The following is a 144,179-nucleotide window of genomic DNA, read 5'->3' as shown; positions in this document are numbered from 1 at the left end:
GCCTGAAGGGGAGGTCTATCAAGCTACACATAGACCCCACCGTCGAACCCAAAGCAGTGCGCCACCGACGAATCCCATTTCATCTGCGAACAGCTGTAGAAGAAGAACTATCCAAACTCGAGGAAGTGGGAATCATCGAAAAAACATCAGGCCCGACCCCGTGGGTCTCACCTATGGTGGTAGCCCAGAAACCGAAACAACCGAACGCGGTGAGAATATGCATCGACATGAGGCTCCCCAACGTAGCCATCGGCCGAGAGCGCCACATAACTCCCACCATTGACGAGCTCATTGTAGACCTCACCGGGGCGAAGGTATTCAGCAAACTCGATCTCCGATCAGGATACCACCAGCTGAGACTGTCCAAAGAATCGCGGTACATTACCACGTTTTCGTCCCACCTCGGCCTCATGAGGTATAAGCGGCTGAATTTTGGCATCTCATCCGCCGCAGAAGTCTTTCAGCACGAGATCCGTAAAGTCATCACGGGACTAGCCGGTGCCACCAACATCAGTGATGACATCTTGGTATACGCCGCGGACAAGAACGAGCATCACCAGAGACTAGCAGCAGTTCTGGAAAGACTCGAGGGAGCAGGGTTAACGCTCAATGCAGAGAAATGCGAATTTGACAAAGACGAACTATGCTTCTTCGGATACATCTTCAGTGCCGCAGGCGTATCCCCAGATCCATCCAAAGTACAAGACATCAAAGACTTCAAACCCCCCCAATCTGCATCGGAAGTGCGAAGCTTCATGGGGATGGCAACATACTGCGCACGTTTCATCCCGGACCTCGCAAGCATCGCGAGTCCCCTCAGAGAACTGACCAAGAAAGACCAAAGATGGGAGTGGACCGAAGTCCACCAGCGAGCATTCCAGCAGATCAAGGACGCCCTGTCGGCTACCACAACCATGGCGTTCTTCAACGTAGACCGACAGACTGAACTCCTCGTAGATGCCAGCCCCGTAGGCCTAGGGGCCGTACTGACACAAACAGACAGCGAAGGTAGAGTGTTCCCCATCGCATTCGCCAGCAGGGCCCTCACCAAGCCAGAACAAAATTACGCCCACATCGAAAAGGAGGCTTTAGCGATACTGTGGGGGTGTCGCCACTTCAAGGTGTACCTATTAGGAAAGCAAGCGAAAGTCTTCTCAGACCACAAACCTTTGATACCAATTTTCAGAGGCTCTGCTCCACACCCCCCTGCCCGCATAGAGAAGTGGATGCTGCAACTGCAGCCGTATAACATTGAGGTAGAATATCGGCCAGGCTCAGACAACCCGGCAGACTACTTATCCCGCCATCCGCGACCCGCCACCGACAGCGAACGACATCATGCAAAAGAAACAGACGAGCACGTCTGTCATGTGGTGGCGTGTGCCAGGCCACGAGCCCTGACGCTGCAAGAAATAGTGTAGGAAACAAGGGAAGACGTCATCCTGCAACACACCACCTCGGCCATCCAAACAGGGAGTTGGAAGACCTATCTCATGTCTGCATCTCACCGCACCACGTCAGCCCAAATCAAGCTCAGAGCCCTGTTCGGGATCAGGCACGAACTGTCGATAGCACCAGAGGGAGTGCTCCTGAAAGGCCATCGTATCATTCTACCGGAGTCCCTCGAAGAGAGGGCGCTCAAACTAGCACACGGAGGACATCAAGGGATCGTCAAGTCCTCAGCATACCTCAAGTCCCGGATGCGGATGCCGAACATGCATCAGAGGATCACAGAGCTAATTGAGTCCTGCGCAGTTTGCCAAGCGTCTAGGAGGCCGGAGAACCCAGAACCAATCGCCAGCGCACCACGGAGCTGCATAAGATGGGACGCAGTCAGCATGGACCATTGCACCATCGCAGGTGAAGGATACTTGCTGGTAGTGATAGATGAATTCAGTAGATACCCCGAAGTAGAACATGTACCATCCACTAATGCAGAAACCACTATCACCACGCTGGAGAAAATATTCGCCACGCATGGGATCCCAAGGAAAGTAAAGAGTGATAATGGACCGTCATTCACCAGCCAAGAGCTGCGAGAGTTCTTCAAGAAGTAAACGTGAAACATCAGCGTATTACCCCACGATGGCCTCAGGCCAACGGAGACGCAGAACGCTTCATGGGATCACTAAACAAAGTGATCAGAATTGCCAAAGAGCAAAAACACCCCTGGCTAAAGGCAGTCTACCGATTTCTGAGGACACACCGGCAAACCCCACACTCAGCCACTGGAATCAGCCCAGCAGCCCTCATGTTTGGAGTACCAATACAGGCAGAACTCCCAATACATCCACACTGGGTCGCACCCGAGTTAGACATCCAAGAAATGGATGTGAGGAGGAAGAAGCGCAACGAACAAGAGAGCGTTGCCAGGCGTGCCCACCATCGGGAACTGAACCCCGGAGACACTGTCCTCGTCAAAAACCGGGCACAGCCAAGGAAGATGTCACTAAACTTCGAGGTCCGTCCATGGACAGTTCAAACCACCAACCACAGCATGGTCACGGCCACCCGAGGAGGGGAGACGGTGACCAGGAACATATCCCACTTCAAGAGAGTTCCCACGGAGATGTGGGAAGAACACCCCCTGTCCCCGAAGGAAAAGACTGTTGAGACGCCCCAAAGACTCACACCCCCAACCCGCGAATATACGCCGGAAGAATCAAGCAGTCCGGGCCCACCAGAAGTCGAGACAGAAGAAGGAACCACCACCGACACATCGCCCAAAGAACGGAACGGCCGCTACAACCTGAGAGAGAAGCCCAAACCGTCATCCCGCCTAAAAGGGTATGTCATAGATGGGGTATATTGTAAAAGGGCTAACCGAAGAGACAATGATCCCTAGTAAAATGTATTTTGTAACAGGTGTGAATTTACCTCCAATTTGGGGAGGAATTTGGTGTCACGTGCCGGAAGAGAACGGTCACGTGACACGAGGAGTGGGAGGAGATTAAAGGAATCACCGGAACTGGCGGTTTCGCGCCAGTCCGGGTTTATGCAAACCACGAATGAGTCGCGTGTCTCTTTCTTCGCGCAGCGCGCTACCTCGCTCCCCGCACCGGAGCTCCCTGGCAGGGGGCCACAAACACGCTGCCTCCGCCGCTCGCTCTAGCGGCGAGAGGATCCAATATCACACCCTGCATTGCTGGTATTGGTTCAGTAATAAAGAGTTAAGCTTGCAACACAGAAGCTTCCCGTCCATTATTACACAACATATTTGGCGATGAGGATCAGGACTTGAACCCACGCAGCACTATGCAAGGAGCGACTCCACCCACGCCATTTCTACAAACGTCAGGTAGGTCTACCATTCTATGGCCACAATGGCAATACCTGTTTACTACATACCTGGAGGCAGTGGGAGGTTCGGGTACACTACGGCAAGGCGCAGAGCCATGTTATTGAATGTGCTGGGTGTGGAAAGCCAGATGGTGTTTGCAAGCCTTACATCCGAAGTGGTGGCTGATGATAACGACAACGTATATAAGGAGGCGTTCAGGAGAATAATAAAGCGATTTGCCAGCAAGGAAAATACCGTTTTGCCCAGGATATGGTTCTACAGTCGCAAACAAGAGGCATCCGAACCCGTAGACGACTACGTGACTAAGCTGCGTGAACTAGTTGCACTGTGCAATTTTGGAAACAACGCAGAAGGATTGATCTGCGACATGCTGATGATACACACCAACAGCAGAAAAGTGCAGGACAAGTTTATTTTAGAGAAGGAACTACAGCTGGAAAAAGCCATCGAGATTGCAAGAGCAGTTGAGGAGACTGCAGGACGACGGAAAGAATATGTCAATGGCCCTGGCCAAGCAGAAGTTCAGGCCATCGCCTTTAGGTCCAAGAACGAGAAATCAAGCCTCAATTTCCCCCAACCTTATAGCACATGTGATTGCCACCAAAAACTTTGGGGCTCATTACGAGTTTGGTGGTAAATGGTAAAAGTGTCAGAAATGGAATTAAGGCCACGTTTACCACTGTGCCGAATTATGCACATGTTGCTAATTCCATCACTGTAATTACCACAGAGAATCAGCTGAATTACCACCAGGGATAATTCCACCAGCACATCTACCGCCAGAACCAGAAATGGTATTACCACTGTATTACAAGTGGAAACACAGCTGATTTACCACTGAAAATCAGTGGAAATTCAGCCAAAAATAAAGTGCAGTTACCTCCACCCAAAAGGGGGAGCTAAATGCATATAGGTGATGGAAATCAAGTCACGGGTGCACCCAATCCACACAGGAGTAGTACATGAGGCCCACACCTGATCCAAACACATTTTGCAACACCATGCTGCCATTAGCTGTTGCAAACTGGGACATGCAGCTGCTCCTGCTCCGCAAAGATCTGCAGAGGCTGGAACAGCATCACAGGGTGCAGAAAGGAGGAATGCCCATACCCCGGGTCAGGCCCTCACCCTTGACCTTAACTGACAACCAGCTGAACATCCTGTCTGCCTCCATGCATGGAGAGGCACAAGGGGCAACAGACATGGATACTTGGGAGGATAGCTCAGCGGCAACATGCTCGCCTTGAAAGCAAGATGACATGGAGCAACACAGGTTCAATCCCAGGGTCTGTGCTTAGAAACCTCTGGGTATTAAGCGTGTTATAAATAACCAATCATACCAATCATACTGGGCGCCTCATCACAAGTTGTGCGGTATCCCGTCGGTAGTTGCACCGGGATTCTGCACAATGCGAATAGTTTTACCACTACTCGGTCTGGCGTGATTAGTGCCGGATCATGAGCAGCATTATGGTGGTTAAGCCCCATTCCCCATTGGATCCATTGGACCGAATGGGGGCTTCCTTGGACTATTAGTGCCAGCGCAATTAGCGCTACGCTAATAGCTCTGTAAACAGGCGCTAAATGGGATTTTTACACCCAGCAAAAAGCTACCGCCCAACTCGTGATCCGCCCAGCACTTAAATGTGGCGGTAATAGCGTTACTGACGCATTTAAGGGCTAACGCCCAACTCATCAGGAAGCCCTGGGCGACTACTAGTGCCATCACACAAACTGATCTTGCAGCACCAGTGGACATTACCCCAACTGAACAATGCATGCCCTGTCAAAGCCCTGTACATGCAGCACCTGCCCTCTCAGCCTGCACATGACAGCTACCAAACCACCTGACTAGACATGCTGGACAATGCGGTAGTATGTCAGTGATGTACACCTGGAGACTGCCCTTGGGTGGTAGCAGTGTGCCGTACAAATCAACATAACATAACATTTTGCCACAACAGGCAAGCAATAGACACAAACACAGGACTGCACGAACCACAATGCAATTGAACACATCCTTACACATCGAATATCAAATTTCAACGCTGCACGAAGACAATGCAACACTGGCAGAAAGCTATGCCATTTACTCCATCAAGCATATATATGTGAAGGAAGGCAGACCCCACAAATCTGCACAATTACAACTAATCACCCATCAGGGCACATGCATGAAAGCAATGCACAGGCCCAACACAGCCAACATGCATTCCGCCATGCCAATCACAGATCAAGAAAGCGACAATTGCTGCCTGTGAGCTATGTGCATCGTGTAACATGACAATGCATATGTTCCCTCATAGCAAATGACCCTAAAAGCAAGTACTGTGATGGTAAATAATGTATGAAAAATCTGGAAAAATGCATTCACAGAGTGTCCATCAACATGCCCTTAGAATAGTCAACACATCCACATTGCACTATGCCTGACATCTTCGACCTTTGCCCTTGCAGTTGACTCTGGATACCCCCAGCCACCATGACTAATGACACCTATGCACACCAAATGAGGTGGCCTACAATGAGGCACACGTCTGGACCGGGCTGTGCATAGAGAGGACACAGTGAGCGGAAGGTGGGAAGGGGGAGGGATGTACATCTTGTGCGACAATTATAATATACAATTATTGCTGAGCACATCGATAATCACATGCTGCGCACCTTTGTGCATAGGCATGTATAGAAGGAATAACATTCACACAAAAAGGTATGTCCTAGCATTGCTTCAGGTTTACTTGTATTTAATACTCAAGTTTTAAAATCCACAACACAATACCACATAATACCCTCTCCACACCCTCATCCCCAACATAATACCCTCCGCACACCCTCATCCCCAACATAATCCTCTCCCCACACACTCATCACCAACATAATACCCTCCCCACAACCTCGTCCCCAACATAATACCCTGGCAGTCTGTGTAACAAATGTGTCCATTACCTTCTCCTCTTGGCACCCTTTGTTGTGGGAGTAGCAGCACGGGAGATGTGGCCGCTGAGAGTGCCTTAGTGGCGTGCTTGCCACAGATCCCTCAGTGGGGGTGGCTGTAATGGAACTGCCCAGTTCACTGCCCCAGACATGCTGAAGGGTAAGGGCGATGGCCCCGGAGAGGTTTTTGGTTGTGGCCAACATTTGTGAACACAACTCCTGTACCCTTCAGCTCATGAGGGTTGTACTTGCAGTACCTGCAGCAGCACAATGCTGCGTCCGATCCAGTGCACTGGACACCCACCTGGATGCATGGAGCACCACATCACACATTGCCCGTGCGTCAGGCGGTTGCCCCTCAGCCATGTGCTCCATCGCATTCTGCTGCCGCTCCATCTGTGTCAGACTCTCCCTATGTCACCCATGTTGTGTTGTGGCACTGGCCTTGGTGAGGGATTGAGGTGCGTTCCTTGGCTGCCAGATGCCTGCTCACCAGGCACTTCGTCATCATCTGGCTTTTATTCAGTGACCACCGTATGGTGGCAATCGAGGGTGCAGTGAGAAGACAAGGGGGAGGAAGAAAACTGCATGTGAGAGTGTCCGAACAGGATGATGAACCCTGGGGCATCTCTCTCACAGGGGCAGCTGGAGAGGAGGAGCCAGGGGTGCCAGTGTGAGGTGCAGCTGTGACAGCGGGTGTGGTGCCGGTGTCCACTGTAGTGTCCTGGTCCACTGCAATGACTGTGGCAGGTGTACCTGTGTCCCCAGAGGTGCCAGCAGCAGGGCCCTTGGACTGGCGTATCCTGGAGATCTCCTTCTGGGGAATATCCTCTCTGGGTGTGGCATGAGTTGCTCCCTTCCTTGTACTTGGTCTTCCAGGTGTGCCGGACCTATTGCTGCCCTCTATGAGGACCTGGGTGTCTTGTGTGTCTGTTGGGAGACAGAAAACAGTGCATCATTACCCTTTTTGGACGGGTGTAGGATGTGCTCTCATGCAGTGTATGCAATGTACAATGGGGTCACAGTAATGTGACAGGCAGTATGATGGATTGGTGGCATCATGTTTAAGTGTGAATATCAAGTTTTGGGTATGTGTGCCTTGCCTGGCCTGTGTTGTCATGTACTTGACGGCTGTGCACGGGAATGTGTGCCAATGTAGGGCTGGCCCGTTGTCTCATGCATATCCTTTTCTTCTGTCACATGAGGGATGCCCTGTTAGCCATGAGTGTTGGTTTGACATTTGGTGGGATGCACTCCTTACAGAGGCCTTACTGGTACTGCTTTGTTGCATTTCTTGGGTGTTCGACCCAGACATCTGCAGCTGTTGCATGTATGCCATATGTGCAGTGTGTGGCAGCTCTTCAGCAGATATGTTTTTGTATAGGTGTTGAACCTGCTGGCACGAGGTGGTGGGGATATACCTTCTAAATGGGTGACTATCCATGATACTTGCTGTTCCATAGTGGGTGGGTATGTCCCGCATGAGGGTCACATCCTTGTGAATGGTGTGCCTTTTAGGGGGTTCATGCCTACCATGCCCATTGATGGGCACTGTCCCAAGGTGTTTCATTTGTTGTTTCTGCATTGGTTGTGTAGAGGAGCAGGTATACGCTATCTCACCAGTTCCCGCCCCCTCACCGCCATCATACTGGAACAGTCCGAGAAGAGCAATAAATGGGACCTCCTGTATTGTTCCCACACTGCATCGACTGCATGAGAGACGTTTTGCACGCAGACAGCCATATAGAATGTTCACACTCACTGACAGCATGGAAGGATGTTGCATGGAAGAATGCTACATGGAAGGATGTCACCTGCCAAGATGTCAGAATGCATCAATAAATATTATGGACAGATGTTAAAGTAAAATCTGATGAGGACAAAGTGATGTCATAAAGAAGATATATGAACCTATGCTGAAACGATATGAAAACACTTAGAAGTAACGATGTAACTGAAGCACTTCGAGTAACATGTACCTAAAGCTAATATAATCATGGAACTAAAAAGATGAAGTAACTTACTGACCAATTACTGTAAATGCACAGTAACGCAAGGTAGAAAGAAAATTTATAGAAGGTTGCTATAGAGGAATATATAACGTGGCAGGGCCGGACATAATGGGAAAATGGACACTGGCTCACGTTGAAATTAAAGCTACCTCCGAGACAGGGCGAGGCTGTAGAACCAGGAGACACAGCAAAACAGCTCTGTCTGCAGAGCCGACGATGAGTCAAGGTTGGCCCAGAGTTAAGGAAGCTATTTTTAAGGATAAGCACAGAGCACAAAGGAAGCATGTGGATAAGCTCTGAATGTGGGACATTCTTCATAGATTGAAGAAGAAAAATCTGTGAGAGCCAACCTGCTGGTCAATTATAAGTATACAAAGTACATATGAGACAGAGTGAGCAAGTCTCTAGAGGCCAAGAGAAGCAACAGCACCCTACATAATTAAATCAAATAGCAGTAAATAAAACACTGAATTGACAACATTTGTGGTCTGTCTAAACGTGAATCAGAAGTCGAAAACAAAGGCTATTCATTAGAGCTTCAAGCTAAGGTAGTGGTATGCTCACACTCCCTTGAATGTTCCAGGAAAGTGAACCGGCAACAAGGTCAACTACAAACAGAAGACTTTGGCTTATGGCCTACCGATGAGAGATGATGGACTAATTGAGAAAACGGGGAGTAGTCTGATGGGATTTAAACACCTACGTTTTGTTTCACGCAAGTGCTGCTAAAGAGCCAAAAGTCCAAGGTTGGGATAGTATGCCAACCAATTAGTGGGGTTGGGGGACAACCTAACATGTAATGTAGCAGAGACCAATCCACTGTTTTTTGTCCACTATAATCAGTACTATACGTATTTAGAGGTAGTTCAAGGTGTGCCCTACAGATAAGGGTTAGTCAATGATGTATCCATTCTTATATGTTCTATAAGTAGATATTTTCACTTAACCAATCCCTTCCCCTGATAGGTTTTTTATTTTGCCACAAAGAATGACATCATAGATGATGCATATTGGGGTATACGACCTCTTTGCAATCAAGCTGTTTTGCGAGTGTGCATGCATCAGTCCGATGTCTGTGAGATCTCCCTACTTTATTTAATTGACAATAAAGTAGTACTTTGCCATATTCTTTGAGTCTGTCCGATTATTTGGTTTAAGATTATTATTGTAATTCCATCTAGCACAAACAGACGCTTCAAGGTGCTAGAGCACAGTTGGGTGACTGCAAGTGTGTCTGTTGCAATTGCATTGTAGTTGTTTTGCCCATGATATACTCACATACTCACCAGGGTCTTCCTGGCTGCTGAGTCATACCCACGCCCTCCAGGCCCGCCATGTGGAGAATACTTTTCGCCCTCTCCTCCCAACGTGTGAGATGCAGTGGGGCCACAGTTCCTCCATCTGTGGCCGCTGTGTCCCTACGGTGGTTGTAGACAAGCATCTGCACCCTGCCTCTTAGGTCATTCCAGCGCTTCCTTATTTGCTCACAGTCCGTGAATCTTTTCCCATGGCTGCCACCTTGTCCCTTATTTCGTTCCAAATGGCATTCTTGCACTGGGGGGACGTCTTGCGGTGGTGTGGCCCATATAGCTCCTCTGCATGGGCCACCGCCTCCTCTGCCAGCACAGTGAGCTCCTGCTCAGTGAATGTGGGTTTTCCCATACACATGTTTGGGGTGTGGTTTGGGCTTGGAAGGGAATCCCTTAATGGTGATTTTGAGTGGATTGGGTTTTCAAATTGGCCACCGCCATGCTTCCTGTTCTGGCGATGATGCTATTTCTTCTGGCGGTAATAGCGCTGAGTATACACGGTAACGGTTATACTGACGAATATGGGCAGATTTACTGTTGTGTACTTAGTTTCCAACGGTAATTCCGCCAGATGGAATTACTGTTACTGCCAATGGTGGGTGCATGCTCCAGCCAAGTTGTATTACAGTTGTGATCCAGCCAGACACCACGGCAGTAACAGTAATTCTGCAGTGGTGGAATTGCCACTGTATTACCGTCAAACTTATAATGAGCCGCAAGTCTTAATTGTAAAGAGTTTTAGCTCACTGTCTGCTAGAGGCTCCAAAGAAGAGGAGTGAAGAATCCTTAAAACCAAAGGAAGATCTCATGGAGTAACACCACCACAGGGAGGGCCTGGACAGAACAACACTCTTCAGTAACCAGCTAACCCATCCCACCCTTTGAGAGAGCTCATCCCAGGTTTCCTTAAAAGCCTTGATTGCGCCCATTGTGATTGTAAGGTAGGCACAGCTAAAGCCCCCATGAAACATCCTGTAGGAATTGGACAGTGATGGTAAAACACAACAGTGGGGGGAAATATTATTCCTATGACCTTTGATGAATCAGAGGGTATGCCCCTGGAAACTCCGACCTGTGAACCTTCTCATGTGGCCTGGTAAAGGTAGACACTTTCTAATCCTGACCCTGGGGTTGGTGTTCTGCGGGAGGAAGCAGGTCGGAAGAAATGGGAAAATCTTTTTAATAACTTCCACAGAGACCCTACCCTTCTGATGGCATACTGTAAAATTGAAGCTGTGGAGAAAGCTGATTTTTACATTGTGGACTCCAAGTCCCACAATTTCCAAAGTACTGGGACAAAGAAGAGGGCGGCAGAGGCACGAGACTGCAAGTTACAGCCTATTAGTGGTATTGTCCCACACCTGAGGGAGACTGGAAGGAATAAAAGGCCCCTCAGATGCAGGCCATGGAGAAGAGCAGTAGTAGAAGGTGGAGTAGTTGTGATACCTCCATGTGACAGCAGAAGCAGAAGTTAGAGGAGGGACCAGATGTTGGGACCATCATTGTGTGCCGAATGGATGCCAATCCTGTGAGAGTTTCTTCTTTCTGAGACCTTGATTGCAGAGGTTGCGCAGAGGGAAGCATTAAGATTGAAAGCTATCCCCCTGAGGAACGCAGCTGCAGAGGTCACACAGCAGGAAGCGTGCATTTTGAAAGCTTTCCCTCATTGGGCCTCATTACGAGTATGGCGGTAAGGCAACAACGGTGCCGGTATCGCTACCGGCACCGTTGTTACCATACCACCATACTACAAGTTCTGCTCGAGGGTGCCTTTGCAGCCACCTGGTCTGACCAGGTGGCCGTACCGGCACCCGCGAGCAGAACTTGATGGTAATACTGGTACCGTTATTAACGGTACCGGTGCTACCACCCTCCCCATTCCCATTGAGCCCTATGGGGCTGAATGGGGATGGGGAGTCCCTTACTACCGGCACCTGCGAATGGGCAATTACCGGGTCTGCCAAACTCGGCATGACCCGGTAATTGCCCATTCGCGGGTGTCGGAAAAAAATGGATACCAGCGGCAGCCGTGCCTGTACCGCCAGCCTTGTAATGAGGCCCATTGTCAGTTGAGTGCTGGTGGTAGGCGAGCACCAGACCGCTGGAAGCAGAGAAGGAGAAGTTGCCAGGTCATGCAGGAAAGCAGATGCAGAGGACCTGGAGGCAGCAAGGTGAACGGAAGCGCACGCCAGACTCTGTGAGTTCAATGGTAGATTGTGACACTAAGCGCTCCGTAACCTCCTGCTGACCAAGTCCAGCAACCTTAAGCTCAGAAATAATAGAAGCAGAGTGAAGTGGAAAAAGAAAGGTTTTTTTTAATACCAAACTGATATAAAGCAGTTTAATTAGTCGATTGCAAACCTGGAAGACTTAAAAAGAAGCACATGGCAGAATAAGAACTTAATTATCAGACCAGAACGGTGTGATTGTAACTATGTGGGTCAGATTAAAGGCCACCATCAAGAGAGGGAAATCAACCAAGAAACCAATGCAAACAACTATTACCAAAGCCAAAAGTGAATGCTACCAAGACAAGTTATAAAGAACTAACATTGCCAAAGCCAAGAGGGGGCAATTAAGATTTCAAGTGTTTGTAAAGCATATTGCCCATATCTAAAGGAGGCCATAGGAGGAACTGACTTAAACCCACATTGTCAAAGAAGTCTGAGAGTGAGAAAGAACCATTGTCAGCCTTTGGTTAATGTGGAAGTTGGCAAACAAGAGTGGTGGGAGGGCTGTCCTTCTGATAGAAGGTATTCAGGACGAGTGGAGCATAACCTGCATTGTGTGCGGCAATCACAAGTGTGTAACAAACAGCACCAATGTGTTTCTTGTTTTCCCAGAAGAAATATTTAAACTTGATGTTGAGAAGCAAAAGACAGTGCTAACTTGTTGGAAGATAACCTGTACCATAGAAGTACTTGTAGTTAGTAGTGTATTCTGTCCTGGCAGAAGAGTACACCAGCACAGAGTACCTTGTAGTAGTAGGCCTGGCAGGTAACTGAACCAGGTGAAAGTCATTGAAGTACTGTGGTGTGGTTAAAGGTTTTGAAGACATTTTTGTTGATCCTAATGAACTATGGAAGCATTCCTGGTTTATGAGAAGTGATTATGAGCTCTTTTGTCACAAGTGGAAAGGGGAAACCCTTGTTGATGAGAAGAAGTTGTTTTGATCTCTTTTGTCACAAGTGGAAAGAGGAAAATACTATTGAATATTTGTGAACTGCTGGTTGAATTCAAGTTGGAACGTTTTGTTATTAGGTTGGAACCAAAAGAACTGACGTGGAACTTTGTTACAAGACAGGGTTTCCTTATGCTTTTGGAACTTTTTAATAGAATCCTGCTTGAATCTGGGGAAGGGGGAATTTACCCAGATCATAAGAAGAGACATATGTGAACATAACTGATATAATTGTTTTATTTGAACTGCCATATATTACTTTATTGAGTTGTTGTATATACAAGTGTGAGGTACAGAAACCTTTTTTTTAGAGTGTTTCCCTTAGTTTATTTTAGGCAGGGGAAATCCATGTCAAGGTAGGGGGAGTGAGGCGTTTATCCAACCTTTTGAGTTAAGTAAAATTGCATCTTTTGAAAAATAGTCCCAAAGTCGTCCGCCTCACATTTCTGATCACTCACAGACCCCAAGCAGCAGCATTTTCCCAATGCCTGTAATACACCTTAAGGGTCCCAGGTTGTCAAGAATTCTGAACTGAAACTGCTGGCTGTGCTGGGAGGACTCCGTTCTGTAGGTTATGCCTTTTAGCTTCCACACACCCTCAACCCATCTCCTGTGAGAGAGGACTGAACCTGTTACTGGCAGAGGGAAAGGGGAATCTACCACACTGGCTCCACAGCCATCTTCTAGAGGAGATGGAACTATGATCTTCTCGGCCAGAAGGGGACCTTCAATATGATTAAGGCCCAAAACTGTGCAATATTTTTAACCGCTTTAGGATTAAAAGGAACAGGGGAAGACATACAGCAGCCCCTTGAGCCATGACAGGGGCATTGATTCCACCCCTAGGATTGGTTTTTTTGATTGGAATATGGCGAAAACCAATGGGAGAATGGCATTCTCTGGGACAACAATTCTCAGTCTAATTGCTCTTTCGGCAGATAACTTTCCCTGTCCATGTCTGTCTTGAAAAGAGACCCAATGTAGTGAAGATTTGGCTCCAGCTTGGACTCCTCAAGTTTATCAACCATCGTAGATGGGTTAGCTTCTTGCATGTCCACCTCACCGGTATTTCCTTGGGGCTCTGAGGAGCCGCTCGTTCAGATAGGAGAGGTTTTGTATGTCATTCTGGTGCAGAGCAGCCATCACCAGTGCCAGAATCTTCATAACAATTCTGTTCGCTGTTTTCAGTCCAAAAGCGGGAGCCTGAAACTGGTAATGAGACTTCTGTACCATAAACCACAACCATTTCTGAAGATCTAGGTGAGCCGGTATGTGAAAGTAGGCATCCTGGAGGTCCAGTGATACCTGCAGTTCCCTCTCTTGTGAGATCCTGGGATGATAGCCTGCAAGGTGTCCACATTTAAATGTTGCTTACTAATTCAGAGTTTTTAAATCCCAAATCAACCTGAACTTTTCCAAAGGCTTGGGAACCAGGAAGATGGTGGAGTAGGACTCTCCTACCTGTTCTTCCTTCTGAACCGGCATGACAACCTTCTTCTGCAAGAGTCCAGGAATAACCAGCTTCAAAGACTTCCTTTGGACTTCTTGGGCAGTGGCAAGAGGACCACCTCTGATTGCACTGGGAGATTGAGGAACTCAATTCTGTAGCCACACGTCATGTCACCTCGCTCTTAGAAGTCTGAGCAGGATTGTATGATTTTCTATTACTATTGTATTTGGATTTGGAGGGCCGGTTCTTTTTTCCTCAATTTTTCAATAGTGTCCAGGATAGGAGCAACATCCTTGCCATCAGAAAAAGCTTTATATAGGTCCTTGAAGCCATGCAACACTGGCTGTGAGGTGTAAGAACCATATGTGGTGGATCTTAAGGCTCAGGGTGCTCCTGCATGCACCTTTTTTGCATTGAACAGTGCAATAGTGACAGGTGTTCCAAGTAATTTAAAGAAGGAGGGATTTCTCATGAGTCCAATGAGTTTAATAACGAAGTAGCCTGACACGTGTTTCACCGACTCTTCATCTGAGGCTGAAAGTTTCAAGAGCTAGCCTAACCAATTAAGTATATTGTGGCCAGCTCTGGGCTTACTTTCATTTCATTCAGTTCAGCAGCATTGCACAGAGTTCCGCAATTGCGAAGCAGTGAGAGAGTGCATCTGGCACTTGCCGCAATATACTTAATTACTTGGAACACCTGTCACTATTGCACTGTTCAGCGCAGTGAGACTGAGAACTGTCTGTGTTCATTTAGGTTCTTAACTGTGGGTGGCATCTGGCAGTGCTCCCACACCCCTCAGGCACCTGCAGCTTTAGTGCTTCCCTAATTTCTTCAGTGTACAAGCGCTGTGGACTTTGACTTGTTCTGCCAAACCTGTGCGTTACCTTTTTGCATTGCCCTATTCACTTTCCTATCAACAGAGTCTTTATCAGAGGTGTAGTCTGCCATGGAAGAATGGCCTGTAAGACTAGGAAGAATTTCATCCAGTTGAATGTTCTCAGGGGTAGATTTTTCTTCTCTTGCGGTGTATAAAGTTCTGATTAGAAATGAGCTACTGTGATTTTATCTGTTTTTTTCCAGTGCCGTAATTTCTTCTGCTTTATACTAGAGATTATAGGAAGACCTCTTTTGAATGTTTAAACTGAGGTGTATCTGGGTCACTGGTTATGAAATTCCTACAGCCTCCCACCTCATTCACAACTTCGGCCACCATATCTCTGGTCAGATATTCCCCATCCCAATGAATATTCTTCATTGGATTAACTGAAAAGAGGGAAGATGAGGATGATAAAGAAGAGGGACGATGAGGATGATAAAGAAGAGGGACGATGAGGATGATAAAGAAGAGGGAAGATGAGGATGATAAAGAAGAGGGAAGATGAGGATGATAAAGAAGAGGGACGATGAGGATGATAAAGAAGAGGGAAGATGAGGATGATAAAGAAGAGGGACGATGAGGATGATAAAGAAGAGGGACGATGAGGATGATAAAGAAGAGGGAAGATGAGGATGATAAAGAAGAGGGAAGATGAGGATGATAAAGAAGAATATCAAGAGGGAGACGAAGAGGGAGAATCCTCTTTCCTTTGTTTCTTTTTAATTCTTCCCCTTTCTTACCTAAGGCATTGTTTCACAATCTCCTCCACATGCAGTGCTGATATGTTTTCCATTTTATATTTATAAGACTTCTGTCTTCTTTTATCAAGTGGAGAATATCTGAACATAGTACTTTCATGACAATGCTCCTTTTCTTCTCTTTGACCGAGGGAGCCCATGTTGTGTAGAACAAGGCTGATACAAAGTAACTCCGCCCTGACATTTTTTACATTTTTAGCACCCATTACTGCCATGCATGCAAGGTGAGGCTTAACTCTCCCCAATACAAATGGCCGCCTCTCAGCCCTAGATCTTATATACAGGAAGATATGAATAACAGCACCATTTTCCTGTGCATGTACTGCAGAGACTCCCCGCTGGTAGGCAGAGCGTTTCCTTACCTTTAAAGCCCGTAAATTGTCAAGTGTCAGAAGTTCCATTCACCCGGTGTTGCTTGGTGCGAGAACAACCGTTCTATTACCCTCTCCATGGTGTTCCAGCAGGCATGGGCATACATGCCACCATTCTGAAGCAGCTAGGAGGGAGATTTCAACACAGAAAGCGGGCGAAATGATTTTCGCCATAGGATTGCATTGAGGTTAGAATTATTTTAGGTGGGAGAAAGTAAAAAAAACATCAATATTGTAAATTGAAAAATCAGGACTCTCCCGCCTAAATGGGGAGGGTCGGCATGTATGCATGGGCGTATTACAAGGTGAGAGATCACCAGGGCACCCCTGGTAAGCCAGTCACTGTATGTCCTCTGGCTGTGTTCTTGTAAAAAAGGTTTTCAAGGCTCCTGCTTCTATCGTATTTATCTTCTTCCTTTTGGACTTGCCCAGCAGTCTTCAAGGCCTCCCAGTGTAGACCATGCAGAGGCTAGTCCTAAGAGGGAACTTGCTTACAGCCAGCGACGCTGAGTATGCGGTGCTCTGGGGCCCCTCCACCCGCAGGAAAGGCCATCTACGTCCCGGGAAAGACCAACTGCGTAAGAGTGCCTATACTTTCATTGGGACTTTTGGGGCGGGGGGCGTCGGCACCCCTTGGGAAAACCAGAAGTCGGTGCCCCTGCTTAGAGCAGCCCCTTACGCCCCACATTACAAGGAGACCCGTCGTTACACTGAACCATTTTTATAAATAAGGACTGTGGCTGTGTGGAGGTATTTATGCCCCTTGAAGGGTCGGGGCTAAAGAAAATAAGTAGATAGGGGGTTCCTTAATAGAGGTGAAACCTCAGAAGTAAGTACTGGGACTTGCAAGTTGCATTCCGGACTTGCAGGTTTCCGAAGCTGTCCTTGTTGCTTGTTTGGTTGTCACATTAAAAACAAAGCAACTGTTTTAAAATGTGTTCATTTCTAGGCTGTGGTCTGGGGCTCCTAGGTGAATGAAAAACATCTGGTTATGCTTGTTCGCACAAACATGCGTTACTTCATCCGGATTTGCTGCTTTTGTTGGTTGCCAAGCACATATTTTGATGCTTATTCATGCAAACCCAAATCCCCACAGATGACACTTATTTTGCCTGCTGGTTTCATTCTAGGCCTGGCCTTAAATTACCTCCAATGTCTTTGTTTTGTAACTATGGGATCTAGTCTCAGTAAGTGTCCCCTTCCTTGTATCTGCAAATTGAAAATAGCAGAAGCGCCTGACTAACCAGCGACTGGCACAGAGTGAGTCAGAAAGCCGGGCCGTCACGCCCTTTGATTTAATCACACAAATGCCTGAACCGCACTCATTTCCTGTGCTGTTCCCCTACTTAATACGGTACGCAGCAACACGCATATAAACCACGAAAGTTATATCGATTCTACTACACCTGTTAGATGAACAAAGGAAATAAACATGCAGAATTATTAGAATTTAAAAAAAATAGGGATTTCAGCCACTGTGATTCCCTCTGTGCTTTGAAGTGCAGACATATTTAATTACCTCACTGTCTCAGCACCAGTGAAACATGGCTAATAACACAAGCAAGAAAGAACCAAGTGAATGGTGTGGATTTATGATGAAGTTTTATATTGCACGTGTTTGATAAAACTGCAATCTCCAAAACCATTTCAGTTACCATTCTCATTTTGCCTCAAAACTGAAGTTATATCTGCCCAAAAAAAGGTTTTAGAGGAAATTAGCAAGCAGATATATCTGGACCAGTTCTTGTGAACAATGAACATATTTGTACATGTTACAAACCTAAAGGTAGCCTGGGGTTACATGCCAACATTTTGCAGCACCTGGGAGGGAAACTTTCTCACAAAAAGCAGGAGAATTGATTTTTCCCATTGGATTGCATTGGGGTTGGAATTCTTTTAGGAGGGAGAAAGTACAAAAAAGCAACGTTTTTATTTAAAAAGTCGTGTGTCTCTCGCCTAAATTGTGAAGGTTCAGGGACGTCACTTCACCAAAATGCCAGGGGTAGCGGAAGTGACATCACACGGCTCTTGACTTCTGATGACATCACAGGAAGTGATGTAATTTGACCCCACCCCAAAGTGATATCAAGGGAAGCGATCGAACATGACCTTTCACCCCTTGACAAAACAGGAAGTGGCATCACATAGCATTGTTCCTAAGTACACTACAAAAAATATGGTTAAGATATCACTATAATGAGATGTACATTTCATACAAGAATGGATCGCCATATGAATCGTTAGGATCAGGGTGTGTAGACCCATATTACCAAATTACTGTGAATGCAAGCAGACGTCCATGGCCAAATGATGATGAGATGTTATTTTATATTATACATTTAAGCTTAAGCCCTTTATATAGAAAAAATATGCACCCAATATCAGCCAACCTGTGTTGGTACTCATTTATCAATCTCAGAAGGATGAAAGGCTGAGCTGAGGCGTTTACGAACAGACTAAATCGGTGACTCACCCCCTGAAGTGTGCCTGAAATAAACCTTTAATGAGTCTAGCAATTATTGTATAGAATTCCATAAAGACACATTATTTGATATTCCTATTCTTTCTTATTTAGGGTCAGTGCTGAAAGTGTTAGACTTGTGGCACCCCTATTCTTTTTTTTCTTTTTTTTTTTTTTAAACATATCTTTATTATTTTCATTAGTCGTAACTCAACAAAACTGAGAAAATTCGTGCCAACATTTCTCCCCCCAACTCCCCCTCTCCCCTCCCCCCTCCCCCCCGGGACCTTGGGACTCAGTTCGTGGACGTCTTTATGCATTGAAAATGTCCGTGACCTTTATGTTGTGGGGGCACCATTGTTCCATAAAGTCTGATTGCAGGTGTTCCAAAACCCCTCCCCATTCTTCGGAGAACCTGCTCCTAGTGTCTTGGATTATGTGGGTGACCTTTTCCATTGCTAGCTGCGCCCATACTTTTTGAAGCCACATAAATATTAGCGGTGTTTCCTTCTTTTTCCAGTTTTGGGCAATTGTTGTCCATGCCGCGATGAGGAGTCCCATAAAGCTTCTTCGTTGTGCTTTCGTGTAGCTTCTTGTAGTGTCATCTCCCATGCCACACATCCATACGCTCTCATCTATTTGTCCCACATCTGGAAAAATCTTGCCCATTTCTCCTTTAACTTCTTCCCAGAACGGGACAATCCCCTTGCAGGCACACCAGATGTGTCTCCACGTTCCTACTTCTCCGCACTCCCTCCAGCATAGGTTAGATGTTCCTGGAAACATAGTATGTAGCCTCTCAGGCGTGTAGTGCCACTGAGTCACTATTTTTATCCACATTTCTCTCATCTGCACCGCTCTCGTCAGTTTGGGGATCTGGGCCCAAATGTCCTCCCACTGTTTCCTCGTTGGTTCCCTTCCCAGCGTTTTATCCCATTTGCGCATATATGCCCATTTGGTCTCTTCATCTTGTTTGTTTATAAAGGAGTATAGTGTCGAGATCCATTTCTTTGCCCCTGAATTGGTTGTGATGTATTTCTCAAATGGGGTTAGGGTTCTCGTGGCCGCCTTCGCTATTTCGGGAGTTTTTAGCCAGTGCTTGAGTTGTTCATAAGTATATCTGTTCCGTGTGGTTCTTGTTGGGAGTGCAAGGCACGATTCGTATTGAATAATTTCATTGTTGCAGAACATTTCCCCTATTTTTGTTATGCCCGTCTCTTCCCATTTGTCTGATGTTCCTTGCTCCAGGCCTGGCGGAAACTGCGGGTTCCTCCATATGGGAGTGAATGGGCCTGTTGCGTTGGTCATTGTGCCCTTTCTTGTTTGGATGTCCCATGCCTCCAGGGTCGTGCTCAGTATAACGCTTATCCCTGTGTTGGGGTCTCTGTGTTGTTTCTGCTTCCAGAGTAATTCTACTAGTGGGGTTCTAGCCACCGCCCTTTCTTGTGCGGCCCATAGTTGTTGTGGGTCCTCTCTCAGCCATTCCCGGAGCACCTTCAATTGGGCCGCTTGGTGGTATTTTTGAAAGTGGGGCAGTGCCATCCCTCCTTCCCCAGTAGCCGCGGTTAAGACCGCCCTAGATAGCCTCGGAGTTTTCCCTTTCCACACAAAGTGTGAGACTACCCTCAGGAGTGATCTGAAGAATGAGCGGGGAATCCCCACCGGCAGGGCCTGGAAGTGGTACAGAAGCCTTTGGAGTATGGTCATCTTTACTGCCTGTATTCTACCCCACCATGATATTAGCAGTGGGTTCCATCTTTCTATGTCTCTTCGAACGTTAGCAAGAAGCTGCGGGTAGTTTCTGCTGTACAGTTGGTCTACCTTGTGTGTGAGAGTGATTCCCAGGTATTTAATACCCTCCTTTGCTATCTTTAGGTTGAGTGCCCTTGCTTCTCTCTTAATTTTATCCCCGTCGCCTGCTAGTATTAGAATTTCCGATTTGTTTCTGTTAATTTTTAGTCCCGAGATGGCCCCGAAAGTTTCTAACTCTCCCATTGCTGCTGCTAGTGATCGATCCGGCTCCTCTAGTGCCAGCAGCATATCGTCCGCATATGCGGTAATCTTGTGTTGCATGCCTGCCATCGCTATCCCCTTAACATCCCCAGCTTCCCTAATTTTTATCAGTAGTGGTTCCAGGAATATAGCATATAATAGGGGGGAGAGTGGACACCCTTGCTTAGTTCCCCGAGAGATGTACACCTTCTCCGATACCTCCCCATTGATGGCCACCCTGCAAGTTGGGGCATTGTAATTTGCTTTTATTCTGGCAATAAAATGTTCCCCAAATCCCATACATTGAAGTGTTTTAAACAACATGGACCATTCCACCCGGTCAAATGCTTTCTCGGCATCAAGTGCCAGGAGGATTGCTGGGATTCGTTTTATACCAATCTTTTCCACCAGATGGGTGACCCTTCTTAGATTGTCATGGGTTTGTCTCCCTGGGATAAAGCCTGATTGATCTAGGTGAATTAGGTTAGGGAGTAACAGGGAGAGCCTAGCTGCTAAGATCTTGGTGTATATTTTAGCATCTAAATTTATCAGTGATATTGGTCTGTAAGAGGCCGTGGAGGAAGGGTCCTTCCCTTGTTTGTGAAATACCAGGACCTTCGCTTCGTTCATGGAGGGGGTCACATTGCCACTTTCTTTAAAGGTGTTAAATAATCTGGTTAGAACCGGGGTCAATTGGGCCGCATATTTTTTATAAAATGGGGCCGTATAGCCATCCGGTCCAGGGGCTTTATTTTTCGGTAATTCGTTTATAGCTTTTCTTTCTTCTTCTTCTCTTATGGGGCCTTCTAAGGCCTGCTTGTCTGCCGGTGTGATTTGCTGGAATGTGAGGTTTTTCAGATATGTGTCCTGTGCGTCTGCTCCCGGTTGGTCTGTGGTATACAGTTCCTGATAGTATTCTCTGAAGGCTTCCCCTATGTCTTGTGTGCGTGTACAGTGTTCCCCTTTCGTGTTTGTGATACTTTTGATTGTTATGTCTTTCTGTTTGGCCCGCAGTTGTCTCGCCAGTAACTTGTCTGATCTATTTGCTTTGATGTAGTACCTCTGTCTCAGATATAGGAGGCTCCTTTCCGCTCCCTTAGTGCGCAGCGTTTCTAGCTGGCCCTGCGTGTGTCTAAGGGTCCTCTGGAGTTCCCTGGAGGGTTGTGACAAAATTTTCCTTTGTATCTCAGTGATTGACCTTTCCAATTCCTTCTCCCAGTCCGACCTCTGTTTCTCCCTCGCCTTTTTTAGTGCCATTATTTTCCCTCGGATCACTGCTTTGAACGCCTCCCATACTGTGGAGGTGGATACTTCCCCAGTGTCATTGTCCGTAAAGTATTCATCTATCATTCCCCTTATAGTTTCCCCCATGACCACGTCCTGGATTATGTCCTCCGGCAATCTCCACCTCCACAGGCCCCCAGATTTCCCCTGTAGTTTCATATCAAGCCACACGGGTGCGTGATCCGATAGTGCGATTGCCCCCTTTTCCACCTCCTGAATTCTGCCCATGAGGCCTATCGAAGCCCATAGGTAGTCTATTCGTGACATCGAGTTGTGGACATGAGAGAAATACGTGTATCCGTGTTGGTCCCCCCTGAGTTCCCTCCATACATCACTCAGGGTCATCTGATCTATTTGTTGCTTAAGTCTTTTCGATGGGGCCCCCTGACTATATGCCCCTCCGGTACTTCTGTCCCTTTGTGGGTCCCACGCCATATTCAGATCTCCTCCCAGGATCACTTCCCCCCTTGCAAAGGATTCTAATTTGTCCAGGGTGTCTCTTAGAAAGCTGTCCTGTCCCACATTGGGCGCATATACTGACGCTAGGGTAATCCTCTGTCCCTCCAGCAGCACATTTGCGAACGCATACCTCCCCTCCCTATCTGTGACAGAGTTCTCCAGTACGGCGTCCCTTCCATTCCTCATAGCTATTATGACTCCCGCCCTCTTGTCTGTGGCGTTAGCTTGGGCCCATATTGTAAATCCCCTTATTCTTGTCTTTTGCTTGTCTTTTGCTCTTATGTGTGTTTCTTGTAGAAGAAGGAGGTCCGCTCCTTCCCTTTTGAAAAATTTCTCCAATTTCACCCTTTTTGCGGGGTGATTCATCCCTCTTATGTTATAGGTCACTATGCGTATCTTCCCCATTTTGTTAGGTAAATGTTCAGAGTACTTGTCGTCCTTTCCTTCTCCACTGCCCTCTGGGTGTTGTCCCGATCCCTCATCCCCCACCCTCTCAACTCCCCCCCCAGAGTTCTCCGGCTTTTCCCCCTCCCTTGAGCTCCCTCCCCCTCCAACCCCCCTTCCCTTGTACTACCCTTCCCCCCCAACTTTGAACTTTAAAACAACCAAACTGTCCCCCGAGCAGGGCGAGGGTTCCTATTGACACTAGGGCGTTGCGCCCTTCGCTCCCTGCCCTCCATACCCTCGGGGGGTGTGTTATGGGGATTCCTAAACCCCATTGACTCATTTGTCTTTAGCGAGTTCCAGATCGTTGGGTCTCGACCAGACCGCCGTCCTTGAATTGTCCGTTCGGCTCCGTTCCCACGCCCCCCCCCGACTGGGTCCCAGAGTAGCGTTTCCATATCTGTTCCCCTCGCATATGTTTTCCTTGTGTTCTTCATGGTGTCTTTCCCCGGGTGTCCCTCTCTGCGTTTGCCTTCTTCTGTTTGGTGTATTCCCAGCCCATAGGTCCCCTCGTTCGCTCTCTCTTGTTTGTGGCCTCCCTCTGTTCCAACACTTCATCTTGTAGTCCCATTGTACTGAGGCCTTCTTCCAGTGTGGTCACTCTTTTCTGTTTTCCTTCCCACGTGAACAGTAACCCGAATGGGAAGGTCCATTTGTAGCGGATTCGTTTTTCTATTAGGGTTTTCACCAGTGGGGCCATTGCTCTCCTTTTTTGGAGGGTTATTAGTGCCAAGTCTTGATACAATTGGATGTCTTGCCCATTCATTTTGACATGCTCCAATTCCCTGGCTCTCCTAAGAATCTGTTCTTTCTGCGGGTAGGACGATAGAGCCACCAGGACGTCTCGAGGTCTTTCCCCTGGGGCCCCCGCTCTTTTCGGTCCCACCCTATGGATTCTGTCGATTCCTATATCTTCAATGTCTTGTGTTCCCAGAATGTCTCTGAACACTTCTCCCACTGCTTTCTTCAGGTCTTTGTCTAGCACTGACTCCGCCATATTCTTGATTCGGATATTGGAGCGTCTGGAGCGGTTCTCCAAATCCTCACATTGTAGTTCCAGGTTGTGAGTGAGTGTTACCAGGCGTTCTTGCGTTTCGCTTGTTTGTCTCGTGTCTTCTTCCAGGCTTTGCACCGTTTTTTCCACTATATCTGTTCTTTCTTCTAGGTTGTTTATATCAGTTCTCATGTCTTGTACCGCTTGTTTCATTTCGTTCTTCATGGATGTAAATTGTTCCTGGACTGTTGACATGAATTTTTCTTGCAGGTCCATGAACCAGGTTTGCATGTCCTCCCTGGTCGGTGGTTGCTGTTGCTGGGATAGTGGTTCTGCCTCCCCCGTGAAGTCTCCCTGGTTTCTCCCTCTCGGTTGTGGTGTCCCCTCTGTTGACCACATTTGTAGGATATCGGCCCCTTGTTTCGCCGTTTGGGGATTCTGCTGGATGGGGTTCCCCTTTCCTTTTGCTCTAGACATGGTCGAGCACTCCGGCTGACTGTCTGTTGGGGCTCCTGCGTCCTCTTGTGGCCCTCCGGAGGGGCCTCCTCGCTTGCCTGCCCTCCGAGAGGTTCTTATCTGTTGGGGGTTCTGCAGTCGTGTGTCCCTCCTTCCTGGGTTTCCCCCCTCTCCACACCTCTGTCTTGTGGGCCTTGCGTCCTGCCTGTGTGGGTGGGGGGGCCTTATGTTGTTATTCCTCGTGTCTCCTGGGTGTTGTGATTCCTTGCGTCTCCGGGGGGAATTAGTTGGAGCCGGAGAGAGAGGTATGTCTTTTTTTTTTTTTTTTTTTTTTTTTCCCCTTTTTGTTTTCCCTCTTTTTTTTTTTTTTTTTTATTTTTTTTCCTTTGTTCTCCTGTTGTCTTAGGTCCCCCCCGGGGTGTGTGCGCATGGGCGGGCGCCTTGTTTCTGGTCCCCCCTCCGGGCCAGCTCACCTCTTGCGCTTCGTTGTCCTTGTGCGCACTGTGCAGGGCGGCCCCCGCGGCTCCTCTCCCGCGGTCCGCCCCGCTCACGCTGTTTCCTCTCGGCGCCGCCGCGGTTCGGCTGGACGCCGCTCCTCCCTCGCTTCAGGGCGATGTGGGGTGATGTGGGGGCGGATCTGACCTCCGGGTCCGCTGTGTCCCCAAACTCACTCCCTCGCCGCCGGCGCTTCCCGGACTCCGGTGCCGCGCTGGATGGGCTCCTGCGACGGCCGAGACTCCCCTCCTGCGCCGGTGGGGGAGGGGCAGTCAGCCCCGCTCCTTCCGTTTACAGTGGCGCTCGCTTCGCCGCCGCGCCTGTTTCTTCGCCGGGGGGGGGATGGTTGGGGGGGCAGCTTTGTGGTCGGGGGGGGGCGGAAAACGGTCCGTCACGGCATTCTGTCGTGCTATTTTTGGCGGCCCGGGCGGAGCGCGGATTAGCTGCGACTCCTCACCCCGGCGGCCATCTTGGAACCTTTTTTTTTCTTTTTTTAAGAGGCCTTAACAAGAAAGCCAGCCCCTCCAGAGGTAAAGAGCTGCATAGTGCTGGCCACAGACCAGAAGTGTGCTTTACAAAAAAAAAGGCCTTTTTTTCTTTTTATGGGTAGCAAAGGAGACCACTGAGGTAGCAAGGGAGACTGCGACTTCTGGTGGTCCCCAAATGACGTCCCTGGGAAGGTTGGCTTGTATGGTAGATTCTGTAGAATGGTGACTCTTTTCTTTAATAGCAAGAAAAATATTTTTTAGGAAAAGAAAAAGAACGATGGGACTCATTTTATTGAGCTGCGTAATTCTTTATTGGGGACCTGTTACGTGCAGACATAGGGCTTCATCACAAGTCTGGCAATAAACCGGTGCAATTACCGCCGGGTCGTGCAGTGGATTCAGTGCCGCATCACAAACTGGCGTGAACGCGCCCCGTCTCTGACAGAAATGCTATTGGTGCCCAACGGTAACTGCGCCATAATAAGGGCTACTGCAGAGAAAGCAGCGCTAATAGCGCTACCGCCAGCGAACCCGGTGCTATTAGCACGGTCGGTAATTGCAGGGAGGAGCTGGTGGTCCTCTCAGATGAGGTAATTGCCCACTGTGAGGAACTCTATGGAAGCCGCCAACCGAAGACCAGTGGGCACCGCGGGACCGCCATCTGGAACTCGATCTCCCAGAAGGTGACAGCAGTCTCAAGTGTACCCAGTGATGGAGAGGACTGTTGCAAGAGGTGGAACGACCTGAGGGTCAGGGTGCAGGGACTGCTGTCCCAACACCACCGGGAGTCTCTGGTGACAAGAGGAGGCACTGTTGAGCCACTGGTCCTCACCGTCTGGGAGGAGGAATGTAGCACAGTGCTGGATCTCGAGGGGGTAGAGGGAGTCGGCAGTGCGGAGACGGGTGCCAGCAGGCAGGAGGCAGGAGGTGAGTGAATCCCCCCCAACAAATGCATGCACAAATGATAGCCCAGCATAAGATACCCCAGTGACAGGGACACAAGTCAGCAGACCCAGAAACTGGGCCTACAAACGGGGCAGAGCAACAGGGTTGCACATCAGCCACCCTCCACAGCAGCCATGGGGCATGGCACCAAGGGTACCCCTGAGCGTCACAGCAGCGGCAAGGGCAGTGAACCAAACCAGGTTCAAGTGAACCAAACAAATGCCATGCGCACCACACCCCTAATGGCGCACCCTATGCCAGAGGGATAGAGGTGCTTCAGCGACCACAACACCGTTCAGCAGTCACGCCAGCATGTTGCAGGCCAGTAGCCCTGCCTCATGACGGCATGGCACACAAGCCACAGGATAGTACACGTCCCACACACTGACATGTGCCCAGCTTGCCAATTGCCATGCACCACAGTACAGCCCTGCTGGCTGCCAGCAGTGCCCCATAGAGCCATGACAGTGCCATGGAACAAGCCACCCCACCTCCCCCCCCACCATGTGAGTCTCAGCCGGGGAGGGTATGTGGGGCCATGGAGGACCACAAGCATGCATAAGCTGCCACAGCATTGACACCATGCTCTACCCAAACACAGGCCAATGACCAACAGGCCATGGGTCACACACCCATCACCACAAGCAACCCCATGATGCTGGGCCCACATGCATCCTCCCATGACCAACCATGCCCATTCGCCCATATGTGTGGGGTCACCATAGCAATTGTGTCTTGCCTGACAACATATGTGGGGCAACCATACCTGACGACATTTCCCATGTCCCCTACAGGCACTCACGCATCGCCAGAGTCTTCAGAGGAGGAGGAGGATGATTCAGGCCCATCACGGAGCAGTGCATCTAGGCCCACAAGGTCTGCCGCCACTGCACAGCATGCTGCTACGGAGGCTTAAGGTCATTGAGCACCGACAGCAGCAGATGCTGGAGATTGGCTACACTCACTCTGCACACCTGCAAGCCATTCGGGACAGTATCCATGGGACCACCCGCAAGGTTGTGCGTGCCTTGGCACGGAACAGGGCCGAGACGACAGCCAACTAGTCCGCCCTGACACTGTACGCACAACGGTTCAGACAAATGACAGAAGGCCTCTCTGCACTAGCAGAAGCCATCTGGCAGAGCACAGAGATGCAACGGCAGATGAACCTGGGGACACGGTCCGACCCATCCACCTCCACCACACCCACAGAGGGGTCACAGCAGAGCACGCCGCAGAGACAGTCACTATGCCTTCTGCGCCCAAAATCACCATAGGCCAGCAGGGCGTGGGAAGAGGCCACGGTTGTGAAGGATTCTGGGGCACTGATTTCCATAAGTGGCCATGCTGGGTAGTTGGTGGTGGGAGGGGGAATTTTGTGATGCAGAGTTGGCGATTAGAAGGGGGATTGTGTGATGGGGAGTTGGTGGTGGGAGGGGGGATTGTGTAATGGGGAGTTGGTGGTGGGAGGTGGTATGGGGGTTGAGTGATGGGGAGTAGATGGTGGCAGGGGGGATTGTGTGATGGGGAGTTGGTGACGGGTGGGGGAGGAGGCATAATGTTGGGGCACTTCATGACATAAAAACTATTATACTTCATCAATGCAAGGACATTCCTGATTGTGTCCTTGTCGTATTTATAGTTTAGGTGGTGCATGACTTGTGCCAGGTGAAAGTGTCAAAAGAAATTCTCTATCAGTCCCTGGCGTGCCATTCTCCCATCCCTCGCGTCATCTCTGGCAATGTTTGCACTTGCCTCAGCCACAGGCATCACTTCCTCGTCCTTTGGAGGTGGCATGTCCAGGTCAGGGTGTAGTGGGACATTTCTCCTCAGACAGATTTTGTGCAGCATGGCACACACAAAAACTATTTTAGCCATTTTCTCCGGTCTGTACATCAGAGCTCCACAAGTACGGTGGTGGCTGTGGAAATGTGCCTTCAGGAGGCCAAAGGTACGCTCGATGCACACACGGGTACTGCTGTGTGCATGGTCGTAGGCAACATCCCGCTGTGCTTGCGGATCACGTACAGGGAACCTTAGCCAGGGCAGCTGTGGGTATCCGGAGTCACCTGCATGGGGGGAGGCACAGCCATTAGACACAGTGTACGGGGTGGGGTGGACTTACACAATATCAGCTCAATGTACTATTTGTGCATGCAGATGGACCTTAATTTCACGGCATGTGTCGATTCCATGTGTGTGCATGCAGTGTCACTCGTGTCATGCAGTGTTGGTGCTTCACATGCACCCTCTTCCCTTGCAGCATATATTACATAATGTGTCTGTCGGTGACATGTGCAGTGGACATGATGGCTGCCATGTGGCAGTGTATTTCCACCGTGAATGTGGCATGCTGGGTTCCCCATAGGCCCTCCCTGGGCATCTGCTGCCAACGGTGGCCATTGTGGGCTGGGCACACATGGGTGCATGTCTGTGGTACTGGTAGGGTTATTGTTGTGTGGGGCTATGTGGCCATTTGTCAGTATTGATTTGGTAGCTGCATGTTGCATTGTGATATCTGTAGGCATGTTGGTGTATATGGTTGCTACTGTATGTGTACTGCTGCTTCACCATGCAGGTGAGCCTGACATGTGCATGCTCCCTGGCCTGTACTGTGACGATGGTGTGGGAGGAGGTGTAGTACAGATTGCCCATTCACTTGTCATGCCAATCTTTGTGTAGTCATTTGCATCCCCCACCCCATTTGGGCATGTGCTTGGCGGCGCATGTGTGCTAGCTTCTCTACTCACCCACTATCCAGGACCACTGTCCTCTCTGCCTCTCCATGTATCCTGCAGTGCAATGTTCCCTAGGCCCATGGCATCGTGGGTGGAACCAGAGTAGCGTGCACAGCAGTGGGTGATGTACAGTTTGGGGTTGCAGGTCACCTGCACATACAGGGAGGGTTAGTGCTTGCGGTTTTGGTACATTGCTTTGTGGGCCTGGGGGGCCCACCAGCGCAACATGGGTACAGTCCAGGGCAGCGATCCCATTTGGCATTTGGGCAATGGCATAGAACGGTGCCTTCATGGCAATGAGTTGTACTGGGGAGATAGGCAGTGAGATGTGGCACTGCACTTGCCAGAGGAGGGCTTCAAGCACCTGGCCCAACACTGTGCAGGATGTGGGCTGTGCCATGGCGTGCATCATGGCCACAGAGTGCTGGAAGGTGCCAGTTCCGAGGAATTGTAGGACAGAGACTAGCTTCAGCAGGTTCCATGTGTTAATATCCCTGCAAAAATATTGCCACACAAATATATCGCCATATTTTTGCAGCGATATTAAGGAATGGAACCTGCGGGGGACACCCCCTCAACCCCTGCATTATTTTTAACGGAGCGGGAGACACCCCCGCAACCCTGCTCCCAAAGACCCCAAAAATTATCCCCCCAAAAAATATCACCTATGGCCGTTCCAGCCGATCATATATACGGCTGTATTTTTGGTGGGGATAATATGTAGTGATACCGCTTTAGTAGTGGGGGCACAGCTGTCCGGATGTTGATCCTGCTCCCTATGTTGTCTTGTATTATGGTGAGCACCTCTTTTATGGGCTCCCTGTTGAGGCATTACAGGGTGACCAACTGGCAGTCGGTGAGGGTCCAGGGTGAGGGCCTAACCCTGGGTATCGGTGCATGCCTTGCTTGGGCTCTCCTCGTCCTCCTCCTCCTCAACCCCAACCCCTCCTTGTACTCCCTGTGCCCTGACCTGGTTGGCCTGCCTCTCTACTTCCAGCCGCAGCATGAGCAACTGCCTGTCCCAGCTCTCAGTGGCTAGTGGCAGCATGGTGTTGGAAACAGTTACGGGCTCTGCCTTATGTGACACTCTGGGGTGGATTAGGATCACCTGTGGCTTCTTTTCAGGCACCATTGTTAGTTTACCTCCAGCTGTAAAATGGAGGTAACTGAAGCATGTTTTCAGCGCTAATACCAGCAACCATGGATTTGTGATGCAGCTGTGTTTGCGCTTCTTGTGGCCGGATGTAGTTGCGCCAGCTGTAATAGCGCCGGCTGTAAAAGTGCCGGCTGTAATCGCGCCGGCTGCTTTTACAGTTGGCGGAATTTGCGCCGGCTCATGACACAGAGGAGCGGTATTGGCTGCGCTAATTCCATCAGTTCCACTTTTAAGGTTTACCACCAGACTTGTGATGATATAGACCGGTCCATGCCGCTGAATGTTTCATTTGCACGACAGAGTGCATACGTGCAGGGCAAAAGGAGGCGTAAAAGCGTGTACACCGCCTTTTGACCTGCACTTTTGCACTCTGATGTGCAAAGGAAGTAAACGCCACTTAGCATGTACAATGGATTCCTATGGGGACAGCCTGCTTTTTGCTGGTGCATAAAGCCAGCGGATCTTTTAGGGATCCCCAGCATTTGCACCAGCATGAAAATACACACAGGTGCAAATGCTGGAGCATTTTTATGGCAGAGAGGAAGGGAGCGGCAGAAACACAAGTTGTGTACCGCCCCCTCCTCTACTCCATACCATTTAATGAAAATGGGGCGTGACGTAAGTAACATGCATAAAACCTTATGAAAAAGGCGTTTATGCATATTTCTTACGTTACACGCCTAATGAAAATTAGCCACTTTGTAATGATTCCATCTCACTAATAAACAATTAGATCTTGTATCTTGATTAATATTTGCTTTATTAATTATTCACCTCTCATCACCATTCCTTGTTATGCCACAATTACTTAACAGTAATGTTCATTACTCCTAGTCCTACTCTTCCTCGTCCCAGTACTTAACTGTGAGGTGCCTTACATCTCCTTCACTTTTTATTCTTCCCCAGCCTAGCCCGCCTCGTCCCTTCAGGGCATAATAGCCATTCTCCTCTGACCATCCACAGTTATTATCAATTGAAGGCACATATGCCATCTTAACAGTAGGGAGGGGCGGGAGGGAAGTACTGGGATGAGAAAGAGTAGGACAAGGAGTAATTAATTTTACCAGTAAGTAATCCAAGCATTACCTCCACTTCCTCTTGCTTATCCCAGTTCTTACCTGTGAGGTATACCAACTTTGGGTAACAAATGGGTCTAGAATAGGAATCACCAGACTAGGCAAAGCACCCTTCATCATCACCTTTATTCAAGAACCAACGAACACTATGTCCAGGTCCGATAACCTACAGCAGTGCTACACTCAACACCCAGCACCAAAGGCACCCACATCCTGACAGTGTAGATTAAGACAATAGTGTCTAAAGAAAGTGTTTGGGTCAGCAAAGGGTGCTGCAGGGAGAGTAGAGTCCCCTGACATGTAAGCAATGCAGTCTGTGGGCCTCATTACACGGATGGCGGTAAGGATTTACCGGTACCGGTAAAATACTGGTACCGGTAAATCCTTACCGCCTTACTACGAGGTCCCTTTGCGGGTTGGGGGATTTAACGCCTGCTTTTTGCAGGCGTTAAAAACCAACCCGCAAAGGGACCCAGGGAGCTAATTACGGTACCGCAATTTGCGGTACCGTAATTAGCGCCTTCCCCATTCCCATTGAGCCCTATGGGGCAAAAATGGGAATGGGGAAGGGCAATGGTGGAAGGGGGAATTACCGCCCCGCCAACCTTGGAATGGGGTGGTAATTCCCCTTTCCGCCAAGGCGGTGCCGGTATTTTACCGGCATGAACCATGGCGCTAATAGCACCATGGTTCTCCGCCATCCGTGCAATGAGGCCCTGTGTCTCTTAACCAGTAACTAATGGTGGGGACTGTTGCCTTCCTGTCATGATCTCTGCTTCCAAAAGGTCAGGGTTTTCCCAACTCCCTTGGAAGCAGATCCATAACCCAGGTTCCGAGTGCCAACCAGTCCCAATTGGGACCTTTTGGACCCAGTCCTGGCGCCAGTGGCACCAGGCTCATAAATATGCCCAGTCCCAGCGCTGGAAGCGCCGGGCTCATAATGCTTGGGTGGACTTACCTGCAGCAGACCATGCTGCTTACTTGCCTGCCAGTTGAGCCTCTGATCCTCTTCTGTTTGGAACTACTTTTCCTGTTGGGTGGGGCAGGAGCCACTCCCTAGGTTCAGAACACTGGAACTCTTCTGGAAAGCAGGAACTCTTTTCTTACCTAGGCGTGGCTGTGGAAGGAGACACCTAAGCACTACAGGAGGCTATTTAAACCACACCCGATGGATGAATCTTGCTTTGCGTTATTCTGCATCCTCTGCAGCAGAACGCTCATCGTGTCTTCTGCATCTGATCCTGGGCCTAAGGAAAAAGGCGTACCATCCTGAATCCAGTCTTCAGCAACACCTATAAAGACAAGAAAGAACAGGTTAGCATTACGGTCTTCAGTGACAGTGCTTCACTTAATTGGTCCATCGGCTGTCACCAACGCCTCGCGCTGCATTCTGGCATCTGAAAGACAAAGACTTACCTACTCTTCGTGCGCTCCGGAGGTCTTCGCACTGCATTCCGGCATCTGAAAGACAGAAGCTTACCAACTCTTCGCACGCTCCGGAGGCCTTCGGCGCTGCATCCCGCATCTGAAAGACAAAACAAGGTGCGTTTAAAGACATTGGGGAACTTTAATACTCACGTGCCATTACTCCTTTCCACATCTAACCCAGTGGGTATTCCGGCACCCTGCAGCCGCTCCGAACTTGTACCTGCAAAATAAAAAGACAGTTAGAGCGCATCGTGAAGCAGGCAACAAGCGCTTACTTACGTGCTTCCAGGCGCTTCTATTCATCACACGGGCTCCATCTTCAACTCACTTCAGCCCGTCATCCGCCATCGCCGGAACCCTGCAAAACAAGAGACATCATTACTAATGACTTTTAAAGGCATTAGAATTACTCGAAACTTACCGTTCGTGCAGTAAACGACGGACAGCAGTCCTCTGAAGTCAAGAGGCCTGCTCCCCTTATCCAGTGAAGAAACTGGTTACAGCACCCTGCCCCGAGGCAGATGGAGAGCACGGCGTTCACTTACCTAAGGTGAGAGCGTTAACCTTTGGGGTTCTACAGGAGAAGAGAAAAGGAAGAAGAGAGAGACATTCAATAACCCAGTTCATTAATCCCATATTTTCTATCTGCAGACATCTTACCCTTCGAGTCAGACATACAGTGCACAGAGGTCCAGCCCAAAGAGCCAGCCGTGTGTTACACATCACCTTTGAAGATACGGTATACGCCCAGTCAAGACCGGCGCCTCTACGGGAATCAGGTGAGCGTTACAGAACGCAAAGCCTACCGCAAAACTCCCGTCCAGGCGCTATGGAAACCTCGGATACCGACCAGCTAGCCCAGTTACTTGGGGAACTAAGGGCAGAAGTGCATGCAGCCCGTCAGGAAACAAACGCTCTAAGAAGGGAACTGATTATTTCCAAGGAGCGAACAGATGATCTCGCTAGACAATTGCTACAGTCACAAGCCGGACAGACCCCGTTACCCGCATCTGGGGGAAATCTTCCTTCTACATCCTCTATGAATCCAGTGCAGATCAACCTACCTGGGAATGTACCTCTGGCTCCGCCCGAACGATTTTCTGGTGACCCAAAGAGGTTTGCAGTATTTATCAATCAGTGCCGGTTGCATTTCTTATGCCGGCCAGCAGCCTTTCCAACTGATCAAGCTAAAGTAGCTTTCGTGCTTTCGTACCTTAGTGACAATGCGGCAGACTGGTCGATCCCTCTAGTAAATCAAGATGATCCGGTCCTCCATGATTTTCAAGCTTTTCAGCTCAGTATGGAAAAACTGTTCGCAAGACATTCACTGGGGCAGGTCTTGGACAATGAGCTTCTTTCGTTGCGACAAGGTAATCAAGACCTTTTGGCTTATATTGCGTCTTTCAACAGACTGATAGTGGAAACTCAATGGCCTGAGGACAAAAGGATTACGCTGTTTTATAGAGGTCTACGTGGAGAGCTCAAAGATGTGTTAGCCCAAGTAGTGAATCCCCCACAAGATTGTTCGGACTATATAGACTTAGTCGTTCAAATAGATCACAGACTGCAGAACAGGAAGGCCGATTGTTCCAAGTTTGATGCTCGAGTATTTTCCAAACCGCCAACTCCTTCCAAAGGAGTAGACTCCGGGGAACCCATGCAAATAGGGGGCCTTAAAGGTCCTCTAACACAAAAGGAGCGGGAAAGGAGAAAACAGTTGCAATTATGCCTCTATTGCGGAAACTCAGGGCACTTTCTTCGAGACTGTCCGGTGAAACCTGCAAAGAAGGCAGTAGGAGCTGCAGTTACCAAAGTTACAAACTCTGAGCAGGGAAACGACCTCGGCCGACAAGAATAGAGGTCCTCTTGCCGAGCGTGAAAACCAGTTCCGTGACCTCGCATTTCGTGATACCTATGGTCCTCATTAGCCCTGATAATCCGGATCGATTACATGCAATTGAAGCTTACGTCGACAGCGGTGCCATCGGCAATTATGTGGATCATGAAATGGTTTTGAGGATGAATCTAACTCTTTGTCCCAAGGCTGTAAAGGACGTCATTACTACGGTGGATGGAACGGAGATAGCCTCCGGACCAGTAACGCATACCACTCAAGAAGTGACGCTAGTAAGTCAAGATGGACACCATGAGAAGATCGTGTTCGATGTGATCAAGGCTCCTCAGTTTCAGATTATTCTAGGAATACCTTGGTTAGAGAAACACAATCCTCTGATCGATTGGCGAGCAAGAACGGTCCAGTTTCCAGAATGTGTCTCTACTTGTCACCCTCCACCTGGTGTTGCACTGGCAGCAATTTCTTCAGAGACTCCCCAGTTACCTCCCGAATACCTAGAATACCAAGATGTTTTCCGGAAGGATCAGGCTAACTCTCTACCTCCTCATAGGTCTTATGACTGCCAGATAGACCTGATACCTGGATCTACTCCTCCTTGTAGTAGAATTTATGCCCTCACCGAGCCTGAGAACCTTCACCTTCGACAATACCTGGATCAATACCTGGCAAATGGGTTTATTCGTCCTTCCAAGTCCCCTGCTTCTTCAGCTTTGTTCTTCGTTCCAAAAAAGGAAGGAGACCTTAGAACTTGTATAGATTATCGCTCCCTGAACCAGATCACCGTCAAGAATAGATATCCGTTACCTTTGATCCCTGAACTCCTGGACCAAGTCAGAAAAGCATGCATATATACAAAGCTGGATCTTAGAGGAGCCTACCACTTGGTACGAGTAAAAGAGGGCGATGAATGGAAGACGGCCTTCCGCACCAAATATGGGCTATTTGAATATCAGGTCATGCCCTTCGGACTTTGCAATGCCCCGGCCACCTTTCAATATTTTATGAACGATGTCCTCAGAGAGCTCATAGATGTGTGTGTTGTTGTTTACATTGACGACATCCTCGTTTATTCTTCATCGGAATCTGAACATCGGAAACACGTGAAAATGGTCCTCGAAAGATTGCGTCAACACAAACTTTTCGCTAAGTTGGAAAAATGTGTTTTCAACGTGACTGAAGTTGAATTCTTGGGATTCATATTATCACCTAGCGGAGTGCGTATGGATTCAAAGAAGGTCGATGCAGTTCTCAAATGGCCATCACCATCCTCCGTAAAAGGTGTGCAAAGCATGTTAGGCTTCGCTAACTTTTACCGCAGGTTTATCCCCGAATTTTCTCGAATAGTCCAGCCCATCACTGCCTTGTTAAAGAAAAACAAACGTTTTGAATGGTCTACCGAGGCGGAACAAGCTTTCCAGGATTTGAAGACTAAATTTATCTCTGCACCAATCTTAAAACACCCTCGCCCCGAACTCCCCTACATCGTGGAAACTGATGCTTCAAGCCTTGCCATGGGGGCAGTTCTATCACAAAAGGACCCGGTAACCAATCAGTTGCATCCCGTGGCATTTCGGTCCCGCAAATTCTCGCCTCCTGAAATCAATTACACGATTACTGACAAGGAACTTCTGGCTATCAAGTCTGCCTTTAAGGCTTGGCGGCATTATCTGCTGGGGGCCCGACACACCGTTACTGTGATTACGGATCACCGAAACCTGCAATATTTGAAAACCGCAAAAGCCCAATCCTCTAGACAACTCCGTTGGGCATTATTCTTTGCCGAGTTTGACTTTATAATTACCTATCGACCTGGTACAAAAAACGGTAAAGCTGATGCCCTTTCTCGGATGGGAGTGGAAGAACACTTGATCAACCCTAAACCTGTACCAATCATTCCCGAACAAAGAATTCTGGGTGTAATCGCCACACAATCCATAGAGGAAGTTAAGGATAAAGCCAGGCAACTTGTAACTCCAGCAGACATACAGAATTGGCATCTGCAGGGAAAGGACTTTGCAGAAAAGGACAACTTATTGTATTTCCAAGAACGATTATACCTGCCCAGCACAGATTTACAGAAAAAAGTAATCTCTTGTTATCACGATTCTTTAATGGAAGGACATCCCGGTATGGCCAAGACCTCAGAAAAGATCAAGCGCTACTTCTGGTGGCCGTCTTGGAAAAAAGATATCAGAGACTTTATAATGTCCTGTGGAGTATGCGCCCAAAACAAGAGTCAAAAGGAAAGACCAGCAGGCCTCTTGCGCCCTATTGACATCCCACCTCGCCCTTGGCATACGCTTTCTATGGACTTCATCACCGATCTACCTCCATGCTCCGGATACAATACGATTCTAGTAATCGTGGACTTATTCTCCAAGATGGCGCATTTCATTCCGCTCAAAGGCTTGCCAACAGCAGCAACTCTGGCCCGAGAATTTCTCGAAAACATCGTCCGACTGCACGGTTTTCCTTCGGTTCTAATTTCGGATCGAGGTAGTCAATTTATTTCTCATTTTTGGCGAAGTTGCTGTCGGTCGGCTCAAATTGATGTGAGACTATCGACCAGTCACCACCCTCAGACCGACGGACAAACCGAGAGGACCAATCAAACTCTGGAACAGTATTTACGCTGCATGCTGCAACAAACTGAAAAAACTTGGAAAGACATCCTTTGGATAGCCGAATATGCCTACAATAACTCTGTCCATTCGGGAACTGGGAAAACCCCGTTTTTTCTTTTATACGGCAGTCACCCTCGAACCTCGGAGTTGGATCCCCTCCAAGATCTTGAAACACCAGCAGTAGACTACCTGCATTCTACAATCACCCAAGCCTTTAAGGAAGCTGTTTCTCACCTTCAAAGGGCTAAAGAACAATACAAGAAAGGAGCAGATCAACATCGGAAGGAAGCCCCTCAATATCAAGTAGGGGATCAAGTCTGGTTATCCACCAAATATCTACCTCTAAAAGGGCCACGCACATTCAACCCAAGATACCTTGGTCCCTATTCCATCACTACCATAGTAAACCCAGTAGCGGTCAAGTTGGACTTGCCCCCGCACATGAAGATACATCCGGTCTTCCATGTCTCTCTATTAAAACCCGTGCAACCTCAAACCCGACTAACTAAATCTCCAAAACCCATCCTAGTTGATGGAGAACTCGAGTTTGAAGTCAAAAGCATTCTGGACTCCAAGATCTCCAAATCTAAACTATTTTACCTAATTGACTGGAAAGGCTACGGCCCCCAAGAGAGATCCTGGGAACCTGCTGAATATGTCCACGCTCCTCGCCTAATCAAAAGATTTCACCGAACATTTCCTGACAAGCCAAAACCCCCGGAGAAGCCCGGTTTGGGAGGGGCCTTGAGGGGGGGTACTGTCATGATCTCTGCTTCCAAAAGGTCAGGGTTTTCCCAACTCCCTTGGAAGCAGATCCATAACCCAGGTTCCGAGTGCCAACCAGTCCCAATTGGGACCTTTTGGACCCAGTCCTGGCGCCAGTGGCACCAGGCTCATAAATATGCCCAGTCCCAGCGCTGGAAGCGCCGGGCTCATAATGCTTGGGTGGACTTACCTGCAGCAGACCATGCTGCTTACTTGCCTGCCAGTTGAGCCTCTGATCCTCTTCTGTTTGGAACTACCTTTCCTGTTGGGTGGGGCAGGAGCCACTCCCTAGGTTCAGAACACTGGAACTCTTCTGGAAAGCAGGAACTCTTTTCTTACCTAGGCGTGGCTGTGGAAGGAGACACCTAAGCACTACAGGAGGCTATTTAAACCACACCCGATGGATGAATCTTGCTTTGCGTTATTCTGCATCCTCTGCAGCAGAACGCTCATCGTGTCTTCTGCATCTGATCCTGGGCTTAAGGAAAAAGGCTTACCATCCTGAATCCAGTCTTCAGCAACACCTATAAAGACAAGAAAGAACAAGTTAGCATTACGGTCTTCAGTGACAGCGCTTCACTTACCTGGTCCATCGGCTGTCACCAACGCCTCGCGCTGCATTCCGGCATCTGAAAGACAAAGACTTACCTACTCTTTGTGCGCTCCGGAGGTCTTCGCACTGCATTCCGGCATCTGAAAGACAGAAGTTTACCAACTCTTCGCACGCTCCGAAGGCCTTCGGCACTGCATCCCGCATCTGAAAGACAAAACAAGGTGCGTTTAAAGACATTGGGGAACTTTAATACTCACGTGCCATTACTCCTTTCCACATCTAACCCAGTGGGTATTCCGGCACCCTGCAGCCGCTCCGAACTTGTACCTGCAAAATAAAAAGACAGTTAGAGCGCATCGTGAAGCAGGCAACAAGCGCTTACTTACGTGCTTCCAGGCGCTTCTATTCATCACACGGGCTCCATCTTCAACTCACTTCAGCCCGTCATCCGCCATCGCCGGAACCCTGCAAAACAAGAGACATCATTACTAATGACTTTTAAAGGCATTAGAATTACTCGAAACTTACCGTTCGTGCAGTAAACGACGGACAGCAGTCCTCTGAAGTCAAGAGGCCTGCTCCCCTTATCCAGTGAAGAAACTGGTTACAGCACCCTGCCCCGAGGCAGATGGAGAGCACGGCGTTCACTTACCTAAGGTGAGAGCGTTAACCTTTGGGGTTCTACAGGAGAAGAGAAAAGGAAGAAGAGAGAGACATTCAATAACCCAGTTCATTAATCCCATATTTTCTATCTGCAGACATCTTACCCTTCGAGTCAGACATACAGTGCACAGAGGTCCAGCCCAAAGAGCCAGCCGTGTGTTACACATCACCTTTGAAGATACGGTATACGCCCAGTCAAGACCGGCGCCTCTACGGGAATCAGGTGAGCGTTACACTTCCTCCCTGGAGAAGAGCCCCTAAAGGTGATAAACAAACTCCTAGCAGAGCAGAAGGCTTTCTCCTTTCTAAGTACCTAGGTATAGACCTTCTGACGTCCAATGTAACCCAGAGTTCTTCTTCGAGGGATGATGGGCCGGAAAAAAGGAAGGCAGAACAATTTCCTGCGATTTGTAAAATTTTGAAACCACCTTAGAGAGAAAAGAGGGGTCGCATCTAAGGAACAGAGCTTCCAGGGGGTCACTAAATATGGGGACTCACAGGACAGAGCACTCATTTTCCCCAGTCTTTTAGCAGAGATGATGAGCCCTAAAAATACTGCTTTAGGTATCAGATATTTCAGAGCACTGGGGCTCTAAAGGAGGAAATTGCAAAGATTTAAGAACCAAGAGAAGGTCTCAGGGAGAGGGACCCGACAGTGTAACAGGCCTGGAAAGGGGGAAACGCTGCAGGAGCTGGCCTACTAAATCGTGTAGGTCAGAAGCATCATTCCCTGGATCCTGAAAGATTGGATGGCAGCCGGTTGTGCCCTGAGAGTAGAGATTGACAGACCATGGTAATTTAAGCCCTTGCTGGAGGAATTGAACTATACCTGCTCCAGTGCCCACTGAGAATGACAGGCCCTGGCCTTACATCATGAATTAAAGTTCATCCAGTGCCTGCCATAGGCCTTCAGCAAGTAGGGTCTTTTATCGTGTTTGGTGGAGCAATCCACATTGGAAAGAACCACCGACCCTCAACATAGCCATTCCCTCTCAGGCAGATCTTTAGACAGATTAAATCCCGGGGGACAACAAGGGTACTAGAGTAGTGTGGAGGGGAAGAATCGGAGCCACAGCCAGGTAGTGGGAACTAACTCCGGCAGGGCCAACATGGAACCACTAGAATGACCTCCATCCTGGAGTCCCTGATTTTGAGCAGAACGCTCAGAATCAGTGGGAGCAGAGAGAAGGCCTTGTGGAACCCCTCCGGCCAGGTCATAGTCATTGAGTCCACCCCCACGCTTCTTTAAAGGGCAACATGGAGCAAAACCTGGAAACTTTGGCATTTAGGGGGGGAAGCAAACAGGTCTAGGGTTGGAGACACCAGGACAATGGAGATTTTCTGAAAGACTTCCTTCTTCAACTCACAGTCGGTTGAGGGAAAAACCCTGGTGAGCCTGTCTGCCACTAAGTTGTCTTGTCCCCGATGTGCACTGCCGACACTGCCAGGAGGTTTGCTTCCACCCTGGTCCCTAATCTCAGCTAAAGCCTGCTCAAGGATTTCAAACGCAAACCCTTCTGCTGGTTTACATAAGCCCCAGTGCTGGTGTTGTCCTACTGTAGTTGAACCGACTTTCCCCTGCTCATTGAGGAGAATGATTGGAGGGCTCTGACAGCTGTAGCAAGCTCCCTCCAGTTGGACGAGTGGAATTCTTTTTGTTCTGATCACAGTTCCTGGTGGACTTGGCCCAGTACTACTGCCCCCATCCCATCTTGCTGGTGTCAGTCGCAACAATGATCAGCAGTGACTGCTATAATGGAAAACCTCTTGGGCGATTGGGCATCTGAAGCCCCCATTGCAGCCTTCACTAGAGGGACCGCTCCACAGAGTCCAGAGCATCGAAGTCCAAAAAATCTTCCTGTCAGGACCTGTGGAGATGGATCAGTAGGTGCCTCAAATGCATTAAGGATCAAGGGACAAGAAAGACAAAAAAGGCCATGCGCCTGAAGGAAGTCCCTGACAAAGGCCTGAGGCTTAGACAGCAATTCTCCCAATGTAATCTGTGACTTGAGTGCCCTGTCGATTAGCAACGTCACTTGCCCTTGGGCCAACCAGAACCGTGCCTCTCTAAATTGAAGGTCCTGAGATGGTTACAACTGAGACTTGGTCCAGTTGTGGAATACCCAACGCTCTCTAGGATGTTACATGCCAACTATACATGCAGAACCAGGCGGTCTTGCAAAGGGTCTTTGAGGAGCCAATTATCTAAGTAAGGGAACAATTAGACTCCCTGGAGATGGAGCACCACTACAATGGAACCCATGACCTGGATGAAAACTTGCAGAGATGAGGTCAGCCAAAAGGGAAGAGCCCTGAACTGGAAATGTTCTCTGCTCAAAGCAAACCTCAGGAATGGCTGATTCGGTCTCCAGCTCAGAACATGAAAATAAGCATCCGGTAGGTCCAGAGAAGCTAGAACATCCTTGTCCTGTACTAAGGGGATGATCCTTTGCAGACATTCCATCTTAAAATGCTGTGCTGTTACATTCAGATTCAGGCATTTCAGCTTGAACTAGCCCGATCGCCTGGTCACCAGGAACACGATGAGTATACGCCCTCCCTCTCTCCATCGTGTGAACTCTCCTGATGGTTTTCTTTGCACGCAGCTCCCAGAATGCCTGGCACATTTCCTTCCTCTGGGTACTGCCTCTGGGGAGCAGTGTCTGAATGGTACCATACATGCACAGAGGGGACGAAAATTCAATTATTTTAACCACAAAAGACTAGCCTGTTGACCCAGGCGTCTCCAGAAAGCCAGTTCCATTGGAACCAGAAGTGCAGCAGGTGAACTCCCACCGGCCTGGCGTCAGGACTTCTGCTGTTTCAGAAGGGATGGGCATGCGGGTTGCCACTTATGCCCCGTCGTGGCGCACCCTAGTACTTGTTCTTGCTACCTGGGACCTTGCATGGCGCTTGGCGATAAGGGAAGATCTGTGCTCTGACTTCTTCCTGAGCTTCCCCGCATGCTTGTCAGCTTTGAATACATGATAGATTGTGTCTTCCAGCGTGTCCCCAAATAGCATTTGCCCTGCAAAAGGAATTTTCATTGCTTTGTTCTTTTGATGAGAATCTGTACTCCAATCCTGGATTTGCATGTGCCCTCTTCCAGAGATGATAGAGCTCATGGACATTGCTGTGGCTTTTACCGCATCAAATGCAAGGTCAGACAAAAACTTAACCTGGGTCTTGACTGTTTGCAAAACTGGAGGAGGATCTGTACCAACTTCGATTGCCCTTGATGCTGCCTTCAGCCCTCTCAGGGCTGTTTTTGCCATGTATGAAGAATAGGTGGCTGATTAGAGCAATAGGTGAGTGCCCCCATTTACATTTTTATCTGTGGGGTCTGTTAACTCCCGCAGGAGTTTGGAATAAGGACATGGGAGATGTGTTCCAATTTTGCTTTCACTTTAATCAAACTGCCACTTCCGCGCTTAACTCCTCCTCTTCCTCTCAGTCATGTTACATGCTCTTAAAGGGCACTTGTTCAATGTACATGACTGGACAATCATGTTTTCTATTTTGGGTCCTGGGTGTCTCCCCCTCTCTATCACAGTGTTGGCCACTCTCATGTTAATACATAGCCTTATTTTATGTCCTTCCTTTGGCACAACAACCAAGGGTGAAATCCACAGTTTGGGCCCTGTCGCCCTCTCAATTATATCATTGTACATCAGCTGCTGTAGTTACCGGGATACTGCCTCCTGCAGGTGAAAACCTACTCTTCTGCGGTGCTGTGGGACAGGTCCCACGTTCTCATTGATGTGCAGTCGTATTGCAGTGTCTTTTAGCTTGCCCAGCCCACAAAACAACTCAGGGAATGTTTACTTGATCACCTCCTTCCCCATTATTTCTCTAGACATGTGAGCAATGTTTTGTCTTCTGGCTGGGTTTGCGCCACAACGGACCACCTCATTGTCCCGGTAATGAATATTAATCAGCCCCAACGCCTTTGCCGTCTGATAGCCGAGTAAACACTTCCCACTGACAGGGCTCTTGAATATGTGTATGGTGGCATCAGTTGTCTTCCTGTTGTGTGAGAGCATCCATTGAAGCCGCCCTAGTGATGGTAGTGGTGTGTTGGCTCACCAGTATAAGATTAACAGTTTTGACGGAGTCAATTCTCTCATGTCCCCTTTTGTAAAAATTCCTGCTCTCCCATTATGTTGACAGTGGTGCCTGTGTCTATGAGGAAGCTGTGAGTCGCTTCTCCCATTTTGACCATCACCTTCGGGGCTTCAGCTCCTTCCTGCTCACCATGCATTAAATTGAGAAGCTCACCAGTATATTTCGGGTATAGTTCTTGTGAGTATTCATCATAGTCATTGTACATGTCCCCAGGGTATTCATACTTTTCTGGGCAATACACCACGTGTGGCAGCTGCTCTTCCCCGAGGGTTTCCCTGTAGTCCGGCCCTGGTCCATGAGTCTTACCATTCTCCCCTGCATCTGTGGGTAGAATGGTGGTGGTGCCCACTGCTGCTGTGGGTTTGGTCTGGCTGGTTATTGCCAGCCCATGGGCACCGCCTGCAGTTGCTGTCTGGTCAGGAATGGTCTTCCTTCACGGCAGGCAGTGTGAAAATGGCCTTCCCTGCAACATTTCAAGCATCTTTGGTTGATAGCTGGGCACATACCAATATGCGGGAATGCCTGGCTGGAGCGAAAACACAGCCTCTGTGGGAGAGGACCTATCCTCACTTGCATGAATCTGTCTCTCTGCAGCCCTCTTGATGCGCTCGGATTATGGCCTGGTCCCCTTTCCATGTCTCTGGTTGCAGAAAATGCAGCCACAATTTCCTCCTTTTCACCTTTCTTCTTAGGCGTCTCCATGGCAGTGGCTCAAATCTCCACCATCTCATGAACTCTTGCCATATCTATGATCTCATCAGTTGTCAGCAGCTTCTTCAGTAGTTGTTTCCGCAGTGCAGACAACACACAGCCTTCTATGACACAAAGGCAGACAGCCTCATCACCGAAGAAGTCCAAGAACTGGCAGCGGACCAGTTTCTGCCAAAATCGTGTGATTAATTCCTCCACGGACTCATGCAGGGATTGTTGACATTGATTGAAGACTTACCTCTCATAGACTCTGTTGGGTTGTCTCACCAACTTTTTGTTCAGAGCTGTGAGAGGTCATCATAGGTGGGTCTGTCCCGAGCCAGGATCTTGATGATGCCTTTTATTTCCTTCACTGCAAGGTTCATGTAAACATCTTTCAGTACCAGTGATTTCTCCTCCTCAGCGGCTCTGATGAAATCGTCAAAGTCTTCGACCCACTCGGTCCATCATGGTCCCTTGTCTTGTTGGAGTTGTAGGTTGAACGGGCATGGTTTCCTCAAAAAGGCCATGTTTGTGCTGCTTTGCTGTAGCAGCACCTGACCATCAGCCTGGTCCACCATGGTGACTTTTCCTGAATCCCGTAGCGCCCTCGGTGTGTTCTTTTCCTTGCTGTGCAAATGCCCTGCTGTGCAAATGCCCTCGTCAGCAGGCACAGGCGATTCCCTTCTTCCACATGCAGACCTCCACTGCACTTCCCCCCCGCTACAAACCTGCATGCTGGTAGGGTTGGCGTACTGGCTTTCTCTGGGTGTGCACCCTGGGATTAGGTGCACTACTGCACCTGACTTTCTGGGGTACGTTGGGCAGACAGCGTAGTGCAGTATGAGATCTCCTGGGCAGCCTGTAGCTGATAGTGGCAGACAATGGCAGATAATGGCAGTGCACTCACTGGTAGATGCAAATTCTGACAAGTCCTGCAGTTTATTCAACAGGTGGCTCAGGGAACGTTCAGAACATAAAGGGATATACATTGATAACATTGGAGAATGCTGTTCGGGATGTGGCTCACTGGACTCAGCCACAACCATCGAGGAGGGGTCATACATGCCTCCCTCTGCACACTCCATGTAGGCGCAGTCACTCTGAGCCGCTATTGGGCTCAGAAATTCTTTAGGAGGAGCGGGCCGCTCTGCCCTGTGCCCATGGCACATGGCGACCCTCCAGACCAGATCCCAGCTCAGACCACGGGCAAGCCAGGAATGTACGCACATGGCGCTGCGGATGCAGCATGACTCTTGGACGAGCGGGATGTGGTAAAGCTGAGTGTGGCAGCAGGACTCATTGGCGGAGGCTCTAATAATGCGAACTCGTAGCTCTGGAGGACGATGTAAGAGGGGCAGCAGGACAGGGACAGCGGCTCATTAGGCCTCGTCGCCAGTTGTTAACTCCCATGGGAGTTTGGAATAAGGACACGGGAGAGATGTTGAACTTTTACTTTCACTTTAATCACATTTCTGCTTCTGCGCTTAGCTCCTCCCTTTCCCCTCAGTGGCGTTACGTGCTCTTAAAGGGCACTTGTACTACAGATTACCCATGCAACAGGGTCCTTAATGGGTTCCTCCAGTCTACTGTTAGCATGCCCACCAGGCTAGGGAGGACCCCATCCACCTGAATCATCCAGGGCATTGATTCCACCTCCCCTTTTAGTGGGTAAAAGCTTGGCCATAAATCGGCGCACTGCTGTCTTATCTGGCCCTTTCCACTTTCTGAGGATTTCTTCCTTCATTTCTGTGAGTAGGGGGAGCCCAGCTCGCAGGGTTTGTTTAAACTGAGTGGGAAGCGCCCCTGCGGCACAGATGCAGCTACTGAAGGCTCAGGATCTGAGACCCCATGCAAGGGGAAACCTGAATCTGGACAATGACCACTGATTCTTTGTCCAGGTATATTTGCCCCTTATGTCCTCACTATGCGAGGAAAGGACGACCTCTGAAGAGCTGGAGGAGGGCATTCTGATGATGTAGAGGAGGAAGGGGAGACGCATGTGTTTCTGTTCCTGCTTCTAATGTCTTCCTTCGTTAGGGCTTTCTTGAACATTTCCAGCAGCCTTTCTTCAGTAATACTCTCATGCCTCCTCCGTTTATGGGATCTTGCAGGAGAAGTGTAGGAGAATGGGAAGGGAGATCCATGCTCCACATGGTCTTTTTCTGTATGTTTCCCTTTAATCAGCTTTCAATGTAGTCTTCAACTTGAGATAAGCAGTCTCTCTTCCGAGAGCCCACTCTAACTGCTGCACACCCGAGGGAGATCCAGTACCATTGCTATCCTCAATGGGCCTCATTCCGGGTTTGGAGCTAACCATGGAGTAATTAGCTCCATGGTTGCCTCCGAAACCGTCCCAAATGTGGCATGGTGAATGGAGTAATTACCGGTCCATTCCAGGGTTGGAGGGACCGGTAATTCCCCATTCACCTTTTGCCCTTTCCCATTCCCATTTCTGCCCCATAGGGCTCAATGGGAATGGGGAAGGAGGTAATTACGGCACTGTAAATTACGGTACCGTAATTACCTCCGAAGTACCTTTGCGGGTCCCGTACTTAACTCCTGCTAAAAGCAGGAGGTAAGGAAGGACCCGCAAAAGGACCTCGGAATACGGAGGTAAGGGATTACCGGCATCGCCAACCTCGGAATGACCCCCATGTGTCTTAAATAGAAACAGCTTGCCCTAGGGCTTAGCCTGAAGGGTGCCGGTTGCTTAGCAACCAGGGCCTGCACCAACCCACAGAGCCTTCCTAGGTTGCCAAGCAACCATCCGACTTCCACCTCCACACTTACCTGTTCCCAAGGCTGTATAGCCCCGGGCTCCTGACGCTTTGCCGAAGCTCAGCTCTGCACTCTCAGTGTTGCTGTGGTCCCCCCAGGCCTGGCAGGACCTGCTGAACCGGTACCCAGTGCTCATCCAGATAGTCCTCACAGGAACAATGGCTGTGGGTAAGGGAGGAGTCTGATCCGGGGCCATTAAAAACATGCCCTCCGCCTCCTCGGCCTGGAAGGAAAGCGTCTGAGAACTGCTGATAGGATTCCTGCTGGAGACTGGACTTTTTTCTATCTGTGGATTGTCAGAGGATGAGGGCTATTATGCCCTGAATGGATGAGGCGGGACAAAGAAGAATACAAAGTGAAAAGGGGTTCCTGTGGGGAGGTTAGGTACCACACAGGTAAGTACTGGAATGAGTAGGAGGGACATGGAGGTAAAGTTCATGAAGAGTATAAGAATTATACAAAGGCTAAAACGTGTGGTGTGCCCCAATCGCTCCTTTCTCCATGTTGCTTGTACTTTCTCTGTGCCCCTGCATCAGTAAGTGCTTCCCTGCAGGGGTTGGAGGGGCTCGTGCAAGATCAGAACTCTACAAACTACTATTCCCACAACTCCCTGCTCCTGCGCCTTCCCTCCCCAGGCTGTGTCCAATCTGCTCCATCTTATTGGCGTATGCCCCCTTCATGTGCTCTAGTTAATCGTCTTTCCATGCCACTCTTGCATCCGAGATAGACATATATTACATTATTTATATGATTTAAAGGTGCATGCTGCGATATGGGTTTATGAGGGTTAATTTGATGGTTTAAAGTAAATACTGTGAAGTATGGACCAAAAATTGTCAACTGCAACAAGTGCTCTTTATAGGTCTGCGGTTGTCAGGTTCAAACACTGCAACAAACAAAGGACTTTAGTGGCATAATCACTCCTGTTCAGTCTCATTTTTTCTGCTTCCCTAGGACACAGGGAAGGGTGTATCAGATGTGCAGATGTTTCCTATTTGTATATTCAACTTGCGCTGACAGGGAAGATCAGATTTCCATCCCTATGAGGCCTTTACATGCGTGCTGCAAAATCTGTGTGGGTTGCAGGGATAAGACGTTGCGGGTCCTACGTCTCAGCTTGGTAAAGGGAAGTACCTTGCACCAGATAAGAACAATACTTTGCTACAAGGGAGTATAACTTCCATAAAAGAGGAAGATGTTAATCTTCTACAGGACATTAGTCAGGATGAAGAGGGCCAAGGAGAAGAGGAGGATTTGCATAATAATCTGTCCACATTTATTGATGACAATATCTAGAGCTATGAGCTCCAGCCTATCAGAAACGTTTAAAGCGCTGTTTCAACCCTGTCACAAAGGGATTCTTGGAGGACAATAGAGGACAGAATACCATTTTGGGTGATGTGGGGTAGTCCTCTAAAAAGAGTGGCAGACGAGGCACCATATTGGTAAGTAGCCAGACCTTTGTTTCATGATATGGAATCAAGTTCAGCGACCCGAGAGCTGCAGCGTTATTGGGTACACCCATGGCAGATGACTTGGCATCGGTAGGTAGGGCCCCTAGTGGAGGAGATGTCAGTATCTGCCTCAGAGAGCAGTTAGATCTAACTCTAAGCTTGTCACAAAGGGTTGAGTTGCAAAAGGTACCAACATTAAAGGCCTATACAGACAAGCAACCTTTGAGGATATCCCTGATAAAATGTCGGTATATGTATCTATTGTCACAGTGGACCCAGGACCCAGCATGTTTGAGTGGTTCATCACATAGTGGAATCCATTATAAACTCCTGTGATTTTACCTATCCAAAATTCTATTAGCGGTTCCATCAACCACGGTTCAAAGTTTGAGAACTTTGCCTCACACTTCCCTAGGAGGAAAACTAGACAAAATCTCCCATTAAAAGACAAAGGCAGAATGCCAAAAGCCAGTGATGGTTGGGACACAACAGACAACCCCAGTTGTTGATTCATTCCAAACTGTCAATATTATTTCCAGCTATAGAAATTATATCGCTAAAATGGTGGACAAAGCTTGGGCTGCCTGCTGAGGCCATCTCCTAAATACTAAAGGCCCCCTAATGGAAATATCTGCCTTTGTGGATGTGTTCATCTTCACAGAGGAACTACTCAACCCTAAAGTCATTAGCATTTGGCCACAGAGAGTCATGTTCTTTTTAGGGGATACTAACATCACCTTACAACAAGACAATAAAATGGGAAATCCTAATGAAAAGTAACCCCAACCTGGTGGATCGAAGAGGTCCCCAAACTATGTGGCATTCAGAGGAACTATTGTTTGACTACGGGACAGTGAAGGAGATAGGAACGTTCACCTCATGCTTCCCCGCCCCTAGATAAAGTCCAGAATGTATTATGTTGATTATGTGAACCACAGGTTTCTAGCAGGGTCGGCTTCTATAGAGGCCGGGCAGCTGGCCATGTGTTGTATGCCAGGAAACAAGGATTGTCAATTTCCTAAGGTAAGACAAGGGAGAACCAATAGAGGCTAGAACTGGGCACTTGGAGGGTGCTAAGCACCATGTCAAGGTCTCATGGAGAAATGAGAGATCTCACGCCTGGATGGGATTTGGTGAAGATCTTAAGCAGTCTACTGATTGGGAGATCTCCTCCTGCATGCCCCCAAACTAGGGTTCCCTGACACCAAGTAACAAATAAACCCATGTATCATGTCTCAGATTTTAAAGTAGAAGGTCTGCTTAACATATGGATGGTAAGGATCACATTCCCAGAGAGGCCACTGAAGTCCACCCTCTCTTCTTTAAAACCTTTTAAAATTAACATTGTATAAAATATACAAAACACCTGTAACCAACAGAAGAAACAACAATTCAAACTTAGTGGATACAACTGAGAGAAAAGAGAAGAGAGAGAAAGAAACAACAACAAACCATCCAATCCAAATACAGAATATGCCCAATTGCAATAACACAAAAAATCAAGAGTACAATTTCCAGTACCCCCCACTCCACCTCCACACGAAACAATTAAACCAGATCAAGTTCCAAGAACCATGCCCAAATGTCTTCAAATATCTCACACTTTTTCTTTCAACTCAGTATAACCCTTTCAATGTGGGAAGGAGCATACATTTCCTGAAGCCATGTGGACCTATTTGGATAATTGGGAGATCTCCATTCTCGCAGAATATTTGTTCTGCAACCAACGAAGCCCTGAAGAGCAAACATTTCGGCAAGTAAGACAACTCCTCTAGCGAAGCATCTTCTCCCAAAATCAAAGTCTCAAAATCATATTCCAAGTCCACCGCAGCACCTTGTTCAACACATCAGCAATGTCATTCCAAAATGTTTCAACCTTTGGATAATCCCAGAACATATGCTCTAGTGTGCCAGTTTTATGTGTTCACCTCCAACACGGATTAGAGTCAATCATCCGCTGCCTGTACATCCTATCTGGGGTCCAATATACCCTGTTTAATATCTTGATCTGCCTCACCCTTTCACCCAAATTAAAAGACATTTTAGGAATGTTCCCACAAATTGAATTCCATCTCATCTCTGTCATCTCTGAAGTGAGGAAATGAGTCCAAGAGTCCAGCAGCTTGTCATTCCCCAACTGTGCACCATTCAAAAGCCTGTACACCAAAGAAGCCATATGATCCTGTTTACCTGCATGTAAGATGTCCCCTCCTTAACAAGTGAAGAGTCATCGTCCTGAGTCAACGAGGACATAGCCAATCTCAGAGTTCTATACTCCCCATAAGTGCACTCCTTCAGTCCTCTGACATCTTCGATATTTTTGAAAGAAATGAAACTTGAATTCTCAAACAAGTCACTCAACTCAATGCCCTCCCTTCAGAAAGCAAGTAGGCCAAAATATAGGTTTGGTGTAAAGTCTAATGTATGGGTTAATACATAAGGAAGCATCTCTCCCGAATACACATCCCAGTTGATAGGTTTTGAAATGTCAAGCCAACAATCCCTCAAGAATTCTGTTGGTGTAACAGTTTCAAATCCTTTGCCATACCTAGTCGTCAACATTGCAGCCGGATCCAAAGGGCCATTCAAACTGGTCTCGGCCAATGTCCAATCATCCGAAGAATTCTCTAGAAAGGGTAACAAGTGTTACATAGAAAATGCAAAATAATAACATAAAAAGTTATGGACACCCTTACCACCCTTGAAACACGGGAGCTGTAGATTCCACAACTTCATCCTCAGTGGTTTATGAACCCACAAAAAAACCTTGACTATTTATTTCATTTTTATTTATTACATTTGTTAAATGCCTAAACCCTCGGGTATCACAGCGTTGTTGCAGACATCTTACAATAACATTCAACAATATTCCAAATACATCCAAAGAAACAAATGTACAATATAAATTACAAAGGTTAGTACATTGCAAGGTCATTTTCACTATTAACAGATTCTGGTAATAATCTACCCTGGGAAGGCATCTATCTGAGCCTACGGAGGGTGGATATATCAGATTATGTAAGGTTAACTAGTATTGGTTGAATAACCAGGTTTTTAGTAGTTTGAAACATTGGAATGAGTCTTCATTTTTAATGTTTAGTGGGAGCTCGTTCCAAAGTTTCGGGGCCACAATTAGGAAGCTGCAGCCTCCTGCTCTGGAGCTTTTGAAACGCGGGACAGCTAGGAGCGACTTTTATATTGGATCTGAGCATTCTATTGGATTCTTTTTTGCTTATTGAATTATTTAAGTAGATAGGAGCTTTACTGGTAAGGCATTTGTGGGTAACACACAGTGATTTAAAGATTATTCTCGCCTTAATGGGTAGCCAATGAGTCTCCCTCCTGATGTGAAGATATGGTCAGACTTCTTGATTCCTAGGGCTACTCGTAGCGCTTTATTTTGCATTAATTGTAGTTTCCCTATGTTGGAGTTGGAGGTCCCTAATAGAAGTATGTTACAGTGGTTCAACTTGGATAGTATTAACGCTCTTGCTAGAGTAATGCAGTTTGTAGGCGTGAGGTACTGGCGACTCAGGGCAATCAATTTGGAAGTGTAGGATGTATACGCTGATAAAACGCTAACATGTCTGGTCATTGTTAGATTACCATCTAAATACACTCCTAGGGGTTTGACCTGTTTAGATACTGGGATCAGAGAACCATCAATGTTGATAGCTGAATAGTCTGAATGGAGGGCACTGATTTTGGATTGGGAGCCCACAATGAGAATCTCTGTTTTCTCATCGTTAAGGCAGAGGCTTTTCAGAGCCATCCAGTGTTGGATTATTGCGTATATTTTGTTAATGATCATCGTATCCTGGACATAATCCCCTAATATCGGTATGAGGATCTGGGTGTCATCTGCGAAGTTGGTGTAGATGACACCCATGGCGTCCAAGAAGAGGAGCTTAGTGTACGCATTGTATAAGGTGGGCGAGAGAAAGGACCCTTGGGGTACCCCAATAGGGACTGGTATGGGATCAGCAACCTCTTCACCAATGCTTACTCTAGATGTGCGTTCAGCTAGAAAGGATTTCACCCAGAGGGTGGCATCTTTAGAGAAGCAGAAATCATTGGCTAGAGTAGCACATAGTTTATCATGGTCCACTAAGTCGAATGCTGCAGATAAGTCTAACAGCAGTAGTATACATAGTTTACCTACATAGTTTACCCGAGTCCCTGATAGTGTCTATCTTGTTTTTCAGATCCAGGAGAGCCGTTTCTGTACTGTGGTTGGGCCTGAATCCAGATTGTCTAGCTCCAAGGAGCTGGTTTTGTTCAAGATGGGCTTGAATTTGATTGTAAGCTATTTTGTCAATAATCTTGAGCAAAAACGGTATTGTGGTTATTGGTCGGTAGTTGGTGGGTACTGTTGCATCAAGAGATGGTTATTTCAGCAGTGGGGTCACCCACGCTTCTTTTATACTTGCTGGGACTGTATTTGTGTTGAATGAGCATGACTATGCTTGACTATACCCTACAGAGGGATATTAGAAACAGGAAGAGGGATTGTGCTAAGAACGTAATTAAAATGTGGTGTGGCCGTCATTTTCAACACATTCACTTTGCACCCGTGCAAGAGCTTAAGTGATTCTCATCTTATCAAATCCACTGCCAATTTATCTAGTGCAGTGTCCAAATGTTCCTTCATCAATACCCTGACATCTAATGTTAACCAAATGCCCAAGAATCGGATCCTGATAGGATACCATCGGAAAACATGAGAAACCAGATCAGACTTCAAACATGTCGTAGAACAGGGCGCAGCCTACGACTCAAGCCAATTTATTTTATAGCCAGATAGTTTCCCAAACCTCTCAATGTGTTGCCTACGGGCCGGCACCAAGTTTGAAGGATCCTGTAAGACAAGCAGCAGGTCATCAGCACATAACCACAATTTTTGTAACAGCCCGTAGAACTGAACACCCATGATCTTTTTCACCCTGATAGCAATAGTGATTGGTTCCAAAACCAGTACAAACAACAAGGGAGGCAGAGGGCATCCCTGACAAATACCTTTGCCTAACTGAAAAGACTTTGAAGACACCACTGCCACTGTTGGAGGGGAATATAGTAGCCTAACCCACCCCAGAAATTCGGAATCAAAATTCATCCTTTCAAGAGACAGGAACATGAATTGCCATTTCCCTCGATCAAATGCTTTTTCTGCATCTAGCGAGAGCGCACCCATCCCTGTCCTAAGTTTCGCTGCCTCCATCAGAGTTAGTATTAGCTTCCTCATGTTTGTTGCAGAATGTCTCCCTTTTGCAAAGCCGGTTTGATTCAGGTTAACAAGACTAGGCAAAACACCTTCCAGCCTACACGCCAGAATCTTAGATACCATCTTACAATCTGAGTTAATGAGGCTAATAGGCCTGTAACTATTCAAGGAAACAGATGGTTTGTTCTTCTTAAGCAATATTGAAAGTGTGGCATGTCAAACTGAGGAGGGCAGCATGCCCTTGCTCCTACTCAGCCTAAACATATGCCCTAGAAGGCAGAACACAGTATCCGGCATTATCCTATATTATTCCACTGGAAGCCTATCTGGACCTGGGCAGTTTCCCAAGTTAAGCCTGTATGCAACTTTTTAAAGTTCATCCACTGAAAAATCATAGTGCAAGACCACCCTTTCCCTCGACAACCTTGGCAAATGCAGACCATCTAGCTAGAAAGTGTGTGGTATCATGCCCAACATCTGCAAGGGGTTTGGAGTAAACTTTTTCTGAGTTCATCATTGATATGGGTAGGATCATACGTCTGCTCCCCCCATCCCCATAATTTTCTTCTCAATAGCACATATAGCCCTGGTACCCTCCAGAGTTCTTCGATGGTGAGCTAACAGGCAGCTGCACTTCTACCCATTTTCAAAATAAGCACACCTTGTCCTAAACAAAGTTTGCTCAGCCCTGTCACTTAAGTGCTTGTTACGGTCATATTTATATTTAAAGATTTCCCTCTTCTTTGCCTCATTCGGATGAACCATAAAATCCTTTTCCAGATTTTTCACCAGATTTCCCAATGATTCCAACTCCCGCACCTGAGACTTCCTCTTTTTGCTGTAGAGGCCCATTACAATCCCCCTCATCACACATCTAGATGACTATCAAAGAGTGTCTATCCCAACCTCACTATTCCTGTTAATCGCAATTAATCTTTCTGCCGCCTGCACTAATAGGTCCACTATACAATCACCTCCCAAAATGGACGTATTCATTTTCAAAGAATGACACCTTTTGCTTGTGAAGTCTAAAGAAAACTTCCGTTTAATCGGGGCATGGTCAGAAATGACAATGCTTGCAATTTCAGCAGAGATGAAATTCCTGGTAATGTAACCAGCTGTCAAAATAGATGGGCTTATGGGTGCTTTCCACTGTGTCCATGCAAGCTTTCCAACCGTACACCACTATATGTGTTCCCCTGAAGTGGGTTATGGGAAGGTCTTGCTCCTTCCTTGGAAACCTTATTGTCACCACAATGGCTGGGGACGTTAGAGAGTCTAATAGCCCAATATGGTTGCAGTGAAATCCTTTATCTTCTTCTTTAGTCCAAAGATGATTCAATCATGGGGAGGGTAATTTCACTCCCTTACCTTCTGATGTCTGTTCTCAGACTGCTCTGCCTGCAGGATGTTGGGAGAAGGGACAGGAATGACGGGTAGCCCATATATTTCCAAGATGGCAGGTCCCCTCTCCTGGGTTCAGCTCCTCTCTTGCGCGTCCTTATACTTCTCTCTTCCTCAGTCTTACTGAGGTCAAAAAGACTCGAGTCATTATGCTCCTAGTCGATTTTGTGTGCATAGATTCCTTTTGATGCACCTTGCTCCCACCCCATCCCCCAGGGGGCAAGGCCTGTTCTCTGGGGAGGTGCCAAGGCATCCCAGGCAGACATAAAAGGCCTCTGTGGCTGGGCGCAGCCTCAGCTCCATACAGTAATACACAAAAGCCCTGATAACTCTGCCTCTATATCAGCCCAGCTATAGCTTTATATTTATATTTATCTGAGTCGCCGCCAAGGCTTGGGATATACAGTAATATATAATTTAAATTGTGGCTGCCCATGGCAATGGCAGCCCATGGCCTTTGGAGTTAATTTGGAATCCAGCAGGCTGTTGTCAGGTATACAACTAAAAAAGTGATAGGTGGAAGGTTTTGAATGAATCTGCACCCCTGGCATTGCTCTGGGCAACCTTCCACACCACAGTTTTTTAGCCCATCTGTGCCATTGCAAAAGGAGTCCAGTCATATGCAAATCAGTAAGGTACAGCCCAGACCGAACTGCTAGGCCAGGTCTTCTCTGCACAGAAACACAAGCAACCCCAAACATGTTTCAGCCGCGTTCGGCCTCTTCAGTGAGGTTCAGCTTGGTTCCCTATGGCGCAGCAAGCAAGGGTCTCACGTCCAGACATACTCGATCTCACATAGTGAGACAAACTACAACCAAAAAAGTGATAGGTGGAAGGTTTTGAATGAATCTGAACCACTGGCATTGCTCTGGACAACATTCCACACCACAGTGTTTTAGCCCGTCTTCGCCATTGCAAAAGGGGTCCAGCCGTATGCAAATCAGTCAGGTACTGCCACCAATGGTTGCAGCTCAGCCTGAACTGCCAGGCCAGGTCCCATCTGCACGGAAACACACGCAAACCCAGACATGCTTCAGCCTTGTTGCAGGTATACTCAGTGGTTGTAATGTTGCCAAACTACATATCAGATGCTGGCATATCAGTAGACATGGCCCAGGCAAAAGAAGAACACAAGTGTACCATACTTTCTCAGCTAGGAGCATTTAGAAAGTGAAGCCGAATTAGCAGAGCTCACTTTCTGAGAGAGAAAAAACAGCCTCATTTTACAAAGTAAAAATCAAAACACTCAGGCGTGCATTCTCGCGCAGATGGCATTTCCTCACAGGCATGCTTTTTAAACTAAGAAAGGCCATGTGGGAGAAGGTGTTGAAATGAATTGATGTAAGAACTGTTGTGTAGAGCACCCTGAAATTGGACAGTCTTGGCTTGGACCATGTGTTGCGCTATTAGCCGGACCTGCTTGCGCTCTTGGGTGTAAAGGTAAAGGAGATTGTGATGCCAGTCTTGCAAAAGCAACACCATGAGTGGTAAGTGAGAGCAAGTCAATTGTGAAATCAGTGTTATTATTTAACTTTTAACTTACTTTGAAAGCTTTATGGAACTCTAAACTTGAACCTCCAGACAATATCAGTCTTTACAATCTCTAAACTATACTATAAACAATAACATACTATGCAAAACTTCTCTGTATAGACACACATGGCAAGATATCTCGTCAGACACATCCGATGGACCCTCTAAATTGCCCACCGGATCCGCCTCTAACGTCCCACACTTGCATTGCAAATGTATTTGCTCTAGCACAATATCCACAGACCGACTGAGCTACTCATGCAGAGCAATTTCATATCCCTCCCAACAGACACCAAACAACAAAACTCTACACCTCTAGAACCATCTTACATACCGCAGCCCCAGCCACTTCTTCTAGTACCACTGGCAGCCGAGGCTCCCCTCCAAGAACATATGCCTCTATGTTCTCCAGACAGAAGAAATAGAAACAGACCTGCGGGCAGAGCTCAGGTTACTTCCGGTCTGCACTTGTCAAATCAACAGCTAGACAATCCTGTATTCACTCACTCTCCTGTCTTAGATCTGCCAGAGAGCCTGGTGATAATGCAAATGGCCGTGTAGTGCATTATAACTCTTCATAGCATAACATCAACGACGTAACATAACGTCAACAGAACAGTTTTATTTTCTTCTGGGTTCTTTGTGGCTGCATAATGGAGCACAGGAATTGTGCCTAGGTGTAGGAATGTTACCTGAAGAGAACCCCGCCCCACAAATGAAAAAGAGAACGAGAAGCCCAGCTGGTAGCACAAGCCCACAGGGCCCACTGCCGCCACACCTTTCACCTGTAAGAACCTGATACACAACTAAATGAGAGGTTGTAATGGACAATTCTCTAAGCGTCTGTATGCGTCTCCTATCGCAAGCATTGAAATAGTTTTTTGCCAGCAAATCTTTTCTGATTTGGCAGTTGAGGTAGTAGGTGTGGTTGCCTGGTCAGAGTGCATTTCCATAATGACTACCCCAATGTGCACTGATGTGCATATAGTGAGTTTCCTGTCCACTTCTCCACATCTCTGTTTTCACATGAGAAGTCTACACAGCAGACTCAATCAGTGCTTTTCTGATTGTTGCTAAAAGTGTTCTGTGAACATCAGACATTGCAACCGCGGAAAAATAAGCGTGTATAGCAACCTGATATTTTGGGGACGCAGCTGCGACACATTCACCGAAGCCTTTGGTGTAGACCAAAGAATAGGGCAGGAGTGGCACTGGCAATATTCTGGCCAGCTTCCAAAGGTAAAAGCACACCAAGCGAAAGAGTACTTGGTGAAAAAGAGTCTTGATGCTGGTGTGTTTAAGAGACTTAGATTGTATTGGATAATGCCTTTCGTATGTCCTTACGTAAGTAGATCAGTCAATTACTGGAGGTCAATTGTGGATCGACGGCGCATAGATTCACTGAGTGGGAAGCGGTGACAGTCTTTCTTCGGGGGTCTGCATTTAAGCAGGTGTGGGGGTGCGTATGGTTCTCTCTAAGGAGGTGATGGATTGTGAAGTGAAAGTTGCTAGTTTGGAACAAAAGCTGGCCTGAGGGGAGGTAGAAGGGAGGTGATTGCAGAGGTGCGTAAGGGGCAAGGGGACCGACTGGATTCTCATTCATACGCTGCATATGTTGCGCAACAGCACTCGGAGTGGGCAAGGCTGGTAGAATCCTGGCATGGCTGGTCAAAAAGGAGAGTGGGCAACATATACGTGAAGGTGACAGGGATGGGGAGGACTTGTTGGTTACGGATGAAGACGAGATATGTGGGACATTTCTGGAGTTCTATGGTGCGTTGATGGATGAAAGGGGGGCTGAACGAACATTTAGCAGATCGGTCAATGGATGAGGCTGCCCTGGTCAGCCTCCGCGTGGAGCAGAGGGAGTGTTTGGATAAGGAGGTGGATGAACATGAGGTGCTGCGGGCAATTGAAAACCTTTTGCGGGGTAAAAAGATGACATGTATAGACGGAATCTCGGTGGAGGTGTATAAGGCCTCTGGGGAGATACTTGTGCCTACACTTTTGGAGGTTTTCCATGAGTCCAAGAGGTTGTGTAGGCTTCCTCCTTCCATGTTGGAGGCACTGGTTCACTGGTGGTGAGGAGCGGGATTTGACTGACTGTGCTTCTTATCAGCCTTTGTCTTTGATTAACTTGGACGTCAAGATCCTGTGCAAGTTATTAGCGGTTCATTGATTGCCGGTAATGCAACACTTGGTGCATCCGGACCAGACCGGGTTCATTCCCGGTACATCCACCATGCATAACCTGAGTTGGCTTCTCTTGATTCTGATCATAGGCTTCCCATGGAATCATTGGCGGTGGTCAGTCTTCATTTATATAACACGTTTGACTCAGTGGCTTGGGAGTTTCAATGGAGGGTGTTACACCGGGTAGGACTGGGGGCCAGCTTTGTGGAATGGGTAAGGCTTTTATTTGAGGGATCGACTTTCAGAGTGCAAGTTAATGGAGTGAGTTCCAGTCCTTCGCCAATGCGACGTGGCGCTAGGCAGGGGTGTCCGTTATTGCAACTGATTTTTGCATTAGTCATCGAACCACTGAGCAGGGTCTATAGAAGAGGCATTCGGCGCTGGGTCCTCTAATGGGGGTGGGGACAGGCATTGTATATCGCTGTAAGCAGATGATGTGCTTCTCTATGTACGGAATTCCTCGGTTAATTTGGAGCCAGTCATGGTGACGGTAGAACACTTTGGGAAGTTATCTGGCTTAGTGGTTAATTACTCTAAGTCTGCTATTTATACATTGTCACAGGAACTGGGAGGGGAGTTACAGCAGTTTTGGATGGAGATCTCGGTTGGAGGTTTAAAATACTTGGGCATCAGGGTCAGTGCGGACTGGGACTGGATGTTCCTTCATAATGTTAGTAGACTGATGGATGCATTCGGGAAGCTCACAGATTTCTGGATTAGATTTCCGATTCCTTTGATGGGACACGTAACCCTATTGAAAATGATCTTCTTTCCCAGACTTTTGTACGTGTTTCAGGTGATGCCCATGCTGTTGAAGGCGGATGGCTTTCGAACTCCTTATCGAATACTGTACAGTATTTTGTGGAAAGGAGGGGTACCACGGGTTGCACTGAGCACCATGCAACTCCCGGCAGGTTGGGTGGGGTCAGGGCTCCACATTTTAGAGCCTTTTATTGGGCGTCAATACTGTAACACATGGTGGACTGGTTCGTGCAACCGCACAGGGACTGGGTTACGAGTTGGATTGCGAGTGAAGCTGACCCAAGGGGGATTCTGGAACTTCTTGGAGTGTGGAACAGGGAGCTAGTGTGGCTCCTCACTCTGATCAGTACCATCATCTGGGTATGGTAGAGAGTCACTGCTGGGGCTGGCTAGAGGTTTCCCTTTTTGCCGGTAGTACCTTTGAGCTGCAGCAGACTAGGACGTAAACCACACAGGGTATGGAGGATTGGGGTTGGTTGCCAGGGCATGGTGGTTAATAGAAGATGTGTATAAGGAGGATACGGCTATGCCAAACTTTGGAACGCCCTACCCAATGCCCTCAGAGCTGAACACTCACTCTCCACCTTTCGCAAAACTCTCCAACCGCTCTGTTCAACTAGCCCTCGTGTGACCCCTATGCCACCCTCACTGACCCACTGCCCACCGTAATCCAGCACTCGTGTATTGTAACTATGCCATGTTTATGCATACTCTGTGAACTGCACCTGTAACGTGTAACTAAGTCCTGTCTTTCACGCATAACCTGTTAACTTGAAATCCTCTGTCTTGTATATATGTACATATGTATGCATATATGTAACCAGCAAGTATCTCCTGTGTAACAAGTGCCACGATGCCTAAGGGCTCCTGCGTGTTCTATAAATGCTAATAAATAAATAAACAAACAAATAAATAAATAAATAAATAAATTCCTTACAGGGAGTTCTGGACAGCACAGCCTGTGGTCCAGATCAACATCTTAGTGTTTGCCACACTGATGGCTGGGTTAAGGGAAGCCTGGGATGGATTTCCGATCCAACCACACATTCATGGGATGAATGTGATCATACTGCAATTGGCGGATGTGGGGAGGGATGTGTCTGAGCTGTACACTGCAAACAGGGCTGAGCAAGATATGTCTGCGGGGGAACTGAGACAGAAATGGGAGATTGATTTGGGCGAGCAATTCATGGATGGGGAATAGGGACAGGGTACTCAGACATGCAAAAAAGGTATCAAGGAATGCCAGGTTCCAGTGGATTCAATATAAGATTGTGTGGCGGGCGTATATAAAACGGGTGAGGGTGGTTAAAATGGTGGCTGGGGTGGATCCGAACTGCTCGAGGTGAAGGAGAGAGACAGGGACCTATATGCATATGCAGTGGGAATGTGAACGAGTAACTGGGTTCTGGGAAATTGTAGTTGAGGTATTGTTCGAGCTTGTAGGGTTCCGGACCCAACTTACAGTGCAGCAATGTTTGCTGGGGCTCGGCACCTTAAGCAAGGGCAGCAGCGATAAAGCAGGGACCATGGTTCTCGCATTGGGCCTACTGCTAACCAAAAGAGCGATTGCAATGGCCTGGAAAGCGCACCCGGGTCCTGCCATAAGAGACTGGGGTCGGGCCATGAAGAGGTGGGTCAGGGCTGAGATGGATTTAGGGGATATGGGTGCACTGGTGGCACAGGGTGCATCATTGTATACAGTGTGGCATGAGGTGTGGGGTGCCCTGTACAGACGCTCGGATCTCAGACCACCTTAGATCTCTGTTTGGAACACTATGGGCCTCATTACGAGGTGGGCGGTACAGTAACAACGGTACCAGTAAGTTTGCTGGTACCATTGTTACCGTACCGGCAAACTGCGAGTTCTGCTCGCGGGTGCCTTTGCAGCCACCAGGTCCGACCTGGTGGCCGTACCAGCACCCGCAAGCAGAACATGACGGTAGCACCAGTACTGTTATTAATGGTACCGGTGCTACCACCCTCCCCATTCCTATTGAGCCCTATGGGGCAGAATATTTTCTACCCCTATGGGGTAGAATTTTTTCCAGCGCCCAGGTAATTGCCCTTTTCTGGGTGCCGGAAAAAAATGAATACCGACGGCAGCCTCGTAATGAGGCCTTTCTGGGTTGATGTCCTGGCCTACGGAGGAGGTCTTGGTGATCAACATGCAATGATAGGTGGGGGCTGATACAGGGGGATACTGTGGGTGTGGTCGGTGGCTGCATCTTTGGTCTCGGTATTTTGTGGACTTCACCTGCATAACTGTGCTGATGATGATGCCATACCTGCATCCTTTTTACGTTTGATCTTTTTTATTTGTATGCACACGTGTGTTTTGTTTAGGAAAAACAATAAAGTTTCTTTAAAAAAAAAACAGACTGCGATTGTAAAAATGGCCAGGCTAGAGAGGCACCTGGCTCACTAACAGGTGAGGGCTATGAGTGAGCAAAGGTGACAGCTCTGTGTCATCTTCCTGGTGAGCATGCAGTTCTGCTTGGTGATTGTTTTCCAAGTGACACCATTCTCACAGTGCCTTAAATGTGTGCGCCACACGGCCTGCAGCTTTTTTTTGCAGAGTGTGCAGATTACAATGTGGTGATTGCTCGTATCAATGGTGAAGACATTCTAGGCCATAGATATGACCTTTTTCAAACTGGCCAAGTCAGTGGCAGAGCTTCCAATTTTGGTGGTGGTGTTGGCAGATTCTGAAGTGGACATAGAAGAGAAATTCCTGGCCCCTACGGCTGTTATTTTGCTGTCTGTTGCTGTGACTGTGCTTGCCGTCGTACATGTACTACTTGCCCTACTGTAGCTTAATTTCTAAGGTTATTCTAGCCTACTTTGTGGGTCCACAAACTTGATGCTGGCTTCCATGGCTTTTCTACTTTTTAATAACAAAAATCAAATAAATAGTATTGACTTCTTAGATCGAGGCCTGCAAGTTCAGTGAAAATACAATTACAAAAAGTCACTGCAACGCGTAAAACATCAGATATTCTATCTAAATATTTTCTGTACATGTTTAGAAACATTTACACAATTAAAATAATTCAATGGTTTACACGTGTTATTTATTTTACATAGACAATTCTGAAAAAGTATGAAACATGTATTTTTTAAATGTTTCATTTGTGCACAGCTTCTAAAGATTTCTATATAAATCTGTACTTTAAGGTTGAGCCCCAGAGCCTTCCACATCTTCCCCAAGTGGAGAGTAAAGGCTGACCTGCCAATTCACTGGACACACAAATTATCTGAAGAGATGAAATGGCCTTCAGCTCCAGCAGCTTCTGTCAATGCCCCCTCTGCAAACACACAGCAGGCTATAGGCCAAGCCTGTCATTGTCCCCCTATCTACTGCCTCTGTTGTGCTTTCTCTGCAGGACACTGTGCAATCACAAACAAATCATACTTTCCAAAAACAATGCCAAATTCGATAAGTATTTGTGTGGCCCCTCCCTCCCTGCACTCCCACCATACATCACTCTACAAAAAAGTTTTTAAAAGTTCACCCAAAATGAACAAATTACTTAAAGGAGAGTTCCGGGACTTTTTTTTTATTGTCCCTACGGGTCGGCCATGTGTTTGTAAGCATAAATCGGTAGATCGTAGGAAACTTTCCTATGGACCTTACCCGACTTTTCGCCCATTATCGCACTCGAAATCAGCCGCCATTTTGTGATAATCCTATCATTCCGCCGCATCGCCCTGGCTCACCTGCCTTTGCGGCACTAAATCAAATCCCCCGCCCCTGAGCCTGACATCAGCAGACGCGTACTGCCCATTTCAAGCACGTCTCGTGTCAACAATCGCTGCGCCTCAGCTATTGACGTGTTGCCATGGAAATGGCAGGACGCCTCTTTCCCCAATAAGTATAAACAGACCGTTTCACAACATACAGCAGCAGATTTTCGATTCCATTCCTCTCTCTGTGTTACTTTGAGTATTCTGTGACTCGTTTCAGTGCTCTGGTCAGCTACCTTCGCCGCTTGTAGCCCGTGTGAACAGATACCAGTACCACCGCTATAAATTATTTTACTATCTTTACCGCACAATGGCCACAATAATGCCGTATATGTACGAGCCCGAGTACACCGAGGAAGAACTACTGGAAAGGCAAGCACGCGAAAACGATGGGGATTCGGACGGCAGTTGGGAGGACCAGTCAACGGATGAAGAGCCTGGACCATGTCGCATGGACGGCGTCTCCACCTGGTGCACGTGCAATCGGTGCGAGCTAATGCCAACTGAGGAGGAGAACTGCTGCTGCCGTGAAAATTCCGGGTGCTTGGCCTACATTTCGGAAAGCGAGCAAAGTCAGCAGGAAGGCGAGCAAAGTCCGCAATGCATCACCGAGCTGCCAGAGTTCAGGGAAGCCTGCCTCTCACGGACAGTGTTGAGGATGATGATGGTGCTTATGCACGAACTTCGTGGCACTGTTCGTCCGCGTAATCCGAGTAACGAGTAAGTATACTCTGTTTGTGATGTCAGTGATGCCACCACTATTTCATGGTCGTCTCCCACATATAAAATTACATTTACATATCATTGGAACGCATGTAAATTGGTTCCATATAGTGCATTTTCTAGATATAATTTTTTTCTAAGGAAAATGACATGTGTTACCTGAATCGACATTGATAAGAAAGTTTGGTCAGTTTAATACAGTTTGCATCTTTTTTTTTCACAGGTGGTACAGGCTGGTGGCCTATCGTTGCTTCACTTGGTGGCTTCACGGGAGGCTCGGACACCGCGTTCGGAGAGTAATACCTGCCTGTGCGGTACTTGCCATTAGACAACATTTCCCCAGTGACAGTGGACAATACCGCGGATTTTCCCTCGATGTGCTGCAACCTCAACTTTACAATGTGTAATGTTTATTATTTATGTTTAATTAAAATCTAAAATAAAGCCCAACATATATTTTAACAATGGTTGTTTTGATTTTTTAAATGAATCTAGTGTATATTCTCCTGGGAGGGTGAGGTATTTATAAACTCACCCCCCTGCCTTCCATGTAGTAGATCCTGCAGCCATCCTCTTACATTCAGTTAGATGGCCTCTCCTTGGTGAGGCCCTGCGGCAAACGGGTCTTGTCTGCACGACCACCGCCCCGATCCACCCCCCGCCCTATCAAAGGCAGTTCGCACCGGGGTACTTGCGCTGCTGGCAAGTGGAGCTGTCAGGGAGCGATAAAGGCCAAGAGGTGCCAAAGACCATGTACACTTCAAAGTGGTCTATAGAGCATGGGTTTGTTGTTCCCATGTCTACCTCCAGACCCCGTGTCTCCTGCCAAGCATCCCCCTCACGCTGGACGGCCCCCTGCAATCCACATAAGTGTGTCTCCATTCACGAGTCTTCCTGTGTCTTGTCTGCACGACCACCGCCCCGATCCACCCCCCGCCCTATCAAAGGCAGTTCGCACCGGGGTACTTGCGCTGCTGGCAAGTGGAGCTGTCAGGGAGCGATAAAGGCCAAGAGGTGCCAAAGACCATGTACACTTCAAAGTGGTCTATAGAGCATGGGTTTGTTGTTCCCATGTCTACCTCCAGACCCCGTGTCTCCTGCCAAGCATCCCCCTCACGCTGGACGGCCCCCTGCAATCCACATAAGTGTGTCTCCATTCACGAGTCTTCCTGTGTCTTGTCTGCACGACCACCGCCCCGATCCACCCCCGCCCTATCAAAGGCAGTTCGCACCGGGGTACTTGCGCTGCTGGCAAGTGGAGCTGTCAGGGAGCGATAAAGGCCAAGAGGTGCCAAAGACCATGTACACTTCAAAGTGGTCTATAGAGCATGGGTTTGTTGTTCCCATGTCTACCTCCAGACCCCGTGTCTCCTGCCAAGCATCCCCCTCACGCTGGACGGCCCCCTGCAATCCACATAAGTGTGTCTCCATTCACGAGTCTTCCTGTGTCTTGTCTGCACGACCACCGCCCCGATCCACCCCCCGCCCTATCAAAGGCAGTTCGCACCGGGGTACTTGCGCTGCTGGCAAGTGGAGCTGTCAGGGAGCGATAAAGGCCAAGAGGTGCCAAAGACCATGTACACTTCAAAGTGGTCTATAGAGCATGGGTTTGTTGTTCCCATGTCTACCTCCAGACCCCGTGTCTCCTGCCAAGCATCCCCCTCACGCTGGACGGCCCCCTGCAATCCACATAATGCCACGACATATACACGTCATTCATTCACAAACACACCCCTGGTTCGAATTCTTTATAACCCACTTCATATTTCTAATGAGAACTTCTTTGCGCTTTGCTAGTCAACCCGTGAAGGTGCTGGTTATCTGCTCTTCGTCTCTGTGAACTTCTGTGACCACTTTGAGCAAACTCGTCAGTTTGCAACCTGTGAACTGCTCCCTGTTCTACGACAAGAAACTACTCTGATCCCTGCATCTAACTGTTTGTTCGTCAAGGTAAGTCCATGTACCATAATCATTTTGCGTCCAATTTTTTAATTTATATCTATTTGCTAGTAGTCATCAAATTGCATCCATGTTTTCTTTTCGTTCACAACAGTACATGCAAGGAACTAGTCACATGTTCTGAGTTTAGTCAAATTACTTTTTCTATTTTTTGAAAGTTATTGAAATACTTATCCGCATGTGAATAACGTGTATAGTTCCAAGAACCAAAACGGACCTTGCATTGAACCTTTTATGTGTCATTTACTGTTTTAACACATTGGTATTCATAGAGAATTGTTGATCTTTACTTTTCAGAACTTTCCATAATGCCTGCCTGTTCCATTGGCGGTTGCCCTTCGAAGACCCATAACAAATCTGAAGGTACTATAATGCATGTTTTCCCTAAGACAATAGATCAGATAAGAGAATGGGTCCGATATTGCGGATATCCAGCCTCTGAGATAGAAAGTAGAGTCCTAGAAGTCTTTGCGGACAAGAGGGGTGATCGATACCGCATCTGCAGCAGGCACTTTAGCCCAGACATGTACTCCACATCATTGCTAATAAAGAAGAAAACACCGCGAGCGAGGCGAAAATTGCTCTCAACCGCTATTCCCACTCTATTCGTCCACATCCCTCCACTGGTGAGTCAAGTTTACGTATTTATCTCTCGGCCTTGCGGTAGTGTGTAGCATTAGCTAACAATAATTTCCCCATTTATGTATCCACTCAATATGAAGGCGGAAGATTCTCCATCCGTGTCGTTATTGCAGTCATCAGCCACTTCAAGCGCCTATCGGGTAATCTTACTTAGCTATTCTGACACTGACTTGTTTTAGGCATGTAAATCAATAGTTTTAATTGATCGTGTAATTATTTTACCTAATGGTACACCCTTGTACTCGTCCTCTAGTCTTTGTTTTCAGTTATAATTATTGTTATCCAAAATAATGCAAGTACTGTCTTTCAGGGAGATGCTGAGGAGTCCAACGCATTGACGACAACCGTAGATGTCACTCAGATGCTCGAGGTACGTTTCCGGACAGTTCCATCGATGGAGATCATCAGATCTTGCATTCTTGTAGCGTGATTGTTACACACAATGTTTCTTTCGTTTTTAGCCATTGATATGTCCTTCTGTCGTCGCCCTCCTATTTGTCTTCTTTTTTCAATATTGTGTTCATTACTAATGAAAGTCCTATGTTTCAGGGAGTCGATGGAGCATTAGTCCAAGTAGAAGGGGGAGCATGCAGTTACGGGTCGGCGCAACAGCTTGCAGAAGTGTGCACCGCAGTTACATCGTCCCTTGATGTTCTTATGCATTTCGAGGTATGGATACTGACAGTTCGTTCAAGCGAAATCATATGACGTGATTACATCCGCTATACTTCCTTCTTTATTAACGCAAGTACTATGTTTCAGGGAGATGACGGAGCTTCTTCTACAAGAACATCACCCCTAGTAGTTGATGCAGATCTCTGGGTGGTGACACTTCCAACGATCGAGCAAATCGAATCATATTTACATATCCATTATTTATTTTAGACAACTGATCATTTGTGCAGGTCTATTTAGATGAGCCGTTGACGCCTGCTCAAAGTTTATGTTCTTTTTAACAAAATAGAAAAGCATACTAATGCAATTACTGTGTTTCAGGGAGTTGCTGAAGCGCCATCTTCAATAATATCATCAATGGAAGTCTATGCGGAGCCCGAGGTATGGATCTTGACAGTTCAATCTAACTAGATCAACAATGCGTGAACTATTGTCGTTTGAATGTTCTACACAATGCGTTCATTCGTGTTTTGCTATTGAGATGTACGTATGGGTATTGGTCCCCAAGTACATTTTGTGTTTTCAATATTATTATACATACTAATGAAAGTTCTATGTTTCAGGGAGTCGATGGAGCCTCAGTGAGTGATGGATGTGCTTATCATGAAAATATAGTCGTTGCAGCGCGAGAGGAAGTGGAGACATGCACACACGAGTCGGAGCAACAGCGTCCAGATGTTGAAGTTCGAGGCAAGAAAGTTTCAAAGAAAAGAAAGCAAAAGAAGGTTAGTGTCCTGTTCACTATATTATGTTGTCTTTCACTGTCAATAGTTCAATACTGTAAGTTGTGTTTAAACTGAACATCCCTTTTCTAATCTGTCCTCTAGTTGCGAGTGGGTGTAAGAACTAGATCTACACAGACAGTGAAGCGAACGAGAGATGTTGCTTGTCAAACCTTTTGGCAGGGACTTGAGACTGGAGATGCATCGTGCCAATGGGAAGAATATGAAGTGATTGACAACGGAGCTATACCACCACCAGCCATTGATAGTGAATGTCCTCCTGGTAGTTTGGATGCAGTCGGAGATCAATTCACAGAATCCACACCCGCAAAAAATAAGAGCGCGCGAAAGTTGAAGACATTGTTTTTTTCTCCCATCTCCGGACAAGGAACAGATGTTGCAATGGAAGAGATTGACGTGGACGACAATGAAACACCATCAATATCACTCAGCATAGCGGAAGACGATATCAGAGATTGTACCTTTCATGCGAGTGACATGTCCTCAACGTTACAGGCCGAACCAGCTGGGATGCAGAGTGACAGTATAAGGAAAGAGGCCAAATTCATTGTATTCGATAGCTGTTTGATGGATATTATTATGATGATGAAATGTGGGCATTCGGTTGGTGGGGAAGTATGTGGGGAGCCATTGATTAATGTGACTCGCGCAATTCGAGGCACTAACCTTAAAATACATGCCACCTGTACACAATATCATCCGTTCGCATGGTCTGCACAACCCATGCTGGGGCAACTGCCAGCAGGCAATCTACTTTGTGCAGCGGCCGCACTTTTTAGTGGTTCAAGTTTTAAAAAGTTACAGTATTTCTTTCAGTTTGTGGGAATCCATTTCATTGCGAAAAGTCAGTTCTACAAATACCAAACCGATTATCTATTTCCAGCCATCAGCGAAGCTTGGAGAATGGAAAAAATGTCAATGGAAAGTACATTCGCGGGCAAACGCTTCAGGCTAGCCGGTGATGGACAGTGCGACAGCCCAGGATTTTCAGCCAAGTACTGCACCTACCACTTTCAGGACATGGAAAGTAAGAAAATTGTGAGTTCGGTGGTCGTGCAGGTGTCACAAAGTACATCCTCAGTGGCCATGGAGAAAGTTGGCTTTGTAGCATCATTGCAAGAACTACAATCGCGGGGAATGGTGATCGACCTGATAGCCACGGACAGACACGTTTCAATTGCCAAGACAATGAGAGAACAGTACAAAAATATAAATCACCAATTTGACGTTTGGCATCTTGCAAAATCAATCAATAAAAAATTGTCTGCTGCAGGTAAAAAAAAAGAATTGCAAGGTATTTCACAGTGGTCCAAGTCAATCAGCAACCATCTTTGGTGGAGCTCAAAAACATGTGAAGGGTCGTTGGAAATTCTACTGGAAAAATGGCGGTCAGTAATGTTGCACTGTAGCAACGTACATCGATGGTCGACAAATGAGCATTTCCACAAATGTGAACATGGCCATTTGTCCACAGAGGAGGCACGGAAGAAGAAGTGGTTGATTCCTTCATCACCCACTCACAAAGCCATTGAAAAGATTGTATTTGATAAAACTATAACAAAAGCTTTGAGGGGACTCACGGAATTCTGCCACACAGGAGATTTGGAGGTGTTCCACAATATGTGCCTCAAGTACAGGCCCAAAAGATTGCATTTTGGCATGGAAGGCATGATAAATCGGACTCTTTTAGCGGTCTTGGCACATAACCATAATGTTGGCCGTCAACAAAGTAGGACGACCGGAACTTTAGGGACGCTTCGCTACAATAAGGCCTTCACTAAAAGAAGTAAACAATGGGTGATCAAACCAGTGTTTGAGGATATGCAATATGAGTTTATTGAGAGACTTATCGTAGATGTCCTCGATAGGCACATACATGGAGTGGTGAACGAACCTATGCAGGGGACAACTGCATTGCCACCCAACATTGCCTCTGTTCCATGTCCACCTAAAGCAGAGCTCATTGAGAAATACACATCACGGTTTAAATGATTGTAATTTGATTGTCTGTTCTCTCGAGTCTCCTCATGTTGCAGGCCCATTGCAATTAAACAAAACAGTAATATAAATCATTTTTACAAAAATTATAGAATGTTTCCGTATTGCAAAAACATGGCCGACCCATAGGGACAATAAAAAAAAAGGCACGCAGACAAGATGTCCCTAAAACTAACTGCAGCTAACTAGAAATGTGTGCTCGCTCAAAGTGAAGGTCAGCTGCTTTGATGTTTTGCTCGGGTGGCGGAACGGCCCACGACCCAATATAAGGTTCTATTGTGATTTGACCTTGACAGGCCGGGACCATCCTGAAAGACTAAGAAAAGATAATGAATAAAAATTCAGAAACGAAACGATGAGCCACGTTAATTAGAAGAAGTAACGTCGGCAAAGAAGGAGTGGTGTTTCGGGTCTGCCCTACACAGAGACACAATGGAAAATGCAAATATAATGTAAGTAACTTTTGATGAGTTTATACCGCAATTTCATTACTATACAGTGGCTTTAAAGACGGGTTCAGTTGTACTTGTTCGTTCTATGTGGCATATTGTTTTCTACCGCGCACTATCTTGAGGAGAAACATCTGCTTTTACTGAAGCACCTCAAAACCTTCCTCTTTGCTTCTGCTTTCTCTCTCCCTCTCCCCTGCTACAACTGGTCCACTGTCTGCGACCTCGGTCCTGGGCCCTTCCACTCTCCACCTGCACTGCCTCCCTGTCAACCCCTGCACTGGGGGACTGTCTCAGTATCCTACAGCCCCCCCTTCCCAGCACTTGTTCTGCACTTACCTTGCACTTGCCACCAGCTGGCCCTATTTATTTATTATTTTATGCTACTTACCTTGTACTCCACTCCCCCCCCCCCCTCCATGCCTCGCCACGCCTTTAAACACTTGTGTACACCCAGTAGCGCTGTCCTCGCTATGAAATGAATAATTTTAATAAGGATCTGATGGTGAGACTAATTTCATTTTTTATGTTTTTAGGTACATCATTCACTACTGTCTGTGTCACGAGTACCAGACACCTGCGGACGGGTTCTACAGCCGCCAGTTGCTTCTCCGCGTGAACAACGTTACCACCCTGACCATTTTATGGGACGATCGCCAAGTACAAGTATGCCCTTACGCGGTACTAACGGTTAGATGCAACAAAGCTACCGTTGTGGTGGCCTAGTGCCTGGTTGTTGGAACAGCCATGCGATTATCAGTGCGACCGAAGAGCTTATTTTTATCGTAAACCAACACCCTGTGTACTGCACACGAACATCGCTTCCCTCAAGACGAACTAATTTGGATCGAGAGCAAAGAAAAATGCAAATCGCTGAATATTCTCTAAACATTTGATGTCCAATAAACGTACTTTGCCAAATGTACAATCTTGCCGTTTGCTTTTAAACCACGGTTTCACATTCCGAATTGTGGCGCTGTATTGTGAGATGCTCTAAGACCCTGTGTACAGCAAAGGACCATCGCGTTCCTCAATACGAACTTTTTGGAACGTGAGCAAATAAAAATGTAAATCGCTGAATATTCTCTAAACATTTGATGTCAAATAAATGTACTTTACCACATTTACAATCTTGCGGTTTGATTTCAAAGTACAGTTTCATATTCCGAATTGTGGCGCGCTGTATTGTGAGCTGATCTGTGTTGATTTCCGGGGTCTGTGTGGAGTCGCGTAGAAGACGCCTGGGCGCGTTTGCCTACGCAGCTCAGTCACGTCACGGATAGAGGCGGGGAATATGAATGTTTTGATAAAGTCTGTTTCAGGGGCGGGGGATTTGATTTAGTGCCGCAAAGGCAGGTGAGCCAGGTCGATGCGGCGGAATGATAGGATTATCACAAAATGGCGGCTGATTTCGAGTGCGATAATGGGCGAAAAGTCGGGTAAGGTCCATAGGAAAGTTTCCTACGATCTACCGATTTATGCTTACAAACACATGGCCGACCCGTAGGGACAATAAAAAAAAAGTCCCGGAACTCTCCTTTAACACACCTAATTAGTAATTACCTCTGCTTTAGTGTGAAATACATGTGAGGATTACACAGCACACCAAAGGATTAATCAAAATGTTTCAGTCACCAAGGTGTAGGTAGGTGTAGCAGACGTGGTATACTCTCTATCCTGCTTGCCAGCTCGCTGCAGTACATGGCATGCTTGCCTCTAGCATCCTTCTGAACTGGACGTAACTGGTAGTCGAAAAGTAATTTTAGCAAATGGAGTTTTGGGGTATATTTCTCTGAACCCACCTCCTTAGTTCAGCTGGTGTGAAATGTTCACAGAATATTTTCTTAAGTTACACCTACTTCTAAAGGGGACACACGCAACACTTCCGGCATGCCGTTTACTGTGCCAATATGACATATGCGTAGTGTGGTGTCTGGTTCTGGGGACTGATAAGGTGATGACTCAGCAGGTGCCACCCTGACTCTATAGTTGTTTGTCCCTATGGCAGTATGGGGTGGATATACCCAAAGGTACCCGCCACTGAGGACAATCACAGTGCTGACCCTCAAGGCACTCCGGGAAGGCCAGACTTTCCCCATTGCCCTGACTTGCTAGGGCAAAACAGCCCTGGCAGCTCTAGTCCTGCCAATCCCTTAAAGAGACTCTGTAGAGGAGCCTTAATACACCTGACCGCTCATAGAAGCAAATCATGGTCATGTCATTTGGATCCCCAGATTGACGAGGCTCCCAGTAGACACAGCTGACTTGTATGCAGGACTCTCCCACACAGACCACAGAGATGTTAAGAAGGAGAAGCAGACTGATGGAAGAAGGAGGAGGCGTGGTCACACCAGATACTGGTCGAAAAATGTAAGAAAAAACATCAGGGGTCAGACAGACAGCAAAGATCAAGAGAAGAGAACTTCATGAGGAGGAGGTTCTGGTGGCACAGAGGGTAGAAGAGTAACATCAGGAGGACGAGGAAAGGTCAGGCCAGAAACGCAAAGCATCAACAACAGGAATCAGGAGGAGAGAGAACGTCAGAACCTAGCTAGTCAGAGAAGATAGGTTCCAGCAGGCCCAGTTGGCCTAAGGTAGATCCAGATGTTAGGAGGAAGTATATGCTGTGGACAGGGAGTTTATTGTGAGCTTAGAGAGATGGTGAAGGAAAGATCTGAGGAAAATTCTGACAGGTCTCAGGAACTTCTCTGCTGCTCTCTCTGCCAGCTACATCCCTGGCCTGCTCAGCAGAGGATACAATTGAGTGAGTTGTGGGGTATGAGACCCCCAAAAAGCCTGCATCTATATTAGATCACAGAAGAAAAGGGTTTGGATCACCCTAAAGCCTGCAATTCCAGTGAGGTGTGAGGTACCCCTCTTGAACAGAGTGAATTGGACATTTGCTTCAGAGGCTTCAAGGGCCTAGCAGTTCCTTCAACACGGACGCATCATTGGACAAAGACCCAACCCTATCAAAGAAGAAAGCAATTCTTGTACTTAAGGTGGCCCAACCGTGTAACAAATCCTTATTACAATACATTGAACCTGACATCTGGTGTTGGTGTCCTTATTTATCTTAGGTGGAATCCTGTGACAGTACTTAAATCCCCAAAATCCAATTAGAAGGAATTGTGTGGCAACTGCATAAAAATTCACAACTTAATGAAGTTTGCAAACCCTTGCCGTAAACTTCACAAAGTCCTGTAACTTTGCACATCCCTAGTATAACGCAGAAGGTGTAACGATAACATGCGCACAGACCTCCCCATAAGTACCTGAGTGCAAATCCTTGAGAAGCAGGCTCCATATGTATATAACATACAATCTCTGTTTCCTAGAAGCAATAGTATACGACTATATCACGGGATAGGGAGTTTGGGCCGCAGAAGATTTTGTCGAAGAAGAATTCATTAAATCTTTTACAACGAATTTTGCCCCAAATATATGTGAGGGTCTGTTTAGTCGAATAATTAATGTAGGGGTGGTAAAGGGGAGAGTTGCCGGGGGTCTCCCGAGCATAAATTTGTGGCAAAATCGACCAGAAAAAAAGAAAAACAATTGATGACAACTTTTCGATCAGATCACATAGAACCCTATCTCATTATGCAAACTATGGTAACAATAAAAAAGGGGTTACTGAAATACCCCCTATTTTTAGGTATTGAAAATACTTGTAACGCTACTGCCATACACAAAAGCTGTATTTTCTTCACACCCCACACTGTCGATATCCCATGCAATCAAAATATATAACCAGGTGGTATTTAATGCAAAATTAGAAAGTAATTCAATTGCCATGTGTTGGTAGCATTACCCCTATAATCCTAACATGGCCCATTGATAGCTCAAACTTTAATGCTAACTATCGCCCAATCTCCATCACTCCCTTCCTGGGCAAGCTCCTGGAGAAACTGCCCATCTACCAGCTTAATCTCCACACTGAATCTGTTGGTTGTCTTCATGACCATCAGTCTGCCTTCAGAGCTGCCAGAAGCACGGAAACTGCTCTCCTGAACATCCATGAAGACCTGCTCTCCAAACTCGACTCTAACACCCCGTGCGTCCTCATCTTGCTTGATCTCTCATCTGCCTTTGATACCGTCAACCATGCCATCCTGCTCAACTGTCTCCATGATAACCTGGGTATCACCGGTCAGGCTCTGGCGTGGCTGACTTCTTTCCTCTCCGACTGACCCTCCCAGGTCCAACTTGGGTCCTTCCTCTCATATCTTTTTCTGTACCTGTGGTGTCCCCCAGGGATCTAACCTCTCTCCCTGGCTGTTCAACCAATACCTGGCACTCCTTGCCCACTGCATCGCTGCTCTCTTCCCCAATTTTCAGTGCTATGCGGACGATACCCAGCTCATATTCAGGCTACCCTCGGCCTCCTCTCCTTCCCTCATCTCTGACTGCCTGTCTGCTATCCAGGAGTGGTGTGCCGCCAATGACCTCTGCCTTAATGCCAGTAAGACTGAGATTCTACTCATCGGGACACCCACTCTCTCCTTCCCTGCAGCTCTCTGGACGGCCTCTCTTGTCCCTCTTCCTGCTCCCACCTGCAAGGCTAAAAACCTTGGGGTCATTTTCGACTCCACACTCTCCTTCTCGCCTCACATCTCTGACGTCTCTAAGAAGTCACAATACCAGTTGCACCTCCTCAGAGGTATTCTTCCTTTCCTCTCCTTCCCCAGAAGCTCACTGTCTCCAGAGCCCTGGTTCTCTCTAGGCTGGACTATTGTAACAGCCTCTATCTAAATCTGCCTGCCTTCACTCTCCGCCCTCTGCAACTTATCCAGAACAGGACTGCAAGACTTGTCCTTGGCCTCAAGCCCAGGGATCGTATCTCTCCAGGACTGAAATCTCTGCACTGGCTCCCAGTGGCTGCGAGGATTAAGTTCAAAACCCTCTTCTGGGGCCTAGGCCCGCAATACCTTCAACTCTCTCTTCCTAAATATTTTCCTTCTCGAGCTCTTCGCTCACCCGCCTCCAACTCCCTCTGTTTCAGTCGCTTCTCCAAGCAACGAGCTGGTGGTAGATCTCTCTCTTCGGCAGGGGCCTCCCTCTTCAATAGCCTTCCTGCCTCCCTGAAACTCGAGGAGAACCATCTCCGGTTCCGGAAGCACCTCAAAACCTTCCTCTTTGCTTCTGCTTTCTCTCCCCCTCCCCTGCTGAATTCCTGGCTGAAACTGCACTGGATACCTGGCCACCCTTTCTGATCTCGGGCCCAGGCCCCACCAGTTGCTCACCTACACTGCATCCATGGCAACCCCTGCACATGGGGACTGGTTCTGTATCCCTACAGTCCCCCTACCAGCACTTATGCCTTGCCCTTACCTTGCACTTGCTACCTGTTGGCCTTTTAAATGATTTATTCTTCTATCCCATGTACTGCACTTTCCCCCTCTCGCTTCCCCTTTGCACTTCTCCCCTCCCCCCTTCCCATGCACTTGTGTGATCTGAATGACACCTGGCCTAGTAGGATCGTTGTCTGTCTTCCCTTTGTTCCCCCTCCCTTGGCTCATTGCGCCTTGAAACACTTGCGTATATGCGCGTTATAAATGTCTTATCATATCATCATATCATATAAAAATAACAACTACACGTAGTGGCAGACCTTCAGCAGAAAACCTGCAGGAGAAGCAGAGTTTTAATTCGCCTGGATTAGATATTTAGCTTGGTACCCGTGACAGATCAGGAAGACAGACAGCGATTGTCCTGTGATTATCTGTGACTCAGGGATCAAGTATTTCTTCCTGCAGTCCAGGCACTGTTGCTGGGCAGAGTTGCCAATACGACAGGACACCATTGGCGCTCTTCTTTCCTGCTTGCATTTGCATTACACAAAATGGCCGTTGCAAACAATAAGGCTGGTTTCGTTTATTTGATTTGCTTTCATTTATTTTATATAGCGCCAAGCTGGCCCGGAGGCATAGGAGCGCTAACCACATAAATACAGACAAGAATCCTTACAAAAACAGTATCAGATCCGAACATTTTGATGATCACTAAAAACATATATCTCCAGAATGATTGTAACGTAGGGTGATAGGGCAATTCTGAAGGATTTTGCAGTGGCGATCAGGAATGCAGGGAGATTACGCTGCCCACAGCCTACAACAACACAATCAGTATTATTGTCTGTAGTCCAATCCATGATTTACGGAGTGCAGCCATGTTTGACCACTCGTCTTTTGCACAGGCTACATAAGCGCAGGTGTCTTTTCTGAGACCATAGTATCCCTTTTCAAATTGTAAAGTCGCATAAAAGTAACCCGTTCCAATGAAGCTCTTTTGCCACTGGCCCGTCTGGTATAACTCCTTGGTTTGATGCGTCGTCCTGCCCCCAGCTTTTGATTTTATGCTTCCATAATTATTTGTACTGTTTTTGGAGCTATAATAAAGTTATTAAAAGAAAACTAATTGTTACCTGTGTAAAACGTAGTCTGGGTAAATAACAGTAGCCGAACACAGCCGTGCGACCCAAATTACTGCTAACCAAACATTTGCTCATTTGGTGCAAGTGGAACGAGGTCACATCCCCTGTCCCCCTCTCAACTACAAATCACTTATCTTTAGGTGCTCTTTGTAATTCTTTCTTTCTTTCTTTCTTTCTTTCTTTCTTTCTTTCTTTCTTTCTTTCTTTCTTTCTTTCTTTCTTTCTTTCTTTCTTTCTTTCTTTCTTTCTTTCTTTCTTTCTTTCTTTCTTTCTTTCTTTCTTTCCCTTCTTAACTCTTAGATGCCAGGGAATTTCTGACCTGGCCAAACAAATTAAAGGGTAGTCAAAAACATAGACACATTCTATTTGGTCGTGTTAGGGCTTGGAAAGGGCCTGAACCCCTGCTCTACCATACCAGATAAGGCGACAGCACGTATATCATACCTCACTCATTCCTTACCATTCCCATTCCCTGCCACACATGCAAACATCCTTCCGCGCCATGGCCCCACACACTTCCAACCCACAGAATCGCATCTCCATCCTGTTTATCACCGCTCACACTCCAGCTCCAAAACAAATATGCACCCTCATGCCCATCAATGGTCACTCCACATTATAACATGCAGCAGATATTGCTGACCTTAATACCATGCACAACCTAGAGACTCTCTGTATCACAGAGACATGGCTCACCCCCATCTCTTCAAACACACTGGATGTCCTCAACCCTACAGGCTAGAGTATCCAATACAAGGACCACAAAGGGAACACTGGCAGAGGGTTCGCTATTATCCACAAGACGTCATGGAGAAGCAGCCTTCTGCATTACACCACACCTACATTCATGAAACTCCTAAATTGCCACTTCCTGCTCACTCACGCTCAGGCAGCTACTTTCCACCTAATCTACTGACCACCCATACCAACAAGGCCTTTCTCGAAATCCCAGACCCTATTACAACAGCCTTCATTAACAACCCAAATAACAACGTCCTCAGTGACCGCAACCTTCCGGGTAGCCACGCACCAGGAACACCAGAGAGATTTTACTTGAACTGCTCGCCACCATGGTCATCAAGCTACTCATCACAGAACCAAGTCAACACACTGAACCTTGCATTCACCATCTCTAAATCCACTCTATGTGGTTCTCCCCTACGTTTGGACTGGACAAACCACACAGCCATACCCATCATACACCTCTCATTGACCAAGGCCAACCCAAACCAACCAAGGCGCCCCATCACTCTTTCAAGAACATAGCCATGAGTGCATTGAAAGGAAACTTCATCAACGTGGCCTCCATGTCAGAGCTCTCTGACAATATAAACATCCAGCATAGCACACAAAGCCAATTTAGGTTCATTGTAAGTGTCAGAAAAGAAAGTAGTAAAGTTCAGACATTGAAGAGTGGGTTCTCATCTCAGCTTCACTTCTTAACCAATGTGTAATCCTGGGCATCTCATCTAATATTGTATTGCCTAACCTGTCAAAATTGCCAGTCTCTCAACCCTTGAAAATTGTTACCCTTCAGAGTGATTTCGTTCGCAGGGAATGATCTTCGAAAAAAAACCTCATTCATGGTTTTACTGGGTATATTGCTGCTTTCTCTATAGTAACAGTGCACATTGATATATTGTACACTACAGCCACATGTTTCTTTGCTCTCTAAAGGCAATTCAACTTGAAAACCACGTCCCTCCTCTAATCTCAGTCTTTCTGGATAGTGGCACCTTCTTAGTAGCTTCTAATCTTCATCCACTATCTTTGCTATGGTATGTATCGATTTCTCCTTACTTCCAATTGGTCTCCAGTATCCATGCTTGAGCACATTTGTATTCTGTGAGGCAGCTAATCAGAGTCAGAGTCATCTTTCTATTCTGGATAATGCGTACCTTTTTAACATGATCTGTGTCCTGCATTTATATTATGGCTGGTGTGCCTTCCTCATGGCTGCTATTGATGAGGTGTCTGTACCTATACTGGAACACAAGTACCCTTGTTGTGGACTGCGAATGTTGCCCTTGAAATGCTACTTCTTTATCATTTTGACTACAGCAAGCATGAAGAGGGTAGGCGGGCGGAAAGGGTGTACCCATGCTTATTTTGATCACTGAGAGGCAGCATATCAAGCTATAGGTTGTGATTGCAACAAGTGGGGCGCAACCAGATATTCTGAATCCCTTAATTAACATGGTTCATTGGAGGGAGGCCCCAAAGATATCTGTGCCCCGAACCTCAAAAGTGCTTAAATGGCCCTGACACACCACCCTGACTGAGACCACCAGTACCCATGCACCACTGAAACACTGACCCAACAAATATAAGCCCGTGGCTCCTTGGTACACACAGGAGACATTGGAAACAAGTGTGCCTTAGGCAGACAAGAAAAGTGCTTGGGAAAATCCACCAACTGGAAGAGCTCTACACACTGAGAATCCTCCGTTCAGCATGCAGAACAGTCATCACTGCAGCCAAAGCAAACTACTACATATCAATTGTCAAAAAGAGCAGAGCGATCTTCCAAGATATGAAGCATTGCATCAACACCCTCCCTGATCCTGCAGTACCACAATCCAATGAGAAATACTCTGCAATTAACAACCTTTTCACAGACAAGATAGACAAAATGAGGAAACACATTGTCCGCTCAAAAGACCCCAGACACGTCCCGGCAAAGCTAGCCTGCAACATATCAAGATGGACCGAAATAAGGGCAATTACTCCAAAGGTGCTCAGCAACACTCTCACTGCCCGCAAACCCACCCTCTTTAAAGACGCCACCCCCCACTTCTCCATTATGAAGATCAGCACAGGTGAACCACTCACACCACTTCTCAACAACACCAATGCATCATTCAGAAAAGGCACCATCCTAGATGCACTGAAATCGGGACAGATACTCTCAATGCTAAAGAAAAACACACCCAACCGAGATAACCTATCTCGGGTATGCAGTGATAAAATCACGGCAAAAATGTTGCCGGTCCATAAAATTGTGTCAAAAATGCTGTGGTTTGACCCGATATAGGTGTACCCCATTACACCATTTAAGGAGAGCAGGGGTTGTGGGGATGTCCCTCACTCCCCTTAAATGGTATAATGGGCCTGGGGGTTGCAGGGGTGTCACCCGCATCCTTTACATGGATTGCAGCGGCAAAACCACAGCCTTTTTGCAGCGATATTTTGTGTCCACGGCCATTTTTGCCGCAATTTTAACACATGGAACCCTGTCTCGCTATCACCCCATCACGCATTGGCAAGGTGACTGAGAAGACCGTCACCATGTGGTTGCATGAAAGGATCACTGAGCACAATATCCTAGGGACTACTAATTTAGTTTCCAACCACAATTCAACACAGACACCATTACCATCCAAGTTATCCATGATGCTCTAAAAATCCTGGACAAAGCGGACCCCTAATTGAACATCCTATACAACCACTCTGACGCCTTCAACACTGTTGGCCATGAAACCCTCCTCAACATCCGTGCCACACACATCGGCTTTGAAAAACAGTCCTGCAGTGGTTTGCCACCTAACACTCCAACAGAGATCACCTACCCATGATGGGCCCAAACAGGTCCCAGCATCATCTAGTGACTATAGAGTTCCACAACACTCATTCCTGTCAACTTCATCTTTATATAGAACCTCTGAGGGAAATCCTTGCCAAAACACCAACAGCAAGTTACTCCAATACTCACCTCTAGCACTGCCTGTTGTGACAGGGTAATGACCCTGTACCAGCGGCAGTACAGGGAACCTTCTCAACCTAGTGCAGGATGCTCACCATAGTTAAAGCCCAAGCCATCCCTGTCCCAGATTCGAGAAGTCAGAGTGGGGGGTGGGGGGGCTTAGTCTCTGAAAACCCCTCCCTAATGGGCCACACGTGTCTCCACTGGTACAACTCTTTATCTCCTAAATCCTACCAGTACATTTTCTGCCCATAGTTCTATCTTGTCTGTTTCAGGACTTCAACTCCCAAAATGCATCTGAGAGCAACAAAGAAAACCCAGACCAGAGCCAATAGAGCTGAACCAAGCACAGCCAGGGAATGGATGAGAACCTTCCTGTCACACAAGAATGAGACATCCAGCATCCGGCCTGATAAACCCAGACAGGCCCAGGCCAATGTGGAACCAGCAGAACATGAACTGGTTGTTTGAGAGGAGAGGCTCTGGAGGGACAGGAGAGACACAGAAACCCTCCCCAAACTGAAATGGAAACAATACTCACCAAAACCTTAGCCATAAGTAGAACGAGCAGCCTGAGATCTTGGCTGCTACCACATCCGAGACTGTTTCTGAAACAGTGCTGGGAAAAGGGGAGGGTTTAGAGGAGTTTTAAAGCTTCTCACCTGTGTAACACAGCTCTTGGTATAAAAAACAGGCACTGAATGGTGCAGAGAGTCAGATGAGCAATACTGCCAATCAATGGAAGGGGGATATAGAAACACCAGCACCACAGTATTGAAGGAGACATAATGAGAGGCAGAGTGTGTGGGTACCCAGTCAATTTACCGAAAATAATTCAGAGTGGTACATTTCACTGAAGACCATAATACCGAAAAATACTGAAAATATTAAATAAATATATATAGGGTATTGGAGTAAGGGGTTAAAATGAGTCTGGATGGGGTTGGGGTTGGGGTGGCATAATAAGGATAGACAACTGGGGGGCACGAGGGCCCCCCAAATAAAAACAAAAAGAAAATGGTGTGTTTTTCAGTATTTTGGTCGCGATCAAATGTATCACTCTGAATTTTCCATCGGTAAAATCATAAATGACCAGTGTGTGTTGTTTGGGTGATGTCAGAGGAGGTGAAGATCCGAGAGACCAGGCAGAGAATGGACAGAGGAATTGAGCACTAGAGAGCTGATGGCAGAATTTGAGCAGAGTGCAGGTCAGGTATTTGTGAAGGAGACTGGTAGCAGTTGTGTGTGCATAATGTATTGTAGTGTAGGAAACGCTGCACTAGGCTCTATAGAAGGTGAGTGAGAGAGAAAGAAAGATAGAGATCGCGTGGGAGATGTAGGTGAATGAGGGTAGTACTTAACGTGAGAGGTAGTGGTTGTTAGGAGAGAGTAAGGACAGAGGCCAGGAGGATAGCACAGAGGCAATGCACTTGTCTTGTAAGCAATACGATGCAGAGCAGCAGAGGTTTGAATCCCGATCCTGTGCTTAGAGAATGGTCTCTGGTATTAAGGCGGTTATAAAAGATTAATTAAGGCTAGTAGAGTGGGGTGGGAGGATAAGGGTGGGGGTAAGAAGAGGGGAGTGAGTGTAGTGGAAGAGTTAGGAGGGGACAATTTCCTGAATAGGGGGAAGTAGAGGGGTGTAGTGCGGAGAGAGCAAAGCAGGAGTAGAATTGAGAGCGTAATAGTAGAGTGTAGAGGCGAGAGTAGTATATAGTGATTAAATTCATTAAACGTTACAATGAAAAAAGTGTACATATTTACATATAGACAACATTGAGAGAAACTGTGTACATTCACAATAATATTTTGTTAATAAAACAGCAAATAAATATGAACAAGACTTGTATGCTTTTGATTTGCTTTGCTTTGATTTGGGATTAGAAAGTCTTCCATAGAGAGTAGGGACTCAGAGATATACTAGTAAGTCGTGATGTTCAAAAGTAGCTCGCGCCAGGAGCAAGGATCTCCCCTAAGATCTAATTGGGGGGAAATAGGCAGGCTGAAGTTCTGCTAGTATGGGTAAAAGGCAGGGTCAGAGTCGTAAATATTTACACTTTTTTCACTGAAGCGTTTAATTAATTTCATTGACTTGTATCAGTATCTACTTTGGGCATATGCAATTTGTTTTAACATTGTTTGTGTTACTTTGTGGAACATTTGTGTTTCCCTAACTCATTGAACTTATACTTAATCTCCTTAACTTGAACTCAATCAACTTGTTTATCTCATTACATATATTGTGATTAAGTCAATCTTTTTCAATATACTTCTATGTGGCTGTTGAAGCCTGCATTCATTGTGCTCATTAATTGTGACCTGATTCACTGACCTAAAATGACTAAGTATGTTGTCCAACAGGAACATTTCTAATGTAGTCTTATCCAGCACACCTGCAGCACGCCTCACAACGGGACTAAGGCAATTCAGTTACCTCGCCTTCATCCTCAGGTAGCTGCACTGACTACCCCTTCAATCATGCATCATGTTCAAGAGAGTCTAAATCGCCTACAAAGCCATCAAAACCAAAACATCACTCTAACTGGTCAAGAAGCTCAACATCTGTGGAGGCCAGCACATCACTGAGCCAAAGCATCTGCAGACTTGCCAGAAAGAACGGCAAGAGGGTGAAAAGGAAACAGAGGCCGTATGCGGCTTCTGGAGCAAATCATCAATGCAGGCAAGGCTGGCACCCTCCATCCTACACTTCAAGCAGGATCTGCAGACACCCTACTCTCTCCAACAATTGCTCATCACTCCATTCAACCCTAATTCTCCACCTGTGGAGTGCCCTCATCCCCTGCTCCTCCTATCCTCCCAAGGCCCCCTACAACCCACGGTGTCTCCTATGTGCAGCACTCCGTTGCTTCCCAGCTAGATTTGCTCTGTATAAAACCAATGCATGCGTACATGTTGGGCCAGCCATTTTCACTCACTCAAACGCGAACTTACGTTTCGCATAAAATAAAAAAACGTAAATCCCAAACACACCAAAAGCACAGCCACTGTGCACACCACATGGAATCACCCTACACGCGACTGTTACAGTCGCCCTCACCTGAACCATGGTAGGGTGTCAGCATGCGCTTCTGCAGGCCCCGAGTGGGCCATGGCATGTAAGGACACACGGGAGCCAGTTTATGGAACAAATTGCCCTCTCCATACTTCTGGTCCCCGGCTCTATTAGCCCCTCCTCTTCTTACTCCCCTAGCCCTCGTGTCAAGTCCTTCTTCCTCACGTTAAGGTGGCCCCTCACTTAAGGTGGCCTGTTCACTTTCACCCTGCAACACCTCCCCCCTGCTTAACATCTTTGTGGGGTCAGTGACTTGTGTTGTGTTCTGGTAGTCGCCACTGTGTGCCTTGGTCTTGTTAGCTGTTGCTCCTGTGTCCTCCTCCTTTAGTCTCTCCGTTCTTGTAGATCGCTCCCTTTCCATCACTGTCCTACAGTACTCCTCGCGGATGTCGTTCTCTCCTTGCAGGCTACTGCTTTGTCTGCTGCTGATGTGATTGCTGTGCAATAGTCACGTGTTCGAGTGATACTTTGTGACATTCAGCATGCAGTCTTGTTCTTTTCGGTGGCTCCCCTTTCTGGGCTTCCTTTTGTTGTGGGTGTCCTACTCCTTCCTGTTCTGTCCTGTGGCCCTTCCATCTGGGCTTCCTTTTCCTGCTGCCCTCCATTCTGGGCTTCCATTTTCTGCTGCCCTCTTTTCTGGGCCCCTTTTTCTGCTACCCTCCTTTCTGGGCTCCTTTTTCTGCTACCCTCTTCGCTGGGCTCCTTTTTCTGCTGCCCTCCTTTCAGGGCTCCTTTTTCTTTTGCTGCCGTGTCCCTCCTCTTCACTGTGGGTGGACTGCCCCCTCTTCACTGCAGGTGGACTGCCCCCTCTTCACTGCAGGCGGATTGCCCTTCCTCCTCCCACCTTTGTAACTAAGCCGGGATCGGCGCAGTACTGGGCGGACTGCCCTACCTCCGTCCACCTTTCCTTGGCCCCCTCCTTGGGCAATGCTCACTTGTGGCCGTCTTGTCTACCGTCTTGGAGGAGTGTTGTGGTGTATATTCCTTGAATTTGTGGGCTGGCTCTGTTTCATGTGCCTCGAGGCCTTGTGATTGCTTGGTCCTGGGTTTTATTTCACAGAGAGCTCGTATTGGAGGGGCTGCAGTCTTGGTGTGATTGGAGACGTAATGTCTCTGGGTTTGCAGCTTTGCACTGGTGTCTCTGGGTCTGCAGCTCTGTTTTGCTGCCTGAGGGCCCTCATTGGTGTGGCCACTGTCCTGGGTCGGCTGGAGACGTGGTATCACTGGGTTTGCAGCTTTGCGTTGCTGCCTGAGTATGGGTCTCGGTTATCCTGCAGCTTCATGTGCATCGCAAGGCCGCTGGTGATATGGTTGGTGGGGGATAGTGCACAGTGGTGACGCCACGTGTCCAGGTTGCTTGCAGTGCCTGTCTGTGCCCCTTTACGGGATGTTTTGGTGTGGCTGGTGGCTCATGTATGGCTGGTGGGGTTGGTGCGCGCTGTCCCTCGTGAACCTATTGGGCCTGTGTTTGCTCGGCAGAGGCCCGGGTTCTTCTTACATCGTTCTCCGGGTGTGTGCACGACCAGTGCGTCGTCCGTTGTGTAGGTCTCTGCTAGAGGCAGGAGCGCAGGGCCGTAACTCTGGGCACGTCTCCTCAGCTGTTCTCTCCCCCGGCACCATACCGCTGCTGCTGGGCTGGTCTGGGCCTTTAACATGCGTTATGTCTCTCGGCCTGTATCCCACGTGTTTGTGGTGCTCCACTCGTTTTGCTGGTTGTAGGAGCTTGTTTTTGCTCGTTCTTGTGGTTTAGCAGGTTTGACTGGGTGGTGCGTAATGGATTTGTATCGTTCTGATATTTTCGCTGCTGCATATACATTCTCGGCTGCTATGATGTATGGGCGTGAGCGGGGAGTGATTATTTTCCCTTTGGTTATGCTGTACGTTGTCTGTTGCCGGCCTGCTCCTGTGCGCGGTGGGGGTCCCGACCCTCCTTACTGTCTGTCTCCTGCTGCTGGATGATCCGGCCGGTGCATCCGTGTCTCGTGCTCTGTCTGAAGCATGATCTATTCTCCGGTGGTGGGTGCGCAGGCCATTTCTCAGTCCGCTCCATACTGCCAGGCTCGCTGTTGCCTCCTGTGCTCGCTGGGTACCGTTGCGCACTGTTCCTTCTCTGCGGTGCCAGTTTCCCATGTCAACGTTGACCTTGGGTGTGCTGGTTGCAGTGTTATAGCTGCTCTGTAATGTTGTCCCTGTGAGTTCTTTTGGTTGCTTACAGTGTCACGAGGGGCGTAGGTGAGCGTTGCTCCTGAGTTTTGTGGCTTCGTGGCTGCCTCTGTAGTTGGGCTGTCCTTCGTGATGTGTTCTCAGTGGATTTCTTTCTCCTTGGGTGTTTGGCTGTGCATGCGTAATGTGGCACGTGGTTCTTGATTTGCACACTCCTGGCGGCGGCCACACAGGCTGGATTGTGTCTGTAGTGGTTTTTGATAGTGCTTGTGGTGCACTGATGGGCAGGGTTCTGTTTCTCTGGGGTGTCCTGCTCTGGTGAGTAACGTTTCGTTGACTGTAGGTATCTTCTTTATTACTTTCCATTCCCCTTGTGTGTTTATCAGTACACGCGTGGTGTGGCACGTGCATTGATTCGCCCACATGGCCCATTCTCATGATAGTGGGCGCACTGGCCGGTGTGTCGTGTGCTCCGCCTCAGCTGGGCACTCAGTGTCCCTCCCTCTGCTAATATCCTCACGTTGTCTGGGGGCTTCGCGCATCGCACAACAGGCTTCACTGGGGCTCACCTCGTCGGTTGTTCCGTCGGGTGCCGTGCTGCTGGGCTCTTGTCCCTGTTGACACCAATTTCTTTGTGCCGCTCCTACTCTGCGGCCTGCTGCTGGGGAAAGCGCTCCTCACCTCCTCTACAGCTTGCGTAGCTGGGCTCACTACGTTCTCCTGTTCACTGGTCACCGCACTGCTGGGCCTCCTGCCCTCGACCCTCTGCTGGCCCGTCTCCCGCAACTCACATCCTCTGCGGCCTGCACAGCTGGCCACTCTTCGCAGGCCGCTCCTGGGTTGCAGTACGTGCTGCTGGGCTCCTCACACCCACCTCTCCTCCGTCACGCTGCAGGGTGGTCCTCGTCTTCCGTGTTGTTGTCCTGGCATGTCCACTCTGTTCTGCTGGACGCTCCTCGCCTGTCACACTGCTGGGCTCTGCATGCCCGACGTATTGCTGGGCTCACAGTGCCCCCATCTGTCATCGACTGTGCACCGTATCATCGATGTAGTTCCATCAGCTGCACAGCGTAGGGTTCCACTGACTTCATCGCCAGTTGTTATAGCCCTCACCTGGTCCATGGTAGGGTGTCCGCATGCACCCCTGCTTCTGCGTGCCCCGAGGGGGCCATGGCATATAAGGACACACGGGACCCAGATTATGGAACAAATTGCCCTCTCCATACTTCTGGTCCTGGGCTCTAGTAGTCCCTCCTCTTCCTCCCCTGTCCCTCGTGGCAAGTCCTTCCTCCTCGCCTTAAGGTGGCCTGCTCACTTTCACCCTGCAACAGCGGCCAAGAACAAAAGCAACAAATGCACGTTTACTGAAGAGACATATAATGAATATTAACAAAGTTTAACTAGTTTGAAAGACTAAAACCTGACGAAAACAAGGGTAAACAGAGTGTGTGCGTTTAAGAAAGGAGTCATACGTAAAGCAGAAACATGACAAGGGATGGAATATATGCATTCGAAGTACATAAAGCGCCACCCTCATTGGAACATCCGAGTCACACCAAAAGTCAGGACAATTCAACACCATGGCGTGTCAGGCCTCTTGTGAAGAATTCTCAGAGAGGAGAAGCAGGTCCTGCAGAGGAGATGCAGGCGCGGCTGTGGCTGCCCCAGCAGATGTGAACGCAGGAGCAGACCATGCACAGATGCATGCTTAGGGGAAACCTCGGAGAGTAAACCCAGTGGGCATGCTGACAGGAATTTAGATTGAAAAGATACGTCACCACACTTGTTCGATATTAAACATGCTGGCATATAGTCAAAAAGGACGAGAATGACGCACGTGTAGAACTGACATTATTGTAATGCTGTGGGATTCTACGGGTTGCGGTATATTACAGGCATTCGAGGGGTAGTGGTCTGCATGCATATGGCAACCAACAAGTGCAACCACACAAACACACACACACCCACATACATGACTGTTACAATACAAAATACAAACATGAAGATGGTGTGGGATAACACAATGGGATTCATTGCACGCTCAAAATACATCGTGGGCTTGTGGCATGATGCACCTGTATTCAGGGAATTTTCTAGCCCAGGGTGAAACACTAGAATGACCCCCCTCCAGCCCCCCCGACTGGCACACGTCACTCCCAAACTACACCTCTGTGTCGCGCGACAAAACCCCTCCTCAATATCAAATAATCATTGCTATACAAATGAAACTGGTTTCATAGATTGTAATTCAAGTACTTTACAGAATAAGTTTAATGTGAAAACACAGCTGTTGCTGCTCAAGTAAATGGTTCTTCTGTCACCTGCTCTTAGGGAAGGCCTTGCCAGAATGCAGTTTCAAACTGTCCATACTGGCACACTGCGGTGTGACCAGACTTCCGGGGTCTGAGGGCCCACTGACCACTGGCCCTGTGTGGCAGGTGTTCTGTTCATACCGCCTCGCTTGTATTTCGCAAGGGGCAATACTAGACTAACCATATGAATTATTTTCTGATAGAACGTTATCATTCCAAGATGGATAGTCTGGTACAATCGTATTGTACTCTTTCAAAATACCTCTATGAGAGTGGGAAAGGGTACAAATAGCACACCTTAGTGTTCCTGTCGGCTTTGCATTAAATCACAGAGCATTTCAGGACTATAACAGTGATCAGAGATCTCTATATTTGATAAACAAGTCTGTGATAAAAGGGTTGTATGTGTGACTATCTAAATAGATGACAGACACATGGCTTGGTGCTCACATCATGGTTCACAACACTCACCCTAACATTAAAATGTTCGTAACCATGAACCACACATGCTCATTCGGACAGCTTACGTTTTTGAATGCGAGTATAAAATGGCTGCAACATCAGCCACTCAGATGGAGTACAAGGGCTCTTTTGCTTTTTGTTTCTGGAAAATTTTAGATGAGATGGGGCTGGACTCAGTTAGAGCATGATACCAAAACTAAAATGCCAATACTTGGGAACTCCGGTCTCCTACAAACTATCAAAGACCTAATAACAGCCAGAACATTGGTATACTAATCTTCAGATTTAAAATATGAAAAACACTTTAAAGTTATCTCAACTAGGTAAGTGTACAAGACAGATATCAAAACAAATATTTTTAAGGAAACAATTGTTTAGCACAAGATCCTGTTTTCTTCACAGGTTCTGATTTATTAGGAAGACCAAGGCGTTTCGAGTTAAGACACTCTTATTCAGAGCACTTTACTCTGAAGTTTACTGCAATTTAACAAAAAGAATAATGATGGCGAGTGTTGCATTGGTGTGTGGAGCCAGAAGTCTGTTTACAGTTTCCATTGCTGCCTGCCTGCTAACATGCTGCTTATTAGCCTTCCTGCTTCGCGGCACGAACGTGGAGTGGCGTCGAGTGTTGCAGTATTTTGGTGAGTCAGCAAGGCAGTGACAGAGTCCAAAACGCTGATTTGGACTGCAATATCGACCAGGAGACTGCAAATTGACCATCTACTTTGTTTCACCTTTGTAGCGGAGGAAGCAGTGGACGGCTGGGCCAACCATAGTGGAAATGTCAACATTGTGTGGACGGACCCGTCAACAGGTGAGACTGCAAGAACCCCCTGTAAGACTCTCCCAAACCCCGCAATGAGTTTAAACTCATCTGTTACCCCCGCGGGTTGTGAAATCTTTGCAGGGATGGGAGTGGGACATAGCTTTCGCCAACTGAGGTGCTTTGCACCGATCTTCCCCCTACTAGTGCACAAACAATTCCCGTGCCAACGCTGGCTATAGAATTGGCAACAGATATGAGGGGGGGGTCAGCTCCACTTCCTGCATGATGGGGATTGTGAATGAAACCCCCCAACTGACGAATTTCAAAATGTTACCTGCTCAGAACCATGCAATCAGCACCTTTTGCTAAGACGATCCCGAAGGCCTAATGCAATTGGCTAATAAGGGATTGATGAAGAACTGCCTTTATCGTCTGCTATCTTGGACCGTAAACAAATCTATGGAAAAATGAATAAGTTGGTAGGACCGTTCACATGTTATACCAATCTTGATGACTATGTATCCCTGGAAAGGTCATTCCGGTCCTCCCATGCTCATGAGACAGTTGTAGCAGGCTCTCCCTCTCATTAAGGCCTTAGCGGGGTAGTCAATTGCAGGAAAGAGCTTGGGGTGGAAGAAATTCAATAATCAGCATTGGTGGCTCGCCTGTCAAAGGACATATAAGATATAACCTCCAGAATTGAGAGCCAAAAACATCTAAGTTTGGCAAGTCTTAAAGGAAGACTTGAAGACCAGACTTGGCTGGGCCCAAATATTGCAATTGAGCCCCTTAATGAAGAGGTACCTCGACCAATCCAGTACTAAAATAATGGGAAAGGAGAAAGAATATCCCATGGGAGGTGGCCCTGGGAACAGTTCCTGGCAATACTCTCGACCAGAAGTGCGAGTGAGTTTGTCACACCAGCATGAAGAAGATATTCGGACATCCAACAGCAGCTTATCCTCCACCTCCTCTGGGTCTAAAAGGAGGGACTCAGTGTTTCAACCTGAGGATAGGACTATGGAAATTGGTCTTCAAATGTAGCTTTGTCCCACTTCCAAAATACTCTAATGGCGGCACTTGCAATATCCTTGGCCCCCTTTGGAAAGCTATATGAGTTGTGTAGTGATTTAGGTTTCCATGTTGTCTTTGCAGAATGAGTAGAATGCTGAGTGAGTGACATGGAATCTTGCTGGTGAGAATGTTGTTGTATGGTTGAGAGTTCTGAGTGAGAGAGTTGGTGAGATGTAGACTACCTGGGAGGATGCCAGTGCATGTTTGCCTGGAGCTCTGATGAACTTGACATATGAAACATAAAAGATGTACTGGAAACTCATTAAAGCGACAACTGGAACATCAAGAGATGTCAGAATCATCATTGGGAACCCAGAGCTTTACATTGGCGACGAGGATGCTGCCTGTGCTGGGGGACAGCACTGAGGATGGCACATGCACCGCCCCCCAACCCAAGAAGAAGACCCTCCCAGGTAGGGCGAGCACTTATTGGCTTTAGGCACAGTAGGGCCCAGCGCTGGGGCCGCTGGCACAGGATGTAGTGATCTGCGCCATGCAAAAGCCATCTGGGTTGGCCTGTCTAACCGAAAGTTGAACAGGTTAAATTCAGAGGGCCAAGAGACTGGCAGAGCAACAGTGGCAGGGCTGAGGGCCCATTGACTGTCTTGAAGGGGTTTGGGAACCCAAATCTGCAACATGGATGGCTGGAATCCCATGGCAGTAGCAAGTGAAGAGGCTTGGAGTCTGAGCTACGCCTGGAAAACTGGGAAGCCATGTTGCACAGTTGAGAGGCTTAGAGCCCATGCCAGCAGCATTAGGAGAGGCTTGGAGCCTAAGCGGCGCCCGGGGATTGAAGAATCCAGAGGTCATGTTGTGCAGCTGAGGGGCTTGGAGCCGAGGGCAGCAGCAATAGGAGAGGCTTGGAGCCTAAACTGCGCCAGGGGATTGAAGAATCCAGAGGTCATGCTGTGCAACTGAGGGGATTGGAGCCCAAGACAGCAGCATTGGGAGAGGCTTTGAGCTGAGCTGCACCTAGGAGTGACTAGGGGACCACTGCTCTCTGGTCAAGGGCTAGGTGCCCACAATGAGAACTGTGTTTCTATGAGAGTCAAAAGTGACTTTGGTGGAGTTTAGAGCCAATTGCAAATTGGAGCCCTGTCCCCTAAGGTACTTTTTCCTTTGGATGGAGAAGGCAGGAGAAGGAACATGGCTACAGAATTACTTTGCAGGAGAAGGAACGTGGCTACATAATTACTTTTGGTTATATGGGTGCATTAGATAGCATACAGCAGAGTTTAAGTTAACATGTTGTGTTTTAATTGTCATGTGAGGCCTGTGATAGTGGTGATAGTTTGACACTATAATTGCAACATGAGCATTTATGAGATAATATACACTGGATGGGAGAGTGTTGTGTCGTGGCCTTTGTTGAGGGACATATATTTGATGTGAGCAATGTTAGTTTTTTGAAGCAGTTATGTTTAACGCATGTTCTTTCCACAGATGGACTTTTCAATGCAATAGGCAAAGTGGACTGATATAGTTATAGAACATGGCACGGAAAATGTGATAAATGGAACATGCTTACTAATTTTTTCCTTTGCAGGTGGGACTATAAGTTTGATGAGAGCTAAGAAGCTAAGTTAGAGCTTTAAGATTTGTTAGAGTTTTGCAGAAAAGATATTAATTTTGAGCAGTAAGATCTGTTACAGTTTTTGCAGAAATGTTATTAATTTTAAGCAGTGTTAGCTTGTTGCAGTGTGGTGATCTGCATGTGGGAGTCTTTGTGGTGTGCTAGAGTTTTAGCATGTTGGTGATATTTGTAGTTGTGTGCTTGGTGGCCTAGTGCATGGTGTGTTCTAAGTGATTCTTCGCAGCAGTGGTGTTGGCTTTGTTTGTTTTAAGGAACACAGTTGACGGATAAGGGGTGGCAATATCACACTGTTTGTGCTGTTTGGATGTTGTTTCACTCGGACGTTTGGAACGTCCAACCTGGTTCTTTGAGTGTGAGGTGCACATCATAGTGATGTGTATTTATTTGGCTGTGAAGTTATGGGTGGCTGAGTGTAACAAGAGTACTGTTGTTCTGGTGAAAGTGATGCATTTATATATATGTTGTGTGTGACAATGCTTTCTCATAGTTGTGTTTGGTCTTTAGGTGGATCTTGAGGACACAGGCGATGAAGTGAGGGTGGCGGCATAGGTACCTTAGGGTGCAATGTGTTATTGTGTCGTTTCACTCGGGTGTTGGAAATGCCCAGCCTTGTTCTATGTATGGTGTGTGTGGTGCACAGCTCGGAGTTGTGTGTGTGGTGTGGCTATGAGGTTAGTATTGGTTATAGTTTTTGTGTGTAGAGGAGGAGAGTTGTTAGAGAGATACCTGCGCTGTTGAAGATTGATTGCTAGTGGTACAATTTTCATTGGTAGGTGTCCTTCCTTTACTTTGTAGAAAAGGGGAGGGGCATTGTTAGTATTGTGTTATGGTACCATTTGAACTGGTGATGCGTTCAGGTTGTACAGGTGTGGTGATAGTTCATGTGGTTCAGATGCACGTGCATGTGTTGTAGTCTGTGTGTGTACTGTGTGTTGTGAGTGTGACCGGTTTTGGTAGGCATTGTTGTTGTTGTGTAAGGAAGGGAGATATGTAGTGATTTAGGTTTCCATGTTGTCTTTTCAGAATGTTGTAGTGTGTGTGTATACTGTGTGTTGTGAGTGTGACCGGTTTTGGTAGGCGTTTTTGTTGTTGTGTAAGGAAGGGAGAAATGTAGTGAATTAGGTTTCCATGTTGTCTTTGCAGAATGTTGGAGTGTGTGTGTGTACTGTGTGTTGTGAGTGTGACCGGTTTTGGTAGGTGTTGTTGTTGTGGTGTAAGGAAGGGAGATATGTAGTGATTTAGGTTTCCATGTTGTCTTTGCAGAATGAGTAGAATGCTGAGTGAGTGACATGGAATCTTGCTGGTGAGAATGTTGTTGTATGGTTGAGAGTTCTGAGTGAGAGAGTTGGTGAGATGTAGCCTACCTGGGAGGATGCCGGTGCATGTTTGCCTGGAGCTCTGATGAACTTGACATATGAAACATAAAAGATGTACTGGAAACTCATTAAAGCAACAACTGGAACATCAAGAGATGTCAGAATCATCATTGGGAACCCAGAGCTTTACAAGTTGCTTAATGATTCCTTGAAGGATTAGGCCACTCGGATAGCAATTCTAAGATGATTTTTCCTTAGAAGGATTTGTCACAAAACAAGATTGACTAGACAAAGAAGCTGAACCATCAGCTAACTGGCAAAATCGCCTTTGTAACTTGGCGAGGAGAGAAGAAATGGACAAGTCTACATTGATGGCAGCCTTGTTGGAGGACTGCAAATGGATGAGAAGCCAACATAAAGTTCGACAAGGGACCAATGCGGGGCAAGTGAGGCTGCGTTGACAAGATCACTCTGCTCTGAAGAAGCCCACATTTCTGCTAAGGACTGGGAAGAGTTGCACCCCCCGAAAAAAGTATGTGATAAAAGGAACGACAAAGGAGGGTTAGCTGAAACTGCAAATACTACACCTGCTCTGGAGATTCAGAACTCGGCTACCCAACTCCTAGCCGCCCCTATTGAATGCGTTTGCCAGAGGCAGCTCTGGCAAATAAAGAAGGGGACACTTCGGTACCGGCCGGCACAAATGTTTTTTCTATTTTTCAAAACCCAAACCAATGGGGGAGAGAAATGCAAATTAGGGGGACCCGTTTTAAAGGACTTAAAAAACAACCATGAAGATGGGGCATAAACGAAAGTCCAATGGATCCTGGGCTTATATGAGAAATCTGAGAACACCACCTCTTTCTCTCCCTGCTCCAAATTCGAAATGCTCAAGGAAAGACATCCTAGTGGGAAATAATTTCCTGTAAGGAGCCCAAGCAACTCAACCAGTGCTCTCAACTAACAACTCGCTGCGAATGTTGGAAAATGATGAGCTGGATTTAGTCTCTGATTGCTGTTTGAGTGATATAATTGAAACAATGGCCAGAGACGAGGAAGGTGATGACTGGAAAAACCTGAGCCAATCTGAATTTGTAGAAATTGATCGCCAAGTTTCCCAGATAACTAATGGTGCTCCATCTGGTTCTTCAATGAACAGCAAGCTAAAGATCATAAGGATACATAATGGCCCTGTTGAACAGCCATTTAGAGCACTGCAAGAAAACAGCAGTGCCTGGTGAATGCCTAATATTGACACACAAGCTTAAACTGTTGGCTTTGCGAAAGCTTGTTTTTAACAGGGCTTCAGTGAAGGACAGGAATTGTGCTTATACATTGAGTGGCTGAAGGCAGATCTGGTTGACATTTTCATTACACCAGTAGCACTTCTACAGTTCCAATTGAGTCATTAACTCTCGGAAGGCTGGTTTGAGAAAACACTGGCAGGCCCTTTGAGCCCAAAGTTTGATGGCAAGGCTTAATAAAGCTAGCTCAAAGAGATCCCAGGAAGACATGCTTTGGGTGGAGAAAGACCGAAGCGGGTGGAAATGGCCATCAGGATTAGCATGGCCATGGGCAGTCGATGGGTGGGTAAATAACCAAACAGCACGTGCAAGCTTTGTGTCCCACCTCACATGATATTTCTCCCTAGCTGCACTCTAATGCAATCGTTTCAGCTTATAGGTGGCACTCTAGCCAAAACTAACAAAAAGGTTGACTTGGTATGAAATCAGTGAGTCATGCCAGTGAAGCGCCCTGACTGTCCTAACATAGTGGCTCAGCTCCTGTGCATTCATCCATAGTGGTACACTTATCAGTGGCTCCACCACGCCATAGACAACGTGTTTGCATGTTGCACTTTTTGTTAAGGTGAAATCCGTATTGAGAGTTTGGAGCCTCATTCAGCACCATACATTTCAACATAACAAAATATGGGGTGGGTTTGTAGTCACAGTGTATGATGACATTGCTGTTGGGGCATGCAGTAATATATAAAGACATGATTTCTTCTGAAATACGAAAAACATTTTTTTAAATCATCAATCAGCACGAATATCTTCTAGTGTAGATGTTAATCATGACTGAGGGTGACATTGTGCAAGGATTGCTGACTGATGGCGAGAGTGGGCGAGGATGAGCGCAGGAAATCAGTGGGGCATGTCATGCTGACATATTGGAAATGTGTGAATGTGGATGAGAGGCACGTGTGGATACGCAAGGGGTGGGCTATAGAAAACGCCCCTTCCTCTCGAAACATCCAATGCAAATAGGAATACAGATGCTCTGTTCTAATTCATATTTAATGTACAATTTATGGGTCCATGTATTAAAATCGCGGCAACAATTGCTGTTTACACAAAAAATCGCGGCAATAAGGCTGGGGTTTTGCCGCCGCAATCCATGTTATGGATGTGGGGGACACCCCCGCAACCCCCAGACCCATTATACCATTTAAAGGGAGCAGGGGACACCCCTGCAACCCCCGCTCCCCTTAAATGGTATAATGGGGTACACCTTTACCGGGTCAAACCACAGCATTATTTCAACGTTTTTTTGTGCAGATGACTTTTTTGCTGCAATTTTATTACTGCATTCCCAATTTATGGGTACGAGGTTCTCGAATTATTCCAAACAGACCCTTGTGTCAAATCAAGGGAAAATACAAAATGATATTATTGCCAGAAGCCCAGAAATGTATGATAGCATTTTTCTTTTAATGTTTGAATCTTGCTCCTGTGTAGGTTTATGATCTGGCCCTAGTGCTGGTCTATGTAAATGCTCCTATTAACAATTGAAATTGTTGCCAGTGAGAGGCAGGGCGCTGGCCTCAACAAGCTGGAATACAATTGTACAATAATCATATTCCCCCAAATGGAATCTGCAATCTGCACACATATAAATCTTAGTTTGCAGTCCCGACCGTAAATGTTGGTATTGGCCTGCAAAGCTAAGCCCCCTGTGCACCACGTGGTCTGAAATGCCCAGCAGGGCTGCAAGAGCCTTCCTCTGACCCCTTTGTGAATATCTGGTTGTGTCCTTTTGCTCCCTCACTTTCCTCTTCAGAGCTGTGGCTGAGAGAACATGATTTAGGAGAGGACAGGGTGTCAAGGGCAGCCAGGCTGCGTGGGCTAGGACACGGAAAGCAGTGCATGTGAGCAGACAGGTTGAAGATTCGAAAAAAACATGCAATGTAGGGCAAGTAGTGGGTAAATGTGAAAAATGCAGAAATATAGGGAGGACGAAGATAAAGGAAAGAGAGGGAGGACACTTAGGGTGTGTTCGGTAGTTGGGTGAAACCTCCTAATCAGAGAGACAAAGGGGGACGTAGCTTCCCAGTTGTGGCAGCCAAAGGCTGGAATGCCCTACCTCTACCTAGACATCAGAGCCGACCCCTCCCACACCTCATTTCGCAGAAAACTCAAGGCCTGGTTCTTCACTTCCAATGTGTAGCCCTCGATACCGCAATGCCTCCAGTATATTCACTATACAATCTGCCTAAGTAAATACGTCCACTCTACTTCATCAGTACACTACTTATGTGAATGAGATTGTACATGTAAATATTACTGATTATTATACTTAAGGATCCTATGCATCTGTAAATTATCCTATGTCTGTAAATATGTCATGTGAATAAGATTGCACATGTAAATATCACTGATTATCATACTTACCAATCCTAGGCATCTGTAAATTATCCTATGTCTGTAAATATGTTCAATATAATATATGCCAAACAAATGTTTTCTATTATTGACTGTACCGCATCACCTGTTTTCCAGCGCCCAGATACCCACAGGTTTGGCACGCTCTATAAATGTTAAATAAATAAATAAATAAAAAATATGTCTATTTGTGGCCCGTTTGAGGCCGCTCTGAAGTGGCAAAAACGCAGCCTTTTTCAGAGCGACCTCATACCTGAGACGTAGACATACAAGCCTTGTACTTTACAGGCTAACGTTCTGGCTATTCTATGTCAGGTCTTCTGATGACAGACCCACAGCATGCAAGGTGGGGTAGGCATGCTGAGTGAGGATTTTGATGACAATCCATTCTGTAGCATGCACTGGACGGTCCTGCTGAGGATGAGAGAAAAGGGAACTGGCTTGCGAATACTTAGAAACATTCAGTACTTGTCGTTGAATAGACACAGGTAAAATAATTTTTAAAATGGTGTTGGAAACACAACATGAGGAGGGATGATCATAGCAGTGGGAGGGGTAGCTTAAAATATTGCAAGCAATGCATTATGTTGTTCACTGGGCCTGTTGTGACCAACGTCAGAATCATGCGGGAATTTATGTTTTCTTACAATTTGCTCTGAGTCCGGCAGTGCTGTTTAGTTTTTCTGAAAAGTAAAGCCTGTTTGGGCAGTGGTTCTCTCCACAGAGCTATTTCTGCGTCAATATATATAGAAATAACACAAGCAGGTTTATAAGGAAAAGATATTCAATTATTCACTGCATGATTTCATGTGCATTTGTTTTTACATTTTAAATTGTTAAACACTGAAAACCCAAGTGGAACTAATGCAAAAACACTACAAGGAATAGAGTCTGTGTGCTGCCAGCTGTCATTGCGATTGCATGACTAACCCATAGATAGAAGGAGAAACCCGTCCAGTGACGGCTAATATTCCAGGCCATCTTGTGATGTGGAAAGGTGAAGTGTGAGCTGTCGCTGCTAGGGGTTGTAAATGTCTGCACCGGAGCAGAGCTTGTGAGCAGTGCACGTTCACAGTTGCCACTTCTAACCGCATTGTTTGGACAGAAGAAAAGTATATTGGGGTAATTTGCAGCAGACAGTAAATCTTCAGGCGGTTGTTAGTGAGAACGTACATATTGTTTAACTATCTTCAGCTTAAATGATTAGCCATCCACTATCCTAGTTGCCTTTCAAGCCAGGAGTGTAGCTGGCTTCTCTATGGGGTCTCTGCCTTCAGTGGCATCACTCCTACCTTAATGGCCCCAGAATCAGTAGAAATGGTTTGAATTGGTGAAAGCCGTCTGTGATAATGGGCCGGTGGTTTAGTGGACAGAGCTCACAAGCACATTGCTGATTGTGTGGAATTCACATGAGATTACATCATAGAAAACACTCCCCGTTTCAACATTTGCAACTTTACATATCTAGGGGAGGTCAGTTAGAAGGCTGAGCGGATTTCACTCCATGTTAATTAATTATTTAACATTAATTATAGCTGTTCTTTTATAATGCGCTTAATACCAGAGATTGGTTTCTAAGCGCGGGCGAACCTGTGTTGCGCAGTTGTCTTGCTTGCTTCCAAGACAAACGCGTTTCCCGTGAGCTATCCCTCCCTCACCAAAGTGGGTTCAGTTAGACAAACTATATCACTTTGGACCGGTCGGAACGGTAGAAATTTGTCATTTGTTTTATGACCTTAGGTGGAAAGTATATGGAAGACAATTTAGGAAACCTCACAAAAAGGAAATATTTTTCATCTTTTGAAATGGGTACTACGCGGTTAGGATTACTTCATTTTGGTCCTCGCACATTTGCCTGACACCTTTTATAGACCATGGTTGACTGCCTTACTTTTTCTGTTATAAGGGTTTCCCCCATGCAACCCTCCATTCCCCCGTTAAACCCTCCACACCCACCCATTAGCCGCCCTAAACTTCACCATACATACATAGATATGAATGAATTTAGCTGCCTCAGTGAAAAGGTGGCGACCAAATTTACAACGACCAAACCATGGTCATTGTAACAACGGCATACATTGAAATGGGGCCCATATCATCACGCCATGTTTGTAATTTGCTGTACTGTTCTTGCTGTAATTCCTTGATAGGATTGAATTTGGGGTTTTCAGAGATCTACTTTCTGCTGAGATCCTGCAGCGCATGTTAAATATATTGTTGTTTGTCCATGATGGCAATGCCCCCTCCCACTTATCTGCTTCCTTATTTATGAGTGTTTGCTCTTTGTTAAGGCTGTTGAGAAACCCATTGTTCTTTGATTATTCAATTTTTCTTATACTTGTTTATTAATGTCTTTTCCAAACGTTTTAGCGCCGTGATCATAATATTGATAAAGGTGTCTATGCAGTTGATGGGGGTAAAAAAGGAGTACATATAGATGTATGTTCACAGTTTACTTTACAATGCTCAAAGAGGACATCAAGTTCTTCTGCAACATCTAAATGTGTCAGGTGGGCCTCCTCTTCCAGTGACATCAATGTACACCCTAATTCCAAGTCCTGCTTTATCATGGTGGTGGGTGTAGGAGTATCTATATCATCCTCATTGTGAGTTTCCAACTCATGGATTCACAGATCTCATTATATCCATATCTTTTCTTCTTTTTCGTTTTCCTTCTCTTGCGTCTGGATCGGAGCCTGTTCATAAATGGCCTCTTTGTTGATAGAAAAAAGTGACCTTTTTGCATGTTTGTGCTATTTTTATTTGTTCCCCTTTCTGTATCTTTTTAGGCCCTCAAAAAATTACTTTTAAATTGGTTAGTGTTTTCTGATCTGCTCGCTCTACTTTTGCCATCACTGTTCACAGAACCAGCATCTGTGCTTTTATGGAAATTTCCAGATGTGATATTTTCGGACATTTTCAAAATGGTCATATTTAGCTAGGAAGACGCGCACTCTCCTGTAGTCTAATTCATGTCTGAAACAGTCTTATGCATATGAATGTTTTCTAAGTTTATTCATGGATTCTGGTAGATTCACCTATGACATTTCCTGTTTGTGTGATTATAATTGGTCTTTTATAATGCACTTAATAGCAACGAGTGGTTTCTAAGCGTGGGATCGGGATTCAAACCTCTGTTGGGCTGCATTGTCTTATTCCCAAGACAAACACGTTGCCCATGAGCTAACCTTCCTCCCAAAGAAGATTCTATACCTTTGTTTGTGTTCTCATGTGCTCCCTGTTCATGTATGAGCATTTTGTTACAGTTTTTCTGTTGAGGTTTTCTTCCCAACGATCTGCAAGTTCAGCACTGTCTTCATCGTCGAAGTTTGGGAAAAATACGCAGAGACCTCTGGGAATCAATTTTTTTAATGAATATTTATTTTAAACCTGTCCTATCCAAAAATGTATTGATTTCCACATTAGAATGTTTTTTCCAAGGTCATGAATTTATACTTAAGGATTTCCATTTTATTTTGTACTAGCAAAAAGTACCCGTTCTTCGAACGGGCTCTGTAGACAGACATGATAAAACTCTCATCTATTGTTGAAAATCAATGATCCTATAGGTCGCAGTTCCAATTTGTTTATCGCTTGATGTGCTTTGCACCTCGAAGTAAACTGCACTGAGAATGGGCATGTGTGGCTGGCTGATATTGGAGCAGACGTTGGGGGGAGGCGAGAGTTGGTGTGCTGTTGCATACTGGAGCCTTCTGTGCTCTCTCCCAGCCTGTCGCTTCACCCTGGCATGGCGCAGTTCATTGCAGTGCATTGCAGTGCAAATATCTTGGAAACCATGCATCGTAGGGCCTTGTCACTTATGGGACCTCGAGGTTTGCTCCTCATGTCGAGACCGGTCCTTCTACGGCCACATTGATGTTTCAGTGATTTCAGGCAACCTTCTCATGTGTGAAGGTGCTGAAATACAGGGAACGGGGTGGGGTTTCCAAATGTCCAAATGTCATGTACCCTGGAGCAGATGTTGGGGAGAGGCGAGAGTCGGTGAGCTGCTGTATGCAGGGACCTGTTGTGCTCTCTCCCCACCTGTTGCCTCTCTATGGCGTGGTGCAGTTTGTTGCAGTGCATTGTGGTGCAAATGTACCACAAACTGTGCATTCTAGGGTTGAGGAGCGGTCCTTCAATGGCCACATTGACATTTCGCCGATTTCAGGCAACCATCTCATATGTAAAGGTGCTGAAATCTGGGGAAAGGGGTGGGGGTGTCCAAATGTTATGTAGCCAGTAATGTCGGGAGATTCCTAACAAGTGACCATGCAAAATTCGGTGCAGATTGGTGAAATAGTGTGGAAATATATAAGGAACAACGCTTCGCCAAGCCACAAACCACAAACAAAAGTTGACTTTTGCTGAAATCCGGGAAAGGGGTGGGGTGTCCAAATGCCATGTAGCCAGTAATGTCCGGATGGTATAACAGATAACTATGCAAGATTTGGTGCAGATTGGTGAAACGGTGTGTAATTTTATAAGGAACAACGCTTTGCCAAGGCACAAACAAATTATGACTTTTGTTGAAATGCAGGGAAATGGTTGGGGTGTCCAAATGTCATGTAGCCAGTAATGTCTGGGTGGGTCCTAACAGGTAACTATGCAAAATGTGGTGCAAATTGTTGAAATGGTGTGGAATTGTATAAGGAACAACGCTTCGCCAAGCCACAAACCCACAAATAAATGTTGACTTTAATTAATTTAGATTAAAGGAAGTCTAGTCTTGCAGTGGGAGTATGTGGCGATTGGTCCGCTCCATCTAAAACCAAAATGGCTATATGCCCTTTACAGTGAAGAAACACACTGCGCAGCATGCTCCCAAAACTATCCTAGCAAGTGTCCATGTGAAATCCACCATTGAATCCACTGAAGATGGAACCTGTACCTATTCTCCAGACTGGGCGGCTGAACCTGTACTTATTCTCCTTTGAAGGCTCTTTGGTAGTCTGGAGCTGTAGCTAGCTTGCATTTCGACCTGATTGGGAGACTGAGGCTGTTCTTGGTCTGCACTGAACCCTGACTGAGAGACTTAGCCTCTGCCTAGTTTCCATTGCCACCTGACTGGGAGTCTGCAATGAACCCTGAATGGGAGACTCATGCTGTACCTAATCTCCATTGAATGGGAGACTGAACCTGTCTCTATTGAATATTGAATGGGTGAGGAAACCCACTGCTTGTCTACATTGTGTATTGCATAAGAGTGTGAACCCGCATCTAGTCTCTATTGAATGGGAGACAGAACCCGCAGCTAGTTTCCATGGAATGCTGATTGGGAGACTGAACTTGGAGCTTGTCTCAATTGACTATTGAACGTGAGAGTAAACCACAACTAGTCTACCTTGAATATTGAATTTGGGGCTGAATCTGAAGGTAGTCTCCAATGAATGCTGAATTGACCCTATCGAGAAACTTAGAGGCTATAAAAGGCCTATTGAGTCTCCTAACTAGATCTCCCAAAGTAATCCTAAGGTGGGAGACAGAGTTGGTCTATGTAAGGACTCTTGTGTCATTGAACCATTTGGGCCAAATAAAGACAAAGAATGTTTGGAGAGTGAGAGCGGGGGAGGCCAAAGAATGTCTCTTCCACTTAATAAGGTTGTTTCTATTAGAAGTTTGATACTAACTATAAACCTCAATACTGTCAATCAGAAGGAAACCGGAGAGGAAAATTGAATGACACTGAGATATGATATGATAGGTTATTTATTACGCGCTTAATACCCATTCTAAGCGTGGACCCGGGGATTGAACATGCGTTGCTCTGTGTCGTCTTGCTTCCAAGGCGAGCACGTTGCCCCTGAGTTATCCTCCCGAGATGGGTGAAAGAATTGCGTGCGGCCTTTGATGAATCGTGACCATTTTGACGTTTCTGGTTTGGCTCTGGTTCAGAAGTGAGAATGTGATTCATGACCATCCGTTGATCTTCATGCAGCTGATTGGCCAGATAATGTCAGGATGCAGAGGGAAAACTCTGCCGCCACGCCTTGTGGCAGCACATCATTGTGGTAGGGCATAGCTGCTTTGTATTTGTTAAACACATTGTTAGAACATGGGATTCTGCATGTGGCTGCAAAATAATGATCATGCCATATTCAGCTTCATCAATGCCTGCGTATGGCAGCGTCAAACACACAATGCACACCCTTTTAAAGGTAGGAATGCCTCAATCACAGCATGCAGAAATGGCCTTTAAAAACAACAAAAAACAACAGCACAATAAAAATTGACTCACAAAATCATTGACATGTTCCTGAATACAACTTCAGAAAGACAGCCTTTTTCAAGAGGCTTTGAAGATTTATGTCTACCACAGTTATTCACCCTGTCTCCTCAATCAGAAACTTTCTGGTGGCACACTTAAAGATAATAAATACAATTTAACAATAACTTGGACTGGCAACAGGCAGGTGCACTTGTGTCCACAGCATATGACCAAACCTCTCTGGTCTAGGATCACATGTACATATTTCCAATAAGACAATTAATATTCATCTCACATGAAAGGTTTTCTTTTATTTAACTATGACCTTTTAAAAAGGAATTCAATAAAATCTAATTACAAAAATGCCTCTATGGAGTCATTTGAATCAATAAAGAATTGTCATCAGAAAAACCATTACATCGCAACCATCAAAAATACAAATAAACCCAACGATGCATACTATGTATCTCTGAGATAAAGTGCAGTGTGCTATATAATTAATAAAATAATGTACAAAGTATTCATCTATACATTGTTTTTAACACCTGTTTCTGTTTGTATACAACAATTTTGAAACTTTCATCAGGAGACATTTTAAATGTTCTCTAGTGTCCAGGGGCGTAGATCAAAGCCAAAAACTTCTGCAAGTCACATTATATTTGACTAAGTCATAAAACGTCATATCCGGTTTATATTTACATACATTGCTTCAAATGGCAAAATTGGTAAACATTACCTTCTGAATGTAAATCTCCATGCTCCATGCATTTAAAATGTGTTTCAAGTACTATGACCTTTCTGTCAAAAAATAGTAATCACATAGGGGTTAAAATCATTTGGGCACAACTAAAATCTGACAAGTATAAAAAACACATATCCAAATTATGGTTAAGGGGAAAAATAAGAATAATATCCTTCTTCACTGGCAAGGATTTTATCTTAATTAGACATCCTTATCATTACACAATTCTTAACGATCTTGGGTGGTTAACTGTTGTATTAGCAGCCTTTACAAATACTAATCGTTTATTAGAAATCCTATATTTTTCAATAGTGCTGGAAGACTCTGTAAAATATGGGCCTCATTGCAAGTCCAGCGGTAGCCGTGCCAGTAAAACCGGCAGTCCCGGACTTGCACATTTTTCAGGAGCCTGGCTTCATGGAAACACTGGAGCATTCCAGCCCCAGCGGTCCATGAAGTCAGGCGCAGGAAAATGTAAAACCCCATTCCCATTGAGTCCTAGAGGACTCAATGAGAATGAGGGGCACGGAAGCACCAGCACCGTGTGCAACAGTGCCGGTGCTTCCGTGTAAGTCTGCGGGCGCGTGCTGTCCCGCCTGCCGGGTCAGACCCTGGCGGGCGGGACGGCACACGCCCGCAGACTCGTAATGTGCCGGTCCGGTAACAACGGTGTCTGCAGGCTTACCGGCACCGTTCTTACCAGACCGGCACACTTGTAATGAGGCCAGTCTTTGTTTTGGATGGATGAAGTGACAAAGAGTCATTACTTATTAGTTTTGAATAGTGAAAAGAACATATTGGATTCCTAGAAAGTTGAATCACAAACAACTGTGTTCTTACCACGAGTAAAGTGAATTAATCCTGAAGTTGGCTCTTCTGTTGTTGCCAATAGTGCCTATCAGGAGAAAAAAACAGTAAACATACTTATACGTCTAAAAATTGCTTTTATAGCTGGGTCCCCAGCCTTATTACCTGCTTTCTAAAAGAAAGAAAATATAAATTCTTACCAGAAACAAATACGCTGAATAGCTCATCAGAGATAAGGCATCTGACGCCATTGGGCTTTACCTAGCGTGAAGGCGCCATCTTGGATCGTAGTCCTATTTATAGGATGTCAACAATGATCATGTTTGAAGAGCATCTTCCTAGTGTATTAACGTTATTGTTGGCACATTTCACACAACACGGGAGTGGTCCATGGTACAATCCTGACAAAGGGGGTCATTCTGAGGTTGGAGGTAAGGGAAAAAAGATGCCGGTAAAGGATTACCGGCATCGCTTACCGCTCTGGACTATTCCGACCTGCCAATCCGCTATTAGCGGCACCGTAAATAACGGTGCCTCTAATAGTGGCATGGGCGCGGGCACGCGGCCCATCATACCGGCATGCCGCTAAAGGGAGTAAATCACAAGTCAGGTGGACATGCAAATACCGGCATCATGAAGGCGCAAATAGTGGATACCGGCCTGCCGTAAATACCGGCATCGACAATGAACCGTAAAATGCTATGTGCAGTGTTCTCAACTGCCACAGGTGCACACTATCAGCACAGGTGGAGGCAATGGAGTCTGGGCCTGTACAAAAGTAGCACACCCACACACCACTCCCCTTCCCACACCAAAATGATTCCAATAGTAGTAGCAATACTGGAGCTGGAGGACATGCTTGCATTGCAACACCAGCAACAACAATAACAGCAACAGCAGGCACCACAGAGGAGATGCAGCAGGAGAAGGAGGATGAGACAGGCCCAGCATGCCCCACCAGTGCAGCCAGCGTAACCACGCAGGCAGCCCCCAATCCCTTGCATCAGAGCCAGTCCTTTCAACCTAACCCCTGAGCAGATCCACACCCTGTACCGTTGGACCGGGACACCCTCACCACCATCATGGACATCATACCCAATGACATAGTCAGCCTCATAGAAATACGCACCTCCATCCCCCCTCTACTGAAGGTAGTGTCTGTGCTCCACTTCCTTGCTACAGGCACCTACCAGCACACAGTGGGGCACATGCATGGCATATCACCACCCTTATTTTCTCGCATTCTGAAGCAAGTGCTGGATGCCCTCCTCAAGCACACAACGGACTACATATCCCCACCACGGACTCCCCTGGAGAATTTTTGAAACAAATGTTGGCTTCCATGCACTGCCAGGCATGCCAAATTGTATAGGTACCCTTGACTGCGCCCACGTGGAGTTGGTGGTCCCACATGCCATGTAGGTGGTGTACCACAACCGCAAGCAATACCACTCCATTAAAGTGCAGATGGTATGCGACGCCAGCAAGATCATCACACATTGTTGTGCCCAATATCCTGGATCAACCACAGGAATGCTGTATGTCACCATGGGGAAAATCAGCGCAGAATGCCTAATATTGCAGAGCCTACTGCCAACGCTCAGAATCAGAAAATCCTACGGAACACAACACATCACTAAATGGACACGGACACAGCTGTATGCGTACACAATGCATGAGCTACAAGACGGCAGAGCACACCATGTATCATCTTGAAGATGCAACCCACACCATTATTCCATGGCACAGGACACATTGAGGGTCTAAAAATGGCATGCATACAACCAGGGACATGTGCATGTGACCAACGATAACCTGCCGGAATGTGTGACTAGTACAGCTGTCCACCATGAATCGACTGACATATACCTTTTTTTTGCCTCCCATGCAGGTGACAGTGGCTATCCCTTGATGACGTGGCTCCTCACCCCTGTCCGATAACCCACAGAACAGGCACGAGGAGGACTACTATCGATCCCACACCCGTACCCGTGTGGCCGTTGAGCAGACCTTTGGCCTGTTGAAGGCATGGTTTTGCTGCCTTAGCCCGTCGGGTGGGGCACTCCTCTACAGGCATGAGAAGGTGGCCAAGATCATCATGGCATGTGTCATGCTGCACAACATGTGTATCCGATGCAATGTGCCCCTTCCCCCTGACATTGAACTGTAACCACCTGGTGATGATGAAGGGGATGAAGAAGAAGTGGCTGCACATCATTGCGGTGCCGATGCACAGGAGGGACGTGCTGTGCGTCAGTCAATGATTGCACAATATTACTGACACACATGGCTGCAGAGGGTGACATGATAGTTCGACGGAGGGCACTGGGTGTGGGGGTACATGTACACTATGCACTGTATATCAGTAAATGACATATGCGCAATGATGAATGCCCACTCAAGTCTTTCTTTTAACACAACAGGTGTATTGAAATTTACAATGAAAATGAAAGTGCACTAACCCTCCACCACCCTCACCCCCTCTCCTCCCCCCACAACACCCCCACACACCCTCACCCCCTCCCCCCACAACTCCCCCACACACCCTCACCCCTCTCCCCCTCCCCCCACAACTCCCCCACACACCCTCATCCCCCCTACAACTCCCCCCCACACCCTCTCCCCCTCCCCCACAACTCCACAACTCCCCCACACATGACCCAACAAGTGTTGAATGCCTTCATCAGGCTGGCCAGTCTACTTATTGGCACTCCCCGGACCTGGTGGTGGCCTGTCCAGCCGGCGCAGGGTGCGCAACGACCTGTGGTGTGGGCTGGTCTGGGTTTAGCTGGAGGACGATGGTGTGGCCGCCTACTCCATCTGGGGTGTTGGACGTTCAGCCTCCATAGCATCAGTGATGCGGCCGAGGACCTGAAGCAGGGTGGATACCTCCTCACACAGTCTATTAGTATTGTCTGCAAATTTCTTGCCCAGGGAGGCGGTGTTGTCGGCAATTATCCTGCCCAGGGAGGCAGTGCTTTCACGCCACTCAAGCCTTGATTGGGCATTGTCATCCACAAACTGACGCACAAGGGCAATCAGCTCCTCATGCCGCTGTGGCCCCGCCGGTGCATCTGTGGAGGCGGACGGTGCTTGGGTCTCATGTTCGGCTTCAATGCGCTCCACTATGGGACTCATGGCCCCTTGATTTAACTCCCCCCCAGACTACTCCGGGGTGGTAACGTGGTCAGACTCTAAAAATGTGATGGTAGTGGACTGGGTGTGCGGGGCAGTTCGGAGGAATCGTCCTCCATGGGCACCCACACCTCTTCCTGTGCCTCCTCCTCAGCCAGGGGTGCTGTGGCTGCCACCTCCCCGACCGAATTGGACTCAGCTGAGTGTGGAGCCTCAGCTGTGCCCTGTGGCAGTGTGACAGGTGTTGGCGCTTCCTTCCCAACGGCCCTTGGCAGCACTGGTGCCATGGCAACTTGAGGTGGTTTCTGTGGTTGTGCATGGCGGGCCTGGGGTTGGCCCTTTGAGGTGGAAGGCCTGTTGGCCTAATCCCGGGCCCTCTTCCGGGGTGTGGTTGGCTGTGAGGGTGAGTCCTGGGCATCGCTGTCATGGTCTGAGCCTGTGGTGGTCGAAGAGAGGGGCGGCATGAGTGATGGTTTGATAGGCATCATGCATACATTTGTGCAATTGATCATCTACACAATCGAGGGTAATAGGCGTTTGAGTTTGGATGATCACATTGCTTGCTACATGTGTGGGTAATGCAGGCATACGTCGGGGTCACTCATGTTGGGGCAGACGTATGGTATGTGACATGCATATTTGTTGGGGCCTGCATGCAGTGTGACTTATGCCATTTACAATTTTGTGTGGTATGTGTCAGGTACAGCATTGCCTTGCTGCAGGCAACTGCATGCGTCTGTGATGCGTCCGACAACTTTGCTGGGTATGTGTGTGTGTTGGCCCATGGCTTGCCTCTTTGGACAGACATATTGGTGAACTTTCATCAGACTCTGCATTACAGTGTTTTCTTAGGACACTCACATCCATCCGCCGATGTTGTGGCGCCACACTCCATGTCTCCGACACCGTCTATGCCCTCCATGCCGATCAGGCTAGCACAGATGTCCTGCCATTGGGATAGCTTTATGGGGGAGCTTGCTCCTCCGCCAGTTGACATTGCCTGGCTCCTGTGGGCAGAGAATATGCTGCGGACTCGCTGCCGCAAGTCATCCCACCACTTCCTGCAGTCCTTGATATGCGGGTGTGTTACCAACCACGCTTACTTTCTGTGCCACAAGTGCCCAGATCTCCATCTTCCGTATTATGGCCTCCCTCATCATGCTCTGGGCAAACACGATATCTGCATGTTCTTGCAGGGTGTCAGCTAGCATGGTCAGCTCATCTTCATTGAAGCGCTCCTTGCGCTGGCAGGAGGCCCCCTTCTTCACAGCCTTAGGCATTGTGGTATGTTAGAGGATGAGTTTTCACGAACAGCAGTATCCAACATGTCCTGGCTGCTGAGTATGGCAATGGATTGTGTTTTTAAAGTTGGCCACCGTGCTCCTTCCCGTTCCTGTGCGATGATGCTACTTCCGGTTCCGCTTGTTTGCGGCCACCGTTATTAGCGGTCACCGCTAGTAGCGGTGACTGCTATTAGCGGTGGCCGCTAATGCTGCATTGGGTCATTCCAGTAGTGCAATCTGCGCTTTACATGATGCTGCTAAGGGCCTTTTTCGGGCATTTTGCGGCATGGCAGTGATGTCCTTAATGGCATGGCACAAAGCTTGTGCCCTCAAAGTCGTAATAGCCCTCCATTAGCGGGCTTGTGACTACATGGACACGTTATTTGCTCCATGACGGAAAGGACAGTTACTTACCTCCAAACGCGGAATGACCCCCAAAGTGTGCAGGATTGTGGTACTATGCAGCAGGTTTCAGGACGTGGCAACATACTGATGGTTGGTAGTATATAAAAGAAGGTGTAAAACATAACGCACAATATATCCACAGGAGTTGCACCTACACGAAATTCCGTGTATTGCCTACTTTCCTTTAAAACATGTCTTTATTTAATTAATTATAACACTCTTAAAATGATCATATTACATAAAATTCATAATCCAACACACAAGATATAAAACATATAAAAAGACTCAACTTCACAACACATAACAATCCCAAAAAATCGGGTTAAATCTGCTGATTTCTTTTCAATCTCAGTTTTATTAGTATTTCCTCAATTATTGAGGAAATACTAATAAAACTGATATTGAAAAGAAATTTCTTCAGTGTGGAGTCCCACACGGAGTTAATGTAAAAATCAGCAGATTTAACCCGATTTTTTGGGATTGTTATGTGTTGTGAAGTTGAGTCTTTTTATATGTTTTATATCTTGTGCGTGACTAATGCAAAACAAACGAGGTGATGACTGGAAGGTTTTGAATAAATCTTAACCTGTAGCATTGCTCTGGGCAACCCCTCAGAACATTGTTCTTCGTCTGCCAAGCCGTTGTAGAATGGGGAAAGACCATATGCAAATGAGGCTTGGTCCCACCCTCAAAGGGGGAGTCCAGCCCGAACTGTTAGGTCACATCCCTTCTGCACGAGACCACAAGCATCCCCAAACATGTTTCGGCCTCGTTGGGCTTCATCAGTGAGGAGAAGCTTGGGACTCTATGCTCAGCAGGCACGAGGCCCACGTCGTGGAAAACCTGTCCCACTCGGGGTGACTAAAGGAAAACAAATGAGGTGACGGCTGGAAAGTTTTGAATGAATCTTAATCTCTGGCATTGCTCTGGGCAACCATCCAGACCATCGTTCTTCGCCTGCCAAGCCATTACAGAATGGGGAAAGACCATATGCAAATTAAGCTTGGTCCCACCCCCAAAGGGAAGTCCAGCCCGAACTGTTAGGTCACATCCCTTCTGCACGAGACCACAAGCATCCCCAAACATGTTTTGGCCTAGTTGGGCCTCATAAGTGAGGAGTAGCTTGGGTCTCTAGACCCAGCAGGCACGGACCCACGTCTGGGCAAACCCGTCCCACTCGGCGTGACTAAAGCAAAACAAAAGAGGTGATGGCTGGAAGGTTTTGAGTAAATATTATTCTGTGGCATTGCTCTGCGCAACCCTCCAGGCCATCGTGCTTCGCCTGCCAATCCATTACAGAAGGTGAAAGACCATATGCAAATCATGCTTGGTCCCACTCCCAAAGGGGAAGTCCAGCTTGAAGTGCTAGGTCAAATCCCTTCTGCACAAGATCACAAGCATCCCCAAACATGTTTCAGCCTCGTTGGGCCTCATCATTGAAGAGAGCTTTAGTCTCTGGGCCCAGCAAGCACGGGACCCACGTCCGGGCAAACCCGTCCCACTCGGAGTGACTAAAGAAAAACAAAAGAGGTGATGGCTGGAAGGTTTTGAATGAATCTAAACCTCTGTCATTGCTCTGGGCAACCCTCCAAACCATCGTTCCTTGCCTGCCAAGCCATTGCAGAAAGGGGAAAAACCACCCATCACTTTTTTGGTTTTAGTAGAGTAAGGACGTACATGCAGTGGAGGACTGTGGGGAGTGTCGGAACAGCCCAGGAACCGCAGGGTGTGGCCCAGAACCTGACCAGTGATGGCAGAGGATGGGGAGCCAAGCATCAGTTCGTAGAGGCGAGGAGAGAGCCCGGCACCAGCATTGGGATAAGAAGGGAGCACAAGGGTGGAAGAGGGATCCCAGAATCAGCCCATGAATGGAGGGGGACCCCAGAACCAGCCTAGGGATACGTAGGGAGGTGACAGGCCAGCACCAGAACAGGGATGGTAGGGGAGCGGAGCTCAAAACCAGCCCCAGGATTGGAGGGAGGAGTCCGGAGCCAGGCCAGGCATGGGCAGAGGAGCTCAGAACTAGCCTAGGGATAGGTGGAGAAGGGAAAGCCTAGCACCAGTGCACAGATGTGAGGGGAACACAGCACAACACCAGCCCCAAGAGTAGAGGGGAGTGCCCAGAACCTGCCCAAAGATGAGAGTTCAGGCAGAGCCCAGAATCAACCGGTTGCAGGGAGAGCCAAGCAACAGCCATGTGGTGGATGGTATTATTAGTCCATAGCAGGATAGCTTAGTTGCATAACCCTTTCTGGGTGTCCTTGGAGAGTTTTGCCAGGCATTTTCATGAAGGGAGCTCTGGTGAAGAGGACAAGCCTGCAAATTGGCAGTCTTTACCAACTGTTTTTCGCTGCCCATGCGGTTTGCTTGCCCTTGCCCCTTGGTATCTTATTTGAATGAGCAGAACGCTACGTGTTGTTGTGGTGACCAGTGATTGGAGGACGGGCAATCATCTACAAGCATTCTCTGGGAACGGGCGGTGTGAAGGTCTTTTCATCCCCTCTTTGAGACTCATTATCAAGAAAGGTCTACCTCTCTCAAGCTCAAATTATTATCATTGTGCTCAATTGCAAAGGCAGGGCTCCAAATACATCTTTTGGGAGGTACCAATGCTACTGTAGGGATTGCAGCAGAGTGATCTAGGCCAGGGCACAAAGTGACGTTCCTATTATATTGTGCCCAAGCCTCGCCAAAGGATTCACAAGTGCTCCACATGGATCTATATGATCATTGCGAGAGAAAAGTTGACGAATCTTTTCTTTTCGCCCAATTATGTGCGGGGGAGACCCCTGCAACCCCACCATATACCCTCCTATTTATTTGTTTACCATAACCCACCCCCCATATATAATTGAGGCGATATCTGCTTTAAAAACGTCACCATTTTTGGATTCAGCATTTTGTGCCACGCAGTAATGGGGTGATAGCCTCGAAATGGCGTAGGTACATTGCTGTAACGTTCACAGGATGTGTAAAGGCAAAATGGAGATGTTTTTTCCGATTTGATGCATGCTTCCTCCTTACCCAAAATTCCAAGCTGCACAGAGGAAGGAGAATCGGCCCATAGTCATTACATGGGCAACATTACATAGACGCGGTCAGCGATGGAAAATTCCACTGGCAGCTACAATCACAGGAAATCTTCCAGGACTACTAGAAACCAGACGACAAACAATGCATGTAGCTTATCACACCATCTAGCAAAAAGTTGCACTAAAGGTATGGGGCCACAGCCCTGTGAAAAAAAGAATGAAAAGTCACCAAGCCCTCAAGAAAGAAACTGTGTGAGAGGGGACGTGGTTTGCTGGAAAGAAGGCGTGTGAAGGAAGAAGTAAAGCTGCTTTAAAGAAGCAAGAGAACATAATCCAAGAAACAGAACGTAATCCAAGAAACTGAAAGAACAACTAAGGGTTAGCCCAACTCTCACTGGCTGCCCAACTCTCACTGACAGGGACCCAGAAGACAAAAAAAGAGGACTATGTAAGCCAAAGCCGAAGCGCAGAGTCTGACGATGAGCCCAGACTGAGGCTGCATGTGTATTCAATACAGGAACAGTGCCAGACTTGCACTCCTGAGGTAAAAAGCTCTGCAGGGAGTACCATCAGCGTTATGCATGAGGGGGTTGTTACAATTTTTTGGAGCTCTCAATTCGAAGGTCTTCAACTACGGACACCTAATGATCGAGGGCCAGGTGAGCAGAAAACTGAAGCCTTCTGTCCAGGAGTTGTACTGCGAAAGTTAACAAGTAAAGTTAAAAGGCAGAAAAGTTCCCAAACACCATCCCTGGTGGATGGGAGCCACTGTCGAAAACCCAGAGCCAGCTCAGTGTTGATTACGCAGACACGATTGACAGTGGACCTCCTCTTCCAGGACATGAATACCGAAGCACAGAGAAAGTCAAACAGCATTGGACAAACAGCAAATCCCAGCGAGAAGCTGAGCAGAAACAGCAGAAACTGGAAGCGGACACCTGACACTGGAGCAGAGTCTGTTAAAGAGGTACAGAGAAAGTGTACACTAACAGGGAAAACTGTGATTCGGAAAACAGAATACAGTAACTGCGAACCACAAGGACTCAACCAGCAGTGCCATACCGCAGCTGCATGTAGAGTGAGTTGGCAGAGAAAGAGTTTTAACCATTATTTAAAGTGGTATGAGAAATTGGGGGGGAGGCTCTAAAAAGGGATGTGGCCAAAGCGGTGGGCAAGGCCAAAATACTTTTGGGCACTGCAAAAAGAGGCAAGGGGTTCCTTGCCCCAAACAATATATCATGAGACCATGCAAATATGTATGTATTTTGGTTAGCTCAGCATGCCCTCGTGTGATCTTGTTTGCCCCCAGTCTGAGTGTTGCAAATACATCTCTGGCTCGGTTTTTAATTAATTTGCTGCCTTCACATAAATCACTCGCTCGCTCAGTACTTAATTTAATCAGGGAGTAAATCAAACTCATTCTGTGCATACATGAACAATCAGAAAATGGAAAAGGACAAACAGCACCAATGTAGGTTCCTGGCTGCTTTGTATAAAATCAAAGAGTATTTTTGAGAACATAAGAATGGCCACAGACGTGTTTGTTTAACAAATATATCTTTCATATTGATTCAAGCATGCAAACTTCCAAGCATGTAAAGCGCACAGGCTTGGTGAGAGTGAAGTGTCTGTAACCACAAACCACATATTTATTTAATGTTAATAGCACTTTACCAAAGTGCTTTACAAAAACATGAGCAACAGTAGAATACAATTTGAAAATAATTCAATCCAACAGAGCATTCTTGAGACAAAAAAGACAAGGAATGACGCTATGAATTCAACAGAACATAAAATAAATTCCTATGCTAAATTCTTTTAAACATGTTTTAAACAAAGAAAGAGTGGGAGAAGAACGCACGTGAATAACGCATTATACAATGTAGCGGCTAAGAGTTGGAAGGAGGAGAAACAGGAAGGTGCACGGGGAGGGCACTGGATAGAGAGAGGAATCGGAGGAGCTGAATGAAGGCTACAAGTAGAAATGCGATCACAGAGCTAACCAGGGGCAAGAGCCTGAAAGCACCTAAAACAATACATAACACATGACACCCAAAGCTAAAAGGAATAAAAAGCCAATAAAGCTAACCTAAGTGTGGAGGGGGAAAATGTCAAGAAAAAAGAATACGAACAGTAGACTATAACATCGAGCTCAGATACAGCCAAACATAATGGGGAAAACCAATGTGCAGCAAACTAGAAGAATTTCATTTATCCTCAGCTGCATTACCTTTACAGAACTTAGTTGTGTCTTAAGTGACACGAGGGTGAATCCTATGAATGCTATGAAATTGACAGCAACAAGTGCAAACTATAGCCAAAATATTGTTATTTTATTTGATCTATTACATTTATGTAACGCCCAGACCCGGTGGTATTACGGCGTTCGGCACGGTGCCAGTGGGTTGGCAGCAGAAGAAAACGTCACAAGGGCATTAGTCATATTTGTTAAAAAACCAGGTTTTTAAGCGTTTTTTTAAGGTTGTGTCGAAACACTTGTTTCTAATGTGCAGTGGCAGGGAGTTCCAGAGGGTGGGCGCTGTGACGCAGAAGCTGACGCCTCCTGCTCTCTTGATTTTATAACGAGGTATGAGTAGTGAAGTTCTGGTGGTGGATCTTGCCATGATCTTGATCTTGGCATCAACATTTAGAATGAAAAGCAAACTTAAGATTGCGTGCGAACTAGAAAGTGGTCAAAAGAAGCGGCACAAAGAAAATAAGAACAAGCAGGGTAACAGAATAAGAAGCACAAAGAAAAAAAATCTGTTTTTCTAAGGTTAATATGCAAGACGGATTTGGCAGTCACTGTTTTTAGGCGCGAGGCTCAGGATGTCCTGCGGGGGATGTCATTTCACTAAAATGCCAGGGGTTGCGGAAGTGACATCCAATAACCCTTGACCTCTGATGACATTACAGGAAGTGATGTAATTTGACCCCCACCCCAAAGTGACATCACAGGAAGCAATGGAACATGGCCTTTCACCCCTTTAATGAGCCTAGCAATTATTGTATAGATTTCCAGAAAGTCAAATGATCTGTTATTCATATTCTTACTTATTTAGGGTCACTGCTCAAAGTGTTACACTTGTGGAACCCCTTGTTTTTTTAAGTTTCCTCAACAAAAAAGCCAGCCACTCCAGAAACGAAGAGCCACATGGCACTAGCCACTGCCCAGTAGCTTCAAATAAAAAATAAAATGTAGGAGAAGCAAGGGAGACCTTAGGGGTTGCAGGCGGAACCCATGGCGACCTCCAAATGACATCCCTGGTGTCCTGCTTGAACAAAGGACAACGCATTTCCTACATGCATTCCTTTCACATTTTGTGAAATAATCTCCCAGTCCCTCCCTGAAATGCACTTTCAGACACTTGACACGGGCCCAAGAGAAATGAAGTCTTGTTCTTATTAATGGGGGACAGAGAGAGCCCAAATAGTGCCCTGGCTTAGGAGTATTTTTGGGAGCATGCTGGGGTGCCGTCCAAGCTAACCCCATCCACCTTAAATCCCTGTTTTCAAGGAAGACTGTTCTTAGCTGCCCATACACAGTATCATACCCAGTATCACTTCGAAAATGTTTAAGACTGATGGAACGACATCCCAGCTAGCTCTGGCCAACTTAAAGCCCTGCTTTCAAGGAAGACTGTTCTAAGCTGCCCATACGCATCATCCCTTCGGAAGTTGCGACACCACCCCAGCTGGCCCTGGCCAACTTAAAGCACTGCTTTCAAGGAAGACTGTTCTAAGCAGCCCATACACATCATCCCTTTGAGCAAACATAGAGACTTGATGGGGCCACAGCCCTTTGGCTTTGCAAATGCTTTGCCCTATGCCTCCGTTCAGCCCTAGCCAGCATTGCCAATGGTGAGGTGTCATGGGAATCGTAGACCAAAGCATGCCACACTCTTAAACTCATCCCACGTTAGGGCTGGGACTTTTTAGAAGTGAGGATAAAGAGTAGGAGACAGGGGTCAGAGACGAACATGGCCCGTGGGGAGGTTTTGAGAAATGAACGGTTTCACTGCTTCGTGCCTCGCTACTTGTCTTCCACATTTGTTCAGCCCCTTATGGTGGATTACAGTGAACGTCATGCACGTGCCTGTGTTGACTGTGCTTTTTTTTATAGCCACTGCTTTTTTTTTATACCTACGATAGTGCATTACTTGATCAGGTAAAATGAGGAAAGGGGAAGGTTGCACTTACCTTACGACGATATAAACAAAATCACGGGAAAGGCCATTGTTGAGGCGGCAAGTCACCAGGTGAAGAAAAACAGATGCTTTCAGATATTTGCATTACCCAATATTTCCCTTATTCACCCAGAGTGGGATTTATTTTCCTTAAACGGTCTAGGCACAAGTATTGTTCTGTTGTGACTTTGAAGACGTTATTGGAAGGCTCTCTGTGACGCTTTATATATTGACCAAATGTAGAGGGTGGGGTCGTAGCCTTGTGTATTTATTCGCATTAAATCACACAGTAGACTCTAAAGCCTCTTGGATATGGTTTGAAAAGATTGTCTTTTGCCCCCATCTAGTGGTTATTCGTTGAACAGCAGAGCTGTTAAATTGCAAGTTGACGGCAGTATAGTTTAATCAGTGAAGTGCACGCCATTGCCAACGCTTGCTAAAGACGCGCATTTCATACAATATCGCAACCTTCAGTGACTGCTAAAGTTTCAAGTACAAAGAAGAAAGAAAAAGTGCAAGCTACAATCTAGAGATGGCGCACGATGTACTGTGGCGTGGGGGAGGGAAGTTGGCTATGTTCAGAGCAGGTGAGCGAGTACAGAAAGAAACAGTTAAATCAAGCATTGGCAATGACAATAGTTTTGGCGTTTACTTCGGTTCATTGAATTTGCATTTATAGGCACCAGGGTGCAAGGAGGAGAGTTTGAAAGGCGGATGCAATAAGGGTTGCAGGTTTGCAATAGAATTCAGAGGGCATAGAGCAAAGGAGAAAGCCATTGACAGAAGGTGCCTACGATGATGACAAAGAGAGTGGGTAATTGCAGAATTCAGAACTCTCAGTCGGAAGTCAAGGAACCTTTTAAGATCTTAAGAGAGCAGGAAACTCCCCATGCACAGGATTCTGGCCTTGTGAAGAAGGATGATGCATAGTGTGCATCTATTCAAGAAGCTGTCATGAACCGTCGTCTATGTCCTTTCTGGACCTCCTGGTCCCTGACTCGCAGGGGTTTGCATGCAGTTATCCTTCCAACATGGCCGCCCGGAACGGAATGCTCCGGGTCAGTCTATGCGTTCCACGCTGCCCATCCTACAAAAGAGACACGCCCCCGCGGCTCTGCGCGTCTCAACGCTACCGCTACCTGTAGTCGGACGTGCTTAGCCGGAGTTTGATTGGGGCTCTCGCTTGATTCCTTGTTCCCAGTTCCTTGAATCCCCTCCTGTTTCCTTGTTTCAAGTACCCAACAGAAACAGGTGAGAAGGGGAGAGACTTGTGGCAGATTGAGGCGCCTTAAAAACGATACAGATTCAGAGATGGAAGCCGCCGTTCAAGACCTCATGCGAGGCATGCAGGAATTAACAACGGAGGTACAGAACCTCAAGGCAGAGAACGCAGCATTAAAACAGCTAGTTCTATCACGTGATTCCGCAACCAAAGAAAATGTAATATTGGGAGGAATAGTGGACAAGTATGACGGTTCTTCCAAGACTCTCCACGCCTTCCTTGATTCGGGTTTAGTTCACTTCACTTTCAAGCCCTACTACTTCTCCACTCCTAGAGCAAAGGTGGGTTTTATGATCTCACACCTCACTGGAAATGCATTGACTTGGGCAACCCCCCTAGTCAATACAAGTAACGCACTCCTGGATGACTATGATGGTTTTGTGGGAGCCCTTAAAGAAATGTTTGATCGTCCAGAGCAGGTGTATAGTGCTCAAGAGAGACTACTCGAGTTTCAACAAGGGTCCCAGGATATGCTCACCTATGTTACTGGTTTCAAACAACTTGTGAAAGAAGCAGACTGGTCTCCAGAAGCTAGTTTTACACTCTTCCGAAGGGGGCTGAACGAAGAAATAAAAGATGAGCTCGCTAGGGTGGCCCGCCCAAGCTCCTTCCAGGCTCTTATGGATCTATCCTTACAGATAGATTTCTGAATCCAGGAAAGAAGAGCAGAGAAGAGGAAGTCTAAGGCAAGTTTCCAAAAGACCATCACGGAACATGCCCCTAGAGCAGAGTCTACTGTCCCTTCTACCCCGGACCCATTACCCCTCAAGAAAGGATGCGACGAATCCATACTGGTCTGTGCATGTATTGCGCCTCCGATAAACATCTTGTGAGAGAATGTCCCATTGCTCCACCACGGCGTTCGGGAAACGCCAGCTCCCGATCCTAGATGGAGCACAGTGTCGGGAGAGAGATGTTTGCTCCACATCAATTCCATCTTTGAATTCTCTTGGACAAAATAACCTTGTGGTTCTTCAGGCCCTACTATCGCCTTCCAAGACAGAATCCTACCCCATCCTGGCATTGGTTGACTGCGGAGCTATGGGCGTATTTCTAGATCAAGATTGGGTCACTGCTCATGACATTCCACATGAAAGCCGAGTTACAATGCAACCAGTAGAGGCAATTGATGGAAGGCCTCTTTCCTCAGGACCCATTACCCTTCAGACTAAAGAGATTCTACTTTCTATCAATCACCATCAAGAGAGAATCAAATTTGACCTAATTAAATCAGCCCATTATCCGATGGTTCTTGGAATGCCCTGGCTGCAGAGGCACAATCCTTACATCAACTGGGCAGCTGGCTCACTGTTTCTTGGATCTGAATATTGTATTGCTCACTGCCTATCCCTGGATACCTTACCAAAGCCTTCTAGAGACTTTCAAGAGAACCAACAAAGTCCACTCACCGTTTCTAACATCATCCAGATTCCCAGTGCCTACCAAGCCTTTTCTGATGTTTTTTCGACCGCAATAGATCAAGCTCTCCCTCCTGACAGGCCAGAGGGTTGTGCCATCGATACCGAACCCACAGCTGTGATTCCTTTCAGCAGAATGTTTATATTATCTGAACCTGAAAAGAAGGCTCTCTGAGAATACCTGGATACTAACCTGGAAAATGGCACCATACGCCCGTCCAAATCTCCAGCAGGTGCTTCATTGTTCTTCGTTCCAAAGAAAGATACCAAAGAGCTCAGACCAAGTCTGGACTACCGTGGTCTAAATCAGTGCACTCTCAAGGACCGTTATCCTCTACCCCTCATCTCGGATATCCTGGAAGCAGTCAGAGGTGCAGTAATCTTCACAAAATTAGACCTAAGGGGAGCTTACCATCTCATTCGTATAAAGGAAGGTGACGAATGGAAAACATCCTTTAGAACTCCCTTCGGTCATTTTGAATATCTGGTGATGCCCTTTGGACTTGCTAATGCCCCAGCAGTTTTTCAACGTTTCATGGATAGGGTGTTCTCGGACATGCTGTTCCTCTTCGTTATTGTCTACCTGGATGACATCTTGATCTACTCCAAGGACCTTCTAAGGCATGAAGAGCATGTTAAGGCAGTTTTACAATGATTACGTGAACATAAACTCCTAGCTAAACCCGAGAAATGCCTGTTTCACGTCACTTCTATTCATTACCTAGGATTTGTCCTTAGTCCAGAAGGAATTGGAATGGATCCTTCAAAGGTAAAGGCCATACTGTCTTGGCCGGCTCCCACATCCGTGAAACAGATTCAATCTTTCCTGGGACTTGCCAATTTTTACCGAAAGTTCATACCGTCCTTCTCTGAAATTGTTCAACCGATCATTGCTCTCTTGAAAAAAGATGCTCCATTTCTCTGGTCTACAGATCAAGACAAGTCATTCCAACGATTAAAGACAGAGTTTACTCAAGCCCTCATCCTGGCTCAACCCGATATTAACCAGCCATTCCTAGTGGAGATGGATGCATCCAATTACGCCATAGGAGCGTACCTGGGAACCCGTGTCAAAAATGAATGCTCCCAGATTGGGCTGACAATTTCATCTGATCCATCCGGGCAAACCCGGAGGAGCTGGTTTCCAGAGGAGGCATACTGTCATGAACCGTCATCTATGTCCTTTCTGGACCTCCTGGTCCCTGACTCGCAGGGGTTTGCATGCAGTTATCCTTCCAACATGGCCGCCCGGAGCGGAATGCTCCGGATCAGTCTATGCGTTCCACGCTGCCCATCCTACAAAAGAGACACGCCCCCGCGGCTCTGCGCGTCTCAACGCTACCGCTACCTGTAGTCGGGCGTGCTTAGCCGGAGTTCGATTGGGGCTCTCGCTTGACTCCTTGTTCCCAGTTCCTTGAATCCCCTCCTGTTTCCTTCCCTCTCCAATCTCCTGGAAAACCTTCTGCGCTCGACTTTGTGAATGCTCCTGGAAACTGAACCGCTACTCTCACGCTGGACGCTGAAGAGCGGCGTTCGGGTCTATACAAATCCCGGACTGTAAAGAAGAAGAAATCCCAGAAGGTTGTAAGAACACAACATAAACAGGTGAGAAGGGGAGATACTTGTGACAGAAGCCATGTTAGGTAAACTTGATAAAATCAAGGTTGATAGTGGAAAAAAAACCTCAGAACAAGCCAAGCACTGGGTAGATTGTCACTTAGCGGCCCCTGCTGATAATTCTGTAATTCAGCAATTTAGGTTCTCACCCATATCAGTATCAGAATTAGCCAGCATTATTGATCATCTTAAATCAACAAAATGTAAGGGCGATCCATGCTCAGTCATGATCATTAAATCCCGCTCACCGATTCTGATTGATTCTATTTGCACATTTGTGAATGCCTCCTTCTTAGAAAATGTGGTGCCTTTGGGGATAAAAAAAAAGGGCTTGGATAACGCCTATCTTAAAAAAAACAGGGTTATGTCCTAAAATGCCTTTGAATTATCGACCCATCACCAATACTCCTTTCCTGTTAAAGATTCTGGACCGTGTGGCCTATACTCAAATCTCTGCCCACTTAAACAAATACCCAATTCTCAATAAATGTCAGTCTGGGTTCAGACAAGGTTTGGAAGCGAGACAGCGCTATTGCAGCTGAAGTCCAGGCTCCTTGATGAAATGGATAAGGGAAAGCAACAAAAAATGAGGTAGAATTACCTCATTAGAACTGGCGCTCTCAGTTGGCTCCAATGGGAGCTGCAGTGATTAATTAGGTTATTTTTTTCTGCTAGGTATTTTCTAACAATTCCGTTCTTTCTTAATCAGGGAAATCCATTTATTTCCTTTTGAACATAATACCATGAAACTTATGAAAAAATCCAGGAACTGTTTAATGCACATTCCTGTATAAAGAAATCTTTTTCATGTAGTGAGTAGTGAGGCAACATTATAATACAAAAAGTCTATTATATGTACATATGCCAATGCATTTCGGTGTAACTAAACACCATCTTCAGGGCTGTACTATTTGCTACATTTATATTTATATCAGAATTCATCATTCCAAACATGGTTCCTATATTTGTGTGTGAATCAACAGAAAAGCAGACCCAGTCGACATTCCAAATGTGATACAAAATATAGTTCGAATATTCATGTGTAAACAGTAAAGTAACGGAAAGGTAACATATCCATGCGTGCCAAAAATAGATGTCATCAACAATGAAGGGTTGGAAAGAAGGAAAGATTGTGTTAATAAAATCAATCATTAACTGTAACTCTAATTAATGCATGACAGCTAGTTCATGTCTCTAGCAGAATCCGCCCTCTCTCTACTCATTTCTCTCACGTCTAATTATTTTCTTCTATGGCTGTCTCAATTCTTGAATTGAAAATGATGTGGCACCTAAATTAATAAGAAATGTCAGTCAGCCTGTGTGCTTAGTTTCCCTATTCTTGATGTTTGGGTTCGCTGTACAAACTTACCTCTCGTATCGGAAGCCGTCCATCTACGAGTGAAGCCGTGAGGACGCGCGGGTTCACGTTCTATTTGAATGTTGTCATGGTGACGCTACGAGGCGGCGCGCTTCCACTGGACCACGGAAGTACGTACGCCTCGCGTCCCACCCTCCCCTGGCAACGGGGGGCGGGACTGTCACCTTGGCAACGTTTCAGTCTATGCACAGAGTTAAAATCAGTCTGTATAAATGTAACTAGTAGTGTTTCTGATGTTGATCTATGTGTGTGCAACCATGTAAGCTTGTCAGCACAGACATACGTCTCTACTCGTATTGAGGCGAGTAGTGCCAACTTTCAGTCCAATGTCAGGAAAACGTGTTGTATTAATGTACATATAATTTTAAATTAATGTAAATTTAACATTGGACTGTGGGCCAGTCAATAATCAGCAATTGATCCAATGATGTGTTTAATTACATTGTAACCTATGTCACTGCTATGGGTGGAATAAATGGTCCAGTGCCTTTCTGTGTATGGTCATTAGCGCAAGTGGGTCTGCACATGTCTCATTTAGATCTTTGTACCTTGGGAATTCAAATACTTTACTGTGCCCCCAGAGCATAAGGGAAAACAATGGAAGGACATCCAGCTGCCAAAAGAAAACCAGAGCTATTGGAAAGGACATAGGATGCAGCCAGCATAGCCATACCCAAGCCTTAATGCAGCAACATAGCTTCGTGGCAAAAATGCCATCCTCCAGCAGCAGGTGAGTAAACCTACTAAAATCTGATTTTTGGAATGGTCAGAGTATCCCCTAGATATACACATTTTTCCACGGGCTGGTCCAAGACAGCTCTCCAATCACCCAAAAGGTTTTGGTGGTAGGCTATCATTCAGGGCGTAAAAACTGCCAAAACCTCAGGTAGACCCAGACTGTTTCTGTATTGTCTAGGGCTAGGGACCAGCCCAAACCACTACTGAGGGTGCAGGGCTGGCCTCAGCGTGAGCCCATGTTAGCACAACAGCCATTTTAATCCTCCCCCGTGTTTTCCCTAAATAATGTAACACTCCAAAACAAAATGGTAGTGAGTAGGACTTCAAAAAACAACATTTGTTTCCAATGGATACCATATAGGTACATGGATCTTCGCGACCCGAAATTCCGACGATGAAAATGTCAACTTCCAAAATTGTGTCACACAATAATCACACAGATCATTTTTTCCCGCACCCCCATGCCGGCTATCCCTTTATACTCCTACTTACTTTTCGACGGCACACTTCTCTGTGTGCCGCCGACTCTCCTGTATCCTTGCGATGTCAGTTCCCGTTCACTAACATTGGTCAGAACTGGAACCGCAGGGTCCTTTTTTTCCTTCTCCATTTTTCCTTTATTGTCCCCTGCTATCCATGTAATGAAAGCGGGGGACACCCCCACAACAACTGAACCCATTATACCAAACAAGGGGAGGAACCATTGCTCCCCTTGTTGGGTGTAATGGGATTCTGTATTTTGGTTGCAGCCGAATGTGCAGTATATGCGCCTTCTACATTGTTTTTGATAATTTCGACCAGTACCTAGGTACATTGGTCTACTAACACTGTAAAATTGGCTGCACCCTTGGTGTAATCAAAACTAAATTACAGCTGCCACCCGCCTACTCCACAAAAAACCGTTGTGACAATTGCACTATGGAAATATGGGGTGCTTTAAAAAAAACACCTGTGTCCTAGGGCCCTCATGGGCTACCATAGGGCCATATTGTACATATAGTACAGATGGGTTGCAGTGGCAGGGGGCTTTCAGTAGAAGCCCCTCTGACTGCAAAATATGCCAGAGAGTCTACAAAACAAGGGCAACAAACAAAAAGTCTAGGGGTACAATGAATATGACAACAGAAACCCCAAAAATTGAATCAGCCCTAACAATCACCCAGACATTATTCCTTATTCCTCATTCCAGTCCTTAAAATGTGAGACGCCTCCAACTACAGAGACACTCACTTGCAATTGAATGCCCAATTCCTTTAAATTATGAACTTCTTCGTACGGTGGTCTAAGTAACCCCAGGCCCACTCCCAAATCCTCCCTGAGCTTTTGCCGCCAGCACTCCAGCTGGTGGTTTTCATTTTCTTTGTTAAGTGCAGCGCTGCATCCTGACTGAGCACTTGTGGGTGAGGTAGCGCAGTAAGACATCAGGCTGAAGCTGACCCTTTGCCAGATTTGTTCACACAAAAACCAAACAGGTCTGGGATTTTATTTATTTTCATTCATTATTGTCGATGAGTACAGCCTATGTTGCGCTCCAACCATACTAACTATGCCCTCCTGCGGTGATCAGACCCTAGGTTGCAGTGGTGTCCCACTTATCTAGAGTTAGGGGACAGAAAAAGAGGCTTGCCTTAACTATTTTGAGCATTGAGGAAACTGCTAGATAGCAAAGTTAAAACCACTCAGAAGGCGATACGCACTGTGCCCCGGAGTGATGGAGTTCATACAGGATAGGTATAATTGCTTTTAATTATCCTGCTTTGTGACCTCAAAACGGGTTTAAAAATTGTAACTAAAAACGAGGCTCAGGAATTTAGAGAGCTGTATACAACATGTGCTGCACACTAATGTTCATACAGTGTGGTCTCCTTCCTGCTGGGACAACCACAGGAACCACAAACCTTGACAGATTTAACATGCTACATTCACCAGGCAGAACTGCTGGGCGTGAAGGGCGCCATAGTTAGATGCCCGCTCGACAAGGCGCAGTCTTCCCTTTGCACCCCAGGAAGTGGCACACATGGGACATGGAAGCGATGACAAAACCAGTGCTGATATTAAGCCATTTTTAGATGCTTTGAAATACAGAGGACACCTCAAAACATAAGAGAGGACATCAAAGGTGTCCATAGATTGCTTTTTCCACCTTTTCTTCCCAGACGTCAAAACCCAGAAACAGGAGAATTGTGTGGAAAGTTAAATGCAGCTAGATCAGACGGTATTAAATCATTTGAAAAATAAAAGCAGGAGAATTGTCTCTTACTTAGCTAATCACTTTCTTTTTTTGTGTCGAAAGTCATTTATTCCCAAAACGTAATGGATGAAAGTGTTTTGATTTCCCAAAATATGCAGTGGGCCTCATCACGAGTTGGACTGTAGCCCTTAAATGTAGCAGTAACGGTATTACTGCCACATTTAAGCGCTGGACCTATCATGAGTTGGGCGCTAAATGGGCGGTTTTAGCTCCTGCTTTTTTCTGGAGATGAAAATCCCATTTATCGCCCTGTTTTCAGCAGTATTACTGCCGGCTGTATTAGCGCACGATATTAGCGTCAAAATGCCTCATTGGACTGAATGGGGGATGGGGATTTACTGTTATTGCCCAATCCGTGACCCGGCAGTAATACTGCCAGACCGCTGGGCACTAACGCTATTACAGTTAATTGGCATTGCAGCCAGGATACCGCCCAACTCGTGATGAGGCCGAGGGACCTCCTCTTGCAAAAAGTTAACAGTGGCAATGGTAGCAGAAGCGCTCCTCAAGCATTCCACCTGAGGCTTGCCGCGTTTTTATTAAGCGCAGCATCTATTGCCTGTGTTTGTGATCAGTTGGGATTCTACAGAGGTAAGAAAATAAGGAACAAATGCACCATGCAAGCCTCAGCTTCTCCTGAAAGGAGGTCTCACATACAGGACCAAAAGCAAATGATGCATGCAATATCTTCCTCAGTGCCTTTTGTATCTGCTCCTGCTCTGGTGTTACCAATAGCCAAATCTGCCTCTCCTTCAACTAGCAGCACCTATACTGTCTCAAGCACGTGTTCAAACACCAATGCTTAAATTGCCTGGGGCGCCTTGACAGCTGCCATGTACCTCACAGCCTTATGCAACCTCCATGGAAAACTCCCAAACATTGTTCTGGGATTCCGGTCAGAGTTGTATCTTTCTTTAACACCCGTGTGCAGGTATGCTAGCCAATCAGGGTGCTCGGAACGCAAGCTGAACTCGCTGGGATAAGCCTATGTTTTGAGCAGCACATGGCAGCGTGTCCTGTCCACTCTGTGCCACTTCAGGCTTCCACCCCCGCTGCAGCCACCTAGAGCCTCATTAGCACTATTGAATGCCAGATGTGGGTGTTAAGGATTGTCTTTACATTAAAAAATAAAAAAACATGCCTGATCCTTCTACAACTCTGTGCAGAGCCACAGAAGTCCCTTTTCCATGTTTAATATGTCATCGACACAGAAAACGGACTTCATTGAAATGGTGCAAGATCGAAGATGCATCAGGTAAGATTCTTTTTTTGTTTATTTAAAGACAGCCCTTTGCAGCCACACCTGATTTTCACGCTGAGGTGATAGTACCCTCCAGGGTGGACTGGCCTGTGAGTAACAGCACTGCCACGCGGCAGACCGTTAGAGACAGGGATACCATCCCTAGAGGGTAATGCCACCTCAGTGTGAATGGCCTTAATTCCCCTGGTAAGAGGCTGACACTTTTAAAATTCCTAAAGGAGCAGCAGAGTGACATTGCACTTACACAAGAAACCCCTCTGTTCTAGAGTGTCTGAAGAGCTTGGCATCACGCTACTTCACACAATAGAACTTGCTTCAATAAGGGTAGAAAGAAACAAATAATAGAAGGTAGAAATGCAAAAGAGGTACTGGCGCTCCCCATCGGGACGGCAATTACTTGTGTATTATTGGAACCATGTGGGTACGTAATGTCACAGCATAACACAGAGGTTGAATTGACAGTAATCCCTTTCTATGCACCCAACTTGGTGGAGGCAAACCTCTTAAAATAACTTCTGGCAATAGCTGAGTTTACACGAGGGGTAACTAATTCTAGTGGAGATTCATTTAATCTTCCTGATGCACTTAAATATTTCAGAAGTAAATATTCTTGACACTTTAAAAAAGACACGGGTTTGGTTGACACCTGAAAGAAAGAGCACCCAATAGAGATGAAGTTTCTATTCTTCTCACACGCACATGATCCTGCCACCCTGATACACTGTTTTCTTAATTCTAAAGGGAATAGTCTCTCTGCAGAACAGGTTAAAAGGCAGAGGACCATTTTCTGTGGCCATGTTACTCGGGTAATGCACCCGGCACTAAGGCGAAGACAGATGCGCATATTAGGGTGTCTTTTGTCACTAATAAAGAGGGGGATCCTCATCAACTAATAACTGGGATGCCTTTAAGGTGTAGGTAGGGGGAAAATCCTTATTGTCTCCACCTGGCCGAGCATAATAAGGATGCAGGAAAGGCAGTGATTAGTACAGGAACTAAAAAGGCTGAACGGGCAACCCAAGCTTTGTGCAGTTTACAGGAAGCTTAATATTGTATGTTATTCGTCAGGAGCTTGGCCTTACTTCTGTTAGCATGGCCAGATCGGAAGACCAGGTTACCTCCCCCCAGTTCCCTATTTTCAGAATTGAAGACTATTCTAAATGATAACAGCTCCCAATGCCTTTTGAGATAGACACTATCATGTGAACGATGATTGCAGGAGCTGGTCCGTTCTAGTGAACATTTGGACTCGCCCACACAAAACATTAAAAGGCCGCTTTAGGAGTATGCCTGGAAAGGATTAGGGAATCAACTATGAAATACGTTTAATATCAAGAAACAGCTTTGCTTTTAAAGCCTGTGGCAGTATGTGAGACATACATGAAACATTGTGTCCTCCATTTCGAAGGAGAACATTTTGTGAAGGTTCTGTGTGAATTTGCTACCCACTGCAGAAGTTGGGGAGGCTAGAAGAGGAATTGATAGAGCAAAAAGGATGGGCAGACTTTGAAAGAGAGAGGGATCTGTTGAAACACTGAAACATCTACTGCTGGTCTGCCCCTCGACTGTCCCTATTCGATATAAATATTCTGATACATTTTCACTCAGCCACAGGTTTTGTAGCGTTTATGAGTTCTGGAAAGGGTTCTAGAAGGTAAACAGGTCTCTATGACATTGGCTACTGTTAGATGCATGGAAGAGATTTTTTAATAAGATCTAATCGCTTTTTTTTAATTAATATTTTGTCATGGACCTTTTGTATCTATTGGATTTTAGTATCTTTTGCCTATTATATATGCTTTGTATGTTTTCTCTTTTTAGAATGCAATATTTTGTATGGTATTCTTTTCCATATTCTTATGCCGGCAAGATGGCTCAGCGGGTTAACCGCTTGTTCATGTGATCTGTGTTTAATCTGCGGGTCACAATTTCAAAGGCCAACTCAGCCTTTTATCCTTCCGTAGTCGATAAATGAGTACCAATTTTGATTGGGTAATAATAACAATGTATGTAAAAAAAATCCTCTGTAAAGCGCTTTAGATTAAAGCGTTACATAAAAAAAACAATGTATTATTCTCCTTTCTAATATGCAGGTTTATATGTGTAAGGTGTTCATGAAAACCGTGGACACAATAAAAAAATATAGAGAGAAAGAAAGATGAAATAAGGATAAATAAAATTAACGTGAGAATCAGAGAGAGAAGGAAACAAAACATGAGGAGAAAAACGAGAAACATTGAAATAGAGAAGAACAGGCAGCAAGGAGAGTGAGAACAAGAGAATGTAAGAGTGAAGGGACAGGGAGAAAGAAGCAAACAAAAAAGAGAGAAGAATGAAGGAAAGAGAAGGAGAGAAGGAGATAAAGAAAGAGAGAAAGAAAGAATAAGGGAGCAAGAAAGAGAGGGGAAAAAACACGAGAGAAAGACAAATTAAGTGAAAGAAAGCCTGAGAGAGAAAGAAAGGAGGGTAAAGAAAGAAAGCAAGAGAAGGGGTAGAAATAAAAGAAAGCAAGAGAAAGGAAAGAGAAAAAGGGAATGTACGTGAGAGGGAAAAGACAAAGAGACATAAAGCAAGAGGTAGAAAGGTAATGAAAGAGAATGCAGACATTAAATGAAGACAGAAACAACAGAAGAAAAAAGAAATGAGAAAAGAGAAACCCAAACAATGAATGAAGAAGTAAATAAAAAAGAAGAGGTGGAAGAAAAACTGACAGAAAGAAATATGGAAGGAAAATTAAAATATAGACTAGAAACAAGGATTGATAGAAAGCGAGAAAGAATAAACAAAGAAAGAAGAGCAAGGGATCTTTGGAAAGAAGAAAAGATTTAATGAAGAAAAGAAGGAAAACATGTAAAAAGTCAGAAACAAATGTGGAAAGAGACAGATGCAAAGAGAAAAGGAGAGAGAGAAGATGTGAGGGATAAAACGAGAGTGAACAAATGATAGAGGAAAGAAGACAGGAAGGAATGATGTATGGAGATGTATAGATGGAATGAGAAGGAAAGCGATGAAAAGAAAGGAAAGAGAGAAGGATATACTGAAACAAAGGAAGACAGTAAGACAAGGAAGAATATAATGAAAGAGGGAAAGATAAAATTATAGGAAAAGAAGTCGAAGGATGGCTAGAAAGAAGGCAAGACAAGTGTAGGGTTATAATATCACTGCTAATAAGCACAGTATTACTTGTATAATATAACATTTCAGGTTTTTAACATTGTACTTCATAGGTGAAAAATGTAGTGCTCAAGTTCATCATTGATACTTTGTGACAGCACGTGGTTTGTCTTTCCAATAAGATACCTACTATTTTCCAACTCTAAATTCCACTCAAGACTTCACAAAGGGCGACCTCTTTTATACATACATGTCACACCACAGAATTAGAAACTAAAATTATCTTTCGATTTATTTTCATAATGAAATTAAGATTATTTATTGAGGAAATTTAGGAATACATTCCCATTCCCAAATTCAAGATCTGGCATTGGAAATGCTCCATCATTCCATGCAATTTCAATTTAAGAAATATAATCCCAAGTACCTTTCTAAAAATCTCTTATCAGATCGTAAAGATCGCTTTAGTGAGTAACAATTCCACCCCCCCAAAGGAAGTTTCTGGGGACAACTAATTACAACTGAGAAAATTCCAGTCAACTCCGAGATAAATCCACTTCCTAGCACTAGATCACAATCAGACTATTCTAAATGACTTACCACCCTCTAGAAGGAGTTGGAGGAAAAGAGGGTGAATAACTCCAATGAGGAAGATTCACTCTAGAAACTCATCCAGAGCCTGATTTGCAAATGATCTTTCCCCTTCTGTAATGGCATGGCAGGCTGAAAATGGATGGTCTGGAGAGGGTACAACGTCCTTTCATCGCGGGATGTTTTTTCGCAGGGTTTTTTACAGCGATTTTTGTTTTTGAAAAAATCCATCAAATTTTTTAGCCTTCCATGGTCTGGAGGGTGGCCCAATGCAATAACATAGGTTATGATTCATTGGAAGCCTTTCAGCTATCAATCTTCCATGTTGATAAAGTCACCCTGAGTGGTATGTGGATGCCCAGTTGTGACCTCAAGATTGGAAAGTTAGATACCCAGCTACAGTGCACTAATGATGCCCAATGTGGCTGAAACATGTCAGTGTTTGCTCGTGGTCTTCTGCAGAAGGGATGCGACTTAAAAGTTCAGGTTAGAGGGCCCCCTTGAGGCTAAGGCCATGCCTGATTTGAAAAATACCTTTTCTCTTCTGTAATGACATTGCTGGCTGAAAAACAGTGGTCAGGAGGATTGCCCAAAGCATTGCCACAGTTATGATTCATTCATAACCTTCCAGCCATCAATCTTCTGTTTTGTTAAACCTTTCAACACACCAGCCACTGTTCCAGTGGTTACATCAGGGACAGGATAAAATCCAATCCATTTGGAAAGGTAATCAACCATAAATATACAAAAAAAGCCATTGGCTGCCAACTTCCAATTTAGTCCTGCCCTACTTTCTCCGAGGATGACTCGGAAGCTTCTGCACTCTCTAGTGAGGATTGACTAGTGAAAGTCTCTTATAACTGGCGTGACACTCATTGCACTGACCAACGACTCGTTTCACATCATCACCCATCTGAGGGTGAGCACGCTTGTCTTGCTCTGCTCTTATTGAGTAGGAGTCCAGGGTGGCCTTTGTGTGCTTTGGCAGTAATCACAGATCTCAACCTGAAGGGAAGGATTGACTTATCTCCTCAAAATCTCAGATACTCCAACATTCCCTCAGTCTAATCCTGAAGTGAATGCAGCAGTGACACTGCCCTTGCCGCATGTATCGAGACTGGAATCCCTGTTTGTTGGAGGGTTTTTGAGGTGGTTTGATCTGATCAACATCCACCAAGGCGGACGGGCTCTCAAACACCATTCCGTTACCAGTGTCACCCCAGTATCGTTCTCGGTGGTTGGTGCAGAGACACTTGCGTCTGAGTGTGCCTTCTACAGAGGAGAGTTGAAGGTCAAAAAGTTGGCAGTCAACGCTATGAGAATGGCTTAGTCACTGGCAGCGGGGCATGTGTGATAGGATAAGAAATGTAAGCAGTGACATCACCCTGTTAATGTGGTATTTGTGTAGGCAGCTTGCTGCTGTGTGCAGTTGTTAACGGTGTGAGTAGTGTAAGCTGGTAAGGGCTGGATATATGAGTCAATTAGTTGGGGGTTGGAGAGAAGATTGGGGGAACGAGAATTACCTTTTGGCTCAAGTTTACTGGCAAAGTGGCGGAAAAATATTTCTTGTCTCTGAGGATGAAGAGGTCTTACCATTCTAATTACATTAAAAGGGGGCGCAAGGAGTAAGACTCAAATGAGCCCGCTCTTCTAAATTGCCTGGCTGATGCACTGTGGGCCAGCGTGTAGGTGGTTTGTGAGAGTGTGTGATGTAACGTGTGATGTGTAATGTGTGATGGTGTGCCAAGGGCATTGGGTGCAGTTAAGGTTGCATATCTTAACTGAGGATGGCAGTAAGTTTCTTTGGTCCTGGTTTATGGCGACCGCCTCATTTGATGAACAAAGCCCTAAGGCAATGTAAGGTCTAGTACAGGCACACAACGCATTGAAAGGCCAGGTAGGAATCGAAAACGATCTGTTAGTGGTTCTGAATCTGAGGGCGCATTCGCTGTAATTGCATATTTGTTCCAACAAGCTCCCCCCATCTACAAACACAGGCCACTGGCTGAGTTTAACCCTTAGTGAGAGAGTTCTGAAGAGTGATTGTCAATCAATTGGGTCCAAGGCTCAAGTCGAAGGTACATACGGTTGGACGGAGTACCACCACTTTTTTCAGAAGTACCCCCCACTTTTTTCAGAGGGCCCCTTGATATGATCATTTCTGGTGACACCACATTCAATTGGTATGTTTATGAGTCCCCCACTTTCTTTTGAGGACTTGACCCCTGATTGGGTCGCCCATGCACTTTATTTTGTATTTCTTTGCTGTTCACACAACAGAGAACCATTTTTGACTCTCTTTATTGGATTGTTAGATTTTCGGAAAAGCCAGCCAGCTTTCCTGTGTCTACTGGTCCAGGTGGATAGCTCATGAGTTAAGCACTAACCTCAGATTTGGGACAGCCTGGACTTTGCAAGTTAGAATCTCATGGCAGAGCCCCCTCTTCCTGTCATCCTTACGAGGATGATAAATGAGTATCAGTAAATTGGGTGATAACAGCAACTGATAGCGGGAGGCATGAAGCACCACCTAAGAACACACATTGTTATTGTTGTAGTTAAAGTACACTTACACCTGTTTCGTGTTGCACAATATCATTGCGCAAGCCTTCTGGATATGGAAATGCCTAGTGCTGCCTTCTGATGACCCCAGCGTTCTCCCATTTGATGAGACAGTCTAATAGCTCCTTGCTGCTTGCACTGTCCTCCAGCAGAGGTTTGTTATTGTATGAGATTGGGAACTGCTACATCTGTATGTGATGAATTGATGTAACATAGTATTTTAAAATCTCCTGCCAGTATGGCTGAATTGGCTTAGAAACCAAAGACCTTAGTCAAACGACTGCATTTATGTATGGGCGTAGCATGCCATCAATGTATACATAGGGCCCAATTCATGGAATTATTTGTGTGGGAAATAGGGAACTTGCGTGCAAAATTGTGTGCAAAATCCTGTTAGTCAATTCATGGAATTGAATGCGCTGGACTTTTCAAGCACTTGCATGGAGTTAACGCAGACTCGGCACGTCTCTGCGAGCCGTCAAGTGCCTTGTGCAAGACCCCACGCAGAGCATGGGCATGGTTTGCACAGAGGGCTGCGAAGGGGGCGGAACACAGAAAACGGGGAAGAAAATGCAAAAAAGTGAGCAATTTGAGGGACGGCCTTGCATTCCCACAAATGAACCAAGCGACACGTATTCATGGAACCACCCGCAGAGTCTCTCGGCATAGAAATGGCCACGCAAATCCGTTTATCTCTACACCACCCGAAGGCAGGCATAAAGACATTTGCGCATAGAAATCGCAGCGCGGAGATAGGTTTTCATGTCGGATTTAGGGGAGCGTGTACACAACGGAGGTTCTGATCTAACTTAGGGGTGCGCGTACGCAGTGAAGTGGGGTGGAGGAACAGTTTACGGGGGTTTGCATGCAGGTTTTCTGAGTTTAACCTGAGTTACGAATTTTCATATGCATTTGTGGTGCCAGCAACAGTTACGGGGGACACTACACAGGGTTCCTGAGATGCACACACTGTTTGAAGGGTGCGGGTATTCGCGCCCAGGGGAGCACGCAAAGGTAGCTTTTCTGGCTGTTTATGCTATGTGTGGGGCAGGTTGGGGGCGTTCCGGGTGCAACATGCGAATACGGTTACTTTATGCAGTACATTGTATGAATACATAGGGCACGCATTTTTTTATCTGCACACAGGCTCACGCAGTGTCATTCTCGGCGCGCTGCAATTGCGGGGGAAATTCACACTTTTCCATGAATCAGGCCCTAAATATCTTCCTTGACTGCTTAGAAGCCTCTGTAAAAATGTTTTTGAACAATAAATAATACGTCGTTTTTTTTACACAAGCACAACCTGCACTGCATACAATAAATGCTTTTACATTGTTGAATGAAGTGAAACCGCAGAGCCAGGATAATCAACTCACTTACTTAATTACAAGGCCTTTTTCAAAAATCGTTTTTGGAATTACATATGTTTTAGCATTTAGGTTTGACATCTATTTTAGATTTTATTTTGCATTATGCATGAGTCATTATGATATCTTACAATTAATGACAGCTTTTATTTGTGTGGCTTAGGGGCCATGAAATGTATTGTTCACTGGAGCTATTTCGAATGCTTCTTGTAAACAAAGGAATTTCGTTGCTTTTATTCAGAATGAAAATGTACTTATGACAAGTGTATGTTATATTATTGTGTGTTTTATGATGTTATTTCAAACTGCTTTCATAAAGCACATTTTGAATAGTTTATAAAGAAAGATTCAATGAGGCAAGTAAGCTTATGAAGTGTTTTCAGTTGATTTCATTGATTTTAAATTATACAGGCTGGAGAGTAACATAAAATGGCCGCACTTGCTGGACTGGTCTAACAAATACAGGCCACCGTGGAAAGCAGACGGACTTCTGCACATGTCCGCTTGGCCACTGAACTCAAACCATGATCTGCCAGAGTGCGCTTTGGGACTACCAAAAAAATGGTACTACAATCGCAAGTGGTCATATTATGGGATGTCAGGGGTCTAACACCTGCAACTCTCCAGATGTTTTGGTTTACGGTTTCCACGACCCCTCGTCATTGACTATGCTGGCTAGAGGTGATGGGAGTTGTACTCCAAACCATCTGCGGTGCCAAATGTTGCAGATCCATGCATTATGTCAGATAGTTCATAAAGAGTGCTCTACAACCACCAAATGAGGCCTCATGACTGGTTTCCTGGTTTGGTCCCCCAAACACCATCATCAGTTTGGATTGTGACTAGACCACGTGGGACATCAGCCACTGTAACCGTGAGGTTGGAGGTGCAGACGAGGGTAGGGATACGTATGTGGATGGGATGGAAATGGGGGAGTTAGGAACACTAGAGAGATTTTTAGGGTCTTTTTAGTTGTAGCCATTGAAAGGCACTGAAGTGCCTCCTATAAACCAAAACAATTGCAACAGATCACAGATAGGAGGGAGATGGGATGTGAGGGGGAGGGACTCACCACTTTGGTTATTTACCCACTCATTGTCCACAAAAATCAGTGCCAGTCCTTATGGGCATTCCCACCCACTACCTGCCCCTCCTCATTCATCTCGTTGAGCTATCTGTATCACACAGTAAAATCACATGTTGTGCTGTTTAAGGCTTGCCAGTGTTATTTCTAAGCAGTCTTCCTATAGCTAATGGCTTAATTGCCACTGAAAATCTGCTCCTGGTGTAATAAAAAGGCCTTACCCAAGTGTCCCTTCAGCCACTTGATTTATAAGCAATATGTGTGACCTCACACATTCTCCTCGTAATGACGTTATTTTAAAAACGCATTGGCAAAGCCAGCAGTTTTTGCTTCTGTGTGGGTATTACATAATCATTTGCCAGGCATTGACATCATACGACCAGATATTCACACCATTTTTCACATACTGCCATTTTATGGCCACATAGTACCAATGTTGCAGTCCCTAGTAATTGCTTATCCCATGCCTTTTTGTTTGAAAAACATATATATGTATGTCAATGGGGGTATGGGGTGAGGGTGGTGTATGGGGGAATGCCCCCAATAAAACAATGTGTACGACCAACAAGGGTCAAAGGTGGTTGATGAAATCACATTAAACCTCTCAGGATCACACTAGTCAGATTACATTTAAGAGTAGACAGATGCTCAACACTGCATACATTGAGTAGAGCCTAAGTTAACACCAGTGAAGCACTATACCAGGCTCTAAACGTCTCTCTATCGAGGTATAGCACTTTATGAATCACTTGCAAATTATGTGATATGTTTGGCTTTCTTACACATATGCTATCATAGGGCCTCTAGTACTGTCAGAAAGTCTCAATAGAAGTTGAAATCCAGCCATGGCCGCGCCGTCATTGGGCTATTATGATATGATAGGTTAGGTTATTTGTAACGCTCTTAATACCCAGAGGTTTCGAAGCGCTGACCTGGGGATCGAACCTGTGCTGCTCCGTGTCGTCTTGCTTCCAAGGCGAGCACGTTGCCCCTGAGCTATCCTCCCAAGACCAGAATAGAGCTCCACAAACCCTGGGCCATTTTTAAAGGGGCTCGCTGACCTTCAGAGCCATCATGAACAGGACAAAATGCAGACGATGAACAGAGTCTGGGCTATTGCTTTGCTTTTGGGATCAGTAGCGCCTTTCTTTGGCGTGAATCCTTAGGCACTTGGCACTGCAATGGGGCATTTCCAGCTGCAATTAACGTGCAAGTCTGTGTCCTCTTTCAAGACAACTAAAGCAGCACAACGAAGCTCCCTTTTAAAGAGTACAGTACATCCGTGGTGTCTACTACCTTGACACGCCAAAAAAGGTTTGCTTTTTTGGGGATATCACATTTTCTGAACAACATGTATAACTGCAAGCTGGAAGCTGCCAGGTGATCTCTTTAAACAATTTATTTTGAGGGCGGGGATCATGTTTTTTGTGGCACCGCATGAAACGACATTGCATTATATTTTCATTCATTTGTATGGCGGAGAGGAGGCACGGAGCGGAATCCCCATTACTGCTACCCCTATCCCCTCCATCTTACAAAGGCACAAGCATTTCCACCAGCATGACATTTTCATGCTGGTGCAAATGCTTCAAATTCACCTCCCCCCAGCCCCACGCCCTCCTGCATGACCTCCACTGGCTCCATGCCCCTGCCAGGATCCTTTTCGATAGTGACTGTATCACCTACAAGGCAGCTACCGCCTGGACGCCTGCCTACCTTGCAATCACATTGGGTGGTACACACTCCTATAGGAGCCAGATCATTTCTAGCTTGAAAACTAAGCTGATCCCGCGGCCAAAACAACAACTGTCCTTATCTTGCTATGCCTCGGCCTACTGGAACACCATCCCGGTGGCAATTAGCACTGCTCCGCCTCCAACGCACCTGCAGTTCAGGAAAGAACTGAAAAGCCTGCTCTTCACAGAATTCCTGGACTTGATTTAAGTAGCTCCTACCTACTTAACCATGAAAGAGAAAATGAACAAAAAAGGAGCCGTAAACGCAGCACCCACACTCTCTAGGCAGCTAAAGGAATAGGAGAGTGTCATGCAAACTGGTCTCCCATGCAAACAAATCTATGTTTTAGCAGTCATAAGTGTCGGCTGGTGGACAAAAGCAGGGATTTGTATGGTAATACATGGTGTTAGCTGCCCCAGCCAACTAGCAATCAGTAGATGGTGAGGATTCAGGTGGCACGTATCACCCATGGCTAAAGTGACCACCAGATTTCCAAAATAAAAAACCGGGACTGCGATGAACATAGAAGTAGGACTACAGTTTTAGCACACAGTAACACAAAAGATGGACTAAACCACAAATAGAGTATCACAAAATCTGCGGTCCTACTTCTATGTCAATGGCCGGTTCTGACACAAGATAAACACTTGTGTATAGGCGCGTTACAAATGCCATATCATATGGGGGTTATTGCAGGCACAGCACTCTCATTGGAGGAGAAAGGCAAGGGAGGAAATGGGGTGTAAAAAGTAAGCAGAGAGAGCGTCGCCGTGCCCGATATCGGGATTTGTATATCGGTTCCCAGCAAAAACCGGGACAGGGTTTTAAAATTTTAAAAAATCTTCTGATGCCGGGACCAAGGCAAAAATACCTGGACAGTCCCGGCAAAACCGGGATGTCAGGTCACCGTACCCATGGCTCTGTACATACACACACAGTTGGAGGTGGGTGCATGCAACAGACAGCGAAGACTCTGTGTCAACCAGGCATGTACTTGTATGTAGTGGAGGTGAGGGCTGCATTTTTACGTGCTTCAAAATTGTCCCTACTGACAATTAATGTGGTGACGTGCCACAGGCAGTCCATCACAACACCCTCATGTACAGGCCACAGGAAGCTGGAGTAGGGAATCTGCTGTAATGAAACCACCTTGTTCGGTGGTTTGTAAATGACCATTACATGTAAGAAGGAACAAAGCATGTGACTCAGCAACATGTATGTTTCAGCACATCCTGCATCAGGTGAGGAAAGCTTCACTGGGCTAACTCCTATTGCACAAATGCAAACTGAAACATACATACAACTGCATTTCAATCCATGGAAGGCCCTTAACCATAGTGTCAGCTGTTACCAGCAATTTTCCTTATGTACCACCAACAGATGTAACAACTGTGATTTGTAGGAACACGTTTAATCTAAAGTGGAATGTGTACCTACTACATGCTCCATAATTGCCAGGCTCATGCCCGATTAATACACAGGCTTTGGTATTGAAGTCATAAGAAATGCCTCTTGCCTAGTACCTGTCGTGCTTTGAGTGTGTTGGCAAGGAGTGAGTGAGTGATCCACATAGTAGGCAAGGTGTACTGGGGAAGGATGTGAAGTCACACCAGTCATCATGCTCATACGAGTTTCTTCACACGCAGAGCGGTCACTTTGGGCTGGGAAGGCTACAGCGCTATGTCTAAGGAGTCAAGTCCTAAAACACCCAAAAGTTCTGGGAATCAGTAAGAACAAGGTTGAATATATGTGCTTCGTGAAATATGTACATTTTGAGTTGATGACGTTAATATCTTGTGCACTTATTGCTAACCAATGGCCCAACTGGCTGAATAGGTGCTTTGTGAAATCTGTTCACCTTGCAGTATCTACACTAATGCTTTGTGCAACCCTTGGTAACCTCTCCAATGGCTGAATATGCCTCCTTGTTTCTTATTTGCTTGTTTTTGTTGTTCAGAACCTTCATTACGACAGTGTTTGTAATTAATTAAGGATAGGTCCAATGATGGCTGAGTATATATGTTACTTGGATATACGTTATCATCGCATTAAACCAGTTTTAGCTTTCAATATATTCACAAAATATGCTACCACCAGGTATTTGCCTCCTTGAATTTGTGAGCAAAGACGCCCACAGAGACTTTATTCCTGTGCTTCTGGACTCATTAACATACCAATTGAATGTGGTGCCACCAGAAATTTGCATATGAAGGTGCCCTCTGAAAAAAGTAGAGGGACTTCGTCCACCCGCGTGTACCCTCGACTTGAGCCCTGGTCTTCACTAAAAACATCAGATCGGTTGGGACCGGAGCCGTGCTTCATTTTTGCAGAGGGTGTCAGGGGATCGGCCCCTGGACTTCTTCTGAAACAAACGCCAGGCACCTGCACTTATGGAAGTGCTGTCTGCCGTGTTTCTTCTGGCACTCTCCGCGCTGACTCCGTCCCATATGCCCCTTCGAAAGGCAGCTGCTTCTGATGAAATACATCAATAACATTTTAGGGTGCAGTGGAGTAATACTGTTACCAGATACTCTGCCACACTTAAAAGTATTGGATCCTTGCATGGACTCCTCTTCATAAGTCTGTGAATGATATGGCTGTTGATCAAATATGGTGATCAAATAGTGCCTTAAAAAGCATTTCTTGCTGTCTATACTGTCCGATGTTGTGGCTTCCATCTTCCCTCAAATTCTGTAGCTGCATGCGGAGAACAAAATTATGAGAGGGAACTTTCTTGGGGGCACTGAGCTGAAGTGTATTCCCTGGCAGCACCGATCTGTGTTGTTTAGAATCAGGCACTGCATTATCTCCATCCCCCAGTATTGAGTTTTATTGAATTCAATAGGACGAATGTCGTTTTAAGTTCGCCATTTTGTTTCACATTTTTACGCGCTTAATATGATATGGAAAGATCGAAGTGGTTGAAAAATAGTCACAACATCCCAAACCGCACAAAAACTCTTTCGGACAGCTTGCCAGTGGGACAGTGCATAGCGCTAAGTGTCCAGGAAAGTAAATTGTAGGGCTCTAACCCGCATGGTTTTCCAACTTAAGCACTGGACTGGTGGGTTTTTATACTAAATAGCAGCATGCAAAAATGTGTTCCCTATTGTTTTGAGTGTTCACATACGTGTGTTGACGCAGTTGCAGAAAGCCGCCCGGGCAATCCGTTCACACAGACCAGTTCTCCTTCTGGGATCAATACTGACAAACCTTGCAAGTTTAAAGGCCGCTCCTCTTGGCCGGTACCTAGTGATTCTATTGAAGAATGTTCAGTGAAATGTTTTTTCAGGGCAGAATATTCTTCACCACAAAATCTAACAATAATAAAAGGGCAGATATATGTTTGTCCGATGCCGACATGCGCAGTAGAGGCTGCCCGAAAGCACAGAATGCTCTGCTAGAGGGAGCTGTTGCCTTAGGATATACAGTGGTCCAATTCGCATAGCTTCGCCTGTTGTCATGCTAGAGGGAGCTGTAGGCTTAGGATATATAGTGGTCCTACTGTGTGAATGAAAACCTGCACTTTGGTCTGTGTACATGGGCCTGTACACTAGTTCACCTATAATATATAACTTAAGGCAGATACAGTAAGTAACCTTGGGAAAGGGCCTAAAAGGTTTTAATAAAGGGATGCAAGCAGGGATGCCCCTGGCATTTTGGTGCTGCACTGAATTTCAAAAGAGGGAACATTCAAAAGTCCACATGTGTGGAGGAAAAGATTAGGGGTAAAAACACATGAAACCTTCTGGGCCATCTCCATTCAGCCATCAGTGGGACCTGCTTGCGCATGAGTGTGAGTTTGCATGGTTGGCCGTGTGCAGAATCTTCCCAGTAGGCGGACATCATTGCACCAGTGTTCGCTCCTGTCTCACCACCCGGTCAGAAAGCACACATGCATGTTCAGGCACGCATCACGCATTTGTAGTCCATAGATTAAAACACTTGCCTGGAATGCAGGTCCCTGCAGGGGATGTGGGCTTGATCATCCCATTCAATGATGTGAGCTAATTTTAATTTTCCTCCACCAATGAATAACTACAATAATCCTTCATGCAATTTGAACCACTGTTTACTTTTTCAATTGGCCCCACATAGTTGTTTGGGAGATGACTGTCCAAGATTGTCTGCAGTCCTGCATTTATAAAGGGCAAATCAGGAGTACTACTATATTTGTTGGTAAACAGGCACCTCTAGTGGAATAATTGATGGTAAATTGTGAGGTGATGGGCGGGTGGTTGGTTCTTCTGTCTCCTGTACAGTAACTCTTCCAATGTCTTCTTTTTTTCTGTCTTTACCCACCGCCTGCTCTCCAATCCTACCCTGCAATGGCATGTCAAATGCTGCTCTTCTGCTTCTCCCCTGCATAAATAAACGAGAGTGGTAGTAAAGTTTTCTGTTTTAGCAACTTTCTCTCCATTTCTATAGACCTCCAAACTTTTTACTTTTGTTTTTTAACTCTGTTCAGATTTATTGCAGTGAAGTGAAGCCATCAGCTTCACCCCACTGCACTTTTGCTCATTGTTATGGGGAAACTGACTAGTCCTTAAGGCTGTCAGGACTTGGAAACTATGTTTGCCTTTTCTTGATACATGTTATCTATTTTTTTGGGTAACTTTTTATCATTGCACAATGCATCTTACAATGCAGTGCATTGGAGTTTCTTTTGTATGACCCTAGATTACACGCAAAATAATGTTTTGGTTAGTTTAGATGTACCTAAAAACAAACTGGTGGCAGCAGTTGAAGTTTGACTATTTTTGCAATACTTTTCTTTAGCTTTACTGCGTTTAAGGCATTTGGCTTCTAATTGTGGCTAGTGTCCAACATGGCCATGCCATGAGGATTTTGCTTGTTCTTTTGGCCATCTTGTTCTGTGGAATTCTTGCTGCCCTGCCAGGTCAGCAAATTCCTTTTATGGTCATGCATTGCCTGGGAAAGCCTTGGTTTTCGCAGGCTAGCCAAGGGCCATGTCTGTGTGTGTTCCCAGGAAGTGGGCTGGGGCTATCTGGTCCCAATCCACAAACTGCTTTCTGTATGTCTTGGGAGTATGCATGAGCTTCACCATCAGTCGTCCTGATTGGACCAATGCTGGGGTGTGTCTGAGAGCCAGATCTTGCTTTGTGTGAGCTGAGTTTCTGCCTCGCCTTAGTTTCTGGATACGATGAGGAGTTCTGCAGCTATGCCTCAGAGATCCTGGAGAAATCCTGCAAGGAGCCAAGTATCCTGCCCAGCTGTGAAGACCATGGAAGACCAGTGGACTGGCCTAAGAAGGCTAGGCAACCATCCTTTACTGCAGTCCGTGTGGAGCCCTGTCTGGCTGGTGATCTTCAGAAGGCCTTCGGTGGTACGTCTATCCTTGGACTAGTGGGACCAACCATTCCCAATGTCTGCTCAGTGCCAGCCTTCTGGGGTCTTCAGAAGCGTTCCGACGAAACATACTGTGGACAGACCAACTCCTGTTTGGGCTACCTCCGTAGAGGCGTTATCATTCTACATTTTAGCTCAGAACTTTGGGGACCCTGCACTTATGCTACAAGAGTCCCACCTGCAGAAATTCGGCATTCCAACTTCAATGGGACCTGAGATAGGAGGCTGACTCTGACCATGACAGCTGTGTCCCTTTGTGTCGCCTTGCATGGGTGACAATCGTTGAAACCAGTTTCCCCACATCGGTCCACTGCCTAGAGGAGTGTTGCATAAGTGTGAGTTACATTCATTGACCAAAACAGGTTGCACCAGCTTATGTGTCCATCCAGGACATCTCTTGCACCCGTGACACCTGGGCTTTGACCACCAGAACCAATGGTGGGAAAACTGACCTCTGACAACCCTATGAAGACCTTCCAAATCTGAAGAGAAAACAGAGTATGGGGCGAGTTACAGCAGTACTTACCTGCTCCCCATCTCCACCTGTAAAAGTTTGAACACTTTTAAAAGTTTTACCTTTGTTTGGCTTTGGCAATACTTGTTGCCGAAAGCTGTGGATAGATATTTTTACTAGAATAGATACTTACCAGACTTTGGAACTGATTTCCTATCCACAAGACCTTCTTACTAACTTTTTCCTGGCTCACAAAACTACTGGACATTTTGCAAATCTGACCATTACCTTTCCGTATTGGGGGCTGGGGGTATTGTGGTTTTATTGTACTGGCTACAGTGGCTGTATATATGTATTTTATTATAAGTGTTGTGTGATATTATTACTTACTTACAGTCATTTTTATAGAGTTTGATTGGCCATAAAAAAAAGTATTTTTATAACTACTTGATTCATTCTAATCCTTGATTACTTACCTTGTGGACCTATTGGGGGCCCTTTACCAGGCTCACCCCTTCCTGAGACTTAGCCTTGATCACTCCCCATGCTACCTTGATTGGTTTGGCTACATCTCCCGAGTTGTCCCTGTTCACTAACTAACTGTTCACTTATACCTCTGTCCACCAGGCCAGATAATAGGAATACAGTCTAACAAAGAGTACCAAGTAGACAGGAATGTTTTCCCTGCAACATGTTCATTCACAACTTCAAGGTGAACTCAGCAACCACCATAACATTATGTCACTGCAAAATGAAAATAATTGGCACGGTTGAATTTTGTTTTAGTTCAATAATTTAATGAGATATAAAATAAGGGATATACATAATTGTAACTGGTTATTTATAACGCGCTTATTACCCAGAGGTTTCTAAGCGCAGCCCCGGGGTTCAAACCTGTTTTGCTCCGCGTCATCTTGCTTCCAAGACGAGCACGTTGCCCCTGAGCTATCCTCCCAAGGTCCATTACACTGAGGCATTATACAATGAATGCACTAACAATAATAAAGTAGGTACTTAAAAACTGAGGAGCAGAATTATTTTGTGTGATATAAATGTACTTTAAAGATCTTTGGAGTAAAGTGCATAACTGCACAATAAAGATCTTAACGCACAGTTCAGTAGTCAAAAACTATACACCAACACCCACAACACATTCTGGGACTGGTAGTCCTGAATTTTTCATAGGACAATCAGAAGTAATATTTGCTGGGACTTCCAGTTGGCGGCGAGCGGATGAAGACGTGAGCCTCCTCCGCTCCGCCGGGCCGTAAACATCCTGCACAATTATCCTGGTTCCTGGGGGAAATATAACGCAATTTTATGTTTGGGGATGAGCGGAACTCATCGGCCTCTCCTTGCCCAGGTCTCTCAGGAGAATTGACCGTTGGCAGCCCTGCTACATCCCGATGAAGGTGGAGGA

The sequence above is a fragment of the Ambystoma mexicanum genome, chromosome 7p (assembly GCF_040938575.1).
Source record: "Ambystoma mexicanum isolate Mex_15411 chromosome 7p, UKY_AmexF1_1, whole genome shotgun sequence".
NCBI lineage: Eukaryota > Metazoa > Chordata > Amphibia > Caudata > Ambystomatidae > Ambystoma > Ambystoma mexicanum.
The sequence above is the reverse complement of the archived record's forward strand: the minus strand, read 5'-3'. Positions refer to the sequence as shown.